The 136,321-nt window shown below is 54.8% G+C and overlaps 7 protein-coding genes and 2 long non-coding RNA genes across 12 annotated transcripts; 5 read left to right on the plus strand and 4 right to left on the minus strand.

The window, feature by feature from the left end:
* The first annotated feature begins 13,287 nt into the window (after positions 1–13,287).
* ZBTB7A (zinc finger and BTB domain containing 7A) lies at positions 13,288–21,893 on the plus strand. Of its 2 annotated transcripts, XM_039702412.1 has the most exons (3): positions 13,288–13,449; positions 13,587–14,794; positions 18,261–21,893. In XM_039702412.1, exons 2-3 carry the CDS (start codon positions 13,602–13,604, stop codon positions 18,703–18,705), a joined length of 1,638 nt encoding a protein of 545 aa, XP_039558346.1. In that variant the 5' UTR covers positions 13,288–13,449; positions 13,587–13,601; the 3' UTR covers positions 18,706–21,893. The 2 variants fall into 2 exon arrangements, with proteins under 2 accessions (XP_039558346.1, XP_039558347.1); XM_039702413.1 differs by lacking the exon at positions 13,288–13,449 and having other exon boundaries at positions 13,496–14,794.
* Positions 21,894–29,949: 8,056 nt separating this feature from the next.
* Positions 29,950–43,799, minus strand: PIAS4 (protein inhibitor of activated STAT 4). The gene is made up of 10 exons (XM_039702421.1): positions 41,391–43,799; positions 37,847–37,931; positions 36,718–36,759; positions 36,345–36,435; positions 35,917–36,045; positions 35,731–35,836; positions 33,255–33,328; positions 32,573–32,733; positions 30,796–30,926; positions 29,950–30,360 (listed from the first exon to the last, which is right to left on the minus strand). Exons 1-10 carry the CDS (start codon positions 41,809–41,811, stop codon positions 30,155–30,157), a joined length of 1,446 nt encoding a protein of 481 aa, XP_039558355.1. The 5' UTR covers positions 41,812–43,799; the 3' UTR covers positions 29,950–30,154.
* A 3,935-nt stretch (positions 43,800–47,734) lies between these two features.
* EEF2 (eukaryotic translation elongation factor 2) lies at positions 47,735–56,087 on the plus strand. Its single transcript, XM_039702396.1, has 15 exons — positions 47,735–47,876; positions 48,475–48,689; positions 49,348–49,529; positions 49,613–49,824; positions 50,457–50,635; positions 50,911–51,016; positions 51,277–51,390; positions 51,538–51,676; positions 52,299–52,494; positions 52,621–52,879; positions 53,100–53,207; positions 53,287–53,640; positions 54,384–54,566; positions 54,643–54,775; positions 55,439–56,087. The coding sequence occupies exons 1-15, from the start codon at positions 47,874–47,876 to the stop codon at positions 55,630–55,632; spliced, it is 2,577 nt and encodes an 858-aa protein (XP_039558330.1). The 5' UTR covers positions 47,735–47,873; the 3' UTR covers positions 55,633–56,087.
* Positions 56,088–56,322: 235 nt separating this feature from the next.
* Positions 56,323–61,211, plus strand: DAPK3 (death associated protein kinase 3). Of its 2 annotated transcripts, none has more exons than XM_039702419.1 (9): positions 56,323–56,524; positions 57,028–57,172; positions 58,241–58,601; positions 58,875–59,004; positions 59,157–59,205; positions 59,327–59,353; positions 59,453–59,605; positions 60,030–60,075; positions 60,216–61,211. In XM_039702419.1, exons 2-9 carry the CDS (start codon positions 57,111–57,113, stop codon positions 60,756–60,758), a joined length of 1,371 nt encoding a protein of 456 aa, XP_039558353.1. In that variant the 5' UTR covers positions 56,323–56,524; positions 57,028–57,110; the 3' UTR covers positions 60,759–61,211. The 2 variants fall into 2 exon arrangements, with proteins under 2 accessions (XP_039558353.1, XP_039558352.1); XM_039702418.1 differs by having other exon boundaries at positions 56,499–56,554.
* Positions 61,212–63,133: 1,922 nt separating this feature from the next.
* On the minus strand, positions 63,134–69,413 carry NMRK2 (nicotinamide riboside kinase 2). Its single transcript, XM_039702444.1, has 8 exons — positions 69,228–69,413; positions 67,244–67,334; positions 66,067–66,115; positions 65,692–65,863; positions 64,760–64,831; positions 64,138–64,244; positions 63,645–63,730; positions 63,134–63,560 (listed from the first exon to the last, which is right to left on the minus strand). The coding sequence occupies exons 1-7, from the start codon at positions 69,251–69,253 to the stop codon at positions 63,648–63,650; spliced, it is 600 nt and encodes a 199-aa protein (XP_039558378.1). The 5' UTR covers positions 69,254–69,413; the 3' UTR covers positions 63,134–63,560; positions 63,645–63,647.
* Positions 69,414–70,424: 1,011 nt separating this feature from the next.
* LOC120499055 lies at positions 70,425–71,638 on the plus strand. Its single transcript, XR_005626791.1, has 3 exons — positions 70,425–70,479; positions 70,628–70,794; positions 71,533–71,638. It is a non-coding gene; the product is annotated as an uncharacterized LOC120499055 (long non-coding RNA).
* Positions 71,639–72,272: 634 nt separating this feature from the next.
* On the plus strand, positions 72,273–84,193 carry LOC120499057. The gene is made up of 5 exons (XR_005626797.1): positions 72,273–72,379; positions 75,817–75,921; positions 81,532–81,638; positions 82,819–83,277; positions 84,062–84,193. It is a non-coding gene; the product is annotated as an uncharacterized LOC120499057 (long non-coding RNA).
* ATCAY (ATCAY kinesin light chain interacting caytaxin) lies at positions 81,562–93,960 on the minus strand. Of its 2 annotated transcripts, XM_039702429.1 has the most exons (13): positions 93,498–93,958; positions 91,540–91,666; positions 87,484–87,548; positions 86,532–86,753; positions 85,890–86,075; positions 85,298–85,400; positions 84,182–84,313; positions 83,658–83,744; positions 82,992–83,090; positions 82,736–82,771; positions 82,586–82,621; positions 81,957–81,992; positions 81,562–81,699 (listed from the first exon to the last, which is right to left on the minus strand). In XM_039702429.1, exons 2-13 carry the CDS (start codon positions 91,614–91,616, stop codon positions 81,690–81,692), a joined length of 1,089 nt encoding a protein of 362 aa, XP_039558363.1. In that variant the 5' UTR covers positions 91,617–91,666; positions 93,498–93,958; the 3' UTR covers positions 81,562–81,689. The 2 variants fall into 2 exon arrangements, with proteins under 2 accessions (XP_039558363.1, XP_039558362.1); XM_039702428.1 differs by having other exon boundaries at positions 81,627–81,992; positions 93,498–93,960.
* A 16,821-nt stretch (positions 93,961–110,781) lies between these two features.
* NRTN (neurturin) lies at positions 110,782–122,396 on the minus strand. The gene is made up of 3 exons (XM_039702439.1): positions 122,340–122,396; positions 116,525–116,804; positions 110,782–114,941 (listed from the first exon to the last, which is right to left on the minus strand). The coding sequence occupies exons 1-3, from the start codon at positions 122,364–122,366 to the stop codon at positions 114,493–114,495; spliced, it is 756 nt and encodes a 251-aa protein (XP_039558373.1). The 5' UTR covers positions 122,367–122,396; the 3' UTR covers positions 110,782–114,492.
* Positions 122,397–136,321: the final 13,925 nt, after the last annotated feature.

Raw genomic sequence — 136,321 nt, forward strand, 5'->3', positions numbered from 1 at the left:
GCCGGCCGCGTGCCGGGGGTGGCCCTGCCCCGCCCGGGTGGGGACAGCCCTGTCCCCGTGTCCCCGTGTCCCCCCCGGGCCCGCAGCCTTGTGCTGTCCTTGCCGGGCTGGCTCGGAGCCCACCGTGACCTTGGGCTCCGTGTCCCCTTCCCGGAGCGGGGGGGGGGACACGAGTGGCCGCGGGGACATTGGGGACACGGCGGGTGGCACGTGGTGGCCCGGGGAGGTGACCCGGTGGGGACATTGTGGGGTGACGCCGGTGGGGCTGGGGGCGTGGGGAGGTGGCACCCGCGTGGGGGGACACGAGTGGGTCTGGGGGGGACAGGGAGGTGACCTGGGGGCACGGGGAGGGGGTGACACGTGGGGGGGTGGCCCAGAGGAGGCCGGAGAGGTGACAGGAGGGGTGACACGAGTGGCTTTGGGGGGGTGGCACGTAAGGGATGACCCAGAGGGCGCGAGGGAGATGCCCCGTGGGGTGACACCCGTGGGTCTGGGGGCACAGAGGTGGCCCAGGGGGTGACACGTGGGCAGGGTGACCCCGAGGGTCTCAAAGAGGCACCAGGGTGGGGACACGAGTGGGTTTGGGGCCGGGGAAGGTGACCCGGGGGGGTGACACCAGGGGGTCTGGGGGACACTGGGGTCACCCGTGGGGAGGGTGGCACAGACGGGGGCTGGGGGCTGCCCAGTGGCGACACGAGTGGGGCTGGGGTCCTATGACAGTGACAGGGGGAGTGACACCGTGTCACACGCGTGGGTCTGGGGTCCGTGTGACACTGACGGGGACATGGAGACGCATGTGGGTCTGGGGTCTGTGTGTGTGACAATCCCTGGGGGGAGGTGACACGCGCGAGTCTGGGGTCCGTGTGACACTGACGGGGAGGTGACACCGTGTGACACGCGTGGGTCTGGAGTCTGTGTGTGTGACACTCCGGGGGGGAGGTGACACGCGTGGGTCCGGGGTCCGTGTGACACTCCTGGGGACACGGTGAGTCTGGGGTCCGTGTGTGTGACACTCCCGGGGACACGCGCGAGTCTGGGGTCCGTGTGTGTGACACTCCCGGGGGAGAGGTGACACTCCTGGGTCTGGGGTCCGTGTGACACTCCCGGGGACACGGGGACACGCGTGGCTCTGGGGCCCGTGTGGCACTGCCGGGGAGGTGACACCGTGTCACACGCGCGGCTCTGGGGTCCGTGTGTGTGGCACTCCCGGGGGGGGAGGCGACACGCTGTCCCACGCGTGTCTCGGGGTCTCCGCGGTCCCTGCCGGGGTCCCCCGGCCGCGCCCCCCCGAGCCCCCCTGCGNNNNCGTCGGGCCGGGCCGTCCCCGCGCACCCCAAGGTCGTTGGCGGCCGAGGGGCCGGCGCTGCCCGCCCCGCCGCGGCCCTGCCCGCCCGGGGTTGTTTTTACCCCCCTCGGGCGTCCCTTATCTCCCCCCGGCCGGCTGCGGACAGGGGGGGCCGCGGTGATAATCCCCCCGCGGGGCCGGGGCGCTGCTGCCCGCGGCAGCCCGGCGGGATAAGCCGCTCCCCGCGCGGGGCTGCGCAGCGGCCGGGGCTCGGCGTGAGGGGCGGCACGGCCCGGGGCGGCCGGAGCGCTCCCCGCCTGCCCGGGGACCCGCCTGGGGCTCGGGCTGGGACGTGCTGGTTCCGGTCAGGTGCCCCAAAGTGCCGTGCCGTGCCGTGCCGTGCTGAGGCCCCCGCGACACAGGCAAAGGTCCCTGGCCTCGTCCCCTCGGAGCGGTGCTGGAGTCGGGACAGAGTCACGGACACATCGCTGGGAGCCTGGGCAGGCGGCTGGGCGCTGCCAGGCCAAGGGTTCCTTGGCTGTGTTGTTGCAGGAGTGTGGGAAAAGTTGGTCTGTGGAGCTGTGTCAGGAGAGGCTGAGGTTGGATAGCAGGAAAAGGTTCTTTTTGCGGAGCGTGGTGGGGCGCTGGACAGGTTCCCCAGGGCATGGTCCCAGCCCCGAGGCTGCCACAGCTCCAGGAGTGTCTGGCCAGCACTGCCAGGGATGCTCAGGGTGGGATTGTTGGGGTGTCAGCGCTGGGCTGGGCGATCCCTGTGGGTCCCTTCCCGCTGAGGTGATTCCATGGGAAGCCCTGGGACTCCAGAACGTGTCAGTCCCGAAAGCGCGTTGCTCCGCCGAAAGCGACAGTTCCTGTTGTGCGAGCCCAGGCGACGTGACTGCCCAGCCCCTGCCTGGCTCTGCGTGTTCCCTGAGCTCCTGCAGACCCTCGGCTGCACAGCAGGATGGATTTGGGCAGCCAAAGTTCCTTTGGGCTCAAGGACTCTGGGTAAGAGTTTGCTGCCAGTCCCCGTTCAAGAGCAGCCACGGTCCCAGGGCTGCTCCTTGTCCTGGCTATCAAAACCATAACTTATATAATAACTGGTTTATGGACACGGGGAGAGAAAGGTTCTGCCTGGAAGAATTTACAACCTAATGAGGGTTGAAGTTGTGCTCAGCGTAGCAATGGAGCTAAAAGGTCATCCTGGAGCTTTCCAAAAGTGTTTGGGGTGCTTGTTGGTGGTGTTTTCCAAGGAATTGTGTGATTCCTCAAGGATTCTGCCCGTCCTGGTTGCAAATTGCAGCGTGTGGGCCCTTCTGGAGGCTGAGCAGGAAGAGCTGGGCTGGCTTGAATTCTGATGGTTTTGCTGGAGTTGTTGGATTTCAACTACTTTAAAAAAAAAACAAAAGAGACAGAGAGAAACGGAGGAGTTTATTAGAGAGGAGCCTTTCTTGTTTAATATTCATTCTGGCCCCTGTTTAGGCTTGTTCTGGTGAAAGAGGGAGTGAAGAGGCGCAACCCAAACACGGGTGAGATGGTGGGATTTTTCCACCAAGCCTTAATTGCTTCAGTAACTCCAGGGAGGGTTTTGCAAGGCAGGAGCTCTTCATAAATGTGGTGGTGAATGAAAGTAGTTCCTCACTTTGCTGCTCTGCAACTCTTCCTCTGCCTTTTTTTTTTTTTAATTATTAATCGTTTTTCACTCGTATTTCATCTCGTGGCCATGGGTCTGGTGAGGATCTTTAGCTGTGGCTCCATGAGGAGCTCTGCTCTGTGGAGGAGCTGGGTGGAATTAATTTGGCACGGTGAGGGCGGCCGGGTTCCCTTCGTGTTTGGTGACTTTTGGAAGCAGAATTAAAAATTCCAGTTGTTCTCCCAGCGTGGGAATTTGGATGTGGGCACAGGACGCAAATGAGGGGTGAAATTTATGCTGCCATCGAGGCTCTGTGGTGGTTTGGGTGCTCCTGTCTCCCTTCAAGACTTTATTTTGGGATCAGGTGCTGGGGTTTAACTGCAGGATCGAGTCCCATGCAATGGGGAAAACTGAAATCCCGGGTCTGCCTTTGAGACAGAGTCTAAACGCTTGGGAACTGTGGTTTAATCTTGATTAAAACTGACACTTGAGGGTTTCTCCCCATCTCGGGATGCTGAGTTTTTGGGAAGACGAGCTTGTGTGGCGAACAATTAGAACCCGCCTCCTTATCTCTCCTAGTCCAGGCAATAAACAGTTGCTTTAACTACACTCTCAACCAGCCTTAACCTCAAACTTGAGCAGCCCGGTCCCAGTCTGTAATTAAAAGCCTTTTGACGAGCAGAGCTCGGGGAAAGGGAGGAAGCCGGGCAGTGTCTGGGCTGAGGGGAGCGTTCATGCCCAGCCCCTTTGATGGGAGCGGGGCTGTCTGTCCCTGTCCCTGTCCCTGTGCCTGCAGAGGGGCTCTGGCAGGACGTCAGCGGGAGTAAACGAGGTCAGGCGAGCGCTGCGATCCTGTGCCACAGCCGGGGACGATTGTTCCTCGCCCGGCCCTGCCCGTATCGCCTTCCCTGCGCTCAGTTTCAGTTTCCCAGCGGCCGCTGGCACCGCCGGCTCCGGTGGCACAGCCTGCGGTCCGGCTGGGGCTCGTTGTCCCGGAGCCCCGGCAGGCTGAGCGGGCCGGGGATGTCCCGTGCCACTCCCGGGCTGGAAGGGAGCTGTAGGGCTCGGCTTAATGCGACGAGGTGCGAGAAACTGGAAACGGCCGCGAGCTGCCCCGGGCCGCCGGTGGGAGCCAAGGGCACGGGGTGGGATGAGCCGCAGATCCGCTGGCAGTCAGCGCCTTCCCCGCAGCCTGGCTGCGCCTGGCCCGGGAAAAATGTGCGGCCAGAGAGCCGGGAGCGTGACCTGCCAGCGCTGGCCTGGCTGCCTGCAACGCTGGCATCCTCCTGGGCACGAACTCCCGGCACCCTCGGGGTTGTTCTGCTGCTGCTGCCCACCCTGAGCCCACCCCTGACCCTCTCTGTGCCTGGGTTCTCCACAGCACAGGATGCTCCCAGCGCTGGGGTTTAACTCCCTCCTCCCCACCCTTCACTCCTGCACCCGTTTCCTTCCTGCTCCTTGCACCTCCTTCTTTCCCACCGGCACGCTGGGAACCAGTGAGTAAATAAATGATTTTTTTCCCCGTTGTTTGCCGGAGCTGGGAAGGTGCCGGAGGTGGGCTTGTAGCTACAGGTTGCTGCTGTGCAGTTGCTGGGAGCCTCCTGCCCCGACAGGCAGGGCAGAGGGATCAGCATTCCCCCCGTGCATCCCAGCAGGGCAGCCAGGAGGGAGCTCCGTGGCAGGGATGAAGCCCAGCTTGCTCCGGGGATTCGCTTTTGCTCGTCATCACCCGGAGCCGGGAATGGCGGGACGAGCTGTCTGTTAATCCACAAACTGGGAATTACATAAGGGTCTGCCCTGCCCTGCTCTCTCACCAAACTCCAGGCTTATTCTTCTCTTTATTTTCCCTTTTTTTTTTTTTTTTTTTTTGCCCCCTCCTTTCCCGGTGTGGAAAAGAACAACAGGTCTGTGAGGTGTCATTTGAGGCAATTAGATTAATGCCAGAGCCTCGGGCAGGGAATGTCAGGAGTGGCAGGGGGCACACGGGGCTGCAGAGGGAATCCAGGGACAGGGGTGGGTGCTTGGGGGGCTTCTGCAGCAAAGGGAGGATTTGGGGGTTGAGCAGTTTTTAGCACTCTCTATTTAGGATTCAGGAGGGATGTGACAGGGCTGGGGAACATGGAGTGAAGGGTGAAAGCTGTCTGGGACCTGTGGGATGGGGGCATTTGGGATTTGAGCAGTTTTTATGGTTCTCTCAGTTCAGGAGGCCACGAGAGCTGTGACAGGAAAGGGGAAATGTGGGGTGAAGGGGCACATGGGCTTGGTTTTTCTCAAGGAAACACTGGAGTAACTTTGGGGGGATTTTGGCTGGGGTGGGGACAGTCTTTGGCCTCTGAAGGGGAGGGGGTGTCCAAGCATGACCTGCTCTGATTTTGCTCCAACCTGGAGCAGCTGGGCCGTGCTGGGGGTTAAAGCTCAGAGTCCTCACTTGCTCCCTTGCAAAGGGGCCCCACGTTGCCTTTTTGGAAAGCAGTTCCTTATTCCTGCCTGGATCCTGGTGCCTCCAGGCTCCCGGGGCTCCCAGGTTGGGAAAGAACTCTCCTGGGAGAGAGCTGCTCCTGCAGCCAGCACTGCAGCACCCAGCCTCGAGCTTTGTGCTCTTCTTCCCCTTTTTCTGTGCAACTCCTGAGACTTTCTGAAGTATTTTGGAGAACTGTGGCTGGCTCAGCCATGGCCTGGTGTTGTCCAGAACCTCCCCAAATGGGGGAGCTTTCCCACAGGAGCCACGTGGGAGAGAACCTGTTGGGGGGCCAGGACTGCAGCAGAGTGGGCACGTCTGGCTCGGTGGAAAGGGTTTTTTGAGCAGCAAAACAGAATTTCCTTGAGTTCCAGGGTATCCAGCTTTCCTGGGCTCTGGGCTGAGCTTAGATGGACTCAGCTTAGCCTGAGGATTGAGGGAGTTGCTGGAACAGAGGTGGGTTTGGGGCAGGGATTGAGGGGTCTTTGAGCAGCTCTCAGCAGTTTGAGGTTTGTTTTGTGTCAGAGAAATTCCTGTTGGTGCTGTTGGGGAGATCCCAGCACATGGAGTTGGTGCTGTGGAGTTTTGTGTTGAGGCAGAGTGACAGTGCTGGGGATGGAGGAGCTTCTCTTCTCACCCCAAAATAACCCTCCCACAGAGCTCGGGTGGGAGACTCCCCGGGCTCAAACCAAGGCACATTCCTGCCAGATTAAATCCGGCCTCTGATGACAAAGGAGAAAATTGGCAAGGAGGGCTGGGTGGAGGAACCAGTTCAGGCTCACCTTGCAACATGAGAGCAGTTTGGTGCTGTCAGGGCTGAGGGTGGCAGCTCAGGGAGGCTCTGTGCCTCAGCTGCAGCTTTGGGATCCTCTGGAGCAGCACCAGTGTTTGCCCACTTGACCATTGCCCGTCGGGGTCCACGTGCTGCCTTTGGCCAGCAGCTGGAAATTGAAGTTTCCCAGGAGCTGTGCTTGCCCTGCAAGGAAATCCCATCCCAGGGAGTGTGCAGTGGGGCATTGGGTCATCCCATCTGCCTGGGCTGTGGAGGTGAATCCCTGGAGAGGCAGCTGTCTCTGGGAGCACCTCCAGCTTTCCTGGGAGATGCAGAGTCTTGCCCAGGCCTTTGGGATGGCTCAGAGTGAGCCTGTTCTTGGTGACACTGGAACAATTCCACAGCTGGCTTGTCTGGGCCAGCATGTGAAAACCACTGCAGTTCAGGCACTTTGGGAAAACCAAGAGGAATGAGCCCCTTTCTTCCTGGTGGCTCCACAGCAGCATTCCCAGCAATTCCCTGTCGGTGATGAGGAATCCCAGACCTCCAGCCCGACCATGGTTCCTGCTTTAATGGGTCTTCATTCCATCAAAGTTCCTGGGATGCCCGTGGTGGGTCTGAGGGATGTTCAGATCCAGTGCCCCATCCAGGTTGCAGTGGGAGCAGTTGCTTTTCCTGCCAGAAGCTGCAGGATGTGGGATTCTCCTTTCCTGCCTGAGCCCCCTGGTGTGTCCTGGCTGTTCCTGCCAGCTGCTTTAGGTGCTTCTTCCCTGGGCATCAATGACTCTTGGAGAGCTTTGGCTCTTCCCTTCCCAAGGGCCTGGAGTGCCAGGGGAAGGGGGAATGGCTTCAAAACGAGGGCAGGGATGGATGGGATATCAGGAAGGAATTCCTCCCTGGGAGGGTGGGGGGTCTCTGAGATGGAATTCCCAGAGAAGCTGTGTTTGCCCCATCCCTCGAAGTGTCCAGGGCCAGGCTGGAGCACCCTGGGATACTGCAAGGTGTCCCTGCCCATGGGATGGAGCAGGAGGAGCTTCAAGGTCCCTCCAACCCACGCCAGCCTGGATTCTGGGATTTCAGGGACACGTCGATCCAGGATCTGCAGGTTTGGGGCAGATTTCCTTTCCTTGGAGCAGCTGCTCGGTGTGAAAGTGCTGTGAGAGGGGGGTGGCTGTGCTGGAGCTTCCTGGGCTGCCCAGGCACATCCTGGTGGAGCAGGGAGGGGAGAACCTCCCTGGCAGGGTCAGCCCAGCTGCTTGGGTTGCGTGGTCACACCATGAGGGTTGGGCTGAGGCTGGAGCCCAGGAGCTCTCACAGCATCCCAGGTGTTCCTCCACTTCACCTTGAGTTTGAGTCTTTGACTCATCACAGAATGGTTTGGGTGGAAGGGACCTTAAAGCCCAGCCAGTGCCACCCCTGCCAAGGCAGGGTCACCTTCACTGTCCCATGTCCAGCCTGGCCTTGGGCACTGCCAGGGATGGAGCAGCCACAGCTGCTCTTGGAACTCCATTCCAGTCCCTTCCCACCCTCACAGGGGAGAATTCCTTCCCAACATCCCACCGAAACCTGCTCTGTTTGAATCCATCCCCCCTTGTCCTGTCACTCCATGTCCCTCCCCGTCCCTCTTGGAGCCCCTTGAGGCGCTGGAAGCTCTCCAGAGCTCTTGCAGCAGCATTCCAGCATCCCAAGGACCTACAAGGGGTGGGATGCTCTGATCTTTGGAAGGACCAGAAGGATGCAACCCCTCTGAGGAGCCCCTGCAGCAGGGTTTGGTCAGCGCTGTGATCTGGAGCCTCTTTGGGATCCAGCTGAACCCTCCTGATGTGGTTCAGCCTCATTCCTCACATCCCAAATCCAGAGCTGTGGTTGCTTTTCCCTGTTAAGAGCTGGGCAGGGGCTGGAGGGGATGGGTGCCCATGCTTGGAGAACAGAGCCAGATTGTCCAAACCAGCCCACAGATATTTGCAGGCGCTGGTTCTGCTCCAGTCTCTTCACTTCAAGAGCTGCATGATCTTGGTCATGTTACCCCAGATGGGATGTCCAGGCAGGACAGAAGAAAGCTGGAATTCACTCTTTGCCATTGTCTTCTCAAGACCAAGGATTTCTTCCCACTGCAGCACTGAAAATGTAGTTTTATTTAAGATAAAAGCAGACTGAGGGTTTTTTTTAATCTTGATTTTTCCCACAGTGCAATTCCTTCTGTTGATGTTCAGGGCCTTCCTCTCAGGAACATCCAGCTGGTTCTCCATGTCCAAATAACTGGGATGGCTTGGCCCTAAAGCCCTGACAGCCCATTTCCGTGTTGGGAGCAGTTGAGTTTCCATGGCTCAGTGGGGTGTTTGGAGCTGTGACTTCTCCCAGGCAGGCAGAGCAGCTCCTTCCTCCCCGCTGCCTGCCGTGCTCCCCGTGCAAGGTGTGTGTCCTGAGGCCCTGGCGCAGTTTCGGGTGGATCCTGGGCAGAGGGAGACCTGCTGGGGCCTGTCCTGGGCTCTGTCAGCACAAGCACTGCCTGCTGCTCCCCTGGCCAGGGAGCTGCCTGCAGCCAGGCTGGCAGAGCTGTCCTGCAGCTGGGACAGGGCCACGGGGATGTCTGTCCCTAACTGTGAGCTGGAAGAGCTGTCCTGCAGCTGGGACAGGGACAGGGCCACGGGGATGTCTGTCCCTAAATGTGAGCTGGAAGAGCTGTCCTGCAGCTGGGACAGGGACAGGGCCATGGGGATGTCTGTCCCTAAATGTGAGCTGGAAGAGCTGTCCTGCAGCTGGGACAGGGCCACGGGGATGTCTGTCCCTAACTGTGAGCTGGAAGAGCTGTCCTGCAGCTGGGACAGGGCCACGGGGATGTCTGTCCCTAACTGTGAGCTGGAAGAGCTGTCCTGCAGCTGGGACAGGGCCACGGGGATGTCTGTCCCTAACTGTGAGCAGGGGTGTGAGGGGAAAGTGCCTCTTTCTGCAGCTGGTGATGGGGAGTGCTGGGATCCTGTCTGGGCCTTGGGCAGCAGCCCCTGGGGTGTTTTTTTTTGTGTAAAGCACCATTATTTTAATAATTCCACCCTGGTGCCTTGCCTTGGTTGTGTTTGCTCCAAGAAATCCCAGAGCAGCTTGGGATCCTTGGGCACCTTGAGCAAGAGGCTGAGTATCCCAAATTCCAGAATGGTTTGGGTTGGATGGACCTTAAATATTCCTGCCATGGGCAGGGCCATCCTCCAGGATCCCAGGCTGCTCCAGCCTGGTCTTGGACACTTCCAGGGATCCAGGGGCAGCCACAGCTGCTCTGGGAATTCCTTCCCAATATCCCATCTCACCCTGCCCTGCCAGTTTGAATCCATTCCCTCCTCCCTGTCACTCCATCCTCGTGCCCAAAGTCCCTGTCCATCCTGCAGGCTCAACATCCACAGGCTCAGCTCTTCCCAGGAAATGTTGCTCTGTGGATCACAGAATTCCCTGCAGCCACTTTGCCTCGTGCTCCATGGGAAGGGTGATGCTGATTCTCCCTTCCTGCCCCGAGCAGGTGCCAGGTGTTGCTCAAGTTCTCACCTGAGCTGCTGCAGAGGGCGGCACCCCTGCCTTTGGAAAGGTTTTGGGATCTTTTCCGGATTAGAGCACGTAGAGAGCATTGGCTGTTCCCTGTTCCTCAGGGGTGACCAAGCTCTTCCACCTGTGTATTCCTGAGCCCTCCCAAACTGCTCAGCTTCGTCTAAATTTTAAGGCAAAGAAGTGAAGGGAAAAGGAAAAAAAAACCCACTGAGGTTCTGTGGAAAACTGGTAATTAAAGAGATGTTTTGTCAGCACTTTTGGTTGGGATCCCATCTTGATGTGGTCGTCTCATTTGAATGTAAATGTCAAATTCCAGAGCTCCTGGAGGAGAGGGATTGGGTGACATCCTGCTGAGGGAAGCACAAGCTCAGGGGTTCCCGTGAGCTCTGGGTGCTGCTGGGGTCTGGGAGGAGAGAGGTGAGAAATTGAGTTTAAAAAAAGAAAATAAAATCACAGTGCTGAGGTCAGAGCTCGGGTGCTGTGTCCTGGTCTGGCCCCTCACTGGGAGAAGGACACAGGGGCTGGAGTGAGCCCAGAGAAGGGAATGGAGCTGGGAAGAGTCTGGAAAACCTCTGAGGGAGCTGAGGAGGCTCAGGAGTGACCTTCTGGCTCTGCACAGTTCCCTGGCTGGGGGGCAGCCAGGAGGGGTCAGGTTCTGCTCCCAGGGGACAGCAGGACAGGACAGGAGGGAACAGCCTTGAGTCGCACCAGGGCGGGTTCAGGTTGGATATTGGGACAATTTCTGCATGGAAAGAATGATTAAACATTGGCAGGGGCTGCCCAGGGAGTCCCATCCCTGGAGGTGTCCAAGGACAGGCTGGAGGTGGCACTGGGCTGGGGACAAGGCGGGCATTGGGCACGGCTGGGACTGGAGGCTTTTCCAACCTCAGCAATTCCATTTCAGCGTGGAGGAGCAGCATCCAAAGGCGATGGGGAATCAGCTGGGTGTGGAACATCAGCTCAGGGAGGTGGAGAACTTCCCTCACCCCGTTCACCACCCAAGAAATGACATTTTTCCTGCCTGTGTGTGCGGGCTGGCCTGTGGAGCTGGAATAGCCACAGCTCCGTTGTGTTGGGATTTTGGAAGCGTTGAGGGGGCCGAGAGCGGGGTTGGGGCTGCACAGGGTGTCCCACCAGGGCTGTCAATAATGCTCCTAAATCACCTGGAGGTTCTGCTGTTGCTCCAACTCCTCTTCCTCACGGGCTGTATTTCACCTCCGTGGTTCCCTCTCAGTTGTCTGCGAGGCCCATTCCCAAACCTCTCGCCCACAGCCACTTTTGGGGTGAAATGTGGCACCTCTGAGCCCTTGGGACAGGGACCTGGAACTCGTGGGCAGGCAGGGAGAGAATGGGAAATTCAAGCTCCCCCTTGGTGGCCCGTTCAGACCTTTCCTTGCCAGGGAGGGACGAGCTGTGCTTGTGCCAGTGCCTTTTGTCACTTGTCACCTGGCTTCAGCACATTCCAAGTGGATTTTGCCCATTCCACCGTGGCCTTGAGCCCTGGTGCCATGAGCAAGCAGTGGATTTGGGGTGCTTGGAACTTCTTATGAAGACTCAAGAAGTTCCCGAAACCCCAAATCCGGACTTGGGAACGCTCCATTTCCCGTTGGCAATTCCTAAGCTGCCCATCCCTTTGGAAAGGGAACGGAGGTGATGCTTTAAGGACTCAATCTCTGGATGTGGCTGGAGCACCCAGGCCCTGAATCCACTCCTGGGGGGCTCCCTTGGCCCCGCTGTCCTCGGCCACGCGGCCGTGGCGCACAAAGGCCGTGTTGTGTGCGGGGTGGCCGAGTTGGAGCGGGCTCCAGGCCTCCCTCGGCAGTCCCATGACCCTGCAGCCATTCCCACACTGTCGGGAGGATTGTCCCGGCCCCCGGGCTGGGGGGGTCACCTTGTCTGGGTGCTCTGGCTGCTCCCCAGAGCTGGGGGTGTGGGGGACACACGCAGCTCCCTCAGGACCCCTGCCCGGAGCTTCCAAACTCTGCATGCAGCTCCAATTCATTGGTTTTGGGAGAAAAAAACTTGTAAAGCATCTCTGGTAGAGAGGAAGGAGAGGGGGAAGCTGCAGTGCTGGTTTTGGGGCTGGCAGGGATGTGGGATCTTCTTTCCTGTGTGTGGTGGCCCCAGTCAGGTTTTGGGGAGCCCTGGAGGGAATGGGACACGCGGTGCTGAGGCAGCAAAGCCTCCCTGGAATCCCAGCTCAGGATTCCCTGGGGATGCTGGCATGGGGTGACCTTGCCCAAGGTCACACCTGAAGCTGGGGCTGAGTACAGGGCAGTGCCACCAAGCAGCCCTTTCCTCCCTGATGTAAAAAACCCATGAAATGAGGGTTTAAAGGTCAAACCCTGGAGCTCAGGAGGTGGCTCTGGAGCTGATCCCGGGTGTCTCAGGAAGCCACCTGGCTTCCCAAAGTCTGGTCTTGGTGGCAGGACTGGTGCCTGTCCTGCTCATCCAGCCCCCCTGGGTCCTCCCTCCTCCTCACCCCCATCTCGTTCCTGCTGGGAGCTGAATGCTGGTGTGCTCCTGATGTTGGTGATCCAGGGATTTGCTCCAGATCCCTTTTCCCCAGCCTCAGACCTGCCTTCTCCTGCCTTTTCTCTCTATAAAACAGGGAGGTGCCAAAGTTAAACTTATTTTCTGGGCTTAACAAAACTTTTCAAAAATAAGTAAATATGGAAAACTACTGAGGAGGCCGGGGGTGGGTGGGGGAAGCCAGAGTTGTGCAACCTGGGCTCCTGCTCTGTGCTGGGACCCGGGGCTGGGAGTTGCTTCCTGAATAATTATTCCTGTTCTGGATCCATCCTGACTCATCCATCCCCCCATGGCGTGGGACAGCCCATGTCCTGCTGTGCCTCAGTTTCCCCGTCTGGAAATGAGGATCTTGGATACCCCAGCCTTGTGCCTGGGTGATTTTTGGACTGGTTTGTGTGTGGATTTCTTGGCTCTGCTGATCCCAGTGCTTTGGGGGAGAATTACATTGATTTTCCAGCAAAGGCATCTCTGCTTCAAGGAGCATGTGGATTTGCTGCGTGAGATGGACAGGAGGGAAATGTTATCCTAATTTTTGGGATCAGAAGACTGGGATTGTGGGAGAATTAGGGGCTGCTCAGGCTTGCAGTCAGGCCCCAGTGTCCATTTCCCAGCAAAGGCTGGGTTTTTCCAGCCTTTGGAGTCAAGTGGATGTGTCAGGAGTGACTTTATTTATTTATCTTGTCCCAAACAAACCCTTGGCACTGGGAAGAGCTGCTGCTTCTGCTGGAACCTGTCCAGGATCCGGGTCTGGTGCTGGCACTTGGTGATCCCAGTGTCCTTTTTCCTCTCTCCTGCTCCCAGGAAGGAGCAGGAGCTGCCTCAGCTTCCAGGGATCAGCTCTGCTCTGTCAAACATGTGCAGCAGCAGCTTGGGGAGGCTGGGGCTCCCCTTCCCTGCCCTTCCCAGAGGATTTTCCCTGCCCACATCTCCCCAGGTGTGCTGGCACCCGGGGATGAGGGATGGCAGTGGTGTTCCCGGGGATGACCTCACTGTGTTGGCTGCTCCTGGCGAGCTGGGGACCTTCCCAGCAGGAATGGGAATGGGGGATGCTCCCAGAGGTGGACGGGGAGGCACTGGGGAGGCTGGGCACAGCTGTGCCCGCTCCAGGTGCTGCCTGGCTGGGTGATGCCAGCTCCCTGCCAAGGCTTGCTGCTCTGGCCCGGATCCGCGCTAATTCAGCTGTTCTCACTCGAGAGCACCTGGGCTCTGTTCCTCCTCCTCCTCCTCCTCCTCCCCAGGTAAGCAGAGGCCGGGCAGGAGGATGGGAGAGGCGCGGGGGACACGCGCGCCGCTGCCGGGCGCGTCCCTCAGGAATTCGGGGATTCTCCCGATGTCTCCGAGCTCTGACTCACGGCCTTCCCCTCCTTCCCCGCAGCCTTCAGCGTGGAAGATGGCGGGTGGCGTGGACGGCCCCATAGGGATCCCGTTCCCGGATCACAGCAGCGACATCCTCAGCAGCCTGAACGAGCAGAGGAACAACGGGCTGCTGTGCGACGTGGTCATCCTGGTGGAAGGCCAGGAGTTCCCCACCCACCGCTCCGTCCTGGCAGCGTGCAGCCAGTACTTCAAGAAGCTCTTCACCTCAGGGTTAGTGGTGGACCAGCAGAACGTGTATGAGATAGACTTTGTGAGTGCGGACGCCCTGTCGGCGCTGCTGGAGTTCGCCTACACCGCGACCCTCACCGTCAGCACTTCCAACGTCAACGACATCCTCAACGCCGCCACGCTGCTGGAGATCCCGGCCGTCAGGGATGTCTGCACGGATCTCCTGGAGAGGAAGATTCTGGCCAAAAATGACCAGATGGATACAGTAGATCAAATTGATCAGAGGAACCATCTCAGAGCAAAAGAGTACCTGGAGTTCTTCCAGAGCAACCCCGTGAACGGCCACCAAGGCAACTTTCCGTGGACCAACCCAGAGTTGAGAGACCTTCAGAGACTGAACTTCCGAGGCCAAGAGGAGGAGGAGGAGTCGAACTGCAATGGCCTGGACTTCTACTCGCAAGCCACCCCAACCGAAAGACCAAAGGCAAGTGACTGTGACCCCGACAGCAACCCGGCCATGTGGCTGGACCGCGAGGACGAGGAGCCGGTCAGCGGCGGGATGTTCTCCCCTTCCCAGAACGGACATTACAGCAGCCGTGGCTTGGCCACCCCGGGAGAAGAGGAGGGGGGCACCCCCAGGGGCCCTCTGGACCCGCAGGAAGCCGGGGACTCGCCCAGCTTCATGCCCACGGGCACGGAGACGGAGGACGATGCCAGGGAGGTGGATGACCTGGCCGCCAGCGCCCTGCTCCAGCAGATGATCAACTCGGTGGGGCGGCAGCAGCTCGGCGACGACGACCGCAAGGACGAGGACGGGGTCATGGATTATTACTTGAAATATTTCGGCAGTTCCAGCGAGGGCGACGTGTACCCGTCCTGGTCCCAGAAGGTGGAGAAGAAGATCAGGGCGAAAGCATTCCAGAAGTGCCCCATCTGTGAGAAGGTGATCCAGGGCGCCGGGAAGCTGCCGCGCCACATCCGCACCCACACCGGGGAGAAGCCCTACGAGTGCAACATCTGCAACGTCCGATTCACCAGGTACGGGCTGGGCACAGACCTGGGGCTGGGCACAGACCTGGGGCTGGGCACAGACCTGGGGCTGGGCACAAACCTGGGGCTGTACCAAACCTGGGGGCTGCACACAAACCTGGAGCTGTACCAGACCTGGGGCTGCACACAAACCTGGGATCTGCACACAAACCCAGCCCACCCCTCACCCTGGGAGCCAGCATAGGTCTGCTCCTGGGTGATTTTATCTCTCATTTCCATCCTAACTGGCAAGTTGGGGCTGGAGGCCAGATTTTTCCAGGGAGCAGTTTGGGGATGTGACACTTGAGCTATCTCAAGGGGCCTGGCTCGGTGGCCAGTGCCACCATCCTGCTGTCCTGACTTGCTGAGTGCTGCTGGAGCCCTGACATGAGGGGGAAACAGAGCTGCAGCTCTTGGTGTGTCCACGGTGGCCGAGGCAGGAGCAGGGGAACCCTTTGGGCATGGCTCCGTGGCACGGCTGGGGTGGCGGTGCTTGGCTTGGAAGGAGCTTGGAGCCCACTCGTGTCCTTGGCAGAGCGAGCTCTGCAGCCCCGGTGCAGCCCCCGGGGGCGTTTGCCATGGCCCTGTCCCTAATCAGGGCTCGTCTGCTCCTTGCTGGGCCACGGCAGCACCAAAGAAAGGGGATATTGTTTGGGCTGCTCGGTTCACTCCAGTCCGCGGCCGGGCGCCGCCTCCTCTCCCCGGGCACTGCCAGGGCCGGGCCGGGCCGGGGGTCCCAGCCTGGAGCATCCCCGGCCTTGCCGAGGGGCAGCGAGGGCTGCCCGGGCCTGGGGGCTGCTCCCCGCCCTTGCCCTGCTCCCTTTCCCTGCTTCTTCCCTTTCTTTTCCTTACCCTGCTCCCTTTCCCTTTCCCTGCCTGTTCCCTGCCTGCTCTGTGCTGGGCCTGGGGGCTGCTCCCCTCCCTCGCCCTGCTCCTTTTCCTTTCTCTTTCCCTTTCCCTGCTCCCTTCCCTTTCCCTTCTCTTTCCCTGCTCATTTTCCCTTCCCTTTCCCTGCTCTCTTCCCTTTCCCTTACCTTATCCTTCTCTCTGTTCCTTTTCCCTTCCCTTTCCCTGCTCCTTTTCCCTTTCCCTGCCTGCCCAGATGTTTCCCCTGTGCCACTTCCCACAGCCCAGGCCGGCCCTTCCAGGCCCCTCATGCTTTGGGGGTTCCATCCTGTGGGGCTGCTCCATTTGGGATCCCTGTGGGCTCCGTGTGGGATCCCTGTGGGCTCCGTGTGGGATTTGAGTGGGATCCCTGTGGGCTCCGTGTGGGCTGCCTGGGACAGGGGTGCAGCCGGAGGGGCAGGAGGCCGTGTCCTGCCCCTTCCCCTGGTCCGGGCCGCGCCCAGCCCACGTTGGAGAGCTGAGGAATGCAGATAATGGCAGGGGCAGGGTGCCAGCCCTCCCTCCCCGCTCCCCCGGCCCTGCCACGCGGCACCTCCCTGCTCCGGGGGCCGGGGCTGATCCCGCAGGGATCCCACAGGGATCCCACAATGATCCCACAGGGATCCCAGAGTGATCCCACAGCGATCCCGCAGCGATCCCACAGGGATCCCACACGGAGCCCACAGGGATCCCAGAGTGATCCCGCAGCGATCCCACAGGGATCCCAGAGTGATCCCACAGGGATCCCACCCCTGTGCACCATCCAGGGCACTGCAGGACCTGGACATGCCACAGGGTCCCCGGCAGCTGCTGGCACTGCCAGATGAGGGGAAGCACAGGGATTTTGGGGAGGGGGAGTTGGTGGGGCAGTGCCACCTCATCCTTTTCCATCCTGCTCCCATTCCTTGGGATGAGGACCTGCTCCCATTCCTTGGGATGAGAACCCTGCTCCCATTCCTTGGGATGAGGACCTGCTTCCTGCTGGCTCCCAGGCCACCTGTAAAAGAGCTGCTTTTCTAAACCACCAGATTCCAGCTAAAATCCATCCTCCTGCTTCTTCCCCCAGCAGGTCCGGGCTGGAGGAGCCTGGACAGGGGCAGGGAGCTGTCCTTGCCATCGCTGTTCCCATGCCCTGAGCTGCATTCCCCAGTTTCACTGTTCCTGTTCTTCCCTTCCCCATGCAGGTCCCACGCTGGGAGCAGATCCTTCCCCGTTCTGGGGGCTGGCCTGGGTGGGGATGGGCTCAGGGAGGGGGTTTGGGGTGTGGCAGGAGGAGCAGCAGGGCTGTTCCAGCCCGGTGTTCTCCAGCCCAGCCCTGCTCAGGGATTTTTTGCTCCCTGGCGTTTCCTGGTTCCTCTGCGGTCGCAGGGGGAGGAGCAGATTAAAAAAAAAAAAAAAGAGAGAGAGAATTAGGGGGTTATAAAATGCCAGATATGAATTTCACAAGGCACTTTGTGTGTCACTCAGAGCTGGACACGACCTTGGGGCTTTGATCCTTCCCTGGAGCTTTAGGATTTCTGGGATCCTGTGGGTATGGGGAGAACGCTCAGGGCTGGGATCCGAGTGATCCGTGCAGGAATGGGGTGGGTGTGCTCGGGAGGGGTCGGGCAGGGCAGGAGGGGCTCCCCTGCTCCCCTGCTCCCCTGCCCGGCCCGTGCTCGGGGCTGCCTTTGCCTGCAGGAAGCAGCGCTGGCTGCGGCTCACGGGGCCCTGCTGGCCCCTGGCCCGGCCTGCACCCCGGCCCCAAAACGCCACGTGGGACCCCACAGCTGAGCTCAGCCCTGGGCTGGGCAGGGTGGGACCCCACAACCCTGCTCAGACCCTGTATGGGGCACTGTGTGACCCCACAACCCTGCTCAGACCCTGTATGGGGCACTGTGTGACCCCACAACCCTGCTCAGACCCCATGTGGGGCAATGTGGGACCCCATAACCCTGCTCAGACCCTGTATGGGGCCATGTGTGATCCCATAACCCTGCTCAGACCCTGTATGGGGCACTGTGGGACCCCACAACCCTGCTCAGACCCTGTATGGGGCAATGTGGGACCCCATAACCCTGCTCAGACCCCATATGGGGCAATGTGGGACCCCATAACCCTGCTCAGACCCTGTATGGGGCACTGTGGGACCCCACAACCCTGCTCAGACCCTGTATGGGGCAATGTGGGACCCCATAACCCTGCTCAGACCCCATATGGAGCACTGTGTGACCCCACAACCCTGCTCAGACCCTGTATGGGGCACTGTGTGACCCCATAACCCTGCTCAGACCCCATATGGAGCACTGTGTGACCCCACAACCCTGCTCAGACCCCACATGTGGCAAACTGGGACCCCACTGCCACGCTCAGTCCTCTGTATGAGGCAGTGTGTGACCCCATATGTGAGAGTGTGTGACCCTACCCACACACCCTGCACTGGGTGATGCTCAGCCCCACACCAGGAGCTGCCCAGCCCTGTGCCAGTGCCCAGCCCCACATCAGGAGCTGCCCAGCCCCACTCTCATCCCTGTGCCAGTGCCCAGCCCCACACCAGGAGCTGCCCAGCCCCACCCCCCCCAGCCCCCTGACGCTCCCCTGTGTCCCGCAGGCAGGACAAGCTGAAGGTGCACATGCGGAAGCACACGGGGGAGAAGCCCTACCTGTGCCAGCAGTGCGGCGCCGCCTTCGCCCACAACTACGACTTGAAGAACCACATGCGGGTGCACACGGGGCTGCGGCCGTACCAGTGCGACAGCTGCTGCAAGACTTTCGTGCGCTCCGACCACCTGCACAGGCACCTTAAAAAGGATGGATGCAACGGGATCCCGTCGCGGAGGGGCCGCAAGCCGCGGGTCAGGGAGGCGGGCGCCATGCCCCCCACGCCCACGGGCAGCGCCGAGGACGGCGGCGGCGCGGCCGAGCCCGAGGACACGGCGCAGGGCGGCGAGGAGCAGCAGCAGGAGCAGCACTTTGAGGAGAATTCCAATAACGAAGCGCCGGGATTGAATGTAGCAGGAGGGTCGGATGAGGGTAACGCGCAAGGACTCTCCTAAACCAAAAAAAACAAAACAAACAAAGCAACCCCGACCGGTGAAACGATGAAAGAACCACCTGAAAAACAAAGTCACAAAATCTAGTTAGTACTTTTCCTCCGATTTTTCTCTTTAAAAGATGTTTCTCTCCCTTTTTTTAAGGAAAAAAAAAAAAAGCGACAAAAAAAAGAAAAAAAAAAAAGAGAGATATTATATTAACGTTTTCCAATCTTCCCATCGTAAGCGGGGCTCTCCCCCGAGGATCCCTCATAGCCAAGGACCTTTTCTTGGAAAGGCAAGGACGCTAGGGAAGCACCAGGTGGGGATGGAAAGTGGCTCTGTCGCATGGAAAAGAGCTTCCATGTAAATCCAAAGCTTTATTTTGTGTCCAAACACATGTTTAAAAAAAAAAAAAGAAAAGAAAAAAAAACTTATTTCAGAGAGAGATCTATTTAAAAAAAAAAAAAAGGAAAAAATAGAAAAAAAAAAGGAGTGGTAGGAGTTGGAAGGGCTGTGGCAGGGCGGGGTGTGGGATTTGGGGGCCGGGGGCTCCTTCCCAGGAGATGGGGGTCAGGATTTGGGGTCTGTCCCCCCCAGCCCCCTGCGAGGCTCAGTCGGGCAGCGAGGGCTCGGGGTGGGGAAAAAAAATTGCTGGAAATTGCTGGAAAAATTGCCTAAAAAACAAAACAAAAACAAAAAAAAAAATCATGTGAGAGAGGGCAGCAGGTTCGGCAGGGTTTGTGTCGGGCACCCGGGGCTGGGGACACGAGCTGGGGACACCAGGTGGGGACACGAGGTGGGGGCAGCAGGGGTGGCTCAGCCGCGCCGTGGATTCTGTGTCCACCCCTCTGTCCATCCCTCTGTCCATCCCTCTGTCCCTCCCCATGTCCCCACATCCGTCCCCACCCCGCGGTGCCCAGGAAGTGCCTGAGTCAGCCCAGCCCCCGCTGCCGGCAGAATTTGGGGCTGGGGGGTCCCAAATCCTCCCCCTCCCCCCCCAGGGAATTTTTCTTTCCCTCCCCCCCAGGGAATTTTTTCCCCCCACCCCCCCAGGGAGTTTTTCCCTCCCGCTGCCCCAAAAACGCCTCCCAATCCCTTTGGCAGAAAAGTTCTTTGGGGTCTCCCCTAAAGGAGCAGGAGGCCTTTGGGAGGGGGAGCAGCCTCGGCCCCCCAGCCCCATTCCCAAAAAGAAAAGAAAAGAAAAAATATATAAATATATATCTAGAGATGCTCTATGGCTGGAGAGGCGGGTCCCGACCCTCGGGGGGAAAAGGCACCTTTGAGTTGGTCACCTGTTTTCTAAATGCACATTTTTAAATGCTAAAAAAAAAGAAAAAAAAAGAAAAAAAAATAGTAAAAAACCAGAGAGATTTTAAGCCCTTTTATTTTCAAAGCACTTTTTAGATTCTCTTCCTTTTATTTTAATTTTTTTGTTGGTTTTTTTGGGTTTTTTTCCTTTTTTTTTTTTTTTTTTTCTTTTGGTGTTTTTACTTTCAAAAGAAAAAAGCAAAGAGCAGGTTTTGGCCGAATGTATTTTGGAGAGGGAGTGAGAGGGGAGTGTGTGCTGGGGGGTGGGGTGAGTGGTGGGGCTGGGGGAAGAGATGGATGTTTATTTAATGCAGAAAAACAAAAAAAAGCAATAAAAAATTCCAAAAAAAAGCTTAAAAATAATAATAAAAAAAAAAAAGAAAACAAAGAAGTCTTAGCACTTTGCGATGGAACGGGTACTTTGAGCTCACTTTATCTTAATTTAAAAAAAAGCAAGATTCAAGATGTTTACAAGTCAAAAAAAAACTTTAAAAAAAAAGACTTCTACGGAGAAAAAAAATATTATTAAAAAAAAGCCTAAATTTATTTTTGTAAGAAAAAAAAATGTGTATATATATATATATATTTAACAAAAAAACCTAGAAAAAAATACAAATAGAGGCAGAATCCAAGTGAGATTGGAGGATGGGAGGAAGATGCTAATTAGGTTCTGTGACATGCCCTGACCCTCGGGAATTTTAAATAGAAAAAAAAACCCATGGAAGCTTGAATTTTAGGCAGGAATCCTGGGGGTTGTGGCTCGCTCGCTGCTCCCCACAGCCTTGAGGAGGTTCTTTCTTTGTTTGGGGTTGTTGTTTTTTTTTTTTAATTATTTTTTTGTAGAAATAATTTTATTTTTTCGATGTTTTTTTTTTAGCCAGTGCCAGCACAGAGGTGTTGGGATCCCTGTGGATTTGGAAAAATCCCACCTGGAGCAGGGGAATTGGGATTTGAGCTTGGAAATTGGGATCTGGATAGGGAAATTGGGATTTGAGCTGGGAAATTGGGATCTGGATAGGGAAATTGGGATTTGAGCTGGGAAATTGGGATCTGGATAGGGAAATTGGGATTTGAGTTTGGAAATTGGGATTTGAGCTTGGAAATTGGGATCTGGGCTGGGAAATTGGGATTTAAGCAGGGAATTTGGGATCTGGGCTGGGAAATTGGGATTTGACCTGGGAATTTGGGATCTGGACAGGGAAATTGGGATTTGAATTAGGAAATTGGGATTTGGGTTTGGAAATTGGGATTTGAGCTGGAAAATTGGGATTTGAGCAGAGAAATTGGGATCTGAGCTGGGAATTTGGGGTCTGGGCAGGGATTTGGGGTCTGGGCAGGGTCCCAGCTCCAGCCTGGGCTGGGCTCGGGGTCCCTCCAGGGCTGAGATTTCCCGGGAAGGATCCGGAGGGATCCCCAATCCCAGGGATTTGTGTCCCCCCATCCCCCCTTGGGCAGGAAATTGGGGATCCCAGCTCCCTGTGCCTCACATCCCCCCCGAGCAGGGATTTGGGGTCTGGGCTGTGAACCCCACCGGGAAGGGGCCAAATCCCAGCTGGAATTTGGGGCTCTGGCAGCGCTGGCTGAGCTTTTTTGGGAATATGCAAAGAAAATTCCGGGGGGATTTGGAAAGAGAGACTCGTGGAGGTTCCCTGCTGTGCTCGGGGTGGTGGTGGCTCCTCTTGTCCCGTTTTTGGTTTTATTTTTTTCCCTTGGGATTTTCCCACCCTCGCTGCTGCTTTTCCTTCCCCAATCCCAAAGGAATTTTTCCCAATCCCAAAGGAATTTTGGGGGTTTTGGGAAAGCAGCACCGGGAGGGGGCGAAGAGGGTGGGATCATCCAGGTGTGCAGGAAAGGGGGGAAAATGTGGGGGAAAAAAAGGGGGAATGATAAAAAAAAAAAAAGAAGGAAAAAATGGGGAGAAAAGGAAATTGGAGGGGAGAAATAAAAGAGGGGAAATAAGGGAAAGAAAGGGGGGGAAGAAGGAGAAATGAGAAATGAAAGAAGGAAAAAAAGGGGGAAAATGAGAAAAGAAGGAATAAATTGGGGAGGGGGGCAAGGGGAGAAAAATAGGGAAAGAAAGAAGGAAAAAAGGAAAAAATGCAGAGGAAAAAGAGCACAAAGGAGGAAGAGGAGAGAGGAGCAGACTCAGGATTCCCCCAGCGATGTCCCCGTGTCCCCCCTGTCCCCCCCACTGGCAACACTTTAGCACAAGGTGAAGTTTGCACTAAAAATAAATCAAGAAAAAGCAAAAAAAATAAAGTTCCAAACTCCCCAGGATTGTCCCTGTCCCGTCGCCTTAAACCCCCACCCCAAAATCCCCCCCGTAGCTCAGCATGGACATTTTTGTCTTTATTCTGATTCATTTTAATTTCATTTGAGTTGGTTTTCTTTTTATTTTTTCTCTTTTTTTGAATCCAGGTTGGGATGAAAGTGTTGCCAAAGAAAGTGCTGAGTTATGGTGGGAAGAGAGAGAGGGAGAGAGAGGAATAATAATACATTTTATTATTAATAATAAGAAGAATAATAATAAATGATGAAATAATAACATTTGGATCGAAGCCAAGCAGGGGCAAGGGGAAATAGGGAGGGGAGAAAAAAAAAAAAAAAGGATTTTTTATTTTAAAGAGGAAGAAATTTGTGAGTCCCCCCCCTTTCCTCCCCCCCATCCACCTCCCCTTGGGGGCTCAGCCCGGGTTTGGGGGGTTAATCCAGGTTTGGGGGGCTCAGCCCAATTTTGGGGGCGTTAATCTGGGTTTTGGGGGGGGCTCAGCCCAATTTTGAAGAAATTAATCCAGTTTTAGGGGGGCTCAGCTCAATTTTGGGGGTTTAATCCAGGTTTGGGGGGCTCAGCGCAATTTTGGGGGGGCTCAGCCCAATTTTGGGGGCGTTAATCTGGGTTTTGGGGGGGGGCTCAGCCCAATTTTGGGGGCGTTAATCTGGGTTTTGGGGGGGGGCTCAGCCCAATTTTGGGGGCGTTAATCTGGGTTTTGGGGGGGGGCTCAGCCCAATTTTGGGGGCGTTAATCTGGGTTTTGGGGGGGGGCTCAGCCCAATTTTGGGGGTTTAATCAGGTTTTGAGGGTCTCAGCCCAATTTTGGGGATTTAATCTGGGTTTTGGGGGGGCTCAGCCCAATTTTGGGGGTCGATCTGGGTTTTGGGGGGGCTCAGCCCAGGTTTTGGGGGGTTAATTCAGGTTTTGGGGGGCTCAGCCCAATTTTGGGGGTTTAATCAGGTTTTGAGGGTCTCAGCCCAATTTTGGGGATTTAATCTGGGTTTTGGGGGGGCTCAGCCCAATTTTGGGGGGCTCAGCCCGGGTTTTGGGGGTTTAATCCAGGTTTGGGGTCTGGGGGTGCCAAGGGAGGGGTGTCCCCCCCCCGCTGGGTTGGGGAGGGATAAATTTGGGGTTTTTTTCCCCCAAAAGGGGCTCGGGGGTTCCTGCCCCCCCAAACTGAGCAGGAGGGGTTTCATTGCTCGTTTTTCACCAGGAAAGGGCTGAGTCCCCCTCCCCACCCCAAAATTCTCCTTCATCCCCCCCTTTAGGGCCCCCCAACCCTTCAGAGCCTCCCCAGCCCCAAACCCCCTTGGGGAGATTTCCTCTGTTTTGGGGTGTCCAGGCTGCATAGGGGATTTTTGGGGGGAGTTCCCCTGTTTTTGGGGTTTCCAGGGTTGTGGGGGGGTTGTTTTGGGGGATTTTCCCTATTTTGGGGGCTCCAGAACTGCACTGGGGATTTTTAGAGGGGATTTCCCCCATTTCGGGGGGTCCAGGACTGCAGGGTTTTTTTGGGGGGGGATTTTCCCTATTTTGGGGGCTCCAGAACTGCACTGGGGATTTTTAGAGGGGATTTCCCCCATTTCGGGGGGTCCAGAACTGCACAGGGGATTTTTAGGGGGGATTTCCCCCATTTCGGGGAGTCCAGGACTGTAGGGTTTTTTTGGGGGAGTTTTTCTCTATTTTGGGGGCTCCAGAACTGCACAGGGGTTTTTTGGGGGGGATTTCCCCCATTTCGGGGGGTCCAGGACTGCAGGGTTTTTTTGGGGGGGGATTTTCCCTATTTTGGGGGCTCCAGAACTGCACAGAGGATCTCTGGGGGGGTGTTCCCCCCATTTTGGGGTGCTGCGGGGAGGGGGCTCTGTCTCAACCTGTGGCCGTGCCTCAGTTTCCCCCAAGGGAACAAAGCCCCCCCTCCCTTACAGAATCAGAGCAAAAGGGGGGGGTCCCAATTCGGGGGGGGTCCCACCCCCCCCAGTCTGCCCAGTGCCCCCCCAGCACCCCCGGCCCCATTAAGCCGCTCGGGGGGGCTCAGGGGGGGTCAGGGGACCCTAATCGCGTTTGGGGACAGATGGCCGCGGTTTAAGGACACGTTTGGGGTGTCCCCCCCCTCCCCAAACCCCCCCCAGCCCCATGTGCCCACCTCAAACCTGGGCAGGGCAGGGCACGGGTGACCCCACACCCCAAAAACCCCCTAAAAATGCCCCAAAATGCCCCAAAAATGCCCCAAATCCCGAGGTGGCCGCGGGACAGGAGCCAGCGCGGCCCCCCCAGAGGGCACGGCCGAGGGGGGGGATTAATTTGTGTCATAATCTGCCTTGTTCGGGGCTTTGGGGCTTTATCCCGGGATTTATGGCCGAGCCGCCTTTCTTAGCGAGACGCCCTAATGCCACTTAACACCTGGGAGCCGCGATTTTCATTAGGGGCGTCAGGGACAATTAGTGAAGGAATAATTAGGGCAGGGCCAGCCGCCGCAGGGTTTAAGCCCCATATGTGCCTGGGTGTGTGGGGAGGGGGACTGGGGGACCCCCGGTTTGGGGGGGGGATCAGTCCAAATTCGGGCCGTGCCTCAGTTTCCCCCCATGGGAAAGCTCTGTTAGGTGGTGAAGGCGAAGGGTGGGGGTCCCTGGTGTCCCCTCCCAGTGGGGGGACAGCGGGTGCCATCGCGGGGTGACAGCACGGGGGGGACGCGGGACGGGGACCCCAGGAGTGAGCCCAGTCCTGGGGACACTGGGGACACTGGGGACACGCACGGGGTGTGTGGCAGGGACACCTGGAGCTGCTGTCCCCATTTGGGGTCACAGGAAGGGGCCCCGGGGCAGCGGGAGCCGCCCCCAGCCCCAGCGCGGCCGCTCGGGCAGGGGGCAGCGGGGGGCGACCCCGGGCAGGGCCAGGGGGGGCGCGGGGGGGCCCGGGGGGCAGCAGGGGCAGCAGCAGCCCAGGCCGTACAGGCCGTAGGGCTGGAGGTAGCCGACGTTCACCCTGCGAGGGGAAGCAGAGCCGGGGTCAGCGCCCAGACACAAACCCAGAGACCCCCAGAGCCCCCCGGAGCCCCCCAGAGCTGCCCTGAGCCCCTCAGAGCCCCTCAGAGCCCCCGGAGCCCCCCAGAGCCCCCGGAGCCCCCCGGAGCCCCCGACCTGCGGACGCGGCGCCGGGCCCGCCGCCGGTGGTAGTCGCCCTTGGCGAAGTCCTCCAGGTTGGCGGGGTGGATGGCCCAGAAGTGGCCCTTGCCGTTGTCGCTGCGGCCGGCCTTGACGAAGCACTCGTTAAGGGACAGGTTGTGGCGGACGCTGTTGCGCCAGCTCTTCTCCTGCGGCCAGAGGGGTCACTCAGGCACACGGGGGTCACTCAGGCCCACAGGGGTCACTCAGGCAGGCCCAAAAGGGTCACTCATGTCCAGAGGGGTCACTCAGGCCTGGAGGGGTCACTCAGGTGTCACTGAGGCCCAGAGGGGTCACTCAGACCCAAAAGGGTCACTCAGTCAGGCCCAGGGGTCACTCATGTCCAGAGGGGTCACTCAGGCTGACCCCCGGCCCCACCCCACTCCCTGCCCGGGCTCCGGCCGCCGGCACGGGCGCTCTCCCGGGGGATCGGGGGCAGCAGCACCAGCCGGCTCCGGAACGAGCCCGGCCAGCCCCGAGCCCGGCCAGCCCTGAACCCCAGACACCCCTGAGCTCGGACACCCCTGAGCTCGGACCCCCCTGAGCTCGGACACCCCGGCCCGGACACCCCTGAGCTCGGACACCCCGGCCCGGACACCCCTGAGCTCGGACACCCCTGAGCTCGGACACCCCGGCCCGGCCAGCCCCAATGGATTTCCCGGCGGATCGGGCTCGGCAGAGCCGGGCCAGCTTCCCCAGCCCAGTCCCCACCCCACAGCGAAATCGGGAAATCGGGGGAAATTCCCAGGAATCGCCCCCACCACCTCCCAGCCCTCACCTTGTTCTTGAAGTAGGGGTAGTTGTCCATGATCCACTGGTAGATGTCGGACAGCAGCAGCTTCTTCTCGGGGGACGAGAGGATGGCGGTGGAGATGAGGGCGATGTAGGACTGGGCGGGTTTGTCCCCGGGCTCGGCCCGGGGGGCTCCCGGGGGGCTGCGGGCGGGGGGCTCGGGGCTGGGCCCGGCCCGGTGCCCCCCGCCCGACAGCAGGTACTCGATGGTGAAGGAGGCTCCGGGCGGGCGCCGGGCTGCGGGGGCTGTGTCCCCGCTGTCCCCGCTGTCCCCGCCGGTGTCCCCCGTGTCCCCCATGGTGCGGGTGCTGCCGGCGAGTGCCGGCGCTCATGGCCCGGTAATTAGTGCAGATTACAGGGTTTGCTAATTGTGTTTTCACAAACGCGCTGCCCCCAAAGCGGGCTGTTTATCTGGCAAAGCCCCGGCTTTAACGGGATTTGGGCCCTTAAGCCTCATAAATAAAATGATTAATCCGCTGGAGGTGGAGGAATTCGAAGTGGCACCGAGGAGGTGCCCGTGGAGAAGGGGCCGGGGGGTGCCCGGGGGTCCGGCTGCCCCCCAAAACCCGGGGGGGAACCTGGAGGGGGTGGAGGGTTGCCCCAGAACCCTCCAGGCTCTGTTTGGGGTGAGAGATTTTCCCTGGGAAATCCTGGGATTGGCCCAGGACCCTCCTGCCATGCATGAAAAGCCCCAGGTGTCATTTTGGGGTGAGCTGGGAGCGATGCTGGGGACACTCAGGAGCCTGGGGGGATCCTGGGGTGACCCCAGGAAGGCTGGGGAGGCCCTGTGAGAAGATTTTCCCTGGGAAGATCCTTGGGACCCCCTGGAAGAAGATCCTGGGGAATCCTGCAGACCCCAGGGAGACCCCAGGGTGAGAAATCCCAACAAGCCAACACAGAATTAAATGTAAATCTTTCATTTTATTTAACAAACACTATAATTTGAAGAATGTGTACTGAGGGAAAGAAAAATAATTTTCTTTTTTTTTTGTTTTTTTTTTTTTTTTTTTTCTCTTTACAAAACAAAGAAGAAAAAAAAACCAGGATATAAGAAAAAAAAAAATAAAACCAACATATGTACAGGAAGAGCTGGCCAACTCCAACAGAAAGCACTAAAACAAGCATGGTGTTTCCAAACAGTTGCTTGGCCTGGAAAATTTAAAAGCAATTAAATTAGAATAAAAATATTAGGAAAACAACTGGACTCTAAAGCTACTGTGCAGCCAGGGCCGCGAGCACAGAACTTTGTACAGTAAAATCAATTTGGGAGCTCTACCCGGGTTTTTGTCAGTTGTTTTCATCCCCCTTTTCCCACCCCCACCCCCGTTTCAACCTGAAAACATATTGCTTACAGCCAGGAGAGAGAGGGGAGCCAAGGCTGGGAGTGCAGGTGTCCCTGCAGAGGGACCAGGAGAGCCCCCAGACCCGGGGAGAGGGGGGCTCATCCCCACCCCTCACACTCCTGCAGGCAGAACCCAGCCAGGCAGGAGGGCAGAATCCCCCTCCCCGGGGGCTCGGGGACCCCCACCCCGCTGGGGGTTTGGGAGAGGAGCCCCCAGGCTGGCAGGGGACCCCTCCTCACTGTGGAGAGGGGTCTTTGCTTTTGGGCGAGTGGCCAACGAGGATTTAGGGCAGCTCTGGCTGGACCTTGGGGGCTTTTCCCTCCAGGTGGGGTTGGCCACGTGTGGAATTTTCTGGAGCGAGGGGGAAGTGCTGGGAAAGGCACCAAGACCCCCCCTCTCTGTGCCCCCCTGGCTGCTGGGGTGAGGGATGGAGGGTTTGGGGTGCCCTGAAGGCAGGGATAAAGGATGGAGGGTTTGGGATGCCCTGAAGGAAGGGATAAGGGTTTGGGGTGCCCAGAGTAGGGATAAAAGAAGGATGGAGGGTTTGGGGTACCCTGAAGGAAGGGATAAGGGAGGAATAAAGGGTTTGGGGTACCCCGAGGGAAGGGATAAAGGGAGGATAAAAAGTTTGGGGTACCCTGAGGGGAGGGATAAAGGAAGAATAAAAGGTTTGCGGTACCCTGAAGGAAGGGATAAGGGACGAATAAAGGGTTTGGGGTACCCTGAGGGAAGGGATAAAGGGAGGATAAAAAGTTTGGGGTACCCTGAGGGGAGGGATAAGGGAGGATGGAGGGTTTGGGGTCTGGCAGTGCCCAGCAACACCAAGACCCTCGGGGGTCTCAGGCCAGCTCCGGGCACAGGGACGTGGCCCCTGCCCCTCACCCAGCCCAGGGGCAGGGCCAGCTCCCTCCCGGCTCATCCTGAGCTCCAGGGGGAAAAGCCAGCGAGGTGCAGAGCAAAGCAGAGCCCGTGGGAACAGCAGAGCTGACGCAGAGGCCGGGACAGAAACTCTCCAAGACAAAGTCAAAAAGGTGACGCTTGGCAAACTCAAAAGCAACAACGTTTTGCCACCAAAGAGCACAGGAGGAGCTTTGGCTCTGGGGCCAAAGGCTGGGACAGAGGAGTGGAGGGGCCGGGGCGGCCGGGCCCCGCCCTCGCGCCCGCCCGGACGGGCTCGGGGCTCAAAGAAACCTGAATTGGAGTTACCGAGGTAGTTGGCTAAAAACTGAGATTCCCCCACCCGGCATTTTCTGGAAGGACACCCCTGCCCTGCTCCTGCTCGTGGTGCCAGGTGTGCCCAGGTGTGGGGGTGGCCTGCAGGTCATTGTCCCCATCCCCAGGTCAGTGGGGGTGACCTGCAGGTCCCTGTCCCCAGGCCTGGGTGTGGGGGTGGCCTGCAGGTCATTGTCCCCAGGCCTGGGGTGACCTGCACATCACTGTCCCCATCCCCAGGTCAGTGGGGGTGACCTGCAGGTCACTGTCCCCATCTCCAGGCCTGAGATGTCCTGCAGGTCCCTGTCCCCATGCCTGAGGTGGCCTGCAGGTCCCTGTCCCCAGGCCTGAGATGTCCTGCAGGTCCCTGTCCCCATGCCTGAGGTGGCCTGCAGGTCCCTGTCCCCATCCCCAGGTCAGTGGGGGTGACCTGCAGGTCACTGTCCCCATCTCCAGGCCTGAGATGTCCTGCAGGTCCCTGTCCCCATGCCTGAGGTGACCTGCAGGTCCCTGTCCCCATCCCTGGGGTGCCTGCAGGTCACGGCCGCCTCCAGAACCAACCTCAACGAAAAGGGAATGCGCAGCCCTTGTCAGTCTTCAAAAACACCAAAGTTATTGCACTTCAAAAATACAACAGATCTGTGGTTCGAGCCCTCCCCTCCCACCCCCCAACCCCCCCATGGCTTCTGCTCAACTAAAACGAGTCACTACTGCACAAATCTCTACACTTCCCTTGGGATTAGGTTAAAATTCCAACCGTGTCTCTTTACATGAGGTGCAGAGCTGCTGGAGCTCTGAGCTAGAACAGTGCCACTTCCAAGAGGACATCTCACCCCCGGCACCCCATGCCCCCAGTCCCACCCCTAGAAACCCCCCTCTATCCTCTCTGGGTCACACAACCCCCCCCAGAGCCCTCCCCGCCCCGCCCCGGACTCACACGTCCAGCAAAACCTTTAGATTAATTAAGGAATGGTTAATTAACAAGAGGATCGAACTGCACACGGCTTTGGAGATGCAGGGGTGGGTGTCCTGGAGGTGTGCAGGGAGCTCCCCCGATCCCGGATCCAGGTGAGGGAGGATCCTGCCTGGCTTAAGACACTTTCTTTACTTCAGGCTCCAGTTCAGGGTCAGGCTCTGAGTGGGGTCGTTTTCCAACCAAGAAGCAGCTCAATGGTTTTTTGTTTTTTTTTTGTTTTGTTTATGTCGTTTTGTGGTTTTTTTTTTCTTTTCTTTTTTTTCTCTCGTTTTAATGAGTAATTTGGAATAGGAAAGTCACGGGAGATGAGGGAGGGAGGGAGATGAGGTGGGAGAGGACGTTCTCCCCCTCCTCCAGTTTAATAAGCACCAGAGTATTCAAGTCTGTCCGTCGGGAATTGCGAGCTGCAGTCAGCAGGCAGAGACTAAACCTTTCTCGTAAGAGCAGCGTCGTTTGGGCTGGGGTCCCTCATCATCATCATCCTCCTCCTCATCCTCCTCCTCGTCCTCCTCGGAGGATGAGCTGTCCAGTGTTAAATCCACAACGTCCGCCGGGGCTTTGCCGTTCTCGCCGGTGCCGTTGGCAGGGGCCAGGAGCCCGTTCACGTCCGAGGAGCCTGGCAGGGCAGGAGGAGCACGTCAGGCCATCCTGCCAGCTCAGGGACTGAGCAACACTCCTGCCTGGGCAAGGCAGGGCTCCAGGGACAGCTCAGAGCCACTGCCAGAGCCTAAAGGGGCTCCAGGAGAGCTGGGGAGGGATCTGGGACAAGGGATGGAGGGACGGGACACAGGGAATGGCTCCCACTGCCAGAGGGAATACTGGGGAGAAATTCTTCCTTGTGAGGGTGGCAGGCCCTGGCACAGGGTGCCCAGAGCAGCTGTGGCTGCCCTGCATCCCTGGCAGTGCCCAAGGCCAGGCTGGACAGGGCTTGGAGCAACCTGGGACAGTGGGAGGTGGCCCTGCCACGGCAGGGGTGGCACTGGATGACCCTGCAGGTCCTTTCCAAGCCAAGCCATTCTGGAATTGTGTGATTTCCCCCAGGGAGGCTCACCTAGAACCAGGATTGGACACTGAGGGCTGCAGCTCCGCTCCTTCTCGGCTCGGATGGGGCACCAGGAGCCATCCACCAGGTACTCGATCTCATCTGCATCTTCACACTCTGTCAGGATCTTGGACAGGAGCCTGCAGAGGGGACAGGAGGAGCTGTCACAGCCTGGCAGTCAGCAGGGTGTGTGCAGTGACCGTGCAGCCAGGAGGAACCTGAGCTGAGAGCCCTTGGAGTCACGGACTTTATTCCCCATAAAACCAGCGCAGGTTCTGACAGTGCAACTCCATCCCAGCCCTTCCTGTCCACGCACCCCAATCATCAACTACCAGCTTAATTAGCTGCAATTAAAGACAGTTTTGCCTCCTCACCCAGTTTCCCAGGCACTGCTTCCAGGCAGGCGGCTGCTGCCCCATGCCATGGGACATTCCCAGGGACATTCCCACAAGGCTTTAGCAAAAGGTGAGATCTCCTTTGGCATTAGGAACTCAGCAATCCAACAAGCAGCACTTCCCTTCCTTCCCAGTTTTATTTCCCAAATCTCCACAACAGCCACCAGAACAACATTCCTGCACCAGGAACACCATGAAAATACACCTGGAATGAGGCCCTGATTCCAGAGGAACTGGGGACTTGCTTTATTCCCTGTGTCCTACTGTTAGCCTGGGATGTTTATTTGGAAATGCTGCTCTGCCAGGCCTCACTCCTTCCTGCACTTGAGCACTTTTCTTCAGGAGGAAGGAGAACTCCTAGTGGAAAGACTTCCAAGGTCAGGAAAACTTTGTGGCACCCCAGTGGGAGAGTTCCAGCTTTCCCCAGCTCCTGTAGGAACTGTTCCCACAGCCAATCCCATCACCAGCACAGCAAGCACCAAGCTGCAGCTCCCAAAAAGCTGACAAGGCCCTGAGGATCCCAGACCTGACCAACCACCTCCCTCCCTGCTCGGGAGCCTCCGGCTCTTTCCTGACTCCCAGCACCCAGCTGAGTGCCAGCTTCCCTCTCTCACTTCCAGGGAATCTGGGAAGGACTTCACCCAGCAGAACTGGCATCAAACCCAGCCCTGAGCAGGGACAAAAGTCTGCTGAGCCTTCTCCAGGGACATCCTGCTGCTCCTCGTGCAGGACACGGGCATGGCTGACCTGTGTGGGCTCCACAATCCCACCCCTCACAGCTTCCCCTTCATCTCCCCCTGTCAGAGATCTCCAAGGAACTGGATTTTCCTGTCAGGGTTGGCCAGGGGACAAAGCAAACAGGTTATCTGTGCTGGGGCTGCTCCAGGCTGCCTGGAAAGCCACAGCTCCTGGATCTGCCCAGGGCCCACAGAGGAACCCTCGGTGAGGCTGGGAACAGACTGGTCTGCTCACTTCCCTGTGCCAGGGGAGCTGGAGCCACCCCAAACAGCACCCCAAACGCTCCCTGCTCTTGAGGGAACCTGCAGTGGAGGCCAATCACACAGCCAGGAGGGTGGGGATCACTTCCCAGCAGGCAGGAACCACGTGTGCTGTTCCACCAGTCCTTGGCCAGCACCGCGAGGATCTCAGTGGTCCCAGTGTACAGAAGGCTCCCAGAATTTGGGGGCACAAAGCTGCTTCCAAACTCACCCCAAAAATGCTGCATCACAAGCCTGCTCCCTCCCAGCTTGCTCTAACACACCAAAACACTGAAACCAGAATATTCTGCACCAGCAGAACGAACTTCCAACAGTTTCAGAGTGAACTCCAACCAAGAGCTGGGTGCTGCACCCAGTGGGGAAGGGGAAAGGGCAGAGAGGTGCAAAACTCACCCATCAATGATGAGCTGGTCGTAGGGGGCAGGTTTGTCACACACGGGGCACATCCATGTGGGCTTTTTCTCATTCATCTGTAGGTAGAAGACGGCATCAAAGCACTGCAGGTGTGCACAGGTCTCGGCCCGGCACGGCACCGACAGGCGCATCTTCACCAGCTGTGGGAGCAGAGAGCAGAGCATCAGCCTGGACACCTGAGGGAGCCCCAGATCCCCTCAGAAGGAAAAACATCTGCGAGTTTGCAAAGCTGGTCTGAGAGTATGGCTTGGGTTCTTGGCAAAAAACAGATTAAAACAGACTAAAACCAGACTAAAACACACAACAGAGCTCCTTGGTTCTGGATTAGGCTGGGAGAGCTGAGGTTCCAGTGCCTGAAGGGGCTCCAAGGGAGCTGGAAAGGGACTGGGGACAAAAGATGGAGGGACACGACATAGGGAATGGCTTCCCACTGCCAGAGGGAATATTGGGAAGGAATTCCTGGCTGTGAGGGTGGGGAGGCCCTGGGATGGAATTCCCAGAGCAGCTGAGGCTGCCCCTGGATCCCTGGCAGTCCCAAAGCCAGGCTGGAGCAGCCTGGGACAGTGGGAGGTGGCCCTGCCATGGCAGGGGTGGCACTGGGTGGCTTTAAGCTCCCTTCCAAGCCGAAGTGCAGTTCCACGAGAAGCCTGCAGGGTCTCACCGGACAGATGAGGGACACTCGCACCCCGGTGGTGGCGATTTCACTGTCAGGGTCCAGGCGTAGCTTCTCTTTCACTGCAGGGAGAGCAGAGGACACAACATTTAACAAAACTCAGCCCCTGGCAGCGCTGGGCAGCACAGGGGAAGCAGCTCAGCCCAGCCCTGGGGTGTGTGTGCATCACTTTCCCTGTCAGGGAGGGAATGAACACCTGGATTCAGCTCCAGCCTGGGCACGGTGGGGTTAATTCCCTCCTGAGCTCTGTGGCAGCAGGATGGGGGGAAATGTCTCCCCCCAGCACTTCCAGCTCACAGCAAGTCCCCCCACAAGTGAGCAAACAGACAGGGAAAACACATCCCATCCTTCTGCCATCAGGTTGTCAAGCCTCCCCTCAGCACTGCCGTCACTCCCTGGCCTCTCTGCTGGCACCTCCTTCATTCCAGAACATTCCACAGGAAGCACGAACAGGCCCAGAGGTACCAGGCAGACAGCTCAGAGCAAGGCAGCCATGCAAAACCAGGCACAGCAGCCACCCAGCACAGAGCTGGAAGAATCAGATGTCAGGAAAGGAGGAATCCTGCCCCTGCTGCTGCAGCCTGAAAGGAAAACCCAGAGGAGCAGCAGGGAAATCAAAGCAAGCAGCAGATGGGCAGGTCCCACGTGTGCAGGTCCCACACCAAGGTGCAAAAATCAACAAAAGGAGCTTTGAACTGCTCCCCAAGTCCTGAGGAGGAGCTGCTGCTCCCACTGCTGTCTGCAACTGCCTCTTCCATCACCGTTTTTCTTTGGAGCAAGTCAACCATTTCTTTTGACCTTTTCAGATCATAACAAGATGTCTCCAGACAATGAGGCTACATGCAGCTCTGCAACACCCAGCTTTAATTAGAGAGTGACTTCTCAGATGTGAAATTCCCAGGAGATTACAAGATTTGGGCTTGTTTTCCTCACATTAGGAGCCTTTTCATCCAAGCTTAATTTTTTATGAAGTTCTTTGTAAGATCTTTCTCTGTGCAGCAATTACTGGGAGACCTGGGAAGGAGAATTTTCCAGGATCTCCAGATCAGGATTTTGGATCCAAAGCCATGATCTGTTCTCAGACAATGTTCCTGTATTAAGTTCCACAGAATTTTATGCAAAGCAAGATGAGTCAGCAGTGAGATGTGACTGAAGCCAAAGGGCAGCTTCAGTGAGAGGGAATTATTTGCAGAGCAGACCAGAGCTAGAAAAGCAAAGTTGAGGATCTCCTCAGGTCGGCCAGGTCTGGATATCCAAACAACTTCCAAGCACAAAAACAAGAAAGAGCTGAAATTAGACATTGCTCTTATTAGGTTTTATTTCAAGTCACCAAATACAACTGATCCCTGCCCAAAATCCAGGTGTCTGCAGGCTGGATACACCTGGAATCACCTTCCCTGTGGACTACCATCCACCTGCAAGACTGGCAGGCTGAGGAAGCTCAGCCTGGAGAAGAGAAGGGTGAGTGGAGACCTCCCAGCAGCATTCCAGTCCCTAAGGGGCTCCAGGGATGCTGGAAAGGGGCTCTTCATTAGGAACTGTAGTGACAGGACAAGGGGGAATGGCTTGAGGAGGGGAAATTGGGGTTAAGACGTGCAGAATTCCTCCCTGTGGGCAGGCCTGGCACAGGGTGCCCAGAGCAGCTGGGGCTGCCCCAGGATCCCTGGAAGTGCCCAAAACCAGGATGGACAGGGCTGGGAGCAGCCTGGGACAGTGGGAGGTGTCCCTGCCATGGCAGGGGTGGCACTGGATGGGCTTTAAGGTCCTTCCAACCCAAACCATCCTGGGATTCCCTGACAGTTTCTTATCCTTGGGAGCTGTTTTCCAGGATCTGGACAGTGCTAAAGATCATCAGGATCACAGGGTCAGTTCTCCCACGCAGAATGAAACAGTGAGAAGGTTTTGTCCAGCAACATGAAAAACTGGGCATCTTCCACACTTGTGAGCTCCAAGTCAGAGTCCACCTTGGAAAAGTAATTTCCCCTCATTTCCAGTAATGTTTTACACGAGCCTCATACCAGGAGGATTTACCTGAGTGGTTTGGGATAACATCTCTGGGGACCATCTCTTCTCTGAAGCTCTCAAGGCATATCAAAGTGCTGCTGGTGACATCTCACTGCCACCCCAAGGAGTCCCAGGACATTGTCACCAGGATCCCTCGCTCCAGAAATCTCCTTTGGAAATCCCGAGGGTCAGTGCTGCTCACACTGACTCAGCTGAAGGCATGAAGCCCCTGCAGTCACAACGACACCGGCACGCCACGACCCGGCACAAATCCTACAGCCAACTACAGAGCTGAGCCACCAGAACCACGGCTTTGGGGTGACCTCCCACGGCTCACACACAGCTCAGCAAGTCTGTTCAGATAAAAAGTGGGGTTTACACAGCTGGGGGGGAGCAGAGGTGGGAAAGGTGGTGGTTCTTCCCCAGCAGGCTGCACGCAGACCCTCCCTGAGCCACTCACCCAGCGCTTTGCAGAGCTCCGGGTGTTTGATGCCGATGGTTTTCAACCTCTGCAGCAGCTCTGCTGAGGTCATCTGCCGCACCAGGTACAGCCCCACCGAGTAGCTCTGGGGAGAGAGGCAGCAGAGGATGAGGAGGCTGCTCTGCAGGGCTGCCCGGGCAGCTCTGGGGGTGCCTGGGCTCTCACCTTGCCGTAGTTGCCCCAGGTGACCGTGATGCGGTTGGTGGCCGCGGACAGGTACATGAGGTGGGTGAGGTTGATGGGCCTGCAGGGCCTCTTGGGTTCCACCCCGGGTTTGTTTGAGGGGTAGTAGCCCTAGAGCAGCAAGATTAAATACAGAGATTTGTTTTTTACTCGAGGTACATCTGTTGATCAGCTCCATTCAATTCCACTCAGCCCCAGTCTCAGGGATGGGGAGAAGGAGCTGAATACAGCACAAAGCAAACAGGATTGAGCCTTCACACAGAACAGCTCTTTAACAACATGGCTAATCCATTAAAAATTAGCTTTAAACTAAGCAGTGCACTTTTATAATGTGGCATTCATCAGGAAAGCCATTTCCTTGCACAGTCCATAAATTCTCCCCCAGTTCCCCTCCCAGCCCCAGTCCTCACCGGCACGGAGCAGTAGCTGTGGTTCACCTTGACGGCGATGTTGGGAGGGTACTGATCCTCCTGAGGGGAGCTGGTGTCTGTGTAGCAGATTCTGGGCAGAAACAACACATCCCATAATATCCCCACACTCTGCACATCCCCAGCTCCCACAGGCCCCATCCCCATCCCAATCCAGGCTCCCTCAGCAGGGCCCATCCAGGTGGGACTCTGCTGTTTCTGCTCGAGGTTCAAAAGTGGAGTTTAAGATGCTGCTGTGAGGCCCAAGAACAAAAAGTTCACTGGAAATTCTCTCTGGAGCCATGAAATCCATGCTGGAACATTCCCTCCTCTCCTGCTCTGCCCCTGATGTTCAATGAGCCCAGCCCAGACCTACCTGAGCACCACCTGAACCGATTTCACACCGGGCTGCAACTCCCTGATAAAAGAAAGAACAGAAAACTTCAAATTAATTATGTAAAAGAAATCTCTATCCCCAAAAAAATCAACCAAACCAGCTGCCAGACTCAAAACTTTCCTTGTTCCTAATTTTTTAAAATAGAACTTCAGAAAATTACCTCCCAGAACTTTATTTAAATTGTACAATTCCCCCTGCAAATATCAATGATCCTGTAATTATTTTTTTTTTTCCTGATGCACTAATCCACAGCTTTTCTCTGGGTTTTTAAAACTGTTCAGGTGCCTTCTGGTGATTTGTGAGAATTTCTAAAAACTGGGTTTTAAGGTCAGGTTTACCTGACAGTGTTCAAGACTCTCTGTGTTTAATTATTCAGCTGAAGCTGTTCATGCAAACCAAGGGACTGAATATTAAGGCCCCACTGTGAATATTGCAATTTCCATCAGGGCTATTCCTGACAGGATTTTAACTGGAAATTTTAACTGGAATCAGGAAAGAAACGGAAGACACAACAAGGATATTTTATCAGGAGGCAAAACAACCAAGCTATTCTTTCTCCAGCTCTTTAATTTATGACAAAGAGAAACATTCAAAGGTTTTATGTTGAATTTTTGGAGGAATTCTTCTGCATGACGGGAGCAGGTCAGCCAAGAGGAAACCTCCCTGCCTGCACTGCCACCTCTGAGGAGAGTCTTTGTTTGACTCAAAAGTTGCAGCTGACAGAGGTCAGGGTAAATCCTAATCCCAGATGTTTCCCCAGGCAGCTCCTGCAGCCTCCTCCCCACCAAGGAAGTTCCTTTCAGATGCAAACAGCCTCACACTCTGCCTTTTGAACCTGCAGACACTCACCCCAGCAGCTCAGCAGAGAATTTAGGTCATCCACGATTCCATCCCCATTTCCCTGCCCCAATGCACCATTCCAGAGGGAGATTAGAGCAGCACAAGTGAAACTTAAGGACCTGCAGGGGGGAATTTGCAGCTCCCACTCCCCCCAAGCTCTCTGCTGATGTCCTCACACAAATCCTGCTCCCTTGCAGAGAACAAAAGCTCCCACAGGCAGGGAACGTGGAATGATGGAATTATGCAGCTGCATTTTCTTAAACTGTACCTGGAATTTCTGATCAGCTCCACTTGTCTTGGTGTTAATGCAAAAATGCATGGACTTTCCTGGAGCTTCTCATTATTCTGTGGAACTGAGGAGGGAAGAAAAGTGTCCATCAAACTGAGCACAGCAGCTCTGAGCACGAGGTGATTGTTATGCTCTGTTTATCTCCAAGTCTTGTTTTCTCCCACACCCCACAATTGCAGTTTTCACCTGTTTTGGTAATTCTGCTTTGATTAGAGTTTTGCTCATTTATTGCTCACTGCTCAATACGACCAGCACAGGCTTTGGAGTTGATTTTTCTCTTTTTAAAATTATTTTTCCTCCCCTCAAATAATTCAAGAGCCATCAGCTCACCACATCAGTGGTGTCACAGTGTGACCACATCCTCAAGAAGCCCAAGAGGAGACCTGAGCCTGACACAAAAGCCCAAAACCAACCAGACTGAGCAGGCAAGTTCTGGAAAAGAAAGAAAACAACCCCAGCAACAAAAAAGATTAGCTCAGATAATAAAAAAGCAACACAAAAAGCAGCTGGAAGAGACAAAACACGATTTCAAACCCCCTGACCTTGAGGGTGGGACAGCAGCTCACCCTCAGAGAGGCTTGAGAGAGCCCAGCATTAACTGGGGCCTTTTGCACACTGATAATTTTAAGATCAAGTTTAATTGATGTGCATTTAATGTGAGGAAGATGAAGCTTGAGACGTGGGGAACTTTTGTTGCAACCTGTACTTCAATCCAAACATGTTTTATTTTCAGTTTTGTGGCTCTAAGCAAAGTTCAGACCCTGAGCTGCTGAAAGTCACGGGAGGAACACAAAGAGGAAGTGCTAAACCAGCTTTTTAAAAATTATTTAAAACAGCAAGAATTGGGTTTTTGCTTTGCCTCACTTCCATTGCTTGGTTATTCAAAGCCAACAGGATTTCAGAAGGAAGAAAATGCACTTTTGTATGAAAAAGAGGAGATGAAGGAAGGGTAAAACCTCAGCAGCTCTTGGAAGACCTGGTGACAACTTGAGTCCCTGCAGGTGCTTCCCCTCTGGTCCCTTTTCTGCTTTAAAAATGCAAATGGAACTTGCAAAAATAAATTTCAGAAGTAAGAATTAAGATATCTTTGTGGGACTTTGTGTTTAATTCCAGTTTCCGCCCAAATACCTCCTGACAAAAACAACCAGCAGAAAGTAAAGCATTTTATGAGGTATTTTTAGCAAGTGATGATTGACAAGGACAATAACAAAAAGGTAATTTTAATGCTTCAGATTAAGAAACTGCCAATAAACTGAGCCCTGCTGCTTGTTCAGCCACACAAAGACAAAGCAGACCTGATTAGGAAAAATGAGAAGCTGCTCATGGTTTATTTTGCATTTCCACCAGCTCACTCTTCCTTTATACAAAAATTAAATTGCTGGTGGAAAAGAAGCCCAAAATGTGGGAGGTGCAGCCTGCTCAGGTGTGAGACCTGAGCATCCTGAGGTGCCCAGCTGCTGCTGGCTCCACAGAACCTCTGCCCCAGCAGGGAAATCAGCCAGAGCCCTGCAGGGAGCTCTGGCCCAGGGGAGGTGGCACCTGCCAGGGCACAGAATGCATTTAATGAGCCCTGGGCTGGTGCAGGGGACATTTAATGGCAACCTGGAACAGAACCTGGCAATCCCAGCCTCGCCTGTCTCTGGATGCTTCCACCTCTTGGAAATTTGTTTTCCTTCAGAATCCCATCTTGGAATTGCTGACTAACACACATTTAACACTAACAAACCATTCCCCACACAATTATCATCTTTGAGCTTACTCTGGCACCACTCAGCTGTTTTGTCACAGCATTAATGCCTTCAAATGAAGAAGAAATTACATAAAATCTGACTAATTAGACCTTTATCTTTTTGTTTCTGCACAATCAAATCTTTATTTTTTCCCCCAAGCCACAACAAATGTATTTTCAGCAGAGCCAGACCAGCTCAAGTTGTAGAATCATTTGGTAGAGAATTCTGACGTTACCACATGAATTTATGAGACACTCAGCAGAACTCAACTCTCTGGACATGCTGAATTTGCTACCAGAATATTCTATTTAACATCAGTTAACAGCATTCTTTGTTTCTCCAAACGAAAATAATGAAAAATCAGTCTCCACACCCCAGGGAAAAAGCTCTTCTTCCAGTTTTACTGGTTACCCCTCAAAACACACAGCACCACACAAAATAACTGTCACAAGCACAAAAAAAAAAGTCAAAAATGCAGTTTGAGGTGTTGCCACCCTCTTTTATCCAGAGATGCTTCAGGTCAGGGATTTCCAGTGCTGAAAACCAGCCTTAGTGTAGAATGTGGCTGCACAACCCACAGGAACCAAACCAGGTGGGATTCCAAGTCACATCCCAAAGTGAGAACACTCCAGGTCTGAGGAAAATCCGGGATTTGGACTGGGAAGGACCTGAAGGATCATCCCAGTCCACCCCACAGGCAGGGACACCTTCCACTGTCCCAGGGTGCTCCAACCTGGCCTTGGACACCTCCAGGGCAGCCACAGCTCCTCCTTCCCTGTGCCAGGGCCTCCTCACCCTCAGAGGGAAGAACTGCTCCCCAAGATCCCATCTAAAGCTCTCCTCTTTTAGTCTGAGACCACTCCCCCCTCCCCAGCACTCTCCCTCTCTGTAAAAAGCTGCTCTCCATCTTTTGTCAGCCACTTTTTAGCAATGGCAAGCCCAGAGATAAATATTCCTCTGTAAATTCTGAGCATGGGGGAAGAGAGAGGGGAGAGAGAGGGTGGGAAAGAGAGAGAGAAGGGGGAGAAAAAGAGAGAGAGAGAGAAAGGGGGAAAAGAGAGAGGAAAGGGGGGAAAAGAGAGAGAGAAAGGGGGGAAAAGAGAGAGAGAAAGGGGGGAAAAGAGAGAGAGAAAGGGGGGAAAAGAGAGAGAGAAAGGGGGGAAAAGAGAGAGAGAAAGGGGGGAAAAGAGAGAGAGAAAGGGGGGAAAAGAGAGAGAGAAAGGGGGGAAAAGAGAGAGAGAAAGGGGGGAAAAGAGAGAGAGAAAGGGGGGAAAAGAGAGAGAGAAAGGGGGGAAAAGAGAGAGAGAAAGGGGGGAAAAGAGAGAGAGAAAGGGGGGAAAAGAGAGAGAGAAAGGGGGGAAAAGAGAGAGAGAAAGGGGGGAAAAGAGAGAGAGAAAGGGGGGAAAAGAGAGAGAGAAAGGGGGGAAAAGAGAGAGAGAAAGGGGGGAAAAGAGAGAGAGAAAGGGGGAAAAGAGAGAGAGAGAAAAGAGAGAGAAGGGGAGGGAAAGAGAGAGATAGAAGGGGAGGAAAAGAGAGAGAGACAGAAGGGGGAAAGGAGAGAGGAAAGGGGGGAAAAGAGAGAGGGAGAAAGGGGGAAAAGAGAGAGAGAGAAAAGAGAGAGGAAAGGGTGGAAAAGAGAGGGGGAAAAGAGAGAAGGGGAGAAAAAAGAGAGGTGGGGGAAGAGAGAGACCTCAGCACCCCAACCAGCAGCCTCTCCTGCCACACAACTTCAGCAACCCCTCCAAACCACCGCTCCTTCAGCAACACAAACACCCCGCAGGCCCCGACCTCACCTAACTCCGTGGGCTTCAACAGCTCGTCCAGCGTGGTGTAAAAGGGCAGCTTGACCAAGCGCACCTCGGGCTTGGCCACCTTGGGGGGCAGCCTGCCCAGTCCGTTCAGGTATTTGCCATAGAGGGCAGGGTAGTCGAGGCTGGCGGCGGGCAGGGCGCGGGGCACGGCGCTGCCGCGCTCCAGGGACGGCGAGTGCAGGGCCAGGCCCTCGGCGCGCGCCGGCGCCGCCGGCACCTCCGAGCCCTTCTTGTTGTAGCGAGTCTCGTAGAGCTCCTTGATCTTCTTGAACACCTCGGGGCTGCAGTCAAACTGGACCAGCTGCAAAGCTCGGGTCACTAGTTCGTGTTTTAGTCCGCTTTTACTCCTGCCAACAAAACCCAGCAACATCTGAAGATCTGAGACTCGGAAACTCATCACCATGTTCTGGGGGATAAAAAATTAAAAGATGTTCTCATAGTTATAGAAGGCAAAGGTTTAGTTGTTACTTTATAGCTACAAGGTAAGATATTCAAAATTTCCCCTCAAAGAAAGACCCCGAACCTGTCCAAACCCGCTGCTGGCGCCTGGGTTTGGGTCCCATTTCTTGTGTGAGCAACACGAACGCAGAGATCACCCACTGAAACATCACCTGAAGGGCACAGCCACCAGCACAGCCAGCAAACGACTCAAAAAGCACTCGGACACATGCTGAGCATCCTCAGGACAGCTCAAGTGACCTCAAAGATGTAAAGCAAGAGGCCTCACTTGTGGAAGAGCTGATGAACTCCTTCAGAGCCTGAGGCACCCGGAATTCCCAGAGGAACATGGAAAACTTCATCCCAAATGGTGCCAGTGCAAGGCACAGGAAGAAAATCGAGTTAGGTGAGGCTGAGGTGAACTGGGGCCACCAATCCTGGATTTCTGGATGGGAAAACCTCTCCAGAATCCTCCCCACATCCACTGGATCTTTTAAAAATCACATTTTTAGAGCATGGAAGAATCCTGGGATTACTGGAGAGAGCAGTGTGCTCCCAGGAGAACAATGCCAACTTCCCTGTGACCCCAGCCAGGAGCTGCCTTGCAGTCACAATTATCAATTTCAGTGTCTGATGAGCAGCAAAACCCAGCTCAGGATTCCAAAATCCCCTCCCTGTGGCAGCTCAGGCCTGTATCTGTCAGCAGAGCCAAAGGCCACAAGGCAACTTCCCATCAAAAACCAGGAATTCTTCCTGTTGAACTCTGGCATTTCAATTCCCCAAACACAAACAGCCTTAAAATGGCAAAAAAAGCAGCTTATAAAGTACGTGGGTTGGAAAATTCAAGTTGCCCTGGAAATAAACTTGGTAGATATCCACACATGTTCACTCCACATCCTTCCTGGTTTGTGGGGAATAGGGAAATTTGAGAAGAAACCCCCAAAAAAAATCCAGCAGCAAAGATCCAGCAGATCTTCCCCAACCTCTACCCCACTCTTGAATTAATAATTAAAAAGAAAGCATGAAAGATAATCTAACAATCTTATCATTTCCTGGAATAAACCAGCTACAGATTTTTATTTTTTTTTCAATTAAGAAATCTACAACTGTTTCCAGAAACATTTCACAGCCACTTTCGGGTGTGTGGGAATTACATGAGAGAGAAAATGCCATTTGATTTTCTCCTTTTCCCTTGCATATGTCATTTAATCTGAAAACCCAAGAGCTGTTATGTCACTGTCTGCAGTTAGAACTTCTGGGAGTCGTGATGAGTCCCAAAATATCCCTGATGAGGGGAAAAAAAGGACTGGTGACTAAAGAGGAGAGAAAAGATGTTTAACTGCCAGAAAGTCAGAATTTCAGAGCCCTGGATTCATGGTGCTGCTCCCCCAGACACCACCTGTGAAATCCTGGAGAAATCTACTTTGTGCCTCAGTTTTCTACAACTCCAAAACAGAACCAGGATCATTAAGGTTGGAAAAGCCCTCCAAGATCACCAAGCCTGATGAAATCCCACCAGGATCATTAATGGGGAAATGGGGAGAGCGTTGCTGTCCCCGAGGGGTTTGAGGATAAAAGGTGTATTTGGGAAGACAAATTCATCAAGACACAGCAGCAGGGGCATCCCCGGAGCACAGGAATTCCTCCTGAGGGAATTCCTCTCAGCCAGGACTCCTGGCCTGGGAAGCGGAGCTGGAGCCCCGAGTTTCCATTTTGAAGGAATGATGAGACACTGAGGGACGCTGAGATCCGAGCAACAACACAGCAACAAACCCCGGACAACGCGGAGCGAGGGCTCGAGCAGGGAGAGCACATGGAGCGCCGGCTCTCCCGGCTCTCCCCCTCTCGGGAACCCTCGTGTGGGACGGCTCAGACCCCACCAAAACCCCCTGCGGCCACCACGGTGCCTGGGGGGCGAGCTGCCCGCTCTGGAGCCCCCCAAAAAGCCTCTCCCTCGGGATGGCTGCGGCCATCCAGCCCCATCCCGGCCGGGGGCGGCTCCTGCGGGTGGGGAGCACTTCCCGGGGAGCCCTTCCCGGGGAGCCCTTCCCGGGGAGCCCTTCCAGGGAGCCCTTCCAGGGAGCCCTTCCTTGGGAGCCCTTCCAGGGGAGCCCTTCCAGGGGAGCCCTTCCCGGGGAGCCCTTCCTTGGGAGCCCCTCCAGGGGAGCCCTTCCTTGGGAGCCCTTCCAGGGAGCCCTTCCTTGGGAGCCCTTCCTTGGGAGCCCTTCCTTGGGAGCCCTTGCAGGGGAGCCCTTCCCGGGGAGCCCCTCCAGGGGAGCCCTTGCAGGGAGCCCTTCCCGGGGAGCCCTTCCTTGGGAGCCCTTCCTTGGGAGCCCTTCCAGGGGAGCCCTTCCAGGGGAGCCCTTCCAGGGACCCCTTCCCGGGGAGCCCTTCCAGGGACCCCTTCCCGGGGAGCCCTTCCAGGGACCCCTTCCAGGGGAGCCCTTCCAGGGACCCCTTCCCGGGGAGCCCTTCCAGGGGAGCCCTTCCAGGGACCCCTTCCCGGGGAGCCCTTCCAGGGAGCGCTCCCCGGCCGCTGCTCCTCAACCGCCCCCAGCACCGGCTGCCGCGGGACCGGGATCCCGAGGGGAACGGGAAACGCTCCCGCGGCTTCCCGAGGCACAAACCGCCTTGGAAACACAACTCCGAGCACGGATCCGCCTCACGCCGTCCCCGCGGGGCGCTGCGGCCGCCGCTGCCCCCGGCAGAGCCCGTCCCGCCGGCGCCGCGACCCCCGCCCGCCGGACAGCTCCGCTCCGAGCCGCTCCGGGCAGCAGTACCGGGCTGGGGGCGGCACCAGCGCCGCCTAACCCGGCAGTGAGCGGGGCAGCGCAGCCCCGAGCAGAGCGGGCAGCACCGCGGGCCGGCCCGGCGCCGGGAGCTCCGGCGGGGGCTGCGGCCCTCAGGCCGGGGCGGGGCAGTCTCTGAGGGAAAAAGGCGAGGGGGAGGCCCCGGAGCGCCGCCCCCGCGGCTGGCGGCGCCGCCCTCCGGAGGGAGGGAGGGCGGGGCCGCGCGGGGAGCGCCGCCCAATCGGCGCGCGCGCCGCTCGCTGCTCCGGCCACGCCCTCAGGGACACGCCCCGACAGGCCACGCCCACGGCGGGAGTCTTAAAGGGGCCGCGCGCCGCTAAACCGGGGGAGCGGCGGGGGGGAAACGGCGGCGGGAGCGGGGAGGGGAGCGGTGGGGGAGGGGATGGGGCGGCCCCGCGGGCGCTGCGGGAGGAGGAGGGGGTGGGCAGGCGGCGGGGGATGCCCCCAAGATGGCGGCAGGTGGGTGCCCCGGGGCAGGGCAGGGCCCGGTGCGCTCGAACCGAGGAGGGGAGGGGATGGGGATGGGGAAGGGTCCCGGTGCCCGGGGAAGGGAGGGTGGGCAGGGGGCTCTCCTGGCCAAAATCTGCAGCGTGGCAGCGACGCCCCAGAGACCCCCGAGTGTTCCTTGTGCCCCTTCTGCAACTTCACCCCCCGCTAATTAAAAATACCTTCCTAATAATAATAACAAATATAACAATAATAGTAATAATAATAATTATAACAATAATAGTAATAATAATAAATATAACAATAATAGTAGTAGTAGCCATAATTATAATAATTGTAATAATGATAATAATAATGATAACAACAATAATAATAATGGTAATAATAATAATAAATAATAATAAATATAACAATAATAATAATAAATATAACAATGATAGTAATAATAGCAATAATTATAATATTATAATAATGATAATAATAATGATGACAATAATAATGGTAATAATGATAATAATAATAAAAATAATAAATATAATAATAGTAATAATAATAAATATAACAATAATAGTAATAATAGCAATAATTATAATAATGAGAATAATAATGATAACAACAATAATAATGGTAATAATAATAAAAAATAAATATAACAATAATAGTAATAATAATAACAAATATAACAATAATAGTAATAATGGCAATGATTATAATAATGATAATAACAATATTAACAATAACAATAATAACAATAACAATAATAACAATAACAATAATAACAATAACAACAACAATAATAATAATAACAATAATAACAACAACAATAATAATAATAACAATAATAAATGGTAGTTTGCATCTTTCTCCCGACAGGCAGCTCTGACCTCTGCCCCGGGAGCAGGGGCAGAGCCAGGGGAGGGCTGGAGCTGGGGCCCGACACCCCACCCTGGGTGATTTCAGGGCACCTCCAGTGTTGGGGTGACACGCTGCACGGGTGAGGCTTTCCAGCACTGTCCTCTCCTTGCCACCGACCCCACGTGCTAATTAAGCAAAAAGGCAATTAACAGTTTCTCGGGAGGGCAGGATGGAAATGAGCTTTGCCAGTTTTCCCTCCTGGGCTGGCAAAAGTGCTCAAGCTCCAGGTGGGAGAGCTGGAAAAAACCCGTCCTGGGTGTCACTGCAGGGCCTGGCCCGGCCTGGCACGGGTCTGTCCTGGGCCAAACCTGTCCTGGGTGTCACTGCATGGCCTGGCCCGGGCCAAACCTGTCCTGGGTGTCACTGCAGGGCCTGGCCCGGCCTGGCATGGGTCTGTCCTGGGCCAAACCTGTCCTGGGTGTCACTGCAGGGTCTGGCCCGGCCTGGCACGGGTCTGTCCCTGCCTGTCCCGGGCCAAACCTGTCCTGGGTGTCACTGCAGGGCCTGGCCCGGGCCAAACCTGTCCTGGGTGTCACTGCATGGCCTGGCCCGGCCTGGCACGGGTCTGTCCCTGCCTGTCCCGGGCCAAACCCGTCCTGGGTGTCACTGCAGGGTCTGTCCCGGCCTGGCACGGGTCTGTCCCGGCCTGGCACGGCAGCCTGGGCCGTGCTGGGAATTTGGGAGCTGCCAGGGACGGAACGGGGCCTGTCCAGCCTGGGTGAGCCCACGGTGGCCTTCAGGAGCTGCAGGGACCCAGCGAGGGACAGGGAGAGAGATTTTGGATAAGGGTGGAGGGGCAGGACACAGGGAAAGGCTGCACTGCCACGGGCCGGGGTGGTGGGATGAATCCCTGCCCGGGATGTTGGGGTGGAGTTCCTGCCCGGGATTTTGGGGTGGAATTCCCGTCTGGGATGTTGGGATGGAGTTCCTGCCCGGGATTTTGGGATGAATTCCTGCCCGGGATGTTGGGATGGAGTTCCTGCCCGGGATTTTGGGATGAATTCCTGCCCGGGATGTTGGGATGGAGCTCCCAGCGCAGCCGTGGCTGCCCCGGACCCCGGCAGTGCCCAAGGCCAGGCTGGAGCGGCCTGGGGCGATGGACGGCGTCCCTCCCGTGGCACTGCGTGTTCCTCCACGTCCCGAACGGCTCACTCCATGACTTCTGCCAGCTCCAAGGCTCACGGGGGGGGTTCCATGGCACCGAACCCGGCGGTTCCGTGACCCCGGCGGTTCCGCGGCCCCGGGCCCGGCCGGTGCTGCCCCCGCGCTCCTCCCCGCCAGCAGGGGGCGCTGCAGCCCCGGCCGGTGCCGAGCATGCGCACTGCGGCCACCCTGCGGGACCGGGGCGGGCCCGCCGCTACCCGGGGCCGCTGCCTGACACCGGGCTCGGCCCTACCGCCTGCTACTAGCGGCAGACCCCCCGTGCTCAGCTGCCGCTCGGTGATACCGCTCCGAGTTCGGTCTCGCCGACCCCGGTGCACCGGGTCGGTTCTTACACCGGCAGCGGGAGGGGTGGGCTTTCAACCCGCCGCAGCCCGGGCGGGGCGGGGCTGTCGCTGCCGGTCGCTGTTCCCCCGGTGTGGCCTCGCTGCAGTCCCGGTGCGGCCGCGGTGACACCCACGTGGTGCCGGCCAGGCGGAACAGCCTCCCGACCATAGAGTCCGCGGGATAGAGCGGCGCGGCCGCGCACGCGCTCTGCGCAGGCCCCGCCCCTCGGCGACGCCGCCCTATAAGAGGGCGCCGGCTGACGTCAGCGCTCTCTTCCGCCCGCTCTGCGCTCGCCAGCGAGACAGGGCCGAGCCGCCGCCATTGCCGTGACCCCCCCGCCCCGCAGCATCCGCCGCCATCCGCCACCATGGTGAGCCCCCGCCGCCCGCCGCCGCTCCCGGCGGGACGAGCGCCCACCGCGCTTCCCCTATCGCCGGGGATGGCGGCTCCGCGAGCGCCGCGGGTCGCACGGCGGCGGCTGCGGCCTGTGCCGCCGGGCTGGGCCGCGGCTGCGGGGAGAGGGTGGGGCGGCGAGAGGGGGCCGGTCCGGGCGGCCGTGACAGCCCCGGAGCTGGCAGGAGCCGCCGGTGCCGGGGCTGCCGTTGCCCCCGGGCTCGGGAGCGGCCGCGCTGATGTGGCAGCGCGGTGGCGGCGCCGGGGACGGGGCGCTGCGGTGCCGCTCGTGCCTTATGTAACGCTGCGGTCTGGGCTGGCAGCGGCACCGGCACCGGCCCGGGCTCGGCTTTGGGGGCGTTTTGCGCCCGCTGACATCGCGGCTTGAGGGACGCGGGGCAGGGAGGGGTCGGTGCTGCAGCCCCGCTGCGGTGCCCTGGCTGCGGGTTGTGTTGTCACCCGCGCAGAGGTGGTGCCACCCTGACTATGGCAGGCATTTATGGGAGCTTCGGCTTCCTTGGAGTCACCCGAGCCAGTTTTGTACGCGCTGAGTCCCCCTTGTCCCCTCCCTCAAGGTGAACTTCACAGTAGACCAGATACGGGCCATCATGGACAAAAAGGCCAACATCAGGAACATGTCCGTGATCGCCCACGTGGACCACGGCAAGTCCACGCTGACGGATTCCCTGGTGTGCAAGGCCGGCATCATCGCCTCGGCGCGGGCCGGTGAGACGCGCTTCACCGACACCCGCAAGGACGAGCAGGAGCGGTGCATCACCATCAAATCCACGTGAGTGCCCTCCCTCGGGCTCCTGCTGCTCCCCGCGCTCCTCCAGGAGCTGGAGGAAAATGGTGTCGGGCTTTGGTCGAGTCCAGAAGCTCATCTCGTGCCCTTGAGGGTCTTGAATGGTGGAGCAAGTGTTGGTTGGCTTGTGTTCAGTTATTGAGCAGAGCTTCATCCTCCCAGCTGAGCACCAGGATTGTTGGGTGTCCCGTGGATGCGGTGTGGAGACTCCTGGGAGCATCTCTGGGGATGTTCCTGGTGGCTGTGCTGCCACAGGGAGTGTGAGGACTCTGAAGGGCTTGAAAAGGGGTGGAGAACATGGTTTGGATGGGTAGGAAAAGCTTAAATCCATGATTTGGGGATGGAGCCCTTTATGGGTGCAGGGAGCTGGAGGAGGTTGGCATGGAGGTTGGCACTCTGGAGGGTGTTGTGGTTTAGGAGGGACAGGTTGTAGGCTGTGCTGCTGTTATCTCACACGCTGACCTCCCTGGAGCACACTTGAGGAAATCCTGGAGCCCAGCGTTTAGGTTGGAAAGATCTCCAAGGTCACCAGCTCCAACCCAGAGCAGAACACTGGCTGCCACCTCCAGTGGTGGCAAAGCATTTCTAAACTTTGGAGAAGAATAACACAGATCATCATTTTAATAGCTTCTCTTTCTTTCAGAGCCATTTCTCTGTTCTATGAGCTCTCTGAGAACGACTTGGCCTTCATCAAGCAGAGCAAGGATGGTTCTGGATTCTTGATCAACCTCATTGACTCCCCTGGGCACGTGGACTTCTCCTCCGAGGTCACTGCAGCTCTGCGAGTCACTGACGGTGCCCTGGTCGTCGTGGACTGTGTCTCTGGTGAGGTTTTCTGCAGCTGGAGGGCATTTTGGGGGGTTTGGAGGTGGGGACAGCTCATGCCTGACTGCTGGAGTGTTTGGCAGGGGTGTGTGTGCAGACAGAGACCGTGCTGCGCCAGGCCATCGCCGAGAGGATCAAGCCCGTGCTGATGATGAACAAGATGGACCGAGCGCTGCTGGAGCTGCAGCTGGAGCCAGAGGAGCTGTACCAGACCTTCCAGCGCATCGTGGAGAACGTCAACGTCATCATCTCCACCTACGGAGAGGGAGAGAGCGGCCCCATGGGCAACATCATGGTGAGGGAGGCTCTGGGTGCTGGGATGGAGCTCCCTCCTCACGGAGAATTCCCTGTGCCAGGGGGATCTTGAGGGTGCCTGAACTCCCAGGCTTGGGGCTCTTGCTGGCTCCCCTCCCAAATTTCCTGTTCAAGGCCTGAGCAAATAAAGGCTGGGATTGTTGCCCACAGCAGCCGTGGCTGCCCAGTCCCTGAAAGTGTCCAAGGCCAGGCTGGATGGGGCTTGGAGCACCCTGGGATCATGGAAGGTGTTCCTGCCCATGGCAGGGGTGGAATGGGATGGTCTTCAACGTGTCCTTCCCACCTGCTCTGCTGCTGGCTTCCTGGGAAGGGAGCAGGGCTGTGGGTGTCAGCTTCTGAGGAGAAGCTGGAGGTGTCCATGCCTTCCTGATCCTCCTGGGGAGGATGGCAATCCTACCTGCACGAGAACCTGAGCACACACCTGCTGGGGGTGGAGAAAAACCAACCCAGTTCTGTGCTGCAAAGCTAAAATGGTGCCTGTCCCACAGCTCAGAGGTCACTGGGACAGAATATTCAGACTCAGTGTCCTGAAGGCCCATTTTGTACTGGGGTGTTCTGGGATGGGGTGGGCCGAGGGCTGCTCCCTGACCCAGCTCTGCTCTTCCCTCTCAGATTGACCCGGTGCTCGGGACCGTGGGCTTTGGCTCGGGCCTGCACGGCTGGGCCTTCACCCTGAAGCAGTTTGCTGAGATGTACGTGGCAAAGTTTGCTGCCAAGGGAGATGCCCAGCTCAGCCCAGCCGAGCGTGCCAAGAAAGTCGAGGACATGATGAAGAAGCTGTGGGGAGACAGGTGAGGAGGGAATGGTGGCGAGTGGAATTCCAGATCAGCTCTGCGTGGCTGCAGCCTGACACTGCAGAGGATGGGTAAAGGGGGGAGGGCATGGTTGTGCCTGGTTTAACAGGACTTAATTATATTTTGGTGAGTGCTGGAAAGCTGAAGGAGGGGGGAAGCAGGAAGTGGCTCTTCCTCAGCAGCCCTTGGTTCTGCCCTCAGCAGGCAGAAGCAGCTGTGTGTCTGTAGCTGACCTGAGCGTGGACATTTGTCTGATTTCCTTCTCTCTGCAGATACTTTGACCCTGCTACTGGCAAGTTCAGCAAATCTGCCACCAGCCCTGATGGAAAGAAACTGCCCAGGACCTTCTGCCAGCTCATCCTTGACCCCATCTTCAAGGTGAGTTCCTCAGGGTTCCTCCTTGGCCGGCACCTCCCGCTCTGCGCTTCCGTTCCGTGCGTGATGATGGAAAATTTCTTCACTTTGACCTGACTCGTTTGATTGAAGAAATTGAGCTGTCTGACACACCTGGGGCACACGGGCTGTGTCTCTGGGGGGAGGCTGGGTGCTGAGGAGGAGCAGGAATCCTCTGCAGGTGCAGTGGTGCAGCTGCTCCAATCTGGGTCACGGCAGCGCTCCAATGGCTGCTCCTGTCGCAGGTTTTCGATGCAATCATGAACTTCAAGAAAGAAGAGGCTGCTAAACTGATTGAGAAACTGGACATCAAGCTGGACAGTGAGGACAAGGACAAGGAAGGCAAACCCCTGCTGAAGGTGAGGCTGCTCTGAGTCCTCTGGGGAGCAGCTGAGCAGTTGTGCTGCTCCATCTGTATCAACATCATGCTGGTGGGGAGGTGGGGAAAGAGGGGGAGGTGAACCCTGGCTGTGAACACTCTGACTGGGTCCTGCTGCTCTGCCCAGGCCGTGATGAGGCGGTGGCTGCCAGCTGGAGATGCCCTGCTGCAGATGATCACCATCCACCTGCCTTCCCCCGTCACAGCCCAGAAGTACCGCTGCGAGCTGCTCTACGAGGGCCCCCCTGACGATGAGGCTGCCATAGGTAGGAGGAGCTGCTGCTTTGCTGCCAGGCCTCAGCTGCAGCACGCCTGTAGCCAGTTTGTTCTCCATGGGCACGGCCCAGGAGTGTCTGGAATTGAGTCTGTAGCTTTTCTAGCATGGATCAAACAGGTTTAGTGGCTCACAGCTTGGTTCTGGAGCACTGAGCTGACTGAGTAATCTCAGAGTAGGCAGAGGGTCCATCTGAGCCTGGGTTTGTTCAAGATGTTTCTTGGTGATGTGATCTTCTGTGGAATCTCAGAATAGATTGGGTTGGAAGAGATCTTGAAAGTCAGCCCCATCTCCTGCCATGGCAGGGACACCTCCCACTGTCCCAGGCTCCTCCAAGCCCTGTCCAGCCTGGCCTTGGACACTTCCAGGGATCCAGGAGCAGCCCCAGCTGCTCTGGGCACCCTGTGCCAGAGCCTCACCTCCCAGGGAAGAATCCCTTCCCAATATCCCATGTATCCCTGCCCTCTGGTATTGGGAAGCCATTCTCCATTTCCTCTTGTCCTGACAAAAGCCCTCGGCTGGGACAGTGGGTGTAGGTCTTGGGTTGGGGTTTTGGGCTGGGTGCCAGATACATCAATACCTCTGGGCTAAGCTGGGCTCTCTCCCCCTCGCAGGCATTAAGAACTGTGACCCCAAAGGCCCCCTGATGATGTACATCTCCAAAATGGTGCCAACCTCTGACAAGGGACGTTTCTACGCTTTTGGCCGTGTCTTCTCTGGTCTCGTCTCAACTGGCTTGAAAGTCAGAATCATGGGACCAAACTACACACCTGGCAAGAAGGAGGATCTGTACCTGAAGCCAATTCAAAGGTGTGTCCTGGCTGGTGTGTTGAGAGGTTCTGGAGCTGTCTCAGGTCTCTTGTGTCTGAGGGCTGTTGAGGTGATTGGATGAGTGGGATCTCCTCCCCAACCTCACTAACCCAACTTTCCCTTCAGGACCATCCTCATGATGGGCCGCTACGTGGAGCCCATCGAGGACGTGCCTTGTGGAAACATCGTGGGGCTGGTGGGCGTGGACCAGTTCCTGGTGAAGACTGGAACCATCACCACCTTCGAGCACGCCCACAACATGAGGGTCATGAAGTTCAGCGTGAGCCCCGTGGTGCGCGTGGCCGTGGAGGCCAAGAACCCGGCCGACCTGCCCAAGCTGGTGGAGGGGCTGAAGCGCCTGGCCAAGTCTGACCCCATGGTGCAGGTGAGTGGGTGGTGCAGGAATGGATCCAGGGATGCTGCCCCCAGTCCTGGGAAAGCATTGAGTGCTGGTCTCTGGCTTGGTGCTGTGACAGCACCAGATCAGTGGGGAGAACATCTGGAAGAAGCTCTGTGGGTCAAAGACAAAAAACACGTAGAGAGCTGCTGGTGTTTGTGGCTGTGGCTCGTTCTGAAGCTTCACCTGCTGTTCCTGGTGTTGCCAGTGCATCATCGAGGAGTCTGGGGAGCACATCATCGCTGGCGCTGGGGAGCTGCACCTGGAGATCTGCCTGAAGGACCTGGAGGAGGACCACGCCTGCATCCCCATTAAGGTAGAGAGGCCGAGTGCTGGCTGAGCTCGGGGTGGGCTTTGGCCAGCTCTGGTGCCTCACCCCCACCATGTCCCTGCAGAAATCAGATCCCGTGGTGTCCTACCGCGAGACGGTGAGCGAGGAGTCCAACGTGATGTGCCTTTCCAAGTCCCCCAACAAACACAACCGGCTGTACATGAAGGCGCGGCCCTTCCCCGACGGCCTGGCCGAGGACATCGACAAGGGCGAGGTGTCGGCCCGGCAGGAGCTGAAGCAGAGGGCACGCTACCTGGCCGAGAAGTACGAGTGGGACGTCACCGAGGCCAGGAAGATCTGGTGCTTCGGGCCCGATGGCACCGGCCCCAACATCCTCACTGACATCACCAAGGGAGTGCAGTACCTCAACGAGATCAAGGACAGCGTGGTGGCCGGCTTCCAGTGGGCCACCAAGGAGGTGAGGGCTGGTGTCTTGCTCTGGGTGGCATCCTTGTTTTTTTTATGCTTCTCGTGGAGCAAAATGTAATATCTGGGCAGTCCAGTGAATAACACAGCTGGCTTCAGGAGGAAAGGTGCTCTGAGGGTCTTGACAGGGATCTGGCCTTATCTGGCAATTATTTTCAGGATTAGACAGGACTGCAGGGTAAGTTGACAGACTGGGAACAGCAACAGGAAGGATCCATTTTCCTGTATACCTTTCACTTTGAGGGAGATTCCAAGCCAGCAACTTCGGTGACATTACTGAGACCAAAAAAACCCCATTTCCCTTGGCCAAGTACTTGGGTTTCAGCACCATAAATGTGTGACAGCTCTTGTGGCTTGAACCTCAGAGCTGAGAATGCTGCAGTGGCGACACAGGGCTGGGAGCCGCTGCTCCACAGACCCCTTAAGCTGGGAAAGACCTCCCAGACTCCAACCTTTGTAGGTTTGAAGCTTCATCCCTCAGCAAGGAGGTCAAGTGACTCTTGGAGGGGGGGCTTACTGCTCGAGGAGCCACTTCCACAGAGAGCAGCACCCTGTTGGGGGACACCCCGGGGTGGTGCCGTGACCCCTGGGGACACCCTGGGGCAGTGCTGTGCCCCATGGCAGGGCGTGCTGTGCCAAGGGAGCAGCACCCCATGTGGGGGACACCCCAGGGCGCTGCCGTGACCCCTGGGGACACCCCGGGGCGCTGCCGTGACCCCGCTGTGCCCCTGGCAGGGCGTGCTGTGCGAGGAGAACATGCGCGCCGTGCGCTTCGACGTGCACGACGTGACCCTGCACGCCGACGCCATCCACCGCGGCGGCGGCCAGATCATCCCCACGGCGCGGCGCTGCCTCTACGCCTGCGTGCTCACCGCCCAGCCGCGCCTCATGGAGCCCATCTACCTGGTGGAGATCCAGGTGAGCAGCCCCTGCCGGCCCTCGGGGGAAGGGGGTGGCAGCTGGGCGCGCTCCTGACCCGGTTCTGTTCCTGCAGTGCCCGGAGCAGGTGGTGGGAGGCATCTACGGCGTGCTGAACAGGAAGCGTGGCCACGTCTTTGAGGAGACCCAGGTGGCCGGGACCCCCATGTTCGTGGTCAAGGCCTACCTGCCTGTCAACGAGTCCTTTGGTGAGTCCTGGAGCCGTCCTGGGAGGGAGATGCTGGAGTTGAGCTGTTCACCCAGCACTGAACGTGTCCCCAAGTGCCACATCCGCTCAGCTTTGAGAGCCCCCAAGGGCTGGGGACTCCAGCATGGCAGGGCTTGAGCATCCTTCTGGAGCTAGAAATCTCCAGCCCTCCCTTGGTACAGCTTAGGGGTGTCCCCTCTCCTAGGAGAAGAGACAAAGGTTGCAGAGTGTTCTGGGGTGGAAGGGACATTTTAACATCTTCCAGTGCCACCCCTGCCATGGGCAGGGACACCTTCCACTGTCCCTGGCCTTGGACATTGCCAGGGATCCAGGGGCAGCCACAGCTGCTCTGGGAATTCCATCCCAGCCCTTCCCCACGCTTCCAGCCAGGAATTCCTTCCCAATATCCCATCTATCCCTGCCTGCTGTTGGTGTGAAGCCATTCCCCGTGTCCTCTCCCTCCATGTGTTTGTCCAAAGTTCCCTCTCCAGTTTCAGGCATTTAAAGGGTCTCTAAATTCTTCCTGGAGCCTTTTTTCCATTCCCACCTCACAGTGGTTGTGCTCTCAGGAATCTTTTGAGAGCTGCTCTGGGTTCCTCCATGGAAGCAAAATTAAACTACAGCCATTGCTGCCCCACCTCACCTTCTGCCTTGTCCCTCGCAGGTTTCACAGCAGATTTGAGGTCCAACACGGGGGGCCAGGCCTTCCCCCAGTGTGTCTTTGACCACTGGCAGATCCTGCCTGGGGACCCCTTCGACAGTGCCAGCCGGCCGTGCCAGGTGGTGGCCGAGACCCGCAAGCGCAAAGGGCTGAAGGAGGGAATCCCTGCCCTCGACAACTTCCTGGACAAACTCTAACGACACTCATGGAACTCTGGGAGAGCAGGAAAAATTCAGTTAATTAGCGTTATCACCCATACCGCCAGGGGCTAGACGCCTGTGACCACCATCTTGTTAATTAAATGGGTTTCATAGCGATTTTGAGAACTTCAAATGAGGAAAACAAAACAAAAAGAAAAAAAAAAAGCCTTATAGGTTTCTGTGTTGCACATGACTCATCTTTGCCATTGTAACTAAAACATTTCCACTAGATCTGCCCAATTCTGTATTTATTTGACTCAAAAAAAAAAGAAAAAATACTGCTGCAGAAGGGCCTGGAAGGGAGTGGGGCGTGCTTAAAGAGGTCAAGGAAAACGGGGGGAAAGAGAGAGGGGGTGAGGATGCCTTATCTGCAGCGTGACTGTCCGTCGTGCCCATCGCCGCCTGTAATAGTGCCACTGGAATTAATAAAATTGGATAAATGGTGACGAAAAGTGAAGATTTTGGGTGTTTTTAAGGGCGAGGGCGGCGCCCCCTGGTGGCGGCGAAGAGGTGGTGCCACCCTTGGCCCCGCCCACCCGCGAGCAGAGGGGCGGAGCCTCTGGCGGGGGGTGGGCCGGGCTTGAGTGTACGGGCCCCCGGACACGAACGCCGGCCCTTTTCCCTGGGAAACAAAACTCAGCAGGGCCGGTTCCTGCTGTCAGTTTGCAGGAGGCGCTTGGCACTGTCAAACCAGACACAGCTGCCGGTGGTGGCTCTTTGGGTTCGGGAGGGATCCTGCGGCGCTCGCAATGGCCGCCGGCAGCCGGCCAGGCGCGGGCTGCGTGTGGCGGGCGGGGCCTATTGCGGAGGTGGGCGTGGTCTGTGCTGGAGGGGGCGGGGCCTGCTGTGGTGGAATGTGGCGGCGGCGACGCGGGCGGCGGCGGCCCAGGTTGGGGAGCGGGGCCGGGGCCAATGAGGGGTTTGTGAGAGGCGGTGTGGGGCCGGGAGGGCGGGCGAGCGGCTGTGGGGTGGCAGAGCGGTGATGGAGGGAGGCTGCGTGCGCTGGGGAGGGAGGGATGGCGCGGGGAGCGGTGTTGTGGGGCTGGAAGGAGATGTGCAGGGGTTGGGTGTGGGGCTGTGGGGGCTGTGGGGGGTTTGGAGGGGGCTGTGGGGCAGGGAGGGTCAGTGGAGAGTTGGGATAGAAGGGGAAGTGGGCCAGGAAAGGGATGAGGAGGATTGGTGGGTGGACAGCGGGTGTGGGGCCTGCGGAGCAGGGAGAAGCTGTGCCCCCTTCCCTTCCCTTCTCTCTCCCCTGGGTTTTGGGGTGTGGTGAGACCGGGGGGCATCCCCGGCCCCCAGCTCGGGGCTGTGCGTCCCCCGGGGACTCGGGGTGCCTGCTCTGGGTGCCGGTGTGAGCTCCCGGGACACAGCCCCCCTTTCCCGGTGCCGCAGGTGCTGATCCCCGGCTGCTCCCCGCTCCTGACACCCGGCGCTGGCAGCGGCGGGGCGGCTCCCGCTGCAGCGGCCCCGCAGCCATGTCCACCTTCCGCCAGGAGAGCGTGGAGGACTTCTATGAGATGGGGGAGGAGCTGGGCAGGTGAGGGACGACATCCCGCTGCCTTCTGGGGGGCTTCCAGGCTGCACCCCCTGCCAGGCGCTTCACTGGACCCGCTGCTGCATCCCCGTGCTGTCCCTGTGCCCCTCTGTCGGCAGCGGGGCCAGGGCAGTGCAGGGCCAGGCACCTCTGGCAGATGGAGATTTTTTAAAAAGAGTTAATTAGCGTTGTTCCCGACGGAGCTCCCGTCCGGGGCTGGCGGCTTCCGGCCCTCCGCGGTGCCTGCGCCTGGCCCGGCGCCTGGGGGAGGATCCAGGGTGACTCAGAGCCCGCAGATGGGATTTAACCAGCCGGGATGCAGAGGCGGCGCTGGGGGAGCTGCCTCGGGATCCTCCAGCGCCGCCTCGGCCGCGCCAGCCCCGCGCCGAGGCTCCTCCTCGGGCACTTGGGCAGCAAAAGCGTTTTGGGTCACTTAAGTGTTTTTTTTTTCAAAGCAGAGGAACTTCCAGGAGTTGCTCCAGGTTCTTTTGCCTCTCTGTGGCTGTGGTTGTTTGCGAGCCTTGGGGAGGGATGTAGTGCCCCTGGCAGGACCCCCACTCTGCCCCCCAGGGCTGTGCATGTCCCTGGCTGTGATTCAGGGATGTATAAAGGTGTAAAGGAGGCTCAGGTCCAGGTGCAGTCGCTCTGATTTCAGGCCTTTCCCCTCCACCTGCCTTCTCCAGCAGGGCTTTAGGGTCTTCCACAACCACTGGGCTCTGGGATTTGCTCCTGGGGGCTCCTGGCTGGGAAGTGGGGGCTGATGGGGACATCTCCCAGCCTGGGTGATCACAGCAGCACCTGAACAGCACAGGGAGGATGAGCAGCTGCCACATTCCGGGGGGGAATTCCCTTCCTCCCAGGAGGAAATCCCTTCCTCCCAGGAGGAATTCCTTTCCTCCGGGGAGGAATTCCCTTCCTCCTGGGAGGAAATCCCTGGTGCCAGGGTGTGCAGAGCCCGGGAGCGAGCGGCCATCCCCAGATCCCACTCGTGGGCATTCCTGGGGGGCAAAGCTGCATCCTGCCGGAGCTGCTCCCAGCCAGGACACCCTCTCCTCCTCCCTCACCCCTCAGCGGGCAGTTCGCCATCGTCAGGAAGTGCCGGGAGAGGAAGACGGGCCTGGAGTACGCGGCCAAGTTCATCAAGAAGCGGCGGCTGTCGTCCAGCCGCCGGGGCGTGAGCCGCGAGGAGATCGAGCGCGAGGTGGACATCCTGCGCGAGATCCAGCACCCCAACATCATCACCCTGCACGACATCTTCGAGAACAAGACCGACGTGGTGCTCATCCTGGAGCTGGTGTCCGGAGGGGAGCTCTTCGATTTCCTGGCCGAGAAGGAGTCCCTGACGGAGGAGGAGGCCACGCAGTTCCTCAAGCAGATCCTGGACGGGGTGCACTACCTGCACTCCAAGCGCATCGCCCACTTCGACTTGAAGGTGAGCTCTGGGGGCTGCAGAAACTCTGTGTTCAGCTCTGGGAGCAGGGATAAACTCCCAGGTGGGCTCTGGGGGCTGCAGTCTCTCTGTGTTCAGCTCTGGAAGTGGGGATAAACTCCCAGGTGGGGTCTGGAAATCAACGCTGAGGAGTGGGGGTCAATGCATTCCTGCGGAGCAGTGGGGCTGGTGCTTGGGATCTGTCCCAGCTTGAGGCACATCCTCTCCTCTAGTGTTTGGGATCTCTCCAAATCCACTCATCCTCTCCCCCCACAGCCAGAGAACATCATGCTGCTGGACAAGAACGTGCCAAACCCTCGCATCAAACTCATCGACTTCGGGATCGCCCACAAGATCGAGGCTGGGAATGAGTTCAAGAATATCTTTGGGACCCCAGAGTTTGTAGGTGAGCATTCCTGGGGGCTCCTTGGGGTTCTGAAAGCTTTGGATTAATCCTGGAGATTCACCCAGCACTCGGGTGCTGCTGCCAGGCTGTGCCCATGGGGCCAGGCTTCCTTCCCCCACAATAAATCCATTTTCTCCCCTTTCCTCCTAAAGCCCCAGAAATTGTGAACTACGAGCCCCTGGGGCTGGAGGCTGACATGTGGTGAGTGATTCCCCTCCCAGGCCCCTTCCCATGGCTCCAGCAGCCAATTCCTCGTGCTGGTGCATCTCCCCTCAGCCAAAAGCTCTGTGTGACTTCATCCTCCTCTCCCTCTCTCTTCCAGGAGCATCGGGGTCATCACCTACATCCTGTGAGTATAAGGCAGCTCTGGAGGGGACCGGGCTGCAGGATGAGCCCCCCACCTCGGCCTGGAGCCTTTTTGGGGTGCCCCAACCCAGTCTCTTCTCAGGCTGAGCGGAGCCTCCCCGTTCCTGGGGGAGACAAAGCAGGAGACACTGACCAACATCTCTGCTGTCAACTACGACTTCGATGAGGAATATTTCAGCAACACCAGCGAGCTGGCCAAGGACTTCATCCGCCGCCTGCTCGTCAAGGACCCCAAGTGAGGGACAGGGAGAGAGCTGGGGGTCCCTCTGGGAGAGGGGACAGTCCCCCCTGCCCACCCTGCTGTGCACAGGAGAGGGGGACAGAATTCCCCCTCTCCTGCCTGCGCCAGGGTGGGGTGAATTCTGGGCTCACCCCGAGGGTGCAGTAGCTCCACTGGGGTTTGGGAAGGTTTGAGCTGGGCCCCAAGGGCTCAGGGTTTGGGAAGGAGCAGTGGTGTCAGGAGGTTCCCACAGGATCCTCTGCCTGTGTTTCTCTTGAGGAGCTGGATACAGCTCCTGCCTGGGGGGCCCTGAGTGCAGTGAGTTTGCCCAGGCTCAGACCCCAAAGGCAATCACAGGATCCAAGCTGCTTTTGCAGGGCTTTAACAGGGAGAGAGGAGCAAAGCCTCTGCCCTGATGCCAGCCTTGCTGTGTTTGCAGGAAGCGAATGACCATCGCCCAGAGCCTGGAGCACCCTTGGATTAAGGTGAGAAGTTAAAGAATCGGCACTTTTTGGGTGCCTGACCCCCCGAGGCCGGGGCTCTGCTGCTCCCCCAGCCCTGTGGGGGCCGGTTTGCTGTCACTGCCTGTGGGTGGGTGCTGCAGCCACAACTGTCCCTGGCACAGGTGATCAAGAGGAGGAACGTCCGCAACGAGGACAGCTGCAAGAAGCCCGAGCGGCGCCGGCTGAAGACCACGCGCCTGAAGGAGTACACCATCAAATCCCACTCCAGCATGCCCCCCAACAACACCTACATCAACTTCGAGCGCTTCTCCAAGGTCATGGAGGAGGTGGCTGCGGCCGAGGAGAGCCTCCGAGAGCTGGAGAGGAACAAGAAGTCCTTCCAGGAGGACATCGAGGCGCTGCTGTCCATCTACGAGGAGAAGGAGTCGTGGTACAAAGAGGAGAACGAGAGCATCAGCCAGGACCTGCGGCAGATCCGGCAGGAGCTGCAGAAGACGGAGGCGCTGAAGAAGCAGGCGCAGGAGGAGGCCAGGAGCGTGGTGCAGGCTGCCAACGGGCTCAAGCGGCGCTACCGCAAGCTGGAGAACCACTACGAGGCCCTGGCCAAGCAGGTGGCCTCGGAGATGAAGTTTGTGCAGGAGCTGGTGTGGTCCATCGAGCGGGAGAAGCTGCAGAGCAGCGAGGGCGACGGCAGCATCCGCTAACCCGGCCGACCCCGGGGCTCCGCTGCTGCCGGTGCCCTGCTCACCCCCGGGCAGTGCCCCCAGCCTGCCCCTGTGCCTCCCTGGAGCCCCCACTCGGGGGGCTGGGGCTGTGCCACCCCGGGGCTTGGCTTCCCGCGTGCAGCTCCTGCCTGGCTCGTGTCCCTGCGCTCCCCGTCACCGCTGCCGTGCTCCGGGACGTTTGTCCCCCCCTGTCACCCGTGTCCCCGAGCTGCCCCTGTGCCCCGTGGGGGGGTTGGTGGGCACAGCTCCCCTCTACACTGCAGCAGCAGCCACGCGTGGGCTGGGACCAAGGACTGATCCCTGTGTGGCCTCACACTCTGCAGCCCCCCGGCGGCCCCTGCGCCCCACACTGCCCCCGGGTGCTGCACCCCGTGTCCCCGTCCCAGCCCTGGCTCCCCCTTTTCCCAGAATAAAGGTTTCTGTCTAGTGGGGTGGCTGCCTCAGCTCCTGCCGTGGCGGGACAGGGCTTGGGAGGGAGATGAGGATGTGCCCCACTGTGCTCCTCTCCCAAAGGGATTTAATTTGCGTGGAAAAATGCTTTTTTTTCCTTATGAGACCCAGTGCTGGTGGATGAGCTCTCTGTGGGCATGGAGGGAGGTCAGGGGTGGTTTGTGGGGTGTTCCCAGGCTGGGGGAGCCCCCGGCTCCTCTTGCCTGAGATCCCTCACTGCTGGAGACAGGGGGAGCCAGGTCCCAAAGCGCCACATTCCAGAGAACACCAGAGCAGGGAGCACGTTTCCCCTGGGAGCACCGCGGGCTCTCCGATTGCCTGTGGCCCCCTGGAGCCAAGACCCAGCAGAATTTGATCCGGGGGAATCACCAGCCAAATGCCAGGGCATGGCAGGCGTGCCCCTGGCTGCCCAGGGTGGGTTCAGCTCCAGGCCCAGGGGATTTGCTCCGTTTGGGATTTATTTGTCACTCTTCTGTGGCTCCCTGGGGATCAGGGGGGCTGTGCCCCATGTCCCTGTCCCTGCTGACGTTCCAGCAGGTGTAGGTTTCACCCCCATGCATGGGACACGTGTGGCTGTGAGAATTTAATCTGCCCTGGTGTTCCCTGCCAAGGGAGGTGGCGTGACTGGGGCTGTCCCAGTGTCCAGCACGGGCTCTGGCCACGTGAGGGGACACCTGGGGGCTCGGAGCCCTCAGGGTGCCCCATCCCAGCTCTGTGGGTGGATCTGGTGCAGCCCCAGCTCAGCTGGCACAGGCAGTGGGTGAAAGGATGTATGGAAATCCTATAGGCCCGGCTGTTCCCAAAGGTCACATAGTGAGAAACCTTTCCTGGATTCTCCTCCTGCCGAGGGTTTGGGTTTCACGCTCCCAAAAGGCTCTTGGAAGTCACTGGTCATTCACCCCAGCCTCAGAGCAGCAGGGGATCTCACGTGGATGCATGAAATGCCACCAAAGGAGCTCTAAAAAAGCAGAATTTGGGGTGTGATTCATGATTTCATGAGCTCTCCTAATCCTGAAGCTGTAGGAACTCGTGTTGGAAGGGCTGCGCTGCCCGGGGGTTCCAGTGCTCTGAGGTCAGCAGGATGTTCTGCTCCAGCCCCTCTTGCCCGTGACAAGAGACACCAAAATGCCTTTTTTAGGCTCCCATTTCTGCTTCCCAGAGTTTGGCAGGAGGTGGGAGCCAGGGCTTTTCCCTTATAAGTCTTCCCAAACCCCAAAGGCTTCTGCACAGCTTCAACCAAGCTGTGCAGGCACAGGGAAACCCCACGGCTGCAGCCTGGGAGCTGCTGTTCCTGCCAGAGCTGGGCTGGGGGCAGTGCTCCCCAGGGTGACAGCTCACAGCAGGGTGGCCCTGCCATCAGAGAGGGCTGGGTGTCCCCAGAGCTCTTCCTGGCCGTGGCATCCCTGCCCAGCACAACTGGGAAATCATCAGCACAAGGAGATGGATCTGGCTCCCCTCAGGCTGCTGCAAGCCCCCCCACTGTGGGTTTTTGGGTGACTCCTCATTTACTAAAATTAAATTAATTAATTAAAAGCAGCTGCTTTTCCAGAGCAGTTCCTAATTCAGGCCCCAAAATCTTGGGATAGAACCCCCCCAGCCAAATGATTTCAGTGCCTGAGAGCTGCCAGTGCTCATGCCCAGGTTTTGGATGGGCAGCACTCAGGGATGGCACTGCTGAGGCTGAAATTTGGATGCTGTTTCAGCTTTAATGCCTGAAATGGTTCCTAGGGAAGCACAGGAAATTCTCATTTCTCATTCCCTGAGAAATCCCCCCAGTTCACCTCATGGATCTGAATTCACAAACTGAGCCTGTGGGAGCACCCAAAGCCAAGCAGTGACACGTGGAGGGAGCTTCGAGGCCACCAGGGCTGCAGTTCCAAACACCCAGCACAAAGAGGCTGCTGTTGCTTTTGGATGAGCTTCATACCCATTTTTATTGCAATAAAGCTGAGTGATGGATTACATCAGGACCTCAGAAGGAGACTGAAGTGGATTTTTACTGAGTTGGTGATGTTACCAACAAGCCTTGCACAAAAAGCCTTTCTGTCTGCAGGAGCTCTCTGGTTTTCCCAGCACAGCTCTACTTGCTCTGCTATAAAAATGCTGTTTCCAGCTTCTCTGTAAGCCAGTGGAATACAAAATAATTAAAAAATAAACCCCACCGAGGCGATCCTGTCCACGTGGTGGGAATAAGTTATCCTCAGTTTTCAATTATATACAGAAGGGACTTGCCAAAGGGCAGTGGGAGAGGAGTTCACACCAATTCCCACTCCCACTTCCAAGTATTATTTACATCGCGCTGTACACGGATCTTTGGGATCCTCCCAGACCCTGGAAAGGAAAAAAGGTTAAAAGGATGAGCTCCAAGCTGTTCCCAGCACAATCCCTCTCCTTCCACCCTCTGGAGATAGTTACCTATCAGCAATTTAGGAGCTTGTTGTGGATATCTTCAAAGACTTGGTTGTAGAGGTCATCCCTGGACTTCAGGCCATCTAAATAAACTGGGAGAGAAAAGGGGGAGTCAGGCTGGGCTTCCCAGCACAGTAAGATTTTGGGAGATTAGTTTTAAAATATTTCATATTTTATTGACCCAAAGGACAACTTGTTTTTCTATTGGAAAAACAGAACCATCCTGAAAATACAATGGCCTGTGAAATTCTTATCATTATAAATCCCTTCTTTTGATTTTGAACTTTTTTGTCCCCTCTGAGTCCTTAAGAGTACAAAGCAAAAGGGAATAAATTCTTAGCTCTAAAACTGACAGTATTTATCCAAAGTAGGCCAGGATTACAACTTGAGAGTAAAAATATCACCCTGCATCATCACAGTGGAAGCTTCCTCGAATGAAATCACCCAATTCCTTAAATTCCAAGGCTGCAGGATTTGTGCTTGGGGAAGGAAGACTCACCCACATCCACGCCAGAATCCTCCATCTCCTTCCTGTGCTTGAGGTACATGGGCCAGACGTGGCCGTCGAAGAGGCCGGGGGGGTCGGGCACGGTGTAATTCCGGGTACTGCAGTAACAGCATGGACAAGGAATGTCAGGGGCTGAGGTTCAGGCTGGGCTGTGATTCATGATTTCATGAAGGAAATTCTCATGGAAAGGATTGTGAAGGATCAGCACAGGCTGCCCAGCAATGGTGGAGTCCCCATGGCTGTGTTTGGAAGGGGTGGATGTGGCACTTGGGGACGTGGTCAGGGCTGAAGGGTTCATGGCTGGACTCCATCTCAGAGATCTTCTCCAACCCCAGCCTGTCATTCCAAGCTGACCACACCAAACCCCCTTCCTCCCCTTCTGGTCAAATCCCCCACTCTAATCCAACTCATCCCAGACCCTGTGAATGTCCATCCCTGGCAGAGCCCACGGCCAGGGGTGTGGAAGGCGTCCCTGCCATGGCAGGGCTGGGATGAGACGACCTTTAAGGACCTTTAAGGTCCTTCCAGCCCCAAGCCCTCCATGATTCCATGACTAAGAGCAGCGTGAAGGACAGGAGGGAAGGACTGGAGGCACAGCCAGGAATGTTCTCACCTCCTCCTCCTCTTGCACTCGTGGTAGGGCACTGCCAGGTAGTAGCGAAGGTCAAAGAGCTCGATCAGAGGTCTGGGGAGGGGACAAGGACACAACGTGGAGATGTCACTTTTAATGACAGCAAAAAGCATGAAATCACCCCAGACACCACAGAAATCTCTCTGCCTCTATGGGATTTGTGTCTGTTGAAGACAACCCAAGGGCAAGTGCTTCCCTCACGGGTTTGTTAACTCAAAACCATGGAAAGCTTTTTTCAGAAGGTCAGAATGGCCCAAGCAGGGACTTGTCCCACCCAAAACCTGCCACTGGTCCTGAGGGGGATCAGAGGGGATCCTGTGGAGGATCAGGCACTGGGCTGGGAGCCCTGGCTCTTTCTAGAGCATTCCAAAATCAGTTTGCAGCAAAACCTGGGACAGGGCAACTCCTCAGCTCACGTTCATGGAAGTCCCCAAGGCCAGGCTGGATGGGCTTTAGGGTCCCTTCCAAACCACTCTGGGATTCCATGGTCCTCCACAAAAACCCAGGAGTTTCTCTGCCACAGCTTGCTCCTCTCACTAAGCTCAGTGTAGTCAGTGCTAAGCAAGCACGGGAGAGAACTGTTCCTCAATTCCAGGAGAGATTCCAGGCAGTGAATGGATTATTGCCTTCTTCTCACCAAGGAGGGGAGCTGAGGGGAAGCCTGCACCCCTCTGCCAGCAAAAATCCTGCTCTGAAACTCCCCTGGAGTGCAAGGCTGGGTCCTAAATCAGAACCTTAAATTCACCTCACTTCTACATTTAGGAGTTAATTTTACATTTTCCAGCAGGAAACTCTCCGGGGTGAGAATTCACAGCAAGGCAGGAAGGGGAAATTAGTAAAAAGGAGATTTTAGCTCTGGCACGAGGGTTTAAGGATCTTCCCTGGCAAACCATGAAGAGTTCTCCAAACCTTACTTGTAATTATAAAGCAGGAAGCCTTCAATGACCAATATATGGATATCTTGGGAGGCTGGCTCTCTAGAGCCAGGTGTGACGTTCACCCCGTGCGAACGGGCAAACTTCACTGGGTTCTCAATCCAGGCCCGCACTGTGCTCACCATTGCCTCCATATCCAGGGAATCCAACACTAGTCAGGAGAAAGGGGGTGGGTGGGAAAAAGGGACACCATCAAACACCAGCAAACACCACGGGCTCCAAAGTGTAAAATAGATCGAGCTTGGTAAAGTTACAGTTATGGAAATTTACTGTTAAATCTTTTAATAACGAAAAAATAAATACTTAGGAAAAAGAATATACATTACTGCATCCTATAGGGAACACTGCTCTTACCATCCCATTGCTTAAAGCCGTCTTCCCCGACTTCTATTTGATCTTGTGGCTGAAATATAGTGAGCAATAAAACATTGCTGCAACCTCAGCGGGATCAGTTCCCTCCGCTGCCGCCAGCGCCTGGCCACCACTGCACCACGCTCCACCCCTGGGCACTGCACCAGCCCCAGCTGGGCTGCAGGACCTTCACTCTCCCGGCCTGCCCCAGCCCCAGCAGCTCTGGGAAGCTCCCTTGGCTCACTCAAACCGCTCTGGATAAAGGTTTTTACGTTAATCACTCGATACGTTGGTTGTTAGTTGGTGAAATGCTACAGGGTGTGGTTTGTAAATTGACATATAGGGATTTTAAAGTGTGGATGCAGTCAAATAAGTGCTAGAATGTGGTTTTTTTAATAGAATAGGTATTTGAACTCCTCTAATAAACATGCAGGTGGGTATAGCAGCACTTTGGTTGCTCAGTTACTGCTTTCCTCATGTGGGCATTCACTCAAAAGAGAAGTCACAGATTTTTATGGACAATCAAACAATGCCTCCCCCAAGGGCTCCTAAGTGATCAAAGACTGAGCACACGATGCTGCGGCTGGAGCACTTCATGTTCTGGGGATGACCCCCAACTGCTCCAAGTCCATTCCTGCATCTCTTGGACTTCCACGTGTGGTGGGGCCCAGGGATATCATCATTCCCATGAAACGTGCAGGGTTTAGGAACACTCTGCACTCCCAGGCAGAAGGCACTGAAACTCTTCTGCATTCATCTCTGCAATATTTTAACTGGGTTCTCATACAGATCTATCAAAGTTCCCCCATAAAACCCCCCTTCCATATTTAAGCCAGCATAGAGGTGCTTAAATCCTAAAGCATCATTTAGCAGTCTCATTCTTAATTTAATAAAATAACGTGGGAAATCCCAATATGGAGAAAATCATTCATGCAGAGCAGAGTAAATAACCTCTGACTGAAATCAGTACTAAATTTAAATCTGTTGTTAACACTTAAAGGCTCCTGTGGCATTTGTAAAGGTCAGGAACTTCCCACCTGCCCAGTCATTTAAAAATCAAATACATATATATATATATACATAAAAAGCCCCACAAACCCATAAAGCTTGTGGCTCCTAAGCTGCCAAAACTGCATTGCCCTGCATGTAAAATCAACACCGCAAGGAAGAGGAGACTCACCTTGAAGAAATCATCCTGATGGACCACGCAGCAGTTGGGGAGCGCCTTGACGAGCCTGTTGGTCAGGGTGGTTTTGCCACCATTGGTGACCCTGCACGGAGCGGGGCGAGACAAAAGGGTGGAAAAATCGCATTAGAACCGGTCTGGGAGCCACGGGGACCGGGGCAGGACAGACACCGCGGAGGGAGCCGAGCCCTGAGGGAGCCGAGCCCTGAGGGAGCCGAGCACGGACCCTGAGGGATCCGAACCCGGCAGCGGGAGCCCCTGAGGGAACACTGACTGACTCTGAGGGGACCCGAGCCCCTCAGGGGACCCCGACATTGACCCTGAGGGACCCGAGCTCCTCAGGGGACCCCGACATTGACCCTGAGGGACCCGAACTCCTCAGGGGACCCCGACATTGACCCTGAGGGACCCGAGCCCCTGAGGGCACCCCGACATTGACCCTGAGGGACCCGAGCTCCTCAGGTGACCCCGACATTGACCCTGAGGGACCCGAGCTCCTCAGGGGACCCCGACATTGACCCTGAGGGACCTGAACTCCTCGGGGGACCCCGGCATTGACCCTGAGGGACCCGAGCTCCTCGGGGGACCCCGACATTGTCCCTCAGGGTCCCCAACCCCGCCCGCGCCCCCCCCGTTTGAATTTCCCGCCCCTTCCAGCGCCGCTCTCCGATTGGCTGCGACCACACCCCAGCCCCGCCTTCTCCCCGGCTCGCGATTGGCTGTCACCGCCCCCCCCTCCGGGCTCCGCCCCTCTTCCAGCGCCCCGCGCGCGCGCTTCGGCAGGCGCGTAACGGCCCGCTCCGATTCCCGCGCGCGCGCAACGGCGGCGCTGAGGGGAGCGCGCGCGCGCGCGGGGCCGCCATGGCCGGTCCCTCACAGCCCGGGATCCTGAGGGGGAGCGGAACAGCCATGGCCGGTCCCTCACAGCCCGGGCTCCTGAGGGGGAGCGGAACAGCCATGGCCGGTCCCTCACAGCCCGGGCTCCTGAGGGGGAGCGGGGCCGCCATGGCCGGTCCCTCACAGCCCGGGATCCTGAGGGGAGCGGGGCCGCCATGGCCGGTCCCTCACGGCCCGGGATCCTGAGGGGAGCGGGGCCGCCATGGCCGGTCCCTCACAGCCCCGGCCCCGCTGCTCAAGATAGAGCGGCCGAGCTGCCCTCGCTCCCTCATACGCCCCACAACCTGTTCAGTGTAAAAGCCTTGAATAACTTAACTCTTTCTCCTTTTTATTTTAAATCCCGTAGCTGTATAAATCCCTCGGTCGCATATTATTAATGCATTATCATTCTAATAACCCATATTACCCTTCGCCGTTCCATTTCTGGAACTCTCCCGTTGCACTCTCATCCCGTCCCAGCACGAGCACAACTTAAATCCTGCTTTTTAAAATTAAAAGTAATGCCCTTTATACACCAGCACCCCATTTTAATAGAAACGGTATTTCCCCCCTCTTCCTTTTTCAGAGAAAACTTTAAAATAATTTTCTTGGTCTATCTGGCCTCTAAATTTACTTGAGAGAGTGTTTTTTGCCATCTCAGCATCCCTCCTCTTAAAACTATGAAAGGATATAAATCTGTGGATAAAAGTATCTCTACAAATATATAAACGTGTAAATATAGAATTTGCGTACCTAAATATGTATATAACACAAATAAGTATATAAAATGTAAAATGTACATAGATAAGTCTGTATGAAAGGATGTGCTGCCCTGCAAAACTCCGTTGAAGCAGCATCCACCCTTTAAATCCTATTAAATATATAAAAGGATATATCAAGCAAAAGCACATCTAAAAGTATATATTAAGATATATATTAAAGAATATATAAAAGTGGATGTCACCCTGCCGTATTTAAGCATCACGAATTAACACCCATCAAGTTGCATCATCTCGCAAATCCTATATCCCGAATATTATTTTATAACCATATAAACCAGGAAAAAACCCATAAAATAAGCCAGATTTTAGCAGGGACTTACCCTCCGATGCCTATAATATATTTCATTTTGCCGAGTCGCCTCTTGAGCCGGAATGTGGCGAGGGAGGGGTGACAAAAAAAAAACCCCAAAAAAACCCAAAAAAAAAGAACTTTAAGCGGAACAAAAACCCCGCTGTCCCTGCTCCCTTTCTCCCCAGGATCTGCTCTGCCTCCCCGAGCCTTTCATTGAGGAAAAGGCGATTTTGGGGCGGATTTATAGGGCCGAGTCCCCGCCCCGAGAGCCCTGTGACCGTCATGAGCCGCGATGTCACGTTCGGGGCAGGGCGGCCAAGCCGCAATGTCACTTTTGGGGGGGTTCAACCCTCAATGTCACTTTTTGGGGAGATTTAACCTTTCAATGTCACTTTTTGGGGGGGTTGAACCCCTCAATGTCACTTTTTGGGGGTTCGAACCCCTCAATGTCACTTTTTGGGGGGGTTCAACCCTCAATGTCACTTTTTGGGGGGGTTCGAACCCTCAATGTCACTTTTTGGGAGAGTTTAACCCCTCAATGTCACTTTTGGGGGGGATTCAGCCCCTCAATGTCACTTTTTTGGGGGGTTCGAACCCTCAATGTCACTTTTTGAGGGGGTTCAACCCTCAATGTCACTTTTTGGGGGGGTTCGAACCCCTCAATGTCACTTTTTGGGGGGGTTCAACCCTCAATGTCGCTTTTTGGGGGGGATTCAGCCCCTCAATGCCACTTTTTGGGGGGGTTCAACCCCTCAATGTCACATTTTGGGGGAGTTCAACCCCATGGTGTCACATTTTGGACAGTTTCAGCTCAATATTGTCACATTTTAGGGCAGTTTTACCCCTCCCAATATCACATTTTGGGGGGGTTTCAGCCCACCCTTCAGTGCCCCATTTTTGGGGGGTCCAACCCCACAAACCCCAATTTGGGATCCTTTCACCCAACCCTCCAAGTCCCACTTTGTGCTGCCCCAACCCTCTAATTCCACATATTTTGGGGTGGAACAGACTCCTCAACCCCCCCAAAAATCCCATTTTTTGTTGGAATTCCACCCCCACAAGGTCCCATTTGAGGGGATTTCACCCCCCCCTGCCAGCTCCCGTTTTTGGGGGGCTCATCCCCCCCATGTCACACTCTGGCCCTGCACCTGTCCCTCTCCCTCGCTGGCCCCATCACCAAAAATAACTTTTTGGCCGGCTCTTCCTTTTCCTAAATTAGTCATGAGGCAGGTGGAAATGTCACCCTGCCGCCATCCCGCAGCCACAGAGGAAATCATCAAGTCGGGACTTTTTCCTCCTTTATTCCCCAATTTCCCCCTAAAAAAATCTGATTATTTGACACTCATCCAGAGATGGAATTTTTCTCTAAACTCTAAAAAAAAAAAGGGGAATTAAATTTTAATTCTTTTAATTTTTTTTCCTTTTCAGTCAAGCTGTTCAGAGGAAGGAATGAGGAGTGAATCGTCCCGGAATGTCTCTTTACAAGGAATTTTTGGAACAGTTTATTTTTTGTAAATAGACACAAATTCCTGAACTATTATCTCTGCAGAGCCTCCTCCTCCCCAGTTAACTCCCATAAAATGAGGCTTTTTAAGGTAAGTTAACTCTACACCTTGTGAAACCTGGGCTGTAATTTGAATTATTCCAGATGTTTCTTAACTGGGGCTCTCGGAGCAATGTCAGGCTTTTCAACAACATTTTTTATGTTTATAATGTACATTTTTAAATAATATCTTGCCCTGTTCTTCCTTTTATAAAACCACATTGTGGCAGGATTAAAAGGTTAAAAGTATCAAAGGTTCCCAGAGTTGTAAAGGGATGGGGAAAAAATCAGCAACACCAAATTTGGGTATTTGGGGTCCTGTTTGACATTTTACCTTGGGGTCTTCAGCTTTTACTGTGTAAAATCCAAATATCCGGGATTCCAAGGGAGGTTTTTAAAGCAATATACATATTTTTTATATATTTATAAAATAAATAATATATGTGTGTATATATATATAAAGCAATATACATATTTTTTATATATTTATAAAATAAATAATATATGTGTGTATATATATATAAAGCAATATACATATTTTTTATATATTTATAAAATAAATAATATTTGTGTGTACATATATATTATATATATAAATAAAAAATATATAATATATGTATTTTTTTAAATCTCCTTTGCCTCATTACACCCCATGGCACCATGCCACTCCTTATTCATATCCCCATTATTTGCATTATTTTCATTATTTCCCTCAAATTATGTTTGGCACCATTAGCTTTCATTCAGAGCTGCTCCTGAGCTGTGTTTAATTTGAATTTCTCTCTTTCAGGCCTGAAGAAGTTTGTGGTCTCAAACCTCCTTTGTCTCAGCTCAGCTGTGTCCGTTGAGCTAAAATCAAAATGAAAATAAAAATAAAAATGTTGTTTTTCTCCTCAGAGCCGTTTCTGCTCCTCAGCCACAAGGCCAAGTGCTAAAATGAGCTGCTCATGAATAAACATGAGCTACAAATTGAGGAAATTTTAACTGGCAGAGGTCAAGATTCTGGAGGTTTTGCAGGGAAGAAATTAAAGGCAAGAAAAGAAATCCAGAATTTATGGGTGGGAATGCAGCAAATGAGTTCTCCAGTTTTAATTCCAGGGTTCCCATTGTTCTTATTGTGAGGGGAAATAGTAATAAATAAAAATAATATTATTAAAGAATATGACATCATTATAGAATAAAATGTAACAATATAATATAATATAGTACATTATAGACAATATATTATATAATATATTATTATAATATAATATAATATAGTACATTATAGACAATATATTATATAATATAAAATATATAAGATAAATATTGGATATTGTACATTATATAAATAATATCATATAATACATAACTTTATAGTATAAAATAATATAAAATAATATATAAAAATATAAAATAATATAAAATAAAATGTAATGTATAATAATATATGCTATATTATTATACAGCATATATCATAAACATTTTAATAATATTGTTAAGTAATAAATATGAATAAATAATTGGGTTGCTCCTTGCACTTCCACCCTCAGTTCCAAGGTAAAATGACAATTCCAGAGAGCTCTGGAGCTCGGATTCCTGAGTTGGAGCAAACCCAGGGACGTTGGATTTCCAGCCCCACACCACCCCTCTGACAGGTAAAAAGTGACAAATTGTCCTCAAATGGGCTCCTGCTGCAAATTGTTGTGCCTTTTATTGCTCTTCTCACCGTCCCTGAACCAGGGAACTCTCAGGGGTGTTTTACTGCATTCGGCCTCACCAGAAGGGAAAAAGAACCCAAAATCTCCAAAATTGTCAAAATTCCGAGGGGACACCGGACCCGGCCACCTCTGCTCCAGCTCTGCTCCCTCTGCTGGTCCAGATGTTTCTGGAAAATTCCACTGAGGGAAATTTGTGTTTTGTCCAGTTGGATTTGCCTGCAGGGAAGTGGCTGGTGAGGATTTTACCCTTGGAAAAAAAAAGAGATTTTGGCCAAAGTTGTATGTAAAGAAAAATGAAATTTAAAATTTTCTATTTCTATTTCTATTTCTATTTATATCTATATTTATATGTATATGCATATATATATTTATAAATTAAAAATATATAATAGATTTTAAATATATAATATATATATATTTATATACATATAAATTTTAAAAATATATATTTTAAATCTATTATATATTTTCAATATATATATTTAAAAATTATATATATATATAAGTATATAAAAAGAAACAATGAATTTAAAAATATATATATACAAAAATTTAAAATATATATAACATATTTAAAATATATAATATATTTTAAATATATATATATAAGTATATCAAAAGAAACAACGAATTAAAAATATATATATATACAAAAATTTAAAAATAGATAACATATTTAAAATATATAATATATTTTAAATATATATATATAAGTATATCAAAAGAAACAACGAATTAAAAATATATATATATACAAAAATTTAAAAATAGATAACATATTTAAAATATATAATATATTTTAAATATATATATATTTAAAATTATATGTATAAAAGCATATCAAAAGAAACAGTGAATTTTTCGTGTTGGAAGCAGACAACAGTCAGGATGGGAGCAGCAGGATTGGATTGTTTGGGATCAGGGAATCAGAGCAGTGTCCCGTTATCTCCACGAGGAATTCCAACATTTCTGTTTCTTCTGGGAACGGCAGCTTGAAGGACACAGGAACCAGCTGGGGCTGCTCTTGGCGTTTTTGAAGCTCAAACCCCATTCCAAACCCCAAAATTCATTTCTTCTCAGTGGAAAAGCTCCTTTAAAAGCTCCTTTTCCTCACTGGAAAATCTCATTTTTCCTCAGTGTAAAGGTTCATTTCTCCTAATTTAAAAGCTCATTTCTCCTTGCTGAAAAACCTCACTTCTCAGTGTAAAATCTCCTTTTCCTCAGTACAAAATCTTCATTTTTAAACATTTTCCCCCCAGCCCCTCAGCGCTCCCCTTTCCCCAGTTTGTTTTTAGGGCTGATTTTTCTCTCTGCCCCATTCCTGCTCACAGCCCGGCCACGCTGGGAGCTGGAATTCACCCTCATAGCTGGAATTCCTTTTCCTTTTCCTTTTCCTTTTCCTTTTCCTTTTCCTTTTCCTTTTCCTTTTCCTTTTCCTTTTCCTTTTCCTTCCTTTCCTTTCCCATCCCACACCCCTGGGCACCCTCCAGCTGTGCCCAGCTGCAGCTCAACCTCCCCAAAGCATAAAAATACCAAATAAACGCTGATTTATGCAAACGGCAGTGCTCAGAAAGGCTTTTTTCAGCCCCCCTTTCTGGCTGCTGCCCGCGCCTCCCCTGAAACTTCCTTTTTTTGGGTTTTTTTGTGGCACAGATAAGTTATCTGCGCGACACTTTGCTCACCCCGATGCCATTCAGCAGGAGCCTGAATCGAGGCAGGCAATGTTCCCTCTCCCAGCGGTATTTTTGGAATACCAATGTTTACCGAAAGCTCGCATTCATATTTTTTGTTCAAACTTGGCTACATTTAGCAGGAGGCAGTTTAATAATGCTGGAGCCATCGTTGCCCTGGGACTGCCGAGTGCTGGGTGCCTGCTGCAGAACGTGACTCATTTCTTCTGCAGCTTTAATTAATTAAATTTTAAAATTTAATACAATTTTAATCCTCCCCTAATCACAGGATTGTTTATGGCATGAGCAAGGTGACACCAAGGTTCCTCCTGCCCCGAGGGGACGTCAGAGGCGAGAAATGGGAATAATTTTCATTGGGATTGTTGAAATTTGGGGGTATTTGTTTTTCTCTGGGGGAGCTGGGGGGCTCAGAGTCCTTCTCCAAGGCTGGGGAGCTCCCGAAGCCTCCTGAGAAGAGGGAAACAAAACCACCAAGGGAGGAGAATTTACCTGAACCCCAGGGGCTGCAGCGGCCCAGAACGGGGACAACGAGGGGATGGGGGAGCAGAGTTAATTAGTGCGAGGGTTAAGTGGCTGCCACCTCCTCCCGGTGGCTGCCAGCCAGGAGCTGCCAGCCAGGGTGACATTCCCGGGGACATTCCCGGTGACGTTCCCGGGGACATTCCCGGGGCCAGCAGCTCCGGGGGATGTCCCATGGGGAGTTTGGACAGGCAGCTGTGCCCACTGGGGGGAACAAGCGGGGTGGCACGGCCTTGGCAAGGGGGATCTGCTGGGAAAGGGTCCTGGAGGGCAGAGGGGCCTCACAGAGCCCAGGAGGGGCTGGGGCTGGGCCAGGGGGTGGGATGGATCCCAAAAAATCCATCAGGGGGACCAGGAAAGGTTCAGGGGTCTGGGATGGATCCCAAAAAATAGTCTGGGATGGAGATCAGGGAAAGGTTCAGGACTTTGGGATGGATCCCAGGAAATCCATCAGGGTGACCTGATGGGTCAGGGAAAGGTTCAGGGGTTTGGGATGGATCCCAGGGAAGGTTCAGGGATTGCGGTGGATCCCAGGGAAGGTTCAGGGATTGCGGTGGATCCCAGGGAAGGTTCAGGGATTGCGGTGGATCCCAGGGAAGGTTCAGGGATTGCGGTGGATCCCAGGGAAGGTTCAGGGATTGCGGTGGATCCCAGGGAAGGTTCAGGGATTGCGGTGGATCCCAGGGAAGGTTCAGGGATTGCGGTGGATCCCAGGGAAGGTTCAGGGATTGCGGTGGATCCCAGGGAAGGTTCAGGGATTGCGGTGGATCCCAGGGAAGGTTCAGGGATTGGGATGGATCCCAGGGAAGGTCCTTCCCCCAAGGGCGGTGGGCCCTGCCCGGGCTCCCCGGGGAATGGTGCCAGCCCAGCCCTGCCAGGGCTCCAGGAGCCTTTGGAAACCCCTCTGGGATCTCGGGAGCTCTGGATGGTGCTGCATGGCTGGACAGAAGGTGGGGTCAACAAAGAGCCACAAGCACGCCCAGAGCTTCACCCAGGTGGGATCCCAGTGCGGGGAGGGAGGGAGGGAGGGAGGGAATGTTCCAGCCCTTCCCCTTCTCCTCCCCGTCCTCCCTTTCTTTCCCTCCCCTGGCTGTGATTCATTGACTCCCGAAGGACGAGAGCAGTGTAAAAATGGATATTTCCTGATTTTTTTGATTTCTTCAGTGCAGACAGGAGACCTCAGCCCCAGGAGGTGAAACCATCCCAGGAGATCCCCCGGAGGGAAACTGAACCCACAAAGCTCAGCTTGGGCCGATGAACGGGGCCAGGGTGAGCCTCGTTTGGGGAGAAATCCTCGTTATCCTCATTGTTATCCTCATCAGAAATCCTCGTCATCCTCATCATCCTCATCATCCTCATCATCCTCATCATCCTCATCTGGGAGGCCGGAGCTGTGTCTGGAGAGCACCGGGGTGGGAACGTTCCCTGTGGAATGAGCTTTTCCTGGAGCCTCCTGCACTCGGGAGCCCCAGGGAGGAGCAGCCCTGGGAGGGGAGGTTCCGGCACTGGCAGGTGGCAAAATGTGATTTTCACTGCACTGCAAAAGTCAGATCGAAGTTGGAAAGGATTTTTTTTTTTTAACTCCACACAGAGCTGAATTTAAATTCCAAGGTTGTTTTTTATTTATCTTTTTTTTATTTTAATTCCACACAGAGCCGAATTTAAATTCCAAGGTTGTTTTTTATTTATTTTTTTTTTATTTTAATTCCACACAGGGCTGAATTTAAATTTAAAGTTCTTTTTGGTTTTTCTTTTGTTTGTTTGTTTGTTTGGTTTTTTTAAAATTCCACACAGGGCTCAATTTAAATTAAGTTTTTGAGTTTTTTTGGGTTTTGTTTTTTGTTTTTTTGGGGTTTTTTTTTTTTTTTTTTATTCCCCACAGGGAAAAATTGAAATTCCAAGTTTTTTTTTTTCCTCTCTATTTTTTTTTTTTTAAATTTCACACAGGGCTGAATTTAAATTCTGTTTTTTGTTGTGGGGTTTTTTTTGTGGTTTTTTTTTTTTGTTGTTGTTTTGTTTTGTTTTTCTTCCCTGGGTTTTTTGTGGTTTTTTTTGTTTTTTTTTTTTTAAATTCCACCCAGGGACCAATTCCTTCCCCAAATCCCAGCCGTCCCCGCCCTCGCTGTGTCCTGTCCCTCCATCCCTCATCCCAAATCCCTCTCAGCTCTCCTGGGGCCCCCTCAGGCCCTGCAAAGCCCCAGTTTGGTCACCCCAAAGCTCCCACCTGGTTGTTGATGCCATAAATGGAATATTTGAGCCACAAAATTGCAACCCCAAAAAGATTTTCTATAGAAATTAAACAAAAAAAGCAGAGGATGAGCAGAAAAAAAATTGGTATTGATCCTGATAGGATTTTGTTTTTTTGGGAGAAAATAAAATCAGGGCAAAAAATCTGCTTTGTACAAATTTACAGCACAAATTTACAGCCCTCATTTAAAATTAATTTCAATTAATGTGGACTTCCTGAAAGAATTCACAGCATGACTACAGCAATGCTTGTTAGAGGATTAGACTTGTGCATATTCCTATTTCCAGTTCATTAATTATGTTAATGATTTGTCTAAACCCACTCAAATTAAATATCTCATGGTACATAGTTGGATTTGAAATATGAAATAATATTAACTATTAATAACATTAATATTACAAATAAAAAAGGGGTTCTTGGGGTTTGGGTATTTTTCCATTTAAGTGGCTTTGGGTTGTTTTTTTGTAATAATTCAATTTCCAGTCATGGTATTAATTGGATTATAAAAATATGTGTAAAAATAATGTGAGATTAAACAGCCTAAGAGGAGCAGAAACCCAAAGAAAGGCAATTTTTCCATGGCTCTTTCCTAAAGCTGAGGGAAACTGGGAGAGAATCCTCCAGAGCAGGAGTTATTTTAGTAAAACCCTTGGAATTGTGCAGTGTCAGAATTTCCTCGGAATGCCTCTCTCCAAGGAACAACCTCCACACAACGAATTTCCCTCATATTTTCCACATGAAGCCAAATCCGAAATAAAATCTACCGAGAGAAGGGAGGCTGGGCTGAAGGATGAGTCTGGTTTTAATAGAATATCCACAGATTTGATGGAATAACACAAAGCAAAACTCGGGGCTAGCACAAACCTCATTACAAGCACTGCAGAAAATGACATTTCACACGTTTGGCAGGTGGGGTTGGGCTGCAAAGGAACAAAAAAAAGGAAAAAAAAACCCAAAACCTGTGGTTTATTGTCGTGGTGAGCTCTGAATTCCGCTTTACCAAAACCCGCTGCGCTTCTGGCTGCCAGGAAGGAGGGAAATAAAAAAGAGAAAAATGTGCTTTTTGTGGGTTTTTTGTCCCTTTCTCCTGCTCCAGGCCCATCCCAGCTCATCACCACCAGCCTTGCCTTGGCTCCTGCCTTTGGAAATCCTCTAAAAAAGAGGATTTGCTGCCTTTAAAACCTTTTCTGCCCCTCTGTGGGGGATAAAGATGGAGAAATCACCACGAGGGAAGCTCTAAATATCCACTGGCAGTGACACAGAAAGGATCGGGGTGAATTCCTGCCCCGGAATCCTCAGCAGGATCCCAGCTGTGCCTCCTGTGCCTTCCTTGGGAACCACAGCAACAATTCCTCTCCCAAATCTGGGTGGAAAAACCAGAAAAGTTGGAGTTTCTGGAGCTGGGGATGAATCCTCCGAGAGAGGGGAAGGGAATTCCTGCTCTGAACAGGAAAAAATTGGATTTTTCAGCTGATTGAAGTCCTGCAATTAAACACACAACGAGTGAAAACACCAGGATTTGGGGGGAAAAGGGCATAAAAGAACTTTTTCTGCAGCTAAAATGTGACTTCCCATGGATTCACCGGGAAGAAAAAATCTCAGGAAAAGTCAAATCAGACCAGAAAGTGCTCAGGAGAATCCAGGGAACTGGGAAATGGAGATCTTGGATGGTTTTCTGCACGTTTGGGGCACCGAGCAGTCCAGCAGTATTGCTAAAGGGATGAAGTTTATTTCATTTTCTTCTTTAAACATATTTATATATTTATATACTGGTCACAGTCCCACTGGGAATGCACTTCCAGCAGCAGCAGTGCAGATTTCTCCCCATCCAGCTGAGATTTGTCACTCCACCTTTGGGACAGGGACATTTTTTTTTAATTTTTTTCCCAAGAATTTTTAGCTTTTTGTTTTGCAATCAACAGTTAAAATCCCTGGTTGAAATAATGAATGATAATTAATTTTTTTTTTCTTCTATAAAATGCACTTTTGACGTTTCTAATTTCTCCTTGATGGGGCTGCAGGTTCTTCTCTGTGTTAAAAGACATAAAAACTTTATCCATGTGTCCGTCCATCCATCTATGAAGATAAACTTTACATGCTTAAAAACTGTGAAAAATTAAAATCTAGTGCACTCCACTTGGGGTGCTCCATCACAAAGTGCACTTTTTGAAACAAAACAAACAAAAAATCGCTTCCAAGACGTTAAAAATTGATTTTTTTAATGGAAACCTCTGCCCACCTCCATCTCGTGAAGGGAAATTTGGGATCTGTCCTTTCCCAGCTGAAATTCCCTCCTCTGAAGGAATTACTTGGAAAAAGTTGAAGTTTCATTGTCAGAGCTGCTCATTTCTGTATTTTTTATTTTTTTCCTGAAGGTGCAGAGTGGTTTTGGGAAGGAATGAAACAAAAAAGCAAATTCCACTCTGGTGTGGATCCAGAGCTGCCTCACGAAAGGAGATTTGCATTCCTTGTCTCCCACATCCATCTCTTCCATCACAGCAGCATTTTTGGACGTTTTTTATGCACAAAACCCATCCTAGAGCTGGGTTCTGACCCCATAATTCCACATTTTATCCACTTGATTGTTGTACAATTACAAATTTCCCTGCAGTGCCAGCGTGGGTCACTGATGGTGGAAAGGACCTTAAATCCCACCCAGGGCGCTCCAAGCCCCTTCCCACTTGGAATATTTTGTCAATAATTGGTTTATAATGACCTTGTTTGGTGCTTTTTATCTTTTTTTTTTAGATGGAATGTGGAATTGGGGTTTTTTTTCCCATCTTCAGCCTCTGGGTTGGTGCTGTGGGTGCAGTGCTCTGCTTTCCATCCGTGGCTGGAGTGTGTGAGGAGAAGGTCCCAAATGAGAATTAAGGTTAAAAAGCACTTCTGGAGCACCTGGGGAAGGAGGATCTCATCCAGAGTGGTTTTGTTCACTGCAAGGAGGAGAAAAGCAGCGTTGTGTGCCCAGAGGAGCCGTCCCCACCTTCAGGAAAAACCCTGCTTTGCCAGAATTCTCCTTGAGGTGAAGAAACGGGCAGGGAATTCCTCAGCTGAAGAATGAAAGGGACGACGAAGTGAAGAAATGGGCAGGGAATTCTTCATCTGCAGCTGTTTGAGAAGGGTTTGGCCTGATTATGGAATCAGGGAAGGCTGGAATGATCTGGAGGGAGCTGAAACCCCCCCAGTGCCACCCTGCCGTGGCAGGGACACCCCCCCTGTCCCAGGCTGGCCTCGAACCCTCCCAGGGATCCACCCAAGCCACGCGAGCTGGCTCTGCCTCAGGAATCAGGAATTTCCAAAGAACTTTGTCCAGAATTTGTTCCTTCATTCCTTTCCCCCCTCCTTTGCCCACGGAATCCTCATGAGCCCCAATCCCGAATTCCGAGGGTCCAAGTCCCACCCGCAGCCAGCCCGGTGTCCTGCCCTCTCCGGGGGCACATTCCAGGCTGGAATTCTGCTGGATGAGCATTTCCCTCCCGAGGGAACCTCCCAAAATCCCAGCAGCTCCTGGGAGGCGTCAGCAGCGAGCGATTGTCCGGCGGCGCGACGTCGAGACGGAGACGGGGCTGGGAAACTTCCCCGTGCTGGAAATCTCCTTCCCAACCCCTCTGGGGTGTGTGCCCGCACGAGGAGGTTCTGTGGGATCCCTTCGGAGCGCCTCACGCAGCGGGATGGGATAAACCAGGAAAAAACATGGGAAAACCGTGGAGAAACCGTGGAAAAACCATGGAAAAACCATGGAGAAACCATGGAAAAACCATGGAAAAAACATGGAAAAACTGGAAAAACCGTGGGAAAACCATGGAAAAAACATGGAAAAAACATGGAAAAACCGTGGAGAAACCGTGCAAAAACCATGGAAAAACTGTGGAAAAACCATGGAAAAACCGTGGAAAAAACATGGAAAAAACATGGAAAAACCATGGAAAAACCGTGGAAAAACCGTGGAAAAACCATGGAAAAACCGTGGAAAAAACATGAAAAAACCGTGGAAAAACCGTGGAAAAACCATGGAAAAACCATGGAGAAACCATGGAAAAACCATGGAAAAAACATGGAAAAACTGGAAAAACCGTGGGAAAACCATGGAAAAACCGTGGAAAAACCGTGGAAAAACCGTGGAAAACCCGTGGAAAAACCGTGGAAAACCATGGAAAACCCGTGGGATTTCCTGCTGGAATGAGTTCCAGAGCGGTGCTGGGAGCTGGCAGTGCTGCCCAGGCTGCGGGCACCTGGAACCTTCAGGAGGAAACTCACGGGCTGGAAAAAGGAGGGAAAAGCCCTTCCCATTGCCTGGTGGTCGTTCCCGGGGGTGGCAGCTCCTGGGGGGTCCTGGAGGAACTGGGGGTGCAGCTCCAACAGGAGGGCTCCGTGCTGGCCAGCAGCGAGCGAAGGGTTTGTAACTGAAACCAAAAATAAATTCTCTTTCTGGGCTGGAGATCCACGGACTGGAGGATGCTCTTGCCTTACTCCGAGGATACTCAGTGAGTGTTTGCCCTGTGCCAACGCTCTCCACAGATATTCCCACAACACACCAGAACCTGTCCTGTAAAGTGCTGCTCTTGCTTCGATTTCTGGGGGGGTTTGGTTGGTTTTTGTTCTTATTTTTTTCTTTTTTTTTTTTTTTAAAGGAAAGTGATTCCCAAAAGGTGAAAGGACTTTGCGTCTGGAGGCAGAGGAGGCTCCAGGGCTGGCAGGACGTGGAAGGAGGTGGTGGCAAGCTCTTGTCCCCGTTGAGGTGGGTGACTGCCAGGCTGCTCCTTCTCCTCACTCCTCGTGCTGCTCCCACTCAGGACATGCTGGGCAGGGAAAAGAGACAGGAGGGGTTTTCAGGCAGCAAACTGAGGCAAGAAATGTGATTACTGCCACCACACCAACAAAAGAAATGGGTGAATTTGGTGAAATGGGTCACAGGAGTGTGCTGGGGACACCGATGGTGGCAGAGGGGACAATGTGACACCAGGCTGGGGGATCCTGGGCCGAAGCCAGCCTTGGCTTTCCTGGTCATGGATCAAAATGGCCCAGGATGTGTGCCAGCCACACAAAGAGTTCAAACCTGGTCTCCTGGTCCTCTGCTGGGGGCACGGGCCTGCTGCAAAGAGAAAAGAAAAATAAATAAATCTCCAGCGCATAAAAAAATATAAAAATTCCAGCACAAATCAATCCCCCCTCTTTGCCCTGAGCTCCTGGACATTTCTTGGGATATTTCAGCTCATCCAGGGGATCTTTCCCTGCTCCCCATCAGGAATCAGACTAAGAGAGAGGCTGCATCCCTCTGGGCAGGGCCACGTTGTCCTGCTGAAGGATTTTATCTTCCAAACCCCTCCAGAATTTCCTTTCCCCACAGTTCCAGCCCTTATCAGCTCCTGACCACTCTGGGAATGTCCTGGTGGATCCCAGGGGTGCTCCCAAGCCGTGGGGCTGCTCTTAACCCCAAAGGCTCCTCAAGGGAAGGGCGAACCAGGGGGAAGGGAAATCAGAGGGAAGGGGAATCAGAGGGAAGGGAAATCAGAGGGAAGATAAATCAGAGGGAAGGGAAATCAGAGGGAAGGGTAAATCAGAGGGAAGGGAAATCAGAGGGAAGGGAAATCAGAGGGAAGGGAAATCAGAGAAAAGGGCAAATCAGAGGGAAGGGAAATCAGAAGAAAGGATAAATCAGAGAAAAGGGTAAATCAGAGTCCTTACCTTTCCCTCTCAGCCATGTCTTGCTTCTCCTCTGCCCTGTAAACACAAACCCCATGGGAATCCATCCCCAGTGGGAAGGAGGGACACCCCAGTGCCTTTCTGGGCTCTTGGAGAGGAGCCACTCTCCATCCCTCCCCAAATCCATCTCACCTTTCTTTCCTGGCCTTGATCCTCTCTTCTTCATATCTGCAACAAAGACAAAACATCTTTTAACTGCTGCTGTTCCCTTTCAGTCCCGTTTGGTGTTTGCTGGGGTGGCAGAAGCTCCGAGCTGCCACAGCCTGGGCTCTGCCTTGGCTGAGCCCGGCTTTGCCCAGGCTCTGCCTCCCCGAGGCACGGATTTGGGCTCAGCCTGGCAGGGTTTGGTGCTGGCCCCCCCCAGAGCCCCGGTCCCTGTGGCACTCACTGCAGGACACAGTCTGGGATCTGCACGTGCTCCATGGGGATGAGCTGCTCCAGCTCCTCCAGGCTGTGCACGTACTGGATCTTGCTGATGAACTTCACACTGCACAGAGAGACACAGAGAGAAGTGACAGCCCAGCGGCTCCTGGGGCACCTCTGGAGGTGGCACTGCGGGGATCTGAGGGGTGCAGGACAAGTGACAGCCCAGCAGCTCCTGGGGCACCTCTGGAGGTGGCACTGTGGGGATCTGAGGGGTGCAGGACAAGTGACAGCCTCACCCCTGGCTGAGGGTGAGCTTCAAATCTGATTTGTGAGATTAAACCCCAGGGAATGGCTGGGGCTGGGCCAGGGGGTGGGATGGATCCCAGGGAAGGTTCAGGGGTTTGGGATGGAGATCAGGGAAAGGTTCTGGGATTTGGGATGGATCCCAGGGAAGGTTCTTCCCCCAGAGGGAGCTGGGCACTGCATTCCCCAGGGAATGGTGCCAGCCCCAGCCCTGCCAGGGCTGCAGGAGCGCTGGGACCGCTCTGGGATGGGCTGGGATTGTTGGGGTGCCTGTGCAGGGGCTGGGGCTGGCCTGGATGGTCCCTGTGGATCCCTCCAAACTGAGGATGAGGATGTTCCATTACCCTGCGGTTCCAAACCCCCAGCCCGAGCCCGCTGTGCTCACCTGATGAAGGGTCTGGAGATGGCCAGCACGGTCCGGATGAACCACGAGGGGTGCACGATGATCAGGGCCTTGAGGTTCTTCCTCAGCCTGGGGACAGGTCAGGGGACAGAGTGTCACACTCCAAGGACATTCCTGAACTGCCCTGTGCTGTGCTGGGCCCTGGCAGGTGCTGCCCAGCCTCAGCTGGCTCTGCCCAGCTAAAACCCCTCGGGAAGCTCGTCCCAGCCCGGCAGGACATGGAGCACTGCTCTGCTCAGCTCTCTAGAATATCACTTATAATGATGTTATAATGTCATTATAAATCAAAATATTCCTGGACGGGGCTTGGAGCAGCCTGGGCCAGTGGGAGGTGTCCCTGTCCCTGGCAGGGGAGTGCAAGGAGGTGACTTGGAGGTAAATTCCAGCAGCTGGGATGGAGTGGAAAGCGGGACTGGCTCAGACTCATTCCTGTTGAAGAGCAGCGTCTGATTTTCCTTTGAGGAGGCCCAGGAGTGATGGAGGGGCCCCCCCAGCAGGATTCTCACCTCCTGTCAATCATCTGGTAGCACTTCTTGAGCCAGCCCAGGCCCGGCATCCTGCGGCGCGGCGTGGCCCCGTTCAGGTACACGATCATGTAGTCCTCAGCCACCAGCAGCTCCAGGCTGCTGATCACGTACCTGCGGGAGCCAAGCGCCGTCAGACCCGCAAACCCCCTCTGGGCTCCCTCAAGGGCTCTGAAACAGCTCCAGGCCCTTCCCGGCAGGCTGGGAAGGGGTTTGGTCCCCGGGGTGTCCCCCGGGATCAGCACTTTGTGCCCTGCTCCGGTCCCTGCCCGGCAGCTCCAGCCCGGGGCTGATTCCATCCCGTAATTAACGGAATGTCTGATTGCCTGGGTGCCACCAGCACATTTCCTGAAAAACCCTCTCTGCCCAGCATTCTGGGAAGTGGGGAAGCCTCAGAGAAAAATAAAACCAATAATTATCTTGTTGCTTCTCCCGTGTTTTGCTGCTTTGGAATGTGGTTGGAGGTCGTTTATCCAACACGTGAATTATTTTAATTTAACGACCACTCACAGCCAGGCTGTGCTGGGACTCTGGAAGAGACAGTCAGGAGTTTTCATTATTAGCTTTCATTAGTATTCATTATTAGCTTTCATTAGTATTCATTATTTTCATTATTTTAGCCTTCTGTCTGTGTCCTTTCCCTGTGCTTTAGTATAGTTTAGTGCAGCATAGTATAATATAATAAAATAAATAAAATCAATATAGTATAATATAATATAGTATAATATGATATAATATGATATTATTATATTATATTATAGTATAATATGATATGGTATAATATAATATAGTATAATATAGTATAATAATATAATATAATATAATATAATATAATATGTCATATCAATCACATAAATCATACAATAAAATAATAAATTAACCTTCTAAAACCATGGAATCAGACTCATTCCTTGCTGCCACAGGGGACCCCAGAAAATGCCACGTTGGCCTTGCTGGACTCAGACCCGGTCCCAGTGTCCCCGCGGTGCCAGCAGCTGCAGCTGAGCTGGCCTGGCAGTGCTGGGCTGGCACCCAGCCCGTTCCCAGCTGAGGTTCCCGGCGTGCCCAGCTCCCCCAGCCTGCCGCCCCCGCACTCACAGGAACAGGTTCTCCATGATGTAGTGGTAATCAGCCAGGTTGCTGTCCGGGAGGTAGCAGGCAGCAAAGACGATGATGGCGTTCAGGCCTTCCCCGTAGTATCCTGAAAAAAACCCAAAAGTGACAATGCCCAGGGGAAATGGCACAGCCGAGGGGAAATGGCACAGCCGAGGGGAAATGGCACTGAAATTTGGGGTGGTTTTTGTGTCCCTGCTCAGCTCCAAGAGGGAGTTTCTCTGTTCACACATTTTTCACTGTGAGATTTCCTCCTGGGTTTGGTTGTAATGACCCAGAGAAGGATTTGGGGGTTTTGAAGCTGGGTTGTTCCTTGGCTTTGCTTGGATTTTGGAAGCACACCTGTGGGCCCTGGAGCACCTCAGGGACTGGCACACTCCCTCCAGATGGCAATCCTCCAATCATTAAATATTTTATCACCATCTGAACACTTTTGTGCTTCTGTGCCGCGCGCAGCTACCAAAAACCCCAAACATTTCCCCCAGAGATGATTTCCCCCCTCAACAGCGTCCAGCCAGCCTTGGTGTCCCCTCCAGCGTGACCCAGAGGGACAAAGCCCCCGGGGCAGCGGGCTCACCTCCGTGTGTCACCACCCTCATGTAGGGTTTGATCATCTGCAGGTCGATCCTGTGCTCCTGCTCGCCGATGATGACGGTTCTCCAGAGGCGGCCGTTGGTGGCACTGCCATCCTCTGTGCCCCCGTCCCCAAAGAGGTCTGCGCTGTCCCCAGGCATGTTCTTGGCCGTGGCCACCGGGGTGTCGTCTGGGGAAGGGACAAGGAGTTCTGCCTCGAGGAGAAATTGGGAGGAGCTTTGGGGGGACCCCAGGGACGATGCTCTGGTGGGGTTTCGCCTCCAGCCTTGCTCTGGGCCAATTTATTCATCAATTTTCTTTTGGTAACACATAAAAACAGTTGTGATAACTTTGAAAAATACAGTATAAATTGTATAAATTTGTATAACCGTTTTCTACCCCTTTGTATAAATTTGTCTAACCATTTTCTACCCCTTTGTAAAAATTTCTCCTACCGTTCAGAAAAGGGTACAATCCATCAGGTTTTCATCTTTCTCTGCTGCCCAAATATTATATAAACAACTTTAAAATCTCTCTCTGCTTATCAGTCCTCAGCTGCTGGTGGTGAATTGTGTCAAAAATCTTTAAAACGAGGCAAAAAACCACCCCAACCCCTGGAGAAGTTCACCCAGCAGCAGCTTTTTACCTTCCCACTCCAGCTCGTTGCCGTTGCCCAGGAATTCCAGGGAATCCGTCTCATCAGGAGTCTCGATGTCATCCACGTTGATGTCCAGGTCATCTGGGGTGTCCAGGAAGTCGTCGGAGAGGATGGAGCCCTCGCTCTGGTCCAGGGAAATGTTGATTTCAGGTGCAACCAGGGTCTTCCTCTTCCGATGGGCCCCGTTAAAGTTCAGAGTGTTGGGGGGAGCTGCAGTTCAAAGGAAAAGAAAACTGCCAGGGTGTGTGTAGTTTGGACAGAGTTGTGTGGTCTCACGAGGTAAAAAAAATTAGATTTGAGGTTTTAGTGTACAGTAATACATAGAAGCCAAGACAGAGAATTTTGGGTGTAGGTTATTTGTCTTTTTTACACTTTCTTTTTCCTTCTTCTTCAGTTTTCTCTAATTAGGTAAAAGATGTCTGTGCTGCAGGTTTCAAGTAATCGAGTTAGGAGCATAAATAATATAGGTATCAACTGTTTATTAAACAATTAAGACTTAAATAGCCTTGAATAAACACCATTTTAGCTCATATTCTAGACTGGTTAGAGACAGCTCACATCTCACAGGTTTGCAATAAATAAAGATAATAAACTTCAAAACAAATGTCTCCTGAGTTTTATTCACCCTGACCTTAGAACAAAAAAGAGCCTGGCATTCCAAGACGTGGTGCTGCTCCTGGATTTACAGAGCAAGGATTCCTCATGGATAATTCCTGATGGAACACAGACCTGGAGCCCTCGGGGTGCTGGGTCAGACTGGGAGCACTGGGATGGAAGTGCCCCAACCCCTGAAATCCCAATTTCCTCCCCCAGCTTCTCAGGAGAGATGAACAACTTCAAATCCCTGCTGGTTTCCTCTCCCACGTCAGAATTTTTATTTTTCTTGTGGGGAATGCAAGGTTTTCTCCCTCCCCTGGGCTCTGCAGAAGTTGGCACTTACAGGACGTGGTCTCGTCCTCCGTGGGGCTCCCCAGTGACTCCATCCCTGTCTCTTCTGGGAGAGGCCTGCAGGACAGCAGGGACAAAAACACAGCAGAGAGCAGGGGAAATGTAGGGGGAAATCATCCTGAGGGAATGGGGACAGCAGGGAAAAAACCCAACCCAACCCCGCCTGTGCTCTGCCCTTTCCCTTCTCTCACCTGAGGATTCCCTCAGGAATGTGCCCAGGACCTGGCTTGGTGTGCTCTGCAATCCCCTCCAGACTATCCCGAGGGATGAAAATCCCAGCCAGGGAACAAATCCTGACCCCCGTGACCTTGGCAGCATCCTCCTCCTCTGTGCTATCCTCATTTTCCCTCTGTAGGAACTCTGAGGGGCAGTGCCAGGCCCTGGGGCTCCTCATTAGGGCACCCCCTGTGCCCAGGGCTTTATCCCTGTCCCTGGCAGAGCTCTGGGATGGGCACAAGTGAAATCTGGGATGATTTCACCCCAGTCCAGCACAACTTTATCCACAGCTCCACAGCTTCCCCAGGAAGCTCCTGCTGCTGGCTCTGCTTGGGACCACGACCCCAAATTGTCACCTCAGCCCCCCTGGGTGACTCCCAGCCCCTGCTGAGGGTCGGAACTGGGTTCTTTCCATGCTAAAATCCAGGCATCAGCACCCATTCTCAATTTTTTGGAGCCACCCTTCCTTTGCTGGGGTTTGCAGCCCCTCGTGCTCAGCTCCTGCAGCCTCCTGGTCAGATCTTGGAGGCATCCACGGATTGAGAAGTTTTCCTTGCTGAAATCAACCCCCAGGGCATGGCTGGCACCCTCTGGCAGCTGCTGGAGCTGCTCCTGCCCCACACTGGGCTGAGAAAAGTGGGAATTTGGATTTGCTGTGCCTGAGCCTCCCCCTGGGCACTCCCGGGTGCTTTTCCCCTGAACTGGAGCTGGGACTTGCTCTGCCCGCCGGGATTATCTGCGTTTGACAATTCTTCACCAAACCCCACCAACCCCACCCGTGCACGCTGTCAAATCTCTGCTCAGGACCCCTCCCTCCCCCGGCCAGGGGGGAGCTGTCAAATCCTGCTGGGACAAACCGGGAATGTGCAGGGTGAGGGATGAGGATGAGGATGAGGATGAGGATGAGGATGAGGATGAGGATGAGGATGAGGATGAGGATGAGGATGAGGATGAGGATGAGGATGAGGATGAGGATGAGGTTGAGGATGAGGTCGCTGTCCAGCAGCCTGACGTCCCCGCGACACAGGAAGGGAGGGAGGTGACAACGGGGACAGGACCCAGCCCCGCTCCTCTCCCCGCCGCCACCGGACAAATTAAACCCTATGAATATGTAGATTAAGGGATAATCCTCCGCTGCTGCTCGCTGCATATTGATGAGAGCTCAGCACCGATCAAAGCACCTGCGGGACCCTCCGGAGCAGGGGAACCCCCCGTGCCCGCTCAGCTCGCGCTGTCCCGTGCCCACCCGGGCTGGCGCCTGGCACGCTTTGGTGGCACGGCACCCAGCTGGGCAGCAGGGGGGCACTGGGCCGGGTACGTGCTGCTGAGCCCGGGCTCCGAAGGGAAAGCCTGGCTTACCTTCCCCGAGGCTGCTGCGCTGCCGCCGCTGCCCTCCTGCCCCCGGCCCCCCGCGCCCAGCTCGGCGGAGCAGCGCTGCCGAGAGCCGGGGCTTTGCCCCCTGCCCGTGCCCGTGCCCCTGCCCCTGCCCGTGCCCGTGCCCGTGCCAGCCCTGCTGGCAGCGATGGAGCGGGCACGGCGGGGAGGGAGGCGGGAGGGAGGCGGGGATGGATGCAGGGATGGATTCTGGGTTGGATGAAGGGATGGATGCAGGAAGGATGCAGGGATGGATTCTGGGATGGATTCTGGGTTGGATGCAGGAATGGATGCAGGGATGGATTCTGGGTTGGATGCAGGAATGGATGCAGGGATGGATTCTGGGGTGGATTCTGGGTTGGATGCAGGAACAGATGCAGGAACAGATGCAGGAATGGATGCAGGAGGGATGCAGCGCTGGACGCAGTGATGGATGCAGGAAGAGGTGCAGGGATGGATGCAGGGAAGGATGCAGCGATGGATGCAGGGATGGCTGCAGGAGTGAGCATGCTCCCGCTCCGCGCCGCCCGCTCCTCGCTTACGGCATCCCCGCCCCGGGCCGAGCCGGGCCGGGATCAAAGCGGGGCAGCGGCTCCGGCTCCTCCCGGAGCTGCTGCCAGGAAATGCCGGGAATGTCGCCCCGTGCCCCCAGGGAGCGCCTGGCTTCTGTTTTTTTTTTTCTGTTTTCCCGGCCCAGATCTCTGTCTAGGATGTGGCTTTTCCTTTTTTTTTTTTTTTTTTTTTTTTTTTTTTTTTTTTTTTTTTTTTTTTTTTTTTTTTTTTTTTCCCTGCTTTTCGGGGCAAGATTGGCTAATGGCAGGCAGGCAAAAATAGCTCTGCAGCAAATCAGCTGCTGGAGAGCGGCTGTCCCACATGCAGCAGCTTCTGCCCTATTATTCCAATGCTTCCAGCGGGGAAGCGGCAGCAAAAGGACAATTTATTTATTTTTATTGCGAGCAGAACCCAGCTGGCTTTCCCTCGTTTGCCTGGGGGCTGTTTGGGCTCCGTCTCGCATCGTTCCTGCTCCAATCCCTCCGGAGGAGGCTCCTCCCAAGGGCTCGGCCTCATCCCGCCCCGCTCGCATCCCTCTGCCTCTTCCCGGTGCTCATTCCCAGGGCATCTTCCCTGGAAAAATCCCTTTCCCAGGGGTTTGGTGGTGCTGGGGGCTTTCCAGGAGGATTTTCCCTGGAAGGCTGGGCCGTGGTTTGCTGCTGGCACGGGCGGTGTGGGACAGAGCTCCCAGTGATGCCTGGCGTGCTGCCGAGGTGTCCCAGAGCCAGACCAGCTTTATCCCGGATTTTCTGGGGAGCTCTGGGACAATATTTTCCTCCCTAAACCCTGATTTCCTGTCTGTTCTCTGCTCTGCTGGAAGGAATCCCCACTTTGGAAGGGAGATGAGTCCTGAGGCCGCTTCCAGCCCAAACCATTCCACGATTCCCATCCACCCCTTTCTTTCCCACACTCCCCTCTCCTTTTCCCCCACCACAAAGCCGGCTGGCAGAGCTCCAGCAGCGCTGCCCTCAGAGGGAATTTCACCCCCCCGGGAAGGGCTGAGCCCCCGGGAGGCAGAGGAAGGACAAACCCCGTGCTGTGGGCTCAGCACAGAGGGGCTCACACAGCGGGGACGCAGCTGGGGCCGGGATGAACAGAGCCAGGCTCATCCCGGGGGAACAGGAGCCCCTTTCTCTGAGCCTGGCAGTGCTGGGGCTCTGCGGCTGCAGCTGGGCCAGCCCTGAGAGCCCCCGGGCACCTGCAGGATCCAGAGCCAGCTCCCAGCCTTGGAAGGGAGCTGAAATCCCCCCCTGAGCCACGCCAGTGCTGCCAGGCAGGGATGAGTCCAGCAGGGATGAGCCCAGCCGGGTTTGGGATGAGAGGGAGAATCCACACCCGAGTGGGAACGAGCTGGGAATGGGGTGGGAATTCACTGGGGAGGGGGTTTGGCACCGCTGTGCAGCTGCTGAAGTGGATCTGAAGGGGGAAGGTGCCACTTTGGCACCTCCTGTGAGCCCCACGGGGCTGGCACCCACTGGGAGCCGCTGCGTGGAATTTCCAGGTGGGAAATTCCTGGCACGGCAGCACTGCTCTGTTCGGGACTCTGCTGGATCCAGGGCCTGGGAAGGAGTCCACAAATCCATAAATCCCACGTGCACCCATCCACCCTCCATCCCTCTGTCCACCCTGATCTCCCTGCTTCTCCTTTCCCTGCTTCCCGTGCCCACGCAGGGCTGCCAAAAACAAACGTGCCAGAAACAAACATGCCAAAAACAAACGTGCCAAAAACACCCCCAAATTCTTGATGCACTCAGAGCAGCTCCAAAAAATTCTGAACCCCTGTTGGAGTTCAGGCTCCTGTTGCTTCTAAGGATTTGGGATGGACGCTCCCATTTTGATGGTCTCTCACAGGAAAAAAATGAATAAAAGTCTCCTGGTTTTGTTTTGGTTTTTTTGGGGCACACACCTGGGGAAGTCCTCGTCCTGCCACTCTTCCTTCACATCCACGTTCTCCATCCGCAGCGTGGCCTCCGTGGTGCCCATGGCTCGTGGGGAGGGGCTGGGGGCAGCAGATCCCCCCAGGAAGGGCTGGGCTGGAAAGGGGAGGCACAGAGGTTGGCACGGAGCATCCCCAGCCGGGAGCAGCCCCACTCCTTGGGAAAGCAGCCTGAGAGTGGGCTTGTTGGCAAAAAAGCAGTGAAATTCTGCGTTCTTGACTCATTTTGGGCCAGAAGGAGGAGGTGAGAGCTGTGGGTCTGGTTGGAGCCAGCTGCTCACCCACACGTTTTCCCCTTCTTGCTTCAATCCCCTCACCAACCCCTCTCTGCTGAGGGAAAGGGGACGTGGCTGGGAGGGCAGGGCAGTGTCACCCTGATTTTTTAAGTTTTTCTAAGCTTTCTGATGTTTACATTCTTATAAAGAGCTTTCTCACACACTTTGTATCAATAACTTACTGTTTTGCATTCTTTTATAGAAGAAAAAAAAAATTTAAGAAGCTGTTAGTTTGTCCAGCGTCAGTGGAGAGGTGGCACTGTCACCCTCCAATCCACTGTCACTTTTAGAAATCTATAAATGTTAAAGTCAACAATTAAAAAGTCCCTTTTTACCTTAAAAAAGCAGTGTAGTGCTATTCCGTGTCCTGCAGTGACAGAGCAGGGCCAGCTGCCCTGGGGCATTCCCAAATCCACATTTCTGGGTGGGATGGAAGGCACCAGCCCCTGCTGCGTGTCCCTGTCCCAGGGATGTCCTTTTTGATGGGGACCCCAGTCCTGCCTGCTCCAGCTGATCCGAACCCCTGGAGCAGCTCAGCCAAAGGCCGGGGCTGTGTTCCAGTCTGGCCTTTCTTGGGAACGAGCTCAGATCCAAAAATCCTGATTTCACCCCCACTGCACCCCAGGGGCCTTTAGAACCATATATAAAAATAATTTTAATACATTTTTGCTGTACAGACAGAGCAATTCTAACCTTTGTACCCAACTCCTTGGGCCTGCAGCTCCCAGCAAAGCCCAGCTCAGGATTTTCCCAGTCCGGGGAGAGCAGATCCCCATTCCCAGCTGGATCCTGCCCGAGGGAGCAAGGCCAGCCTGGATCTGCCCTGGAACACCCTAAGGGGAACCAGCTCCTGTGCTGGCCCCACTGCAGGCAGGGCTGGGATGCTCCTGAGCTCACTCTGCAATCATTCCCAGCACTGGGAACATTTAGGAATATTTTTTTTGTTGAGGATGAGGGTCTGGGGTGGTTTCTGGGGCTGCTCTGTCCATCCCCAAGAGCAGAGTCTGCCCCTGGCTCTTCCCAGGGTTTTTCCTGCTGGGCAGGACCCGGAGGAGACAAATCCAGGAGTGTTTGCCTTGAGGGGAGGAACCTGTGCTCAGGATGAGCCTGGGGCCGAGCAAATCCAGCATCCTCTGAATTCCAGGGGCTGGGATCAGCAGAGCCGGCTGCCAGCACTGCAGGGCTCCCTCCCTGCTGGCATTCCCAGGACTGGCATTGACATTCCCAGGCCTGGCATTCCCGGGATTATTGGCATTCCTGGGATTGGCATTCCCAGCACTGCCATTCCCAGGATCATTGCCATTCCAGGATTATTGCCATTCCCAGGATTATTGACATTCCCAGGATTATTGCCATTCCCAGCACTAGCATTCCCAGATTGCCATTCCCAGGATTATTGCCATTCCCAGGCCTGACATTCCCAGGCCTGCCATTCCCAGATTGCCATTCCCAGGATTATTGCCATTCCCGGACAGTCCCAAGGAGCCCCCTCTCCCTCCCTTCCTGCCTTCCCTTCCCTTCCCCACGCACCCCAGGCTCTGGAAAATCCCCCCTTCCCCTTCCCCTTCCCCTTCCCCTTCCCCTTCCCTTCCCCTCCATCATGGAGGGAGCAGAAGGAGCCGAGCGCGGGGTCCCGCCCAGCCCCGCACTCACCGCTCACAGCGGAACAAAGGCGAGCCTTCCTCCCCGGCTGCTCCGCATTCCTCCTCCTCCTCCTCCTCCTGGCTGCGGCTCAGCAGGTGCGGCCCCCGCGCGGCGCCGGCGATGAGGATGAGGATGAGGATGAGGTTGAGGAGGAGGATGAGGATGAGGATGAGGATGAAGGAGCGTGGCGAGGCATCCAGGCCGGCTGTGCCCGCCGCAGCCGCTGCTCCGCGGCTCGCCGGGCAGCGGGGCCGGGCTCAGGGCGGCTTTCGTGCCCCTCCGCGCTTCTGCCGCTCCCCCGGCGATGGCTGCGCTCCCAAATCCGCTCGGAGGGGGGGTCTGCAGGAGGGGAGGGGCGGCACCGGAGCCCTCCCTGTGCCAGCGCGGCGCCAATCGCGTGCCAGGCTCCAGATCCGTGCCCGGCCGGGGATGGAGCTGCCGGGGATGGGCGCAGCCTCTGCCCGCAGCGGCCGCGGAGCCCGCGGTGCCCGCGGGGCAGGGGAGGGCACCGAGGGGTCGGGGGCATCGGCCCCGAGACGGGGAAAGGGAAAGGGATGGGGGATTTGGGATCTGGGAGCATCGGTACCGAGACAGGGAAAGGGAAAGGGATGGGGGATTTGGGATCTGGGAGCATCGGTACCGAGACAGGGAAAGGGAAAGGGATGGGGGATTTGGGATTTGGGGGGCATTATTCCCTGAGAAAAGGGAAAGGTGCCTGGGATGTGGAGTCTGGGATTTGGGGGCATCGTTCCCAAGAGAGGGAAAGGTGCCTGGGATGTGGGATTTGGGATTTGGGGTTTGGGTGCATCATTGCCTGAGAACCAGAAAGGTGCCTGGGTTGTGGGGTTTTGATTTGGGGGCATCATTCCCTGAGAGAGAGAAAGGTGCTCTGGGATGTGGGATTTGGGGACATCATTCCCGAGAGAGGGAAAGGTGCCGGGAATGTGGGATATGGGGTTTGGGGTTTGGGGTTTGGGTGTATGCTATGCTGAGAATCTGAAAGGTGTTCGGGATGTGGGGTTTGGGATTTGGGGGCATCATTCCCGATAGAGTGAGAGGTGCCTCCCTCCGGTCCCGGGGATTCACCGAGCCCGCTCTGCCTTAGCCCAGCTCCTCTGGCCAGGGAAAATGTTCTTTTTGGGGCTCCGTTTGCCCCGGGGATGCTGAGGTGTCCCCGGCTGCACTGAGGAGCTTTTCCAGCGCTGCCATCCTGGGAATTCTGTGCCGAGCTCAGCTCCGGCCGGGCTGGAGGGGAGGGAGTGGCCGGGGCAGGACCGGACCCCTCCCGGTGCCGGCTGTTTTCCCAAATATTTTTTTTACCTTTTTCCCGTCTCTCCTTCCTCCTCATGCACTTTGCCCTGGAAATTATTATTATTATAATAATATTTATTATTATATATTATTAAATAAATTATTGTATATTAGAAAATAGAATCTTTAATATTTTATTTATATGTATATATAATTTTATTTTAATTTTACATTCTATTTATATAATTTATAATATAATTTTTGTGTTACCTGACAGGGTGCTTTTCCCAAACTGTGTTTCTCCCTCCTCCCTGAAGGGGAGGAAAGGACGGGGTGACACTTTGGAGAGACGCTGCTCCTCATGGGAACATTTTATTTCCCTGCTGCTCATTTGCAGGCAGTGCTGATCGGGACGCTCTGAATTCCTTTTCTCCCTGGGAAAACCTGGGCTGTCAGCGGCTCTTGGAGGGGCTCTGGAGCCGCGGGAGGGCGGGGGCTCCATCCCGGGGGGGATCCATCCCAGCCATGGATCCATCCCAGCTATGGATCCATCCCAGCCATGGATCCATCCTGGCTGTGGATCCATCCCAGAGGACCCATCCCTGCCATGGATCCATCCCAGCTATGGATCCATCCCAGCCATGGATCCATCCCAACTGTGGATCCATCCCAGCCATGGATCCATCCTGGCTGTGGATCCATCCCAGAGGACCCATCCCTGCCATGGATCCATCCCAGCAGATCCATCCCAGAGGATTCATCCCAGCCCTGGTTCCATCCCAGGGATCCCTCCCACCAGATCCATCCCTGCCATGGATCCATCTCTGTGGCTCCATCCCAGCTGTGGATCCATCCCAGCAGATCTATCAATGCTGTGGATCCATCCCAGCCATGGATCCATCCCAACAGATCCATCCCAGGGATCCCTCCCAGCAGATCCATCCGTGCCATGGATCCCTCTCTGCCATGGATCCATCCCTGTGGCTCCATGGCAGCAGATCCATCCCAGAGGATCCCTCCCAGCAGATCTATCACTGCTGTGGATCGATCCCTGCCCTGAATCCATCCCAGCCATGGATCCATCCATCCCTGTGGCTCCATCCCAGCAGATCCATCCCAGCCATGGATCCATCCCTGTGGCTCCATCCTGGCTGTGGATCCCTCTCTGCCGTGGATCCATCCCAGAGGATCCATCCCACCCATGGTTCCATCCCTGTGGCTCCCTCCCAGCAGATCCCTCCCCTCCCTCCCTCCCTCCCTCAAATTAAAATAAATATAAATAAATATTTTTTTATATGTCAGTATTGTGCTGGGCTGTCCTGGCTGGCCCTGGCTCAGGGATTTTTGGGTGTCCAGCTCACCCTGCTGAGGAGGATCCTGGTCCTGCCTCACCTGCTCAGGTGGGGCTGTCTGTGCAGACTGCAGAGTGTGAAAAATGTGTATTTTATGATTGGCTTTTCACAAATATTAGGATGAATATTTGTTAGAAAGTTATGCTGTATGAATTTCCTCAAGCAGTGTGTTAAATACACGTTCAGGTTATAACATAATGTTAAAATAGGAACTGTGTATTTATTCCTAAATATTCCTATTTAAAATAGGAACTGTGGGATTTTTTTTTAATTCCACTCCAAATATTCCCTCGGTGCTTTTCCCTCCCTGCTCCTCTGCTCTGAGCATCCTCCTCATCCTCCGTGGGAGGCAGCTCCCAGCTCCTTCCAGACCCATTTTGTCCCCACATTTTTCCAGTTCCTGCAGTTTTGCAGGGAGGGAAATGGAATCCAATGGGCCGTGAAAAGCCCCAGCAGGCAGGGACGCAGCTGTCCCTGCTGGAACGGGCGAATTCCTGCAGGAGCAGGGCCAGGAAGGGTCTCCCCCCTGCTTTAGGATGTAAAGTTGGGGTTTTTTATAAATTTGGGGTTTCTGTGCCGCATTAAGATTGATTGAGGGATTGCTCTGCAGTGATGGGTGAGAGGCAGAGAGAGCAAAGCTCCCCTGACGGGTTTGGGGAGCATTCCCGTGGATTCCCCCGGGATTGCTGCACCTCGGGGCTCCCCCTCTGTCCTGGCTCTGCTTTCAGCCAGGTTTAGCTGGGCTCCTCCTGGGGGCAGCTCAGGCTGGGCTTTGTCTGGGCTGAGACCCACAAGGAGCAGCAGCTCCAACTCCTGGACCGATTTTGGGTCAGTTCCTTCCCTGGAGGAGGGGACAGGAGCCTTGTGGCAGTCTGGGGGCAGCCAGGGGGGCTGGGGAGGGGCTGGGGTGGGAGGGGTTGGGGGCTCGGTGCCTTCGCAGGGGCTGGGGCTGTTTGGTCTTCGTGGGTTTTGTGAAATCCACGGAATCAGGGCATTGCTAAGGCTGGAAAAGCCCTCTGAGATCATGGACCCCAACCATCAACCCAGCAGTGCCTCTGACCCGCGTCCCCAAGTGCCACATCCACGTTTTTGGAGCATTCCAGGGATGGGGGCTCCACCACCACCACCCTTTTGGTGAAAATCCTTTTCCCAATATCCAATCTAATGACGACATTTCCCTCATCCCCCACCTCCTGCAATGATCCACCCCTTCCACCCAAAACCGGGAGGTGCAAAGTGGATCCTGTGCCTTGAGGAGAGGCTCCAGCTCCTCCTGGGTGCTGCCAGAGCCCGGACAGGAGCGGATTTTGTGGTTTTAAACATTTCTCCCTGCTGCTCTTCCCCCTGTGGGGATAAATCCTGCTGGCCCCGAGCAGGGAGGGCCATTCCTGGCTTTGGGATGGCCAGGCTGCTGGCAGGTGACACAGGCTGCCCCGGCGACCTTGGCCTTGATTGGGAAGGGTTAATTAGGGCTCTGCTCTGCCTCCCTGCTCCCTGATTAATTCCAGCCAGGTGTCCACGGTTCAGGTCTTAAAACAACAACTGCTCCAGAGTCTGGCAACACTTAGCCAGGCCTCAGGCTGCAATTCCAAGTATGGATAAATATTTGCACCTCCGTGGCTGGGAGACACCTCGGAGATAGGAAGGAGATTGCTGGGGGAGGTTTTTTTTCCAAGGGGAAAGATGGATTTCCTGGGGAGCAGTGGTGCTCCACAGCAGGCAGGGCTCCTGGGCTCCCTGTGCAGCCCTGCCTGGGTGGTCCTGGGGAAGATCCCGGGGTCTGGGGGGCTGGAGGGGGGTGGGTGTCATCCCACAGCCCCTCCTGGGCAATCCAAACACGCTCCCGCTGATGTTTGGCCTGGCAGCTCCCGTGGCTGCCCCCAGTGATGGATTGACATGGGAGAGTGAGGAGGAGAAGTGCAGAATCCAGGGAATGTGCAAAGCCCCTTGCTTGGGATACCCTGTGGAAAAAGCAGAAATTCCCTTCCCTGGGATACCCTGTGGAAAAAGCAGAAATTCCCTTCCCTGGGATACCCTGAGGAAAAAGAAGAAATTCCCCTTGCTTGGGACACCCTGTGGAAAAAGCAGAAATTCTCTTTGCTTGGGATACCCTGTGGAAAAAGCAGAAATTCGCTTTGCTTGGGATACCCTGTGGAAAAAGCAGAAATTCCCTTTGCTTGGGATACCCTGTGGAAAAAGCAGAAATTCTCTTTGCTTGGGATACCCTGAGGAAAAAGCAGAAATTCCCTTTGCTTGGGATACCCTGTGGAAAAAGCAGAAATTCCCTTCCCTGGGATACCCTGTGGAAAAAGCAGAAATTCCCTTTGCTTGGGATACCCTGTGGAAAAAGCAGAAATTCCCTTCCCTGGGATACCCTGAGGAAAAAGCAGAAATCCATTTCATCCCCTGAGCTCCGCTCCCACCTCGGTGTGGTTTGAGGCTCCCAGGTTCTCCCTCTCCCTGAAATATTCCAGAGGTTTCCAGCTCTGCCTTTCAGCCCTGTCAGTGAATTTCTGCCTTGCAGCAGCGTGTGATGAGTGCCAGGAGGACAGAAAAGTTGTGTTTGCTTTCAGAGCAGGGCAAGCCAGGTTCTCCAGGCCTCCTTCATCCCTGGGAATTCCAAGGAATTCTGCTACCTGCTCTTCTCCTCCTTTTCTCACAGAATCAGCTTGGAAAAGACCTCGAAGATCACCCAATCCAACAATCCAATGGCCCTGCTGGTGCTCCCCTGACCATTTTTTATTTTTTAAAATATTTTTTAGCCTTTTTTTTCCCTGTGTTTAGGTCTGAAGATCTCATGGGGGCCTGCAGACCTCATCTCACTGGCCAGCGACAGCAAAACTGAAACCCAGCCCAGGGTTGGGTTTGACGGGGTTCAGGGATGTCTGGGCTGCAGAATTCCGATTATTTGGGCAAATGAAGAGCCTCACAAGAGGGCTCTTCCCTCTGGAGTGTGCTGGAGTTGTTCTGCCCCTCTGGGGAGTCTGTGCTGCATTAAAACTCTCGTAAGAACTTCACAGGCATTTCCACATTCAAGTGATCATAATAATGCTCATAAAGCACACTCCAGAATGAAGTATTTATGAATTATTTGACTTAAAGTAGGGGGAAAATAAAAAAATTAAAGCAAAAAAAAAAAAAGGAGAAGAAGAAGAAAAGACCTGGGTTGAATTAATAGCTCTGGGAGAACCATAAATTGAGAGGAATCATATTGCAGAGAGTAATTTTGCGTGTGCAATAAAAGCAACGTTTATGGCTCCGCTGCCTAAATTCGCTCGGGCTGTTTTTGAAGCGAAGAGCTTTGAAATAACTTATAATTTCTCTCCTTTCATTTTGATATTGCCTGGAAGAGAAACACCAGGCCCGGCCGCGTCAGGCGTGGAGTGAGGGACCAGGTGGAGCTGGGAATTGGGCTGGAGCAGGTGAGGAGGAAGAGGAGGAGGAAGCTCGGGGGGCTGGGGGAGAAGCTCAGAGCCCACCCCGGGGTGTGGTGGCCACGTGGCTCCTGTTCCCCACCAGGAGGATGAAGAGTGGGGGTCCCAAATGGCTGCTGGGGGAGCCAGGGCTGGGAGGTTCCTCTGCCTCCTTTGCCGGACTCAGGGGATGCTTTTCCTCACCTGAAAATCATCCTGGGGACACCTGGGGCAGGCTGGGCTCATCCCACCTCCCTTCAGGCCGGACCAGAAGGAGGGAAAGGACTGGGGAGGAAAAGGGATGAGAGGAAAAGGGATGAGAGGAAAAGGGATAAGAGGAAAAGGGTTGGGGAGGGAAAAGGGCTGGGGAGGAAAAGGGGTGGGGAGGAAAAGGGGTGGGGAGGAAAAAGATTGAGAAAGAAAATAATTGGGAAGGAAACAGACATGAAATTTAGTCATTATCTGAAGTATTAGGGCTTTACAGCATTTGGTACTTTTCTTTGTTCTTCCATTAATTATACTTACTGTGCTTTTCACATCTCAAAATAAGAGGAAAAGGGGTGGGGAGGAAAAGGGGTGGGGAGGAAAAAGATTGAGAAAGAAAATAATTGGGAGGGAAAAGGATTGGGGAGGAAAAGGGTTGGGGAGGAAAAGATTGGGAAAGAAAATAATTGGGGAGGAAAAAGATTGAGAAAGAAAATAATTGGGAGGGAAAAGGATTGGGAAGGAAAAGGGATGGGGGGGGAAAGGGTTGGGAGGGAAAAGGGTTGGGAAGGAAAAGGGTTGGGGAGGAAAAGGGTTGGGGAGGAAAAGATTGGGAAAGAAAAGGATTGGGAGGGAAAAGGATTGGGGAGGAAAAGGATTGGGGAGGAAAAGGATTGGGGAGGAAAAGGATTGGGGGGGGAAAAGGTTGGGAGGGAAAAGGGTTGGGGAGGAAAAGGATTGCGGAGGAAAAGGGTTGGGAAGGAAAAGGATTGGGAGGACTCTGCCCTTCAGCAAACTGGGACAAAACTTCCACCACATCCCTAAAAACTGTTCCCGAGTGATGGGGAAGAGTTTCCAGCCCTGAGGAAGAGCAGAGGGAGCGTGGAGCTGGGTGAGGATGTGGCTCAGGGGTGGCAGGGGGTGACCCGGAGCTGTGGCTCGGGGGTGGCAGGGGGTGACCCCCTCAGCGCAGCCACTGCTGCACCTTCCCCGAGTCCCTGCAGCTGGGGAGGGCCTGGACCTGCCAGGACAGCGCTGTGATTCAGGCAGCAGGAATGCAGACACCATCCCTCCTTGTTTTGGGGTTTGTTTTTTGGGGTTTTTCTGCTCCTTTCCTACATACCACGATCAGGCAGAGCAACCCAAAGCGAAGCCCCGGCTCATAAATCCTCAGCGCTGCCAGGACCCGCAGGGATTTCTCCCCTCTGTCAAAGCCAGCCATCAAATCCTTCCCAACAGGTTTTTAACGGGGATCTGGGGGCTCTGATGTTCCCTCTGGGCACCCCTGGGATGGTCCCACCTGGGAGCACCTGGGGGTTTTGGCTCCCTCGGGAGCTGCTGGGGATTTGCCCCATTCCCCACTGAGGAGTCACAGGCAGGGAGTGAGTAATGGCTGAGGAGAAACCACAGGAATTCCCAGAAAAGCGCTGGGAAAATCAGCTGGGGCTGGAGGCACGTCGGTCTCCTGGCTGTGAAATTTTCAGGTGGTGAATTCGGCACCTGAGGTGGGGATTTTACCTCGTGGGCTGGAGGATTTCCAGAAATATCACTGCAGGAGACAAGGACAAGAGCATCACCTTCATCATCATCATCATCATCATCATCATCATCATGGAACCTCCTGAGCTGGAAGGGATCCAGAGGGATCCAGAGGGATCCACGTGGCTCTTCATGTTTAGTGGGAGTGGGACACTCAGGCAGGGGCTGGGATTGATCTTGCAGCACTTTTCCAACCCTAATGATCCCACGATTCTGTGATTTTCAATCCTCACCAGGCCCTGGTTCCAGAAACCAGATTAAACATGAAACCAGATTAAACACAAAACCTGATTAAAAATGAAACCAAATTAAACATGAAACCAGATTAAACACAAAACCAAATTAAACACAAAACCAGATTAAAAATGAAACCAGATTAAACACGAAACCAGATTAAACATGAAACCAAATTAAACACAAAACCAGATTAAAAATGAAACCAGATTAAACACGAAACCAGATTAAACATGAAACCAAATTAAACACAAAACCAGATTAAAAATGAAACCAGATTAAACACGAAACCAGATTAAACATGAAACCAAATTAAACACAAAACCAGATTAAACACGAAACTAGATTAAACATGAAACCAGATTAAACCTTGCACTGAAGATGTGAAGTTGGGATAACACAAAGCTGGACCCCCAACCCAGGCTAGGATCTTCATTAATGGCTTCATTAATGAGAGGAACCAAAAATTAACACCGGGCAAGTTGATTTCTCCTGGCTGCTGCTAGATAAAGTTCAGCTTGGGGGACTTTTTAACCTTAAACCAGACATTTTCACGTCTGGCTTAAATTACTCCTCCACAGGCTGTCATTAGAGAATAAAAGGAGCAGGTAATTTTAACATTTTTGAACAATTGCCCAGATTATTTTTTTTTTTAAAGAAGAAAAGCTCTGTGAGCATTCATGGACGCAGAGAGGAGGCAGGGCTGGAATGCTTTGATTTATGAGTGGGGCTGGGGATGCCCGGGCGGGAGCAGCTCCTTGGACAGCGGCCACACGAGCCCGGCAGCCTTGAAAGCCCTGCCGAAATCTTTGTGGTCAGAGGCTTCCACGCGGCTCTGATCCCTCTCTGGTTATCGAGCAGGGCCCAAATTCCTTCCCGATGACACGGAGGAGGGAATGGATACCCGAGAAGCCAGCTGATGGGTTCAGGGTGGGAGGGAGGTGGCTCGGGGGTCCTTTGGTTTCTGGGGGAGGAATTGCGTGCTGGGGTGACTCATGGAGCCTGCAGAGCTCAGGATGTTGTTTTATTCTCTTTTTATTCTCTTTTTATTCTGTAGACGTGGCCATTGAACCACAGGATCCCAGAATGGGATCTTAAATTTCATCTCATTCCACCCCCATGGACAGGGACACCTTCCACTACCCCAGGATCCTCCAGGCTCCATCCAGCCTGGCCTTGAAGGCATTTTTAAGGGCTAAAACAACTTCCTCGCCCCTGACACATTGTGCAGAGCAGCTGCATCCCCCAGACTGAAAGAGAAAACCCCAAACAGCAGCACAGTGTGGAGCCAGGGCTGTTTGAACCTCTCTCTTTTACATTTTGCAGGAGGGAATAAAGCGGGAAATGAGACACATCGCGTGCCGTGCTCTGCCCTGAATCCCCCAAACCTTTACAAAGCAGGAAAAAAAAACCCCAAAAAAAACCCTGGAGAGGCTGAGCCCACCCAGCAGTGGGGGGAGGCAGCAGGAGGAGCACCTTGACCCCGTTTGGGGAGTGAAGAGCAGCAGGAGGGTCCTGGGGGCAGGGGGCTGTGGGCCACCCCCAGCCCCTGAGCGAGCGCAGCTGACAGCCCAGAACACATTCCCCCCGAGGAGGAGATTTTGTTCTCTCCGTGGCATTCACATTCTCTGTAAAATCCCCTCACCCAGGGTTTTGCTCCTGGGAAGCTGAGAAGCCTCAGAGGAAAAGGGAAACAATAATTATCTCATTTGCTTCTGCTGTGTTTTGCTGCTTTGGAATGTGGTTGGAGGTTGTTCACCCACAGGTGAGTGTTTCATGTTATTATGACTATATTATTATTATTTTGACTCTTTGGCCAACTGGGGCCAAGCTGTGTCAGACTCTGGAGACAATCACGAGTTTTCATTATTATTTTTTAGCCTTCTGTAAGTAACCTTTCTGTATTCTTTAGTATAGTAGAGCATTCTTTAATATAAAATATATAATAAAATAATAAATTAGCCTTCTGAGAACACGGAGCCAGATTTATCATTCCTCCCTTTGTCTGGGGGCAACACAAACTCAGCCCAGCTCTGCCTCGCTGCAGCACCAGGGGAGGATGTGCTGGGCAGGGTCTGGCCTTGGCAGCTCCTCCCAGGAGTGGTGCAGAGCACCTCCAGCACTACAGCGAGGGCTTGGCAGAGCCAGGATCACAAAATCGTGGCATGGTTTGGGTTGGAAGGACCTTAAAGCTCATCCAGGGACACCTTCCACCGGGGCAGGCTCTGGTTGCTGCTCTCATTTCTGCTGGGTCCCTTTCCAAGCAGGAGTTTGGGGCTGTGCCAGCCCCTGCAAGGAGCTGCCCTGAATCAAATCTCTGGGCAGACAGAGTCTGGTGGGGTTTGCAAAACACTGAGCACCTTCTTGGCAGAGCTGCAGTAAATAAGAGTGAGTAAAAAAAAAAAATAATAAAGATTGGCCTGGTCTCCTGGGAAAGGAGGAGCCCTGGCCCAGCTCATTCCCAGCCCTGCTGCAGCAGCCCTGTGGAAAAGGGATCATGGCTGGACTGGAAATCCTCAATTCAATGAAGTTTGATTGATGAAATAAAGGAAAAACGAGGAGGATGGGCCCAGAGGGTGTTTCTGTGCACTGGGATTTGACCTGGATGTGTCACTGACACCTTCCCCTGTCCCAGGCTGCTCCGTGGGCACTGACAGGGATCCAAGGCCAGCTGTGGTTTTACCTCCTGAGTGTTTTTCAGCCTTTGGCCACTTTTTGGTTGGGGTTTTTTGTTTTGTTTTTTTTTTGCTGGAGACCCAGGGCAGACAACTGACAAATCACCTTTAATCCAGCTGAGCTGTTAAACCTCCTGGTAATCCCTCCAGCAGCCCCTCTTGGGTCCATCAATCAGCTCCTGGGTGTCCACCTCTCCCTGGGGAAACCTGGGGACCTCCCACAGCTTCCCCCTGAACCCTGGCAGGGGTCAGAGCCCTGAGTAAACTCTGGGGAGGGCAGCTCCTCGTATTTCTATGGAAACCCATTAGTGGGAATGTTTTCTCTCCCCCCAGGTTGGAAGCAGAGGCCGTGGGAGGGTTCTGGAGCTGCCTCTGAAGTGCCCAGGTTTGCCCTCCACGCTCGTGGCTGTGTCATCCAGCACGTTCCCAATGCCACGGGGTGAGAAAAGTGGGTGCTGAAGGTGTTCAGAGAGGAGAAAAGGAGCGGAGAGCCTTCCCTGCTGGATTTCAAAGCCAAGCAAAAGCTTCCAAAGCGAGGTGGATGCTCCTGGGCCGGTCCCTCTGGGGGTGGTGTCCCTCTCCAGGCCCAGCACGGGCTTTGGAGATGTTGCTATTTTCAACCCAACCCTGACAGCATCACATGGCAATTACTAAATCCTGAGAAATGTGGGATCTTGGCTCTCGAGCTGGGAATTTGATGATTTCAAGGAATGGGCAGGACAGGGAGAGTCAGGGGAGCAGGGAAGGGAGCGTGAGCTGTCCCAGGGAACAGAGTTTCTGTTGTATTTACAGATGGATTTGGGCATGCTGGAGACACACAGCCCTCCCTGATTCCCAAAAAAGTGTGTGTGATTCCTCCCTGGGGGAGCTCCACGAGGAGCTGGGATCCTGGGAAATGCACGGGGTCTGGGATCTAATAAAGGACCTGGGATCTAATAAAGGACCTGAGATTTAATAAAGGATTTGGGATCTAACAAAGGATCTTGGATCTAATAAAGGACCTGAGATTTAATAAAGGATTTGGGATCTAACAAAGGATTTGGGATCTAATAAAGGATCTTGGATCTAATAAAGGACCTGAGATTTAATAAAGGATTTGGGATCTAACAAAGGATTTGGGATCTAATAAAGGACCTGGGATCTAATAAAGAGCACAGCCACGGGGCAGCCTGGGGAGGGACAGTGGGATGAGCTCTGGGCCGCTCCAGCAGCCTGAGGGGATGCAGATTTTGGGGGATTTCTGGTGCTCAGGGCTGGTTGCCAAGCCCAGGCTCCCATCCCAATCTCCGTGCCGACATCAAAGGGCTCTGGATCAGGCATCGATAAATTTGTTCTAAATGTTTTTTTCTTTTTGATCTGCTGTGCCACAAGCCTGGAAGAGCAGGAGCTCATCTCTGGATGCCAACCAGGACTTGGGACCTGTTGATGTTGTGGGGTTGGGCCTCTCCCACATCCCTGATCCCTTTCCCTAACGCTGGAAACCCAGAGATGAAATCCAGCAGGGTGAGAGTTGATATTAATAAATATTAGCATTTATTTTCTGTCTGCAGGGAGAAAGGCTGAGGGTGGTGAGGGGCATCCTGTTTGGACAAGCCCATCCCAGTTCTACCCAGTTCAGGGCTCCCACTGGATCTGCCTATCGGTGATCATCTCCCAAAACATCTTTGCTCTTGGAAAGCCTCAGCAAAACATTCTGAGGAGCCTGAGCAGGGAGAGCACAGCTGTGAGTGTCCAGGCAGAGCTCCCTGGTGAGTCTTCACAAAGGAATTCTGCATTCCTCCCACTGCTTTGCCCTCCCCGGAGCGATTGGGGCAGGGAAAAGGAGAATTATTCAATTATTCCCGGGCAGACCCAGCAGAAGCTTTTTAAAGGAGTTGGAGGAACTCTTCCAGTTAATTTTAGTGCAAACATTGAAATCCTTGATACCAGCAGAGAGATCTCTGGGGCTGAGCTGTGTTCCTGCTCCTTTGGAGTTTCTCTTTTCCTGGGACAGGGTGATGAGATCAATCCTAGCCCTGGGTTATGGATTCAGGAGCCCTGAGCTGTAGATTTTCAGGATCCCTGAGTTATGGATTTTCAGGAGCCCTGGGCTATGAATTTTCAGGATCCCTGGGTTATGGATTTTCAGGATCCCTGGGTTATGGATTTTCAGGATCCCTGGGTTATGGATTTATGGGAGCCCTGGGTTATGGATTTTCAGGAGCCCTGGGTTATGGATTTTCAGGAGCCCTGGGCTATGGATTTATGGGAGCCCTGGGTTATGGATTTTCAGGATCCCTGGGTTATGGATTTTCAGGATCCCTGGGTTATGGATTTTCAGGAGCCCTGAGCTGTGGATTTTCAGGATCCCTGGGTTATGGATTTTCAGGAGCCCTGAGCTGTGGATTTTCAGGATCCCTGGGTTATGGATTTATGGGAGCCCTGGGCTGTGGGTTTATGGGAGTCCTGGGCTATGGATTTTCTTGCCATGCTCCACATGCAGTGGAGAAAGGAACAGAACCAGAACAAGGCTGTGAAACATTCCCATTCCCATCTGCCAGTGGCAAACAATGCCCTTCAAAGAGCACCTGATGGCCCAGGGGGGGCCCAGCAGGGCAGAGCCTGTTCCCAGCAGAAAGCCTGGGTGCTGCAGGAGCCAGGGCTGGAGGAGGGAGCCAGGCTGGGTCACTCCAGGGACAACAAGGAGTCAAAGTCCATGAATCCAGGGTGTTTGCAGATCCATCACTGTGGGTTGGGGACCTCCTGTGTCTCACGTGTCCAGCTGCTCAGAGAATCCCAGAATCCCTGAGGTTGGAAAAAGCCTCCAGGGTCACCGAGCCCAACCTGTGACCAATCCCCACCTCGTCATTAGGTGAATTCTGTGATTTTTGTGAATTCTGCTAAATCGGTGATTTCTGTGATTTCTGTGAATTCCGTTATTCCCGTGATTTCTGTGACTTCTTTGATTTCTGTGATTTCTGTGTTTTTTGTGATTTCTGTGATTTCTATTATTCCCGTGATTTTTGCGAACCCTGTGATTTCTTTGCTTTCTGTTATTTCTGTGAATTCTGCTAAATCTGTGATTTCAGTGATTTCTGTGAATTCTGTGGGTTCTGTGATTTCTGTGAATTCTGCTAAATCGGTGATTTATGTGATTTCTGTGAATTCCCTTATTCCTGTGATTTCAGTGATTTCTTTGATTTCTGTGATTTCTGTGATTTCTGTGATTAAGTTCTCTGATTTCTGTGAATTCTGCGAACCCTGTGATTTCTTTGATTTCTGTGAATTCCGTTATTCCCGTGATTTCTCTGATTTCTCTAATTTCTGTGATTTCTCTGATTTCTCTAATTTCTGTGATTTCTCTGATTTCTCTAATTTCTGTGATTTCTCTGATTTCTGTGAATTCTGCGAACCCTGTGATTTCTTTGATTTCTGTGAATTCCGTTATTCCCGTGATTTCTCTGATTTCTCTGATTTCTCTGATTTCTCTGATTTCTGTGATTTCTCTGATTTCTCTGATTTCTCTGATTTCTGTGGTTTCTGTGATTTCTCTGATTTCTCTGATTTCTCTGATTTCTGTGATTTCTCTGATTTCTCTGATTTCCGTGATTTCTCTGAACTCTGCGAGCTCACCCCTCGCTCCTCCCCGAGCTCACCTCGCGGGAGAGCTCAGCCTCCGAGCCCGCGGGGTCGGGAAGGGCAGGAACCAGGAAGCTCCTCCAACACACAGCGCTGCTTGTCCTCAGCCGTGGGGATTAGTGAGAGCGTTCCTCAGAAAACAAAAACTCCCGTGCCACCCTGCCAGGTCCATGGCCCCGAGGGCTCTTTGTGCTCTGCCTGCCCCAGCCTCGCCCCCAGCCCTGAGCCATCCCTCCCCTCACGTCTCTGAGGAGCAATCCTCACCCCACAGCTCTGGGACAGCTTTCCTCCACTTCCCCGCGCTTGCTCGGCTGTTTCATTTGTGTTAATTAACACAATTAATTATCTCTGCTGAGCGCGAGCTCCTCGTGGTCCTGGTTTTAGGGGTACAAAATCTTGAATTTTCTACCTGCCTGAGGTTTCTTCTCTGCTGCTCCAGGGTTCTGCCACTTGAGGCTTCCCCTGGGGCTGGAAACTCAGATTTTTAGGCCATTTGTAGTGGGGAAAGGGCAGGAAGTTTCTCAAGGATGGGATTTTTAGGCTGAGTGTTGAACCTCTGGTTCCTTCTCATGGCCAGGTGAGACCTCAGGATGGTCAGATCCGCTCAGGGTGAGCAAACCATGAGTTACAACCCCATCCCTCAGGCCGTGGGGTGTTTTTTGTTCCCAAAAAATGAGTGTTCCCAAGGAAATGAGTGCTTGAGAGACACCTGGACAGGGGTGACCCCCAGGAAACACCGAGGGCCTGGAGTGCAAGATCTTCCACGCCGCGTTGGAATTTGCATTTCTCGCCCATCCAAACCACTCAAACCTGTCCCAAAGTTCCCTCTGTGACTTTAACTCCAGACCAACCCTCCGTGCTTACAGCTGGAGCTAATTAAGCCTGGTAATTACACACAAATTTGGTCTGCATCAGTGCAGGATCCATCCACTGTGGCCACGGCAGAGAACCAACCCGTCCCTGTCCCCCCGTGGTGCTCGAGGCCTCTTCACCTGTCCTGGGAGGAGTTTGGGGTGGGATATGGGGAAAAATCCTTCCCTGCGAGGCTGGGGAGGCCCTGCCAGAGAATCTCTGGCTGCTCCATTAGCACAGATGAGCTGCTTTGAAATATTCGATGAGGTCACCAACGGGGAGAGAAGGGAACGCCCGTGGCACGTTGTAATAACATATATAATATATATAATATAAAACTTGCCACTTACACCATGGAAGTTGACAACACACACCTCATTTCCCAGGAATTACACCCAAAACCATCCCTGATCCCAGCACTTCCCAACTTCACATTTTCCCCCCTCCATGACTGCTGTTTTCCTCCTGAATTTCTTTTTTATATTCTTTTTTTTTTTTTTTTTGTGCTTTTGGAGGAGTCAGATTTTCCAAGCGGCCCTCTCTCTCCCACTGGATCATTAACCTTTAATTTCTCCATTTTTTATGTTTATTGATTTGATTCTGGACGGGCTGGCAGCGGGATTTGGGTTTTCCTTGGTTTTTCTGGAGCGCTCACGCGCCGTGCACGCGCACGGGGGAGATTTATGGCTCTCCAAAGATTCTTCCTAAAATATTTACAGAGTGGAGCTCGGAGCGGGAATGTTTGACTCGGCCATGGCTGTCAGGCCTCTGGGTGGCATGAGGGGGGAATATAAACAGACCTTTTTTTCCATTCCCCAAAAAAATCCTATAAACCTTTTATCCTTTTTTTTTCTTCCCCCCCTCCCATTGTTCTCCGTTTTCCGGTGCCAGGTTTGAGCCTATTTTGGAGTGAAAATCCAAATAAATTCTGTTTTTCTGGACAGACTGGGCTAGGACTGCTGGTGTTAAAGGACAGAGATTATTCTCTTTTTCCCTTTCCCTTCCACTTCCCATTTCCTTTCCCATTTCATGTGATTTCCTCAGAATTTTCACATTTTTGAGCCAACTCAGTTGGAAGCTCCTTTTCCAGAAGCGCCAAAGCTGATTATTTCTGGGTCTTTCCCTCCAAAAACCCAAATTCCCCTTTTCCTTGGCCATCTCCATTCCCATGGTGGGGACTGACCATCACTCAACCATTGTGACAGAGGAGAAATCCATAAAAATCCTTCACTTTATTCCCACTTTTCCACGAGGATGGAACAGATCACACCCAAATTCATCTTTGTTTAAAAAAAATAATATCAAACAGCTTTTTATTTAATTTTTATTTTATCTCCTTTTATTTCCCCCCCCCTCAAGGTTCAGGATAAATGGTACAAATGTAATAAATGTAAACTGCACTTGGCACCGTCGGGGTCAATAAATAACATAAAAAAGGGAGCGAGCGTGGGAGGCGTTTGGGAGGCGGCGCTTTGGGATCTAAATAAATAACATAAGTTACTTCCAATAAATAGCAGTATCCAAAATACAGATGCATTGCATCCACTTCTGCAGCCGGGCCCGGGCCCGGCGATTCCGGAGGGGAACAGCAAAATCCGGGTGCTGCTGGAACAGGAATCCCTTTTCCCCCTTTCCCCCTTTCCTACCCTTTTTTTCCTTTTCCCCCTTTGTTCCTTTTTCTCCTTTTTTCCTTTTCCCCATTTTTTAATTTTTCCCCCTTTTTTATTGTTTCCTTTTTTCACCTTTTTTATTTTTTCCTTTTTTCTCCTTTTTCTCCTTTTTCCCCCTTTTCCCTTTTCCCCTTTTCTCTTCAGCCTCTTTCCCCTTCTTTTATTTTTGTTTCCTTTTTGCCCTTCCCCCTTTTTTCCTTTATTATTTTTCCCTTTTTGACCTTTTTCTCTTTTTTCCTCTTTCCCTTTTTACCTTCTCTTCTTTCCCTGATTTTCACCTTTTCATTTTAATTCTTTTTTCCCTTCCCTCCCTTTTTTCCTTTTTCCCCTTTCCCTTTTTTTTCTCCTTTATTTTTTTCCCTCTTTTACTTTTTTCTCCTCCCTCCTTTTTCCTTCCTCCCTTTTTTCCTTTTTCCTTTTCCCCCTTTTTTTCTTTTCCCCCTTTTTTTCTTTTTCCCTTTTTTTTTCTTTTTTCTCCCCCCGCTTTTCCTCCTTTTCCTTTTATTTCCTTTTCCCCTTTTCTTCCCCTTTCTCTCGAGCCTCCCCTTCGAGGCCACGCTTTGTTCAGCCCATAAGGAAAACACGTGGCAGCCCCGTTCCCAATTTACCACGGGCTCTGGATCCCACCAAAATACCATTTCTCTTGATAAATTGGGAAAATCCTTCCTCCCAGCAGGATCCTGGAGCTGTTTAAACCCAGAGCATCCCCTGTGCCAGCGCTCCCATCGAGTGGAAACGACGTCGGACCCATTTCCCCCCGTGGATCCCAAATTGGGAGCGAGACCCTGGGAGCGAACGGGATCCCGAGAGATTTGTGGGATGTGTGGATCTGATGGAAAAGGCACTGGAAACCCCAGAACTCACCGTGCCAGGCCTGGGAGAGCACAGCCCTGGGATTTTGCGCTGTCACAGCCACCAGGATAAATTTAAACATCTCCTCGTGTTTCCAAACCTTTGCTCTTCAAACCCTCCTCTCCTTGAGAGAGGAGCTCCCTGGGAGGAGCTGCAGCCCCAGACAAACCAAAACCCAACCCCAAAATCCCTTCAACAGCTGTTGCACACTGGTTATTATTATTATTATTATTATTATTATTATTATTAATATTAATATTAATATTAACCAGCACAGGGGATGCTGAGGAAGGAGCCAGATGAGATTCTGCTGTGGCTTTGAGGAGGGAATTTTCCACTTTTTTTTTTTGCATTGTAGACATTCTTCCGGACAACTCCAGCTCCTATTACAGCAGAAGGGGCTGGAGAAATGGAAAGCATTAGGGAAACCTCAGCCTTTCTATTGGAACCACGTTTCCAGTGCCGGCTGGCAGCGGGATGGCACCGGGACAGCTGGAGGAGCTCCACGAGGAGGAGGAGCCCTGAAAAAGGGGTGGAAGTAAAATCCATCCTTTTGGCCACACCACGATTCCCCAGCTCACCCCATCGGGGAGTTTGTGGCTGCAAATCTCAGCTGTTCCCAAAAAAAAACCCAGCAGGAGCAGCATGAGACAGATGGGGAACATCCCTTCCACATGGGCTGGAGCTGCCAGCAGGGGGAAATTAAAAACAAAAAAACCCAAAAAATAGCAAAAAATGATGGATTGGAGCTATTCCTGCTGGGTTTAACGCACCACTGCATTGAGTCAGGTTTTCCTCTCAGTTTTGGGGGCTCCAAGCTGGATCTGCACTGGGAATGGGGGATTTTGGCAGCTGGGAGATGTCCCAGCACAAACTGCTGCTCCCTTGTCCCCTCGTCTTCCTGCTGCTCCCATCACCACCCTGGAGAGAGGAGGGTCCCTTGGGCTGGGTGCCCGCCATCAAGGCACCCTAAATCCCTGGATTCTGCCAAAAAATATCCCAAAGCAGAGTGCAAACACTGAGCAGAGGCAGCTCCTGCTCCAGATCCTCCTCTGCAGCGCCAGGCCCTGCACAGCTTCCACACCACCTCCCCTGCCTTCCCTGCTCTGCTTCCATTCCTTTTGTCTTACTGCAACAAAACTAATTTTAGTTTTATAGCAGCGAGACCTGGAAAGCACCCAAGCCCTTGAGAGAACAGTTGTTATTATTATTATCATTATTATTATTAGATTTGGGTGCTTTTTTTTTTCTTAAACTCGAGTGAGCCGCTTGTCCACTGCGAGCCCAGCGCAGCTCCCGCTGCCCACCTGCCATTCCCATCCTCCAGCTGATTCTTTTGGGCCACTTTTCCCATTTCCAGCCAAAACCAGGGCTGCAAACTCACACCTTGCTTCGGGAGCTGCACCTGGAGCGTGGAGTTTATCCTCTCTCAGTTCCCATTTCCCGGGTGCAGTTTCACACCCCGCACCCGCGGCCGCCTCCTGCCTTTCCCAAAATCCAGGGAAAACTCCGTGTTACAGAGTCCAGGCTGCCTTCCCGGGCCGCCAGCCCTGCTGAAGGATGGTGTTTATATTCCTCCTCTACACCCTGGCTCTGCTCAGCCAAGAGCTGCGTTTGGATAAAAAGGAAGGGAAAAAAATTCCCCACCAGCCTGGGCCTGTGCGGAGGTCGGGAATGTGGCTGGTCCAACACTGGAGATGCTGCTCCCCGCCTAAGGGATGCCATCCATGCTTCCCCAAAATCCTGCAGCACCATCCCTGAGCTGGGATCACCACAGCAGCCCTCCTCCTCCTCCTGGGGATGAAGGCACGAGGGATTTTTCCCGCTGTTTGTCCGGAGAGAGGAGCCAGGACGCCGGGGGGTGGCACACGGAGTGTTTTCCCTCACGTTGGTTAATGCCCAGGACATGACACCAATATTCTCCTTCTGTTTATGATTTGCTTTTTCTGGGAAGGGAGCCAAGGGGAGAAAACCCATCAATCGCAGGCAACAGCTCGAGCCTGCCCGGGGAATGTGAGAGTCTGCGGGCTCATTTATTTCCCCGCAGAGTAAACAGCAGTGACACTGCTGTAAATGCGAGCGGAGCCACAGCCAGGCTGAGTCCCCTCTCCCGCAGGATTCCAGCCCCGAGCAGAGCCCAGGGGATGCTCCCGGGGCGATTTTGGGAGATGCCAAACCAGGGTTGCTCCTGCCCACGCCGCCGAGTGCCGGCTCTGCTGGTGGCCCTGGGGAGGTTCTGTCACCTCCCTGGTGGTGGCAGGGCTCTGGCCCAGCTGCCCGTGGCAGGGGCACAGGAGGTTAATCCAGTTACTTCAGATTATCCCGAGTTTTAAGAAGAAAAGCCCCAGGGCTGCAGGAATGAGACGATGGCAAAGGGGGCACAAGGCAGAGGGAGTCAGAGCCACACGCAAAGCACTGCTGTCATTGCTGTGTCCCCAGACACCGGGATCTGGGGCGCTTGGACCTCCCCCAGCAGCTCAGGGTGGTCACAAAACCCCAAAGCTACAGAGAGAAGGACTCAGCTCCCACCCTGGGGCAGCACAGGGCACCTGATGCACCCCAAACCTGTAACACACCCTAAAACATGCCCCAGGTGTGCAGCACCTCCAAAACACACCCAGCGTGTGCAGCACACCCCAAAACACACCCAGAGTGTGCAGCACACCCCAAAACACACCCAGAGTGTGCAACACACCCCAAAACACACCCAGAGTGTGCAGCACACCCCAAAACACACCCGGAGTGTGCAGCACACCCCAAAACACACCCAGAGTGTGCAGCACATCCAAAACACACCCAGAGTGTGCAACACACCCCAAAACACATCCCAGGTGTGCAGCACACCCCAAAACACACCCAGAGTGTGCAGCACACCCCAAAACACATCCCAGGTGTGCAGCACACCCTGTCCAGTACCACACACACAGCACCAGCACTGCTCACAACACCCCCTGCACATGCCACACCCCTGTGCCACACCCCTGTGCCACACCCTGACACAGAACCCCTGGCACATGTGCGTCCCTCATGCCAGAGACACCTGCGCTGCACCACCCCCTCTGCAGGTAGCGTAGCATGACACGCGTGACACATGTGACACGCAGTGCACGCCGAGGGCTGGACACGCCCCGTGCACGCTGCACACCCACTGTCACCTCAGCAGGGACCGCCAGGCCACCCGCAGAGGGGACAACATCCTCAAGCCGCCGCCACCGCTCCGACCGCCTGCGCCGCGGCGGCGGCCACGTCTCTAGTCCTGCCACCGAGGGACGCGCCAGCGGCTCAGTCTCTCCTCCTCCGGCCGCTCCAGCTTCCGTGCCGGCCCCTGTGCCCGCGTGGGCCCGTCACACGCAGCCGCACTCCTTGGCCGACAGCTCGTTGACGGTGTAGTAGCGGTTGTAGGCGTCCAGGAAGGACACGTCGTCGTCGTAGGCCAGCGGCCTGCAGCATGGCCGCGCCCGCACCTTCTCCTTCCGGATCTTTCTGCGGCTCCTCATGCTCTTGAGGGAGAGGTCGTAGCTGCGCACGGCGGCCTCGCAGGTGCCGCTGCAGTAGCGGAACAGGACGGTCTCGTCCGACTCGTAGCCCAGGCCCAGCTCGCTGACGCTGACCTCCAGCTGGCGCAGCTCGCAGGGTTTGTGGCGGGCACGGGCGCGTTTGCGGCGGCTGCCGGCGCGCGGGAACAGCGGCAGCTCGTGCCCGCCCGAGTTCATGGCCTGGCGGTAGCGCTCCACCAGCGCCGAGATCAGCTGGCGGATCTCGCCCTCCGTGTAGCTCTCCAGCAAGGCGCTGTCTGCAAGAGGAGGGGACGCGGTTAGAGGGGGTCCGAGGGTGGGTGGGGGTTACTGGGGTGGGTGGGGGTGGCCTGAGATGGGAGATCCACCGTGGATGAGAATTGGGGGATCCTCCAGGATGGAGGTGCCTCGGGTGGGTGGATAACCCAGGATGGAGGTGCATGGAGTTGGTGGATAAGCTCAGGATGGAGGTGCCCTCGGGTGGGTGGATAAACTCAGGATGAAAATTCCCTGGGGTAGGTGGATAACCCAGGATGGAGATCACCTGGGGTGGGTGGATAAGCTCATGATGGAGCTTGAATGGAGTTGGTGGATAAACTCAGGATGGAGGTGCCTGGGGTGGGTGGATAACCCAGGATGGAGGCGCCCTTGGGGTGGGTGGACATCCCCAGGATGGAATTACCAAAAAGGAGGAGGAGGAAGAAGAGGAGGAGGTGCCTGGGGTGGTGGATAACCCAGGATGGAGGCGCCCTTGGGGTGGGTGGACATCCCCAGGATGGAAATTCCCTGGGGTGGGTGAATAAGCTCAGGATGGAAATTCCCTGGAGTTGGTGGACATCCCCCAGGGTGGAGGTGCCTTGAGGTGGGTGGATAACCTCAGGATGGAGATTCCCTGGGGTGGTAAGTTACATCCGCCAGGAAGAAGGTTCCTTGGGGTGCATGACTCCCAGGATGGAGATTCCCAGGGTGGCCTAACATCCACCTGGATGGAGGAGGTCACCTGAGATGGGAGATCCTCCGTGGATAAGAACCTCAGGATCCTCCAGGATGGAGGTGCCTTAGGGTGGATGGATGATCCCCAGGATGGAAATTTCCTGAGGTGGGAGGACATTCCCCAGAATGAAAATTCCCTGGAGTGGGTGAATATCCCCTAAGATGGACGTCCCTCAGGGCAGGTGGATTTGGGGAGAAGCCTCAAAAAATTTCTTATTTGCACCGTTTCATTGTGGTCTGGGAGGCCCAAGACCCCGGGGGCTGCCCCTGAGACCCCAGGGCCAGCAGCCAAGACCCAAACTGTGCCCAGCTACTGCTGGCAACACCCACATCCCTTCGTGCCAGCCCTAAACCCAGGGTTATTCCAGCTCAGCTCCGCAGGAGGCACAGGAAAGACAGAGGAAAGCGTGGTTTGACAGCTTGTCATCGATTTCCAAATTTCCACCCAAAAAAAGCAGTTCCTCTGGTTTGGAATCAAAACAAACACGTGGGGATTTCCAGCCCTGAGGGAGCACCGAGGGGTGAGCAGGGGAAGCTGCTGCCGTGCCCTCATCCTCAGCTCCTGTTTGACATTTTCCATTTGTAAAAAATAGCACGGAACAAAAAAAAAAAAAAAAAAAAATTACCAAAAAGAGCCATTTGGAAGGGAATAAAAGCAGCTTCTTTGCAGGAACTGAGCTGTTTGAGTTCCCCTCTGTGGAGAGCTGCTGTGTTCACACCAAAGTTTGGTGCCTCCTGCTCGCCCCAAGTTCTTGTTTAACCCTCCTGAAGGGGATGTTTGGGTGCAGGGAATGACCCCACAGGGGTTTGGGGGATCTGTGGGGCCGGGAGGAGGACGATGACCCCGGGATGAGGAGCAGGAGCTTACACTGGGCCAGCAGAGAGCCGTGGCGTTGCAGGGCCCGTGGGGATCTCCGCGGAGCCGCCGGCAGCGAGGAGGAGGAGGAGGAGGAGGAGGAGGAGGAAGAAGAGGAGGAGGAGGAGGAATCCCGTGAGGAAGACGGCGAGGAAGGCAAGGGGCTGAATTCCCGGCTTCCGCTGAACATGTCTCTACAAACTAAAATGGATAACACGGAACTGAGGAGCATCGATGCAATGGCTGCACGCTTCCATACCTTCATCTTAGAGCAAGTCAGAACATTGAAGCTCTGCAAAACAGGCAAAACAAACATCCTTAAGGCGCGCCCCGAGCCCCGCAGCCCCTTCCTCCCTCCTCCCTCCCTCCCTGAGCCTGGGGTGGGGATCCTTCCCCTGGGATCCCCTTGGCTCCAGCACGGGCTGAGATGGGGAAACTGAGGCACGATGGGCTGGGCTGGGACACTGGTGTGGGGCTTGGGGCTGGCGGTGGCACTGGGGACGAGGTGGCAGCCATGGGGACACGGCAGCAGCCATGGGGATGAGGTGGCAGCAGGAGGAACCCCTGGCTCTGATGGCTTGGATGTCCCTGTCCTTCCACCTCCTGGTTCCTGTATTTATTTCAGCTCCTTGCACACATCAAATATTTTTTCCTTTTTAAATAAATTTTCCGGGGGGGTATTAAAAAAAAAAGAAAAGGAAAAAAAACACTAAAAAACAAAAAACAAACAAACAAAAAAAACCCAAAAAAAAACCCCAAAAAAAAAACAAACAAAAAAAAACAAAAAACCAAAACAAAACAAAAAACAAACAAAACAAAAAACAAACAAAACAAAACAAAACAAAAAAGGTCAAAAAAACCGAGAAAAGGAAAAACCCAACCTTAATTTCATAATATTAACCACATAGAATTTACTGTGGTAAATATTTATTTACCAATGGGGGCAATGTTTATTTTAAATTGGAATTTGACAGGTTTGATTTTATTTTTATTGTAGAAAACACCATGCAGGGCTGTGACCTCCCCTCCTCACCACATCCCCCGATTTTACGGGATGCAGATAATCCCCTGTCCCATCAGGAACGAGATGCCCTGGGGGTTACAGGATCTTTGCAGGACCCAGCCAGAGCCTAAATATTTTCAAGGGGGTATAAACAATGCCAAGATGGAAAAAGAATCGTTTGGCCTTATAAGGAGGGAAGGGGATGGAAAACCAGCGGGGCTGGAGAGGCCTGGACACCGGGAATGGGAGCACTGGGAGCACTGGGAGAGCACTGGGAGCACTGGAGGGCGTGGTGCCAGCCCTGTCTGCTAGCAGGACTCATCCCATCAAGCCAAGGGAGAGCTGGAGGAGAGTGATGGAGGAGGATGGAGGATGCTCTGGGATGGAGGAGGAGGAGGATGGAGGAGGATGGAGGAAGGTGGAGGATGATGAAGGAAGATGGAGGACAATGGAGGAGGATGGAGGAAGGTAGAGGATGGAGGATGGAAGATGATGGAGGAGGATGGAGGAGGATGGAGAATGGAGGAAGATGATGGAAGATGATGGAGGATGGAGGAAGATGGAGGAGGATGCTCTGGGATGAAGGAGGATGATGGAAGAGGATGGATGATGATGGAGGATGATGGAGGAAGATGGAGGAGGATGATCAAGGATGACTCAGGAAGGTGGTGGATGATGGAGAGGGCCAGGTGTGTTCACCATCCCGACACTGGGAATGGTGATGGGACATGGGGAATGGCTTCCCATGCCACAGGGCAGGGGTGGGGGGGATGTTGGGATGGAATTCCTGCCTGGGAGGGTGGGGAAGCCCTGATGAATTTCCCAGAGCAGCTGGGGCTGCCCTGGATCCCTGGCAGTGCCCAAGGCCAGCCTGGATGGGGCTTGGAGCAGCCCGGGACAGTGGAAACTGTCCCTGCCCACGGATATTTAACTTCCCAGTCTGGAATTCCATGACAATCAGGTGCCTTCAGCTCAGATTTCACCCTGGAAACAAGAGCAGGAGCAGGGAGCAGGCACTGAAAATTCCCTGGCACCCCAACCCTTCCAGCAAGGCAGCAGGGTCGGTGTTCAGTGGTGCAGGACCAAAAAACCCAATTTGCTCCTGGGCAAAATCGGTGGAAATGAAGGATTTGTGAAGAACCAGCAGCTCCAGGGGAGGGTTTGGGAGGGAAAGGACGCTTTGTTCTGCTCTCCAGGAGGACAAACAGCTTTTAGCAGCTGATGTTGGGTATTTTGGGAGATGAATTCCACGAGCAGTGGGATCACACTGAGCTGAGCCCCCATCACCCAGGGGGGCTCAGCCCCCTTTGTCCTGCCCGGGGAGGAAAAGGCTGGGCCAGAGCAGGGCTGTGACACTCGATCCCCCCACCTGGGAAAGGGCCTCTGGCTTCTTGCAGGCCCATTAAATTTTAGGAGAGCAGTTCCAGCCTCGCTGCACGTCCCATAAAACAGCCTCCCATTCCGGCAGCCAGAAATCCTGGCCCCCACCCACTCGCCTGTGACCTTTCAAAAGACTCAAAGCCCAGCTCCAAAGTGCAAAACAATAACAACAAAGTTATTCCAGGCTTTGCCCTTGGTTTCTTTTGCTCTGAAAAGCCCCAGAGCAGCCCTGTCCAACCTGGCCTTGGACACTTCCAGGGATGACGGTGTTTCCACTTGTTTTTCCTGATAAATCAAAATCCAGCAACTCCGTCCCCACAGGCGTTTTTTTGCCCACAAAAAGTGGAGCGTTTGGGGTTCTCTGGTGTCCCTCATTTTTCACACTCTCACTTCTTCCCGTCGCTCTTGTTTTTCAACCCCACTCCCAGTTTTTCCAGCAGACTCTTGGGATTTGTCTCCGACATCCACGGACTCCTTAAAGCTCACAGAATCATGAGGTGAGGGAGAAAAGCGATTTTTTTCCCCCCCCGCCTAAATCCTCCTTGCTGAAGGGTTGAAAGAAGGAGACGCCAAAACTTTCAGCGCTGATGCTTCAAAGCAGAGGACCCAAAAGACATTATATTCTAAGTGTGCCATAAATTTTCCGTCGATTCATGTTTCCGGGCATTGATTCATTATTTTCCAGAGCCCAGCCTCAAGAATGGATGAAGCCACGGTGTGGCCGAAGGATTTTTGGCAACACAAAGCACTTGGAAAGACAGAGGCCTTGATGGGACATCAGAGAGAGCTTCCACCTGCCACACGCTGTTTATTTGAGTGCCTTACATGGGAGCCAAGCTGCTTTGAAATCCCGGCTCCTCATGACTCATCCCGCAGGAATTAAACAATTTCCATGGGCAGCAGCTCCAGGGGCTGCTCCTCCAGCAGCAGCTCCGGCTCGCAGGATGGGGCTGGGCTGTCCTGCAGAGGATGAGCGTGGTGGAGGGACAGACTGTTCCCAAGACTGCCTCAGGTCTTCTCCAAAACTGCCTCAGATTTTCCCCAAAACTCCCTCAGACCATAAGAAAAACTCCCTCAGATTTTCCCCAAAAACTTCTTCAGATTTTCCCCAAAAATCCTTCAGATTTTCCCCAAAACTTCTTCAGGTTGTCCCCAAAACTCCTCCAAATTTTCCCCAAAACTTCTTCAGACCATGCCAAAATTGCACCAGACCTTCCCCAAAACTTCCCACAAGCTCCCAAAATACTTTCATGGGGATTGGAGCTCCCCCAAAAGCACCGGGGTGTCCAACACTCCTGGCCAGGGCAGGACTGGAGCCTGCAGTGCCCCTGGACCAAACTGGCCTCAAAATGCCAAAACTGGCCCCAAAACAGGGAGAATTGAAAGGGAAGAAAAGCCCCAAACTGATCTGGGCGGACCTGTTGGATTTTCCTGCTCTTCTGACAGCAGGAAGGTGCACAAAGGAGGGGAAATGTCGCTGTCCCCATCCCCAGCTCTGCTCTGGGGACAGGGAGTGCCACCCCCTCCTTGGCAGGGGACAGGGGACGCCTCACCCCGGCTGGCAGCGCTGCCAGCCCGGCGCTGGCACAGCCTGAGCTCTGGATCCTGACCCTGCTGGTGGCCACGAGGCATCCTCAGCTCATCCCTCTCCTCCTCCTCCTCCTCCCGCAGCCCTTCCCGCTCCCCCGAGCAGGGCAGGGCGGAGTGTGGCACACATGGTTCTGCTTTCCGCCGTGAAATCCAGCCCGGCAGCTCCGGAGCTCCCTCCCGGAGCCCCCCGAGGGCCGACCACAAACCAGGCACAGCCTCAGCCCCGCAACGCAGCCCTGCTGCTCCGGGAGAGCTCGGGGGGAAGGGTGACCCCGGCGGGGGAACTGGGGCTGGGCCCACGGGAGGGAGAGGAGGTGGGCTGGGGAGAGGGAGATGGGGTGGGGAGAGGGAGATGGGCTGGGGAGAGGGAGATGGGCTGGGGAGAGGGAAATGAGAGGGACATCAGATGGTGGAGAAGGAGGTGGGATGGTGGAGGAGGAGATAGGGTGGAGAAGAGGGAGGTGGGATGGTGGAGAGGAAAATGGGATGGGGATAGGGAGGTGGGATGGGAGTAGGGAGATGGGATGGGGGTAAGGAGGTGGGATGGGGGTGAGGAGGTGGGATGGTGTGGGGCAGGAGGAGCTCAGCACTCCCAGAGCCCCGGGCTGAACACGCCAAGCGCCCTCGTTCCCACGCTGCCATGACATTTACGTTCGGGCTGAATTACGGCGGGTTTGGTTGACATCTCCCCAAACAGCTGGAGAGCAGCAAACCCACCCTCAACACGGTGGAAATAATAAGGAAAAGCCTCCCCCACCGAGCCTGTGGGATGGGGATGGGTCGGCCAGGACACCCCGTGGTGCTGGGAGCGCTGCCGGGGGTGGTGGCCAAGTCCTGGCTGGAGAAGGAAGCCTGGGGAGCTTCCACCCAACCGAGCAGCTCTTGCTGTGGCCACATCCAAATCCCCCCCATTCCATAGAATCACAGAGTCCCAGCTTGGTTTGGGTTGTGAGGGACCTGAAAGCCCATCCAGTGGCACCCCTGCCTCGGGCAGGGACACCTTCCACACCTTCCACACCTTCCACACCTTCTACACCTTCTACACCTTCCACATCTTCCACATTTCCACACCTTCCACACCTTCCACACCTTCCACACCTTCTACACCTTCTACACCTTCCACATCTTCCACATTTCCACACCATCTTCCACTCCTTCCACCCCTTCCACACCTTCCACACTTTCCATGCCTTCTACATCTTCCACACCTTCCACACTTTCCACACCATCTTCCACACCTTCCACACTTTCCTTTATCCCAGGCTGTTCCAAGTCCCACCCAACCCGGTTTGAAATGTTCCCTCATTTTGGATTTGGCAGAGCCAAACCAGCTCAGAGGAGCAGGCACCAGGACGAGGCAGGGCCTTGGGGACACTGACCATCCATATCCTCATCCCTGACACCAAAGGGCACCATCTTTGGGAACGAGCAGGCGCAGGACCCCCAGAGCCCCCCAGCACTGAGGAGATGCCCCGTCCCAAATCCCCAAACCCTACAGTGCCAAGGGGAACAGCACAAATCCCACCAGAGAGGGGGCCGGGAGCTCTTCCAGGAGGGAAAGCAGCACGAGGGAGGAAAATCCCAATTTGTGCCAGGGCCAAGGGGCACCTTGAGCCATCCCTGCATGGCAGGGACAGCGTCCTGTGCCCGAGCCGAGCCGGGTTGCACCGGCAAATCCCCCGGGATGGAAATCCCGGCAGGAGCCCAGCTCCGGTGGCCCCAAACCAGAGACCCCGCGGCCACGACCCCCCTGCCTCTCCCCACCCCCAGGAGCTCCACCCAGAGCCATTTCGGGGCTGGATTTGTGCTCGGGAGCCTCGGGGCAGACCCCGGGGCGGTGCTGACCCTGCTCACCGTGTCCCGCAGCCCCGTCCCCTCCATCCGCCACGGCGCGGGGCTGCGGGGGAGCTGCGGGCCCGCAGGGGTGGATCCATGCCCGGGGAAGCTGCGGCGGAGCCTTTGATTCCTTCCCCGGAGGTCTCGCGTGGGCTTTCATCTCATTAATTAACGGGATCCGCAGCGGGGATCTCCGCCGCGTCCCCCTGCTGGGACCAGTCTGGGACCAGTCTGGGACCAGTTCAGTCCCAGTTCAGTCCCAGTTCAGTCCCAGTTCAGCCCCGGCTGGGCTCGGCTCGTCCCTGCAGGGGCAGATAATGATGCTGCTTGCCCTCCAGCCTCGGCTTCCCTGGGTTCCCCCGCAGCCGGCACTCGCCGGGACACGCCGGGGGCTGGGAATGCAGCTGCAATATAAATCAGCAGGAGAGAAAAGCTGGTTTGATGCAGCACAGCTCCCCGCAGTGTCACCCAGCCCGGCTCGGGGACACCTGGGGGTGTCTGTGCAGGGCCTGGGGGGACACCTGGCCGAGATCTGCCCCCCGACACCCCCCGGCTGTGACAAACACCATTAAACCCTGCGCATTTTCAGGGATATTTATTCCCTTTCCAGCTAAAAAGCAGACAGAGAATTTAAAAGTCATTTTGGGGTGGGCTTGGGTGGTGTGCTCCCAGTTTGTGCTCCCAGTTTGAGCTCCCAGCCCAGTGTCCCCACTGACCCCACAAGGTGTCACAGCCCCGCCAAGGTCACCACGGCTGCAGCAGCCCAAACCCTCCCTAAGCCGATTCCGTCAGGTCTAAGCAGCAGCAAGAGCCGCCCTTCACGGGAAGAGGTGAGTAATCAGAGATTAATTACTGATAAAATCCCTCGGGGTGCTGCCCAGGGCTGCAGCAGGAGCAGAGCGTGGCTGGAGGTGAATAACACCTAAACTGAGTGGGGATATCTGCAGGAAAACTCCCTGCAGACAGATCCCTTTTGCCAAAGGGCAGAGAAAATCAAATTATGTCGCTTGAAATCCCACCAAAACCAGAATGGTTGATGTGGCCACGGAGGAAATCAGGGATAACACCAGCCAAGGACCCCCCACCCACTGCTGGGCGCCTTTGGGTGCTGCCGTGCCAATCTCCTGCACGCCTCATGCTGCTTTTCCAGCCCAAATTTTCCCTCTCGTGCCAAAACCTGGACTCTGAATGTCAATTATTTTTGGATCCGAAGCGACGCTCCCCCCTGCCCGGAATTAATAAACCTCCCGATGCCAAAAAGGGGCGGTTTGTCAGAGGAAACTAATTACTGTGGCTTGTTTGAACAATCCCAGTGCCTGGGGAAAGAGGGTTAAAAGCTTAAATTTTGGCAGCGAGACGGAGCCCAGGCCCCAGATGTGCTTTGCTCTGGGCCCGTTTCGACACCGCTGGTATCTGAGAGCTGCCACGGCTGCGCTGGGGGCAAAAATCTCCTTTTTCCCAAGAAAGGAAAAGCCCTCGGTGGGATCAAGGAGGGGGAAATGGGCCGGAGGAAGCAGGGCTGCCACCACAGGGTCACCCCCCACAGCACAGCTTGGCCACTTTCCCCTTCCCTGTTTTGGAGGGTTTCCTCCGTTGTGGATTCCCCAAATCCCTTGGGAGGGGTCACGGTGCCTCAGTTTCCCCCTTGGAAAAACACCTTGAAGGACTCCAGGTATTAATTCCCGATTTTCCCAGGGTTCCACCTCTGCCTTTTCCACGTGGCCCAGGTGTGCTGGCCCGATCCCTTCAGCTCCCACCTGAATAATCCCCAATCTCAGCCCTGCCCTGAGCCAGCGCTCCCGCGGGATGCGCTGGGGGAGCCGCATCCCCGCATCCCCGCATCCCCCCGCATCCCCGCATCCCTCCCGAGCAGGCAGCGCAGGTGATGCCGACGCCGAGCCGGGAATCCCCCCCGTGCTCCCCTCTCCCCTCCCGGGTTCCCGGCTGCCCAGGAGGAGGCGGCTCGTCCCGGGGATTAGAGCGCTCTGCCGAGGGCACCGAGCCCCAGCGAGCTCTGAAATCCAATTTGCGCTAAAGCCCCGCCGCGGGTTTTGGCCGCAGCAGGGACTGGGATCCCATTTAGGATTTGCTGTCCGACTCCAGCAACTGCCAACACATTGAAGCACTTAGCGCTGCTGCAGAGCGAGCGGAGCAGGAATTCCGCCCGGGACGGCAGCGGCAGCGAGCTGGGAACGGGGATTCCAGCCAGAGGGGCTCCAGAAGTGAGAGATGCCTGCGGGAAGTGGGGCTGGAGGCGGTGGGAAGGGCTGGAGGGTCCCCAAAGGGCAGCGAGATGGACACGTGCCTGAGCTCGCTGTCACCGCAGGGAAAAGCTGCTGGGATCCCTCGGGGATGAGGGGTTTTCCACGTGGTTTCCTAAAAAGCAAAGTTTTCCCTCTGCTCCCACCCTGGGGGCAGAGCTGCGGCCTCTGTGCCCTTCCCACCCCGCTGGCCTCGCCCGTGGCTCCAGCTCAGACCCAGCTGAGCTGCGGGGGAAAGGCTGGGATGGTTTCTCCTGCTGCCATAAAAACACCGATTACAACCGGAGCACGGCCACCCAAATCCTGCCCTGCCACCAGCAGCCAGGGGAGGGGCGGGTGACACAGCCAGGGACAATCTGCACCTTTGCAGGCCCATTTTCCACCTTTGCCAGACCAGAGGCTGCTCAGAGCAGCAAGAAATTCAGGAAAATGCTGTTGGAAGATCACGGCAGGGCCAAAGAACTCCAGCAAAACGTGGATTGGGGCATTTCTCCGTCACTGCCCGTGGGAATGGGGCTGGCAGCTGGTCCTGCTGCTGCTCCCGTGCTGGTGGTCAGGCACAGAAAACACCAACCATCCCCAAATTCACTGCCCAAGCAGCCGGGGCTGCCCCATCCCTGGAAGGGTCCAAGGCCAGGGCTTGGAACAACCTGGGAGGGTGGGAGGTGTCCCTGCCCAAGGTCCTTTCCAACCCAAACCATTCCCTGATTCCATGACCTGCTCCTGGAGACAGGTGGGGGCCAGACCCCCCTCTCCTCCCCATCCCTCCTCTGCCAGGGAGATCCCACCACGAGCCATGCTCTGCCAGGACACAGCTCTGTCCATGCTCAGAGGGCTCACACCCCCCAAACCCTGCCCGGATCCCTCCAGCCTCTCCTTTTCCCTCCCTGAACTTCTCTTGGACACCACACAGGTGGGGTTTTGCCCCAGTTCAGGGTGCCCAGCCCAGCTCAGAGCTTTGCTCCTCCTGTGTCCTCCCCCAGCGCTGGCACATCCCTCCCAGACGGCTCTGAGGAGCTGCTAAGCCTCAAAAATGTGCTTTTAATTAGCCAACACCACTTAATGAAGACAGCAGCTGCCCTGCTAAATGAGAGGCCAGCCTCTGGGGAGGACGGGATGGGTGTTCCTGCAGTGGTGGAGGTGCTGTGGTTCACACCCGAGGTTTGGGCTGCCCTTGGTGTCCCCCTGTGCTGCACCAGGACGCAGAGTTGGGAAGGCAGCAAAGGGAAAATCCCAGGGAAAACCAAAAAAATCCACCCCAGCACCTTGCTGGGAGCATTCCCTGTTCTCCCAGCGCAGTTTGGGGAACACAGCCGCTGGGATGGACCCGGCAAGGATTTGGGATTTTGGTTTGCAGACCCTGCTCTGCTCCAGGGCAGCAGGACTGGGGGGTCTACCCTGTGTCACGGTGTCATCGGCCACCAGATGCCACCAGCAAATCCCACAGCCCTGGTGGGAGTGACAACAGCAGCAATAAACACACCCCGGGCTCCCAGGCAGCTCCTTCAGCCAAAACCAACATTTTTAAAGGCAAAAAGGCCCCTCAAGCCACGGGGCTTGGCCAGTTCTGCATCGCTGCCATCGCCAGCAAGACCCAGATGTGACAACCATGGAGCAAAGTTGGTGTTCTCACTGGGAAGGACCAGGGCTGGGTTTACAACCACCTCAAAACCAGGCCAGGATTTAATTAAGGGGCTCCCCAAAGCCTGGAGCCACAACCCCAGGACCCTGCTCCTGAATTAGCTCCATCCTCAGAGCCCGGGAGCGCTCCAGGATGGGATTCATCACCCTGCCCAAGCACCACTGGTCCCTGTGCTGCAAAAAAAAGCTGCTGAAACAGAGAAGAACGCAACTCCTGCTCTGGATGATCGCAGCTTGGGAGCGACGCCGGAGGAGGAACTTCCCCTCCTGGGGCATCTCCTGCCGCCGACCCCTCGGAGCTGCAAAGGGACCCTCTGGTGTGGGAAAAGGAATTAAAGGTGGTTCCATGTGGATGAAAACAGCCCAGAAAGGCGCGCCGAGGCGAGCGCTGTCGCGGCCTCTGAGCCACGGCGGGAGGAAACGCTTTCGGTGGCCAAGGGATTGCTTCAATCTAGCTCTGGGATGCTGGGCCGTGAAGTGGGCCAGTTTGGGGTTTTGTGAGGGAGAAGAGATGGGAATGGGGCTGCTCGTGGTGTGTCCCTTCCCAGGCTTCGCCCCGACGGGCACGAGGGCAGCGCTGTGCCACGCCTGGCACAGCCGGGGGGAGCTGCTCTTCCTCTTCCTCTTCTCCAGGTTTCCCAGGGAAATGTTGCTCCAGCCAGGCCAGATCCCAGCAGAATCCGAGTTGGGTGGGATTTCTCCTGTCCAAGCCATTAATGGTGGTGCTGGAGGTGGCTCACCTTGACCAAGGGACTGGGCTGCCAAGTGATCCCAGTGGAACAAACCCACACCAGTGACACCAACCCACACCAGTGACACCAACCCACACCAGTGACACAAACCCACACCAGTGACACCAACCCACACCAGTGACACCAACCCACACCAGTGGAACAAACCCACACCAGTGGAACAAACCCACACCAGTGACACAAACCCACACCAGTGGAACAAACCCACACCAGTGACACAAACCCACACCAGTAAAGTCCTCACCAGTAACACAAACCCACACCAGTAACACAAACCCACACCAGTGACGCAAACCCACACCAGTGACACCAACCCACATCAGTGACACAAACCCACACCAGTGACACAAACCCACACCAGTAAAGCCCTCACCAGTAACACAAACCCACACCAGTAAAGCCTCACCAGCCCTGTACTCCCTCACCTCCTGATGAGAACCCACACGGGGCCTCCTCCCATCCCCTCAGCATCCCCCTGGCCCTGCTGGGCACCCTGAGCAGCTCCATGGGCAGGGGTGACATCGAGAGGCAGCTGCCAGCTCTTTGTGCCCCCCAAACCCAGCCTGGTGAGGGCATGGCCTGGCTCAGCACGACAGGGTGGGGACAAGACAGGGCTCTGAATGCACTGGGGACAGCCAAGGTGACACCTGCTCTGGCCACACGATTGGCTGGGCTGTTTTTAGGGCTCATGAGAGGCACCCTGACCCCAAAAAGGGGATATTGCACGTCTTACATCCATCCCTGCAGACCCCCAAAGGTGCACATCCACCCCAAAGCACATCCTGGAGCCCCCACACCCTGCACGGCCCAAGGGGGCTGCGGGAGGGAGGTGGCCGAGCACGATGTGACTCATGGCAGTGCCGTGGGAGGGCACCCGCTGCCACCCGCCCTTGGCACGGCCACCCGGGGGTGCCCAGCCCCTGTCCCTGCGCGTCCCCCGGGCTGTGCCACGCAAACCGCGGCAGCTCCGAGGCCTGGGAGGTGCCGGGCTCTGCCCTCGCGAGGGCTCTGTCCCGGTGCCGCATCCTGCCGGGGCAGCGGGAGGGCACCCGGCGCTCCCGGGATGCGCCACCCCTCCCGTGCGCCTTCCTCCGGGCAGAACCGAGCCGGGCAGAACCGAGCCGGCCCTCCGACACCCAGCCCTGCTCAAAAACCCGGGCTGTAGGAACTCTCATCCTTCCCCCCAGCCCCGGAGCCGCTGGGATGGAGGCGCAGGACGAGCCCGGGTGACACCGCGGGCGGTCACACCGGGGCACTGCCACCACAGCGCAGCATCTGCAGCCGCCGCAGCGGCAGATTTGGGTCGGAACCGAAGGGTGAAAGGCAAACCCAAGCGCTCCCACACCCTAAAATTCGCTCAGAGATGCCCCTTCCCTGCTCGGTTTCTCTGCCCTGTGCCAGGCAGAGCGCTAAACCCAGGAGCACCCACGGCCACGAGAGGATGGATTTGGGATCCGCTGGGATCCTGCCTTTAGATCCGGGATCTCGGCACGCATCCAGGACTCACACGGCGCCTCCAACAGGCACCAGCCCCTTCTCCCGCTGGGATAAACCGTGCCCTTCACCCGGCGCCTGATTGCGGATCGGCTCCCGGAGCGAGGATGGGATTTAAATCAGTGCTGGCTACAAGCTACCATATATGTGCAATAGAGACACCGAGGTCTGCCTTGTTTTGTTAAAGCCTTCGGAGACACGGCGGCGAGAGGGGGAAATTCCCTCCCTCGAGGATGGGGGGAATTCACGCCCCAGCCGCAGCCGGCTCTGGACTCGGTCAGCACCGCGGCCGGGGCTGGGAGGAGGTGACGGGGCCGGCGATGCCGGCTGCAGATCCTTCCGTTCCTTAAACTAATATTTAGACAGGAGCCATCTCCTCCCCCCCGCGCTGCCGGAGCCGTCCCGCGCCGTGTTTGTGTTCCTGCGTGGCGGGACGGGCTCCAAGTATGAAGCAAAGTCCCGCGGCGGCCGCACGGCCCGGGCGGACCCCGGCACGGCGCTGGGTCCCCCCGCTCCCCCATCCCGGGTACCCCGAAAGGCTCCGCTTCTGCCCCGCTCGGCGCTGCCAGCATCCGACCGCGGGGCGCGGGCGGCGGGGAATGAACAGCGGCGAAGCCCCGGGGCTGAGACCGAGGGGAAGGGGCTTCCCCGGGACCCCCGAGCCGCCCCCGGTGCCGCGGGGCAGGAGCGTCCCGGGCCGGGCAGGTGCCCGGGGCCGGCGCTGGCGAGCCGGGGGGCGGGTTTGGAGCCGGCCGGTTCCCCCGCCCCGCCCGGTCCCGAGCCGGGCTGCGCTCCGGTGCCGGTGCCCGTCTCGCCCCGGTGCGTCCCGGTGCCGCTGCCGCTGCCGCCCCGCAGCCAGACGAGTCCGCGGCTCCCCCGGAGGAGGCACCGGCTGCTTCTCGCAGCGGAGCCGACGGGGCCGCCCCGCCCCGCCCCGGTCCCTCCCGGTGCCGCCCCGGTCCCTCCCGGTGCCAGTCCCGCCCCGCCCGGGCTCAACCGGGCGCGCCGACACCGCCCCGGTGCTGCCAGCCCCGAGCCCCGGTTCTGCCCCGTTCCCCCGGCTCGCCACCCTTGCACCCCTCGGCGCTGCCCCCGGACCCGGTGCAAGGAGCAGCCCGGGCCCGGTGCCCAAATGTCCCCTCGCCGCGGCACCGAACGCCCCCGGCCACGGGCGCATCCCTCCCTGGGTAACTGGGGGCGTTCTGGAGCCGGTCTGGGCAGGGCACGGCGGGGCTGCCAGCAGCTTTGGGGCACAGTCAGCCCTGGGGTTCCACCGGGGCTTTCCCCACCTGGTTTCACAGAGGGAGGGCGGCGGGGTCGCTGCCTGGCACGGGGCAGGCTGGAGGTCGATGCCAGCCGGGCCAGGCTGATGAGTGCCAGGGAGATGAGCAGTGATTTTGTGCTTTCTGTGCGAGCACCAAACTGCTTGGTTGGATTCGTGAGGTCACTGAGTTGCCTAAGCTGGAAAAGCCCTCTCAGATCATCAGGTTCAGCCATTCCTCCACCCCTGTCCCCTCTTCTGCACATCCCTTACATCCCTCCGTGGTGACTCCACCATGGACAGCCCTTCCAGTGAAGAAATGGCCTTCAAGGCCCCTTCCAACCCAACCTTCCAAGTCCAAGCATTCCAGGATTCCATGGGAATGCTGAGGAGAGGCAGTAGATGGGGAGGTTCATGGAGCTGCTGATCCTGCAGCATCTCCCGTGGCCATGCCACATCTCCCGTGGCTTTGACTCCTCTCTCTGCAATCCCACCTGGAAATCAGGAGTGTGCTTTGCAATGTGAGCGCTGGAGATGCTGAAGAGACCCCAAAAAAAGGTAAATCTGGCTTTGAGAGGGGTTCAGGTGCCCCTTGGAAGGAAGGGCCCATTTCCAGAGGCTGCTCCTGGCACGGGATGCTCAGGGAGTCAATGGCTGTAGGAAACAGAGAGATGAGAGTTTAGAGAAGAGAGACTTAACGCTCCCTAAATGCCTGGCTCCTTCCTTCTCCCATCTCCCGTGTTTGTTTTTGCAAGTATTAATACGCTGGGACTGTTTCCTTTAGCACACGTCGGGGCTGCAGGGGTTCACCGAGGGCTCTGGGATCCAGCTGACCTTGGCCCACCAGGACACCTTCCCAGGAGCGATCCAAGGGGCCCTGGCAGGATCCAAAGACCCCTGGCAGGATCCAAAGACCCCTGGCCCCAGCTCAGGGTGCTGCTGGGGCGTGGGCACCACGCTGGGTGCTGTGCTCCGCTCTCTGGCACCAGGAGGGTTCACCTGGACGTGTCCAGCTGCTCTGGGACAGCACCGCAGGACCCCCTCCTGCTCCACAGCCCTCGGGAGGCAGCGGTTGTCCTGCCAAAAACCCCAGTAGCTGCTAAACAAACAACTTAATGCAGAGCAGCCTCGGCGGAGAGGAGCGAACGTGCCCAAGGAAGCGTCGAAGCCATTACGGAGCCGCAGCAAAGGCAGCACAGCCTGGTACAATTTGCAACTTTTGTTTTAATTAACGTTTTGCTAATGATGTGTGTAACACGGCTGGTGATAGGCAGCTTCCATCGATCCCCCGGTGCTTGCTCGGAGCCCAGAATGTCAGCCTGCCTGCTGGGATTGTTGGGATCGTCCTGGCTCCATGACCCCTGTGGGATCTGGGGGATATTCCATGATCCCCACACCTCACCCTGCTGTCTCCGACTGGGATGGTATCAGCACCGAAATCACAAAATCCAGAGTGTGACTGGGGGCCTCTGGCTGGTGGAGGAGCTTTGGGAGCCGCTCCTGTTTGGCTTGGCTGCCTCTCCTTGACCAGTCAAGCCACCCTTGATCCAGTGGGATTTGGAGCGTCTCCCAGCTGGATGTTTGCAGGCTGATCCTGGAGATTCCCCTCTGCTCTCAGCCCGGCCACCAGACACCGCAGGGACACCCCGGGCACGTTCCTGGTGCAGGAAGCCCCGAGGAGGCCTGGAGTGCTGCTCCTGGCACGGGGAGGGATGGGCTGCAGGCTGCTGGCACCCAAGGCGAGGGGGATCGGACACGGATCCAGAGGAGATGTTGTGAACCACCAGAATGGAGTGAGGAACTGGAACCAGGAGGGAAAGCTGCAGTATGGAATGTCACACACAAAACCCACGAGGAACAAGTGTCCGTAAACACCGAGGGGGAAAATCCAAGCAATTAAGTCATTTGAAATGTCAAATAGCCCATGGACCCCACATTTGGACATGACAGATGAACAAAAACGTGGACATTAAAAATTCCTGAAAACTAACAAAGCAACTATGATTAATTTCCCTCTGTTCCAGGGCAATCGCATTATATACACACAAAGGAGTCATAAAAATTCCAGGATGACGGAACAAAATCCTTCCAGAGCTCCACAGATAAAATACAACCATACTGGAGGAGCCGGAATGGTCCAGGGAAGGAGCATGCCTGGGGTGGCTCCCACAGATCCCTTTGGATAAAAGACCTTTCCCAAAGGATGCAGCGACGAGGTGACACCTGCTGAAAGTGCTGCTGGACAGGGATGTCCTGCCCCAGCTGGGTGTGGGACAAATCCCTGGTGACAGCAGCAGGTCCCTCGAGGTCCCTGCAAGGAGCCACACGTGGCGTGAGCCGGGCTTTGTGAAATCCCAAGGAATTTGGGATGCAGATGCATCAGCGGTGGCACAAACAAGGATGGTGCAAGAACGGGCAGGAAGGAGGCAGGGAAAGGAATGGGGTCAACTCCCTCCCGTGCCACGGCCAACTTCAAACTCCTGTCGAGTCCCAGGTGTCGGAACTGAGCGTTTAGGAAGGAGAGAAAATGAAGGGATAAAGGCAAATCCTTGCAGCCCAAGAGGCAGGCGGCTTCCTTCAGTTCAGAGGGAGATATTCCAAACCAAAACCACAAAGAAAATATCATTAGAAGAGGCCGCAGTGTTGCTCGCTGACTTGTTCATTGGCTTTTTGTGGGATGTTTTTCATCAAATCCAGCTGTGGAGTCTGCAAAATTAATTAAGGAGGGGGCTGAGCGGTGCCAGGGGCTGAGGGGGGGTTAGGGAGGAGAAAAACCCCCTGAGAGCAGCAAAGCCCAGCTCTGCAGGGAGGGTCCCCTGGGACAGGCAGCAAGCAGGGATCGGGGTGGCAGCATCCCAACATCCCAGCATCCCAGCACCCCAGCATCAGGATCGCTGCATCCCAGCGGTCCCACCCTCGCCGGGAGCTGCAGCCCGCCCGGGCTGTTCATCATTCACCGGTGACGCGGCCGTGGGGACTCATTCCCGATCCTAATGGGCCGTGAAAGTCTGGCACGCTCGGGACACCCTGCCTGGGAAAAACGGGAGAAAAATAGTAATAATAGTAACAGTAACAGTAATAGTAATAATAATAAATAATAATAACAACAGCAACAACAATAATGATAATAATGATAATGATGATAGTAATAATGATGATAATAATAATAGTAATAATAACAACAACAATAATGATAATAATGATGATAATAATAATTATAATAACGATAATAATTATAATAATGATGATTATTGTAATAATGATAATAATAATGGGAATAATAATAATGATGATGATAATAATAGTAATAATAATAAAAAATAAAATAAAATAAAATAATGTAATATAAAATAAAATAAAATAAAATAAAATAAAATAAAATAAAATAAAATAAAATATAATTATGATGATAATAGTAATAATAATAATAATAATAATAATAATAATAATAATAATAATAATAATAATAATATTTGAAAGCGGGGATTGTGACAAAATAGTGCGAAATACCGAAAAAACAAAGCGAGGCTGAGACAGGGCACTGCCGGGTGTCCCCGGGCTGTCCCCGTGTCCCCGCCTGGCCCCGCAGGTGACGGCAGCAGCCCTGCCTCGCGCGTTGCCCATCCCAAACCCCGATTTTCCAGCCAGGAGAGGTGTGCCGGCCGAGAGCCATGGCAACTCTTACACAGAGCGTCAACAAAAATCAGCTAAAGAATGACTTCTCCTTGAAATCCCCGGGGCATGGGGAGGCTCCGGGCCATAAAAAAGGCTTTCAAATGTTTTCAGTGGAAGCTGAGGAGGAGCTCAGGGGAGACCCCGCTCCAGCTCAGCCACATCCCAGCCCGCGGGAGCGAGAGCAGAGCTCGGATATCCGGGCCAAACCAGCCATGGATGTCCCAATCCCTGCCCTGGAGCTGCCTCACCCCCTCTGCGCCAGCCAAAAAGCGCTGCATCCTGGAATCCAGCCTGGAGAGGTGGGACACCTCGGAGTAGTCCTATTTTTTTGTTTTGCGTAGGTCTTGAAAAAATAATTTTATTTTCAACCCAAATTCAGTGGTGTCCAAAATTTTTTTTCTTTTTTTCTTTTTTTTTTTCTTTTTTTTTTTCTTTGATAATGGAAAAATCCAGCTCGGAGGCAGCTTTTGGAGCTGGATGGGAAACTCTCCTGTGGGGAGCAGTCCTCCACCTTCCTCGCAGCAAAGACAACCCTCCCGCCTCGCCGCTCAGCAGGGACTCAATTACACAGATGAGGCTGACCCAGCTGAAAGAAGAGTTTGACACAAAATTGGGAACCTGCCAAAAAAAAAAAATTCCTAATTGAAAGTGGTTCCTGCAGTGGGGTCTGTGCACGGCGACCCCTCCTCTGGCACTGTGAGTTACGAGCTCTCTCCATCCTGTTTTTATGGTTCCCTTTTCCTCCAGCTCCTGGGATGCAGAGAGCCGTGGCTCTGCCTTTTTCCCCAGATCCATCTCTTTCCTTGGAGCCACGCTCTGGATTAGGAACAGATTAAAAGTTCAAGCTCTAATAAACCGAGTCCCCAAAAGCAAAGTTTAGGCAGGAGAACAGATGGGGTTTGCAGGATCGTGGTGTCCTGCATCTCCTCCGTGTCCCCGTCCTGTGGGATGTCTGGAAGGGATGGGGACACGGAGATTTTGGGGGTACAAAAGCCTCAGATGTTCCCCATCAGCAGCAGATCCAAGGACGTTTTACACGGGATTTCGGCGGCCAAATCACCCTCGTTTTCTCGGATGCTTGTCCTGGCCGGGGAAGGGATGAACGCTGATGCTCACGGAGCGGGATCCACGGGATCCAGAGCAGAGCCTGCCTTCCTCAGGTCTTTTCCAAAATAAATGCTGGCTCTGACCCCCTTCCTCAGGTCTTTTCCAGGTCTCTGACCCCCAGCGCAGACACCCAAACCGCTTCCCCTGCCCGTCCGGGCAGAGCAGGGCTGCTCAGAGCCCGTCTGAGCCCTCTCGATTCCTCAGGGAATGTTCCAGATGCACGAGGGCTCCTTTTGGAGCAGGGACAATCCTTGTTCTGCCTCCCCCCAGCACGGGCAGCCCCCAGGATCTGCTCTTCCAGCTCCATCCCCGTGCTGCGAGAGGGGCAGGATGGATCTGTGACCCACAGGGACATCCAGGGGAGAAGAACTCCAGGTGCCATCCCGGGGAATTGATGCCATTGCTCCTGGCAAGGCAGGACTGGAGCACTCGCTGCCCCTGGGGGCTCGGAGGGCTCAGACGGGCTCCATCACATTCCAGACAGGTAAAATCCTTCCAAAAGCTGGGCTCTGAGCGGGGCCACCCCACATTGTGGAGGCATCCCGTGGAGCTCCAGCTGAAGGTTTGGAGCTGGAGCTGCCAGGCCAGCCCCGCTGCCAGCGCTGGGAGAGCGGCTGGGGCTCCACTTCAAAGCTTCCATAAAAGCCTCTGCCACGGAAATGGGGATGCCTGGAACTTCCAGATGCCTGGCAGGGCTGCAGATAAAACATTTGGGTGGTTTGGCTGGCTGGGGGTGTGGGGGAAGTATGGAAATTATGGCAACGTGGAAGCATCAGCGCGGAGCAGAGCCTTGCACAGGGGCAGGTTCTGCACCCCAGGGATGGGGAGGAGCTGCAGACAAGGACCTGGAGCATCGGGATAGAGGAATCAGGGACATCTCCCACTGTCCCAGGGTGCTCCAAGCCCCTCCAGCCTGGCCTTGGACACTTCCAGGGATGGGACAGCTTCTCTGGGCACCCTGTGCCTGGGCCTCCTCACCCTCACTGTGCCAAACTCAATCCCAGTGGAGCCTCCTTTGGATCCTCTGCCCTTGGAGGCACAGGAATGGGCAGCTCCCCGCCAACAGAAACGCAAAACACAACGGAATCCCTTAAATCCCTGACGGGAGCGCAGCCAAAGCCACCTGCCCGCAGGGCAGGAGCAGCAGGAGCTGTTATCTCCCTCCTGAATGCGCCTCTGTTCCCGGCGCTGCCTCCCCTGGGACGGCACAGCCAGGGACAAAAAATCCAGGGACAAGAAAGTCAAACCTTCCCTGGGACGGCACAGCCAGGGACAGAACAGCCAAACCTTCCTGGGACAGAACAGCCACCCCTGCCCTGGGACAGCAATGGGAATGGGGTGCAGAACACTGGGAATGGGGTGTAACACACTGGGAATGGGGTTCAGTACACTGGGAATGGGGTGCAGCACACTGGGAATGGGGTGTAACACACTGGGAATGGGGTACAGCACACTGGGAATGGGGTGTAGCACACTGGGAATGGGGTGCAGCACACTGGGAATGGGGTGTAACACACTGGGAATGGGGTGTAACACACTGGGAATGGGGTGCAGCACACTGGGAATGGGGTGTAGCACACTGGGAATGGGGTGCAGCACACTGGGAATGGGGTGTAACACACTGGGAATGGGGTGCAGCACACTGGGAATGGGGTGTAACACACTGGGAATGGGGTGCAGCACACTGGGAATGGGGTGTAACACACTGGGAATGTTGGTGCTGGGCTGGGACAGGTGAGCATCCCCAGGGTCACCTTTGGAGGGGACATGACAAATTTTAATCCAGATATTTGTATTAAAAAGGATCCA

The sequence above is a fragment of the Passer montanus genome, unplaced genomic scaffold, assembly GCF_014805655.1.
Source record: "Passer montanus isolate IOZ18808 unplaced genomic scaffold, ASM1480565v1 scaffold156, whole genome shotgun sequence".
NCBI lineage: Eukaryota > Metazoa > Chordata > Aves > Passeriformes > Passeridae > Passer > Passer montanus.

Excerpts from the sequence above, each read along its gene's own strand:
- ZBTB7A (XM_039702413.1), top strand. The coding sequence starts at position 13,542 with ATGTCTCCGAGCTCTGACTCACGGCCTTCCCCTCCTTCCCCGCAGCCT. Across the intron at positions 14,795-18,260 it reads TGCAACGTCCGATTCACCAG|GCAGGACAAGCTGAAGGTGC; the intron begins GTACGGGCTGGG and ends TGTGTCCCGCAG.
- NMRK2 (XM_039702444.1), bottom strand. The coding sequence starts at position 69,253 with ATGAAATATATTATAGGCATCGGAGG. Across the intron at positions 64,832-65,691 it reads TTCCTGCTTTATAATTACAA|ACCTCTGATCGAGCTCTTTG; the intron begins GTAAGGTTTGGA and ends TCCCCTCCCCAG. Across the intron at positions 63,731-64,137 it reads GGATTCTGGCGTGGATGTGG|TTTATTTAGATGGCCTGAAG; the intron begins GTGAGTCTTCCT and ends TTTCTCTCCCAG.
- ATCAY (XM_039702428.1), bottom strand. The coding sequence starts at position 91,616 with ATGGGCACCACGGAGGCCACGCTGCGGATGGAGAACGTGGATGTGAAG. Across the intron at positions 82,622-82,735 it reads ATCAAGGCCAGGAAAGAAAG|GGCAGAGGAGAAGCAAGACA; the intron begins GTGAGATGGATT and ends TTGTGTTTACAG. Across the intron at positions 81,993-82,585 it reads GACATGGCTGAGAGGGAAAG|CAGGCCCGTGCCCCCAGCAG; the intron begins GTAAGGACTCTG and ends TTCTCTTTGCAG.
- DAPK3 (XM_039702418.1), top strand. Across the intron at positions 57,173-58,240 it reads ATGGGGGAGGAGCTGGGCAG|CGGGCAGTTCGCCATCGTCA; the intron begins GTGAGGGACGAC and ends CTCACCCCTCAG. Across the intron at positions 59,354-59,452 it reads GGGGTCATCACCTACATCCT|GCTGAGCGGAGCCTCCCCGT; the intron begins GTGAGTATAAGG and ends GTCTCTTCTCAG.
- EEF2 (XM_039702396.1), top strand. Across the intron at positions 52,495-52,620 it reads TACCTGAAGCCAATTCAAAG|GACCATCCTCATGATGGGCC; the intron begins GTGTGTCCTGGC and ends CTTTCCCTTCAG. Across the intron at positions 54,776-55,438 it reads GCCTGTCAACGAGTCCTTTG|GTTTCACAGCAGATTTGAGG; the intron begins GTGAGTCCTGGA and ends TGTCCCTCGCAG.
- PIAS4 (XM_039702421.1), bottom strand. The coding sequence starts at position 41,811 with ATGGTGATGAGTTTCCGAGTCTCAGATCTTCAGATGTTGCTGGGTTTT. Across the intron at positions 36,436-36,717 it reads TCGGTTCAGGTGGTGCTCAG|AATCTGCTACACAGACACCA; the intron begins GTAGGTCTGGGC and ends GTTTCTGCCCAG. Across the intron at positions 33,329-35,730 it reads GGAGCTCTGCAAAGCGCTGG|TGAAAGAGAAGCTACGCCTG; the intron begins GTGAGTGGCTCA and ends CTCTCCCTGCAG.
- NRTN (XM_039702439.1), bottom strand. The coding sequence starts at position 122,366 with ATGGAGGGGACGGGGCTGCGGGACACG. Across the intron at positions 116,805-122,339 it reads GGACGGGGCTGCGGGACACG|AGCTTCAATGTTCTGACTTG; the intron begins GTGAGCAGGGTC and ends CCTGTTTTGCAG. Across the intron at positions 114,942-116,524 it reads CGGCTCTCTGCTGGCCCAGT|ACAGCGCCTTGCTGGAGAGC; the intron begins GTAAGCTCCTGC and ends CTCCTCTTGCAG.